The sequence below is a fragment of the Cinclus cinclus genome, chromosome Z, assembly GCF_963662255.1.
Source record: "Cinclus cinclus chromosome Z, bCinCin1.1, whole genome shotgun sequence".
Taxonomy (NCBI): Eukaryota; Metazoa; Chordata; class Aves; order Passeriformes; family Cinclidae; genus Cinclus; species Cinclus cinclus.
This window is the reverse complement of record NC_085084.1, coordinates 67,882,850-68,027,028: the sequence shown is the minus strand read 5'-3', so window position 1 is coordinate 68,027,028 and position 144,179 is coordinate 67,882,850. Positions and strand designations below refer to the sequence as shown.

Genomic DNA, 144,179 nt, shown 5'->3' with positions numbered 1-144,179 from the left:
TTCTGATGAAAGACTTCTACAGCTATTGGGCCAGACAAGGTTTCCCAACATCTGATCTGCAAGGAAGGAAGCAGGGGAGTGTTGAATAATTCTGGGTGAAAAGGACCACACAGGAGTTTAGATGTTGCTATTTTTCACCTTTCTCCAGCACACAGGGCTGGTTGTCTGTTTATAAGTACTGTCTTTATTAAGTAAAGGACAGTCCTGGAAATAAGCTGTGCATTACATCTCCTGATGCTCTCTCTATGAGAGGGAGAAGAGATGCTTGAGCTCGAGTAGGGGTTGACCCCATCCTTTGCTCCCATCCCTTTTTACCTTTCCTGTGCACATTTCCACTTCCCCAGCCCCATTGTCTCAATACAAAACTACCAAAGAAATTGCTGTGAAATTACCTAAGCCTTGGGTTTATTAGCAGGTCTGCTAGTTTGTAGATATGGACCACGTTCCTGATCTAGGGTAGGAGGTAGCTCAGGTAGCTAGGTAGCTCATTTCTCAGGGTGTGAGCTGGCAGTGCTGTGTCTAATGTGGACAGGAACACAGCTGTGCAGGGTAAATACCTTATGTGCCATGGCTTGTTTTGTGGTGACTTTGGTTTCTTTTGTTGCCACGTCCTCAGGTAAATTCTTGGATGCATTGTCTCCAACTCATGGCTACTCTGCTCCCATGATTGAGGTTTAATTTTGTAAGGATTGATATTTTTCTTTAATGATAGGGCTAACTAGAGTTTCTCTCTAGAGCCACATGTTCTGCAAGGTATCTCTGTTTACTCCAGTTTTTCTGGCCAAATCTGAGTTTCACTGCCTTAAGAGAAATTTTTACTCTGTCAGTGTTTGTTTATTTTTGATGTTTCTACGCTGACATTTTTAAGTTACTCCATATGCTGCACTCTCGCAGTCTTTTTTCCTGAATTACAGTCAACCTAATTTTAAAAGCTGATATAAGATCCCTTGTTCTTCAAGCTCATAAAATGATTCCATTTGCTTCCATTTACAGATGTGTATCTATGCATTATTTATCTAAATGGCATTAATTTATGTAAGTAAAAAGGAGAGGCTTTCTGACACATCCAAGAATGTTAATAGTTTCACTTAAGGAAGATATCCAGCAGACAGAGGAGTAAAAACACATGCAGCAAATGGAGCATAATGGGGATGTGCTAAAAGAGCTGTGCCCTGAGAAGGCTCTAGAGATATCTGCTATTGCCCTGGGGCTATTTAGCAAGCTCTTGTGTCTGAGAGAAGAAGGTGGGGAGGGAAGGAGGGACACTCTTCAGGTGTCTGGCTGAACCTGGCAAGTTTCGTGTAATACACGATAAAGGACAGTCAGAGTATGTTTTAAAGTTTATTAGTGACTCCATTTAGGAAAGTTGCCTTAGTACCAAAATAGCAGCCTTGCCCCGTCCACTGCTGAGTGCTGAGTGCTGGTGGGGAGAGGTAGTGTGCAGGTGGGGTGGTCTCTGAGGGTCTTGGTGCATGTGCAGTCATGCATGCTCTTTTGTTAATGACGCATCTCCTCAAAACGGGAAAAAGCTGCCTCTGTTCAAGCATGAAGAGTTGTGCTGCCACAGGTTTGGTCCAGAAATTGTCCTCAGAAGCCTCGTGTTTTTTTCCCAAAGCACTTGGGTCAGTGGTGATTGCATATCTGGGCAGAGCAGGGCAGTGATTCAGGCTGCAGCAGTGCATGAGAACAGGTTTCCTGTCAGCAGCCCCAGCACATCCATCAGCCCCTGGCGACAGGAACCAGTGACTGGGCCCTACTCCAAGTGATCCGGCTATTGTGAGGCCCCATCCGGGAGGGATGTGCCAAGTGGGCTCTGGGATCTGCCCTGCATGGCAAGGGGCAGGTGCTGAGCCTGCCCATGGCCTGGGTTTATGACCCAGGACTGTGCGTGATGGAAAACCTTAACGAGGCTCGGGGCTTCTGCTCATGAAGGGAGAGGAAGAAAAGAAACCGAGGGGACTTGCTAAAGTGCCAGAATATAATTATTTAAAACATTTGGTAGTGCTGGAGCAGTCAGCCTGCCGCTGAGGAGGAGGAGATTTGCACTGCCCTCTCCCAGCACGGGCCTGGTAAGAGCCCTGAGAGACCGGGATGGGATGGGATGGGATGGGATGGGATGGGATGGGATGGGATGGGATGGGATGGGATGGGATGCGAAGGGATGTGATGGGCTGCTGAGAGCAGTGGATCTGCAGCATGCTGAGCCCGCTGGTGCTGCCCCACTGCCCCAACACCACGGTGCTCCTTCGGTGGTCCCAGCATGTGTCTGCTCAGCTGCATCCCAGACATAATGAGTGCCCCAGGCACTCACAGCCCTACGGGAGATTCTCTGAGGAGCTTTATTCGGGACTGTGGTGCCCAGAACCTGCTCCATGGCACTGCACTCGGTAACAGGCTGTGCCAGCAGCAGCAGAGCACCACCTGAGAGCTGCTGGAGCTATGTGGCTCCTGCGGAGCTCTCCTCTCACTGAAACCTGTTGCTGGCCCTTGACCCAGCTCAGTGCCCAGGCTGGCTGTGTGACTCAGGAGTCATCACAAAAGGATAGCCAGGGCGACGCCTAGTACACCAGGGCAAAATACGCTTCCATTTCCAGATGAGCCTGGGGTCAGATTACTCATTGGAAAGTAATACTGCAACTCCCTGTTGAGTCACTAGCGCTCAGCCTCCTTTGCTGCTCCAGGAATTTCCTAGCTATTTTGTAGGGAGTGGGAGGAGTATTTTGGCTCAGCTAGTTATTTCGTTCAGATGGAATCTACCGGGCAGTCAGAAAGGCACTGGATTACTCTGTCATGAATAGCACAAATTACTGGAAAAGACATACAAGATTGGTTTTGCAGAGAGTTTTAACATTACTGTGATTATCAGTAGTGAGAACAAAGCAGAGATGCCCCAGCTGCACTGCAGCCACATTGTGCAGGGCTGGCAGGGCCCCTGTGCACCTCTCAGAGGCGCTGTGCTGCTGCTGTCCAGTGCCAAACCTGGCTGGACAGACCTAGGCTACTTCAACGGTAGATCGTGGTTAGGCACAACTCCTGCTCCTGGGATCCAGACTCTGCTGGCCCCTACCATGGATGGAGAACTGTTTCCTTCCAGGAACCGAGCTGCCTCTGGTGTTTTGAGTGTACACTGCAGTTTCCAGTCCTGCTCTGGCAGCAGGTGAGCAGCCTGTAAAAGACAAACTGCTGCCTCCTCTTCTGCACACACTTCGTCCTGCACTTGTGGAACTCAACTGCACTAATGCTCATCAGCTGTGCACACAGGGGAGCAGGACACACAAAAGTGCTACGCCTCTCTAGAAAGGTCAAGAGCCTTATGTGAAACAGTGGTCAGTGAACTACAGTGCAGTAAACCAACATTTTAGAAAAAGAGTCTTTGCATCTAACACCAAGCATTAACTCATGCATGACATGCCTGGGATGGCTCTTCTGTGGCAGTAATTTCTGGTGACATATAATGGAACGCCCCCTTCCCCACCCCACTGCCCCCTCAGCTTTACAGGGATCTGAGTCTGTCTACTCAAAGGAGGACTTTGGCCAGGAAGGGGGAAGAAGTCCTTTTTCAGCTGCCCACGTTAAAACCTTTTGTGAAGGTGACCAGCATTTGAAGACCCAACTCTGCTTCTTCAGTATTGTGATGTTCTTTTTTAGTACTGAGATATAAATCTGTGAGGACCCTCAACCCATGAGAAACAAAAGAACTTAACCCAGGTGAGACTGAGAGCAGTGCCAAGACACAGCCAGATCAGTGATGCCTTTCATGGAAATGACACTGTGTGGGTAGAGAGCACAGTTTCTGTTTCCACGAGCAGTTACAAAAATGTGACTAAAGACCATTCACCTGCTGCTGAACGTGGCCACAAGTGTAATGAGGTAGCCTTGAGGACTAGTAATCCTTGTAATGAGGATCCAGGACTAGTCATGCCTCTGTTCCTTGCATGCGAGGCTGACTCTTTTTCTGTGGTTACTACTTGGTCAGCCTTACAAAACACCAACTCCAGCACACAAGGTAAGTATGGAATTTTGTTTTCTTTCTGCATATTATGTACTACAGAAATGCAACATTCAGGCTCAGTCGGATAACAAAGAGGAAGACATTCAAAACTCACCATAAAAATAAATCATAGAAAGCAGATTTTATATGACAATACACATGCAACTTGCAAAAGAATAAAGACAGTGAACAGGTATTAAAACACATTTCCATACAGAGACAGCTTATGCAGCAATTTACAAGTTTAACCTCTGGCCGGAGTATACAAGCCCTTTAAAGCTGGCATTCAAATTACCACTAGCTTAATCAGCCATACTAATTTAAGTACATAGCAAAATTTAACTTAATGTTTACATTCACTAGCCATCCAATCCAGCATCAAGGCACTTTCCTTGTTGGTACATCTTTTCTTGTGTCGCACACCTCCGCTCACCTAGATGCATATATTGGCACAGCAAACTGGGTGACCAGTAACTTCTTATCCCCAAATAAAAGCAATTGGTTACTAGACAATCCCTGGCTGTATCAAAGTGTCAGGCTATATGTGACACTGTAAACAAAACTGGTGTGTTAAAAAAACCACGGCAAGTTGACTGGATCCATTAAAAAATGTGCTTTGATGATGGAAAGTGATAGGTGTTATCAGTTTCACACTGCAGAGAATGCCCATCTGTCATGCCTGTGATCCCCAGAGAAGAACAGCTGACACTTTTAGTCTGAGCAGGAAGATGTGGAGCTTTCCAGCCATCAGTCAACAGTTGTGCCATAAGTGTTTTTAATCTATTGTTACAGAAGTGTGCTTCTGCAGAGTAGCAATGACATTATTGCATATATCCCCTTCAGGTTGTCTTTGCAAATAAATAGAAGTACTGGCTAAGGCTCTATTCTGGGAGGTACTTGCTGCCCACCCTCTCTCTTGCACTAGTTAAGAGGCAGAGAAGCAGACAATTGTTGAAATCTGGCCCTTAATTTTTATTTTTAGGTGTGTTTTATCCAATCTTGTGGCCTTAGAAATGCACCCATGTGCATTGAGTCAGCACTGCTTTTATTTTCAAGAATGGCTCAGATTGCACAAGTCCTACAAAGGAAACAATAGTGAAAGCAAATATACATGATTTTTTAGCTTTTTCTGTTTGTTTTACTGATGCTTTCACTTTAAAGGAAATGGAAATTCATGAGTCCAGTACAAGATACTTAATTTCAACCTCCTCCAGACTTTTGCATTTGTACCTCCACTTTACTGCAGTTTTTCTGGATCAAAAGCAAAGCTGAAGACTCGGGTTGGCTGCAATTATATAGACTTCTCCTGTATAATATTACAAGTGACTCCTGGAATTTAAAAAGGCTGTATGTATCCATCCTTGCAGACAGACAAAAGGTTTTGGGGATTAATGAACTCTTACAGTCCATCATCAAGAGAAGTTTTTAAAACAGTTAAAGGAATGCATTCAAAGAACAGCTAATCTCAACTACAACCACTGTCTAATGGGGAAAATAAACTAGTGTATTTAGCCCCATTTAAAGCACATAAATTGCAATTTAAAAAAAAATATAAAATGTGCATGTCTGGGTGTGAGGCAGACTATTAACAATCTGTCAGTCTTTGGAGTTTCAGATCCCACTGACAAGTCAACTCCACAGCAGCATACACTGATGAGGATCTTGGGTATCCGAGACATGGCTCTAATTACAGAATTAATTAATTTAAATCAGCATGGTGATCCCCACATACTGGGAATACTGATGAATGTTTTAACCACCTGACAAAGCTCATGATTTACAAAGCTGAAGCTCCAACCGAGGTGACTGGGCTTCTCCAGAGCCCAAGAATGGGACTCAGCCCTAGCATGCACAGTTCCTCATCCTCCCACGGCCAAGTTTTTTTTCCAGTTTTTCCTAGGGTTCTGTACCAGACAAGCAAACACTTGTCTTAAACTCTCCAGAACAAAACTTAAAAATACTTTTCCTCTACAATACTACTGCAAAGGTAATGTATTTTCTTCTCTTGTAAACAAAGGAGCATTAACCAGCCTGCATTTAAGAGGTTTTTCAAATACATTTCCACTAGCGTCCCTTCCCCACCACCAAATTAACAGTCCTTACAACTATTCTTCCACCTGTACCAGGCGGAAAATTCCAGACTGGAAAAAATACAGTCCAGGAAATCAAGATGGGACACGAAAGTGTCTATACTGAAATGTGATTTTAATAATGCCTTTATTTTGTTATATGCACCAACAGCCACTGGTGAAGGGGAGGGGTATGGAGGAGAGAGAAAACTTTTCCTTTAATTACTATGTTAGGGCCAAGCTCAGAAAATTTCAGTGGATTGCTATAATTACACTGCAGATACTCTTAAAAACCTGTATGCAACTGTTTGATACAATTAGATTTTTACAGTCCAAAGTACAAAATCTTGTTAAACCCTGAACACTGTAAGATATATTTGGCACATAAGTTTATGAACTAGCTGTAAACCTGTTATTTGTATGTATTGTGGCTTCTACAAGCTGCTCACCCACCAGGAGCTCCTGCTTAGTCTTTAGTATTTTAGCCCTAGATAAATGCACTGTCTTGAAAGAGAGCATGTCACTGCCAGCCAGCCAGAACTTTGTCTAGGACCCACTCAGTTCCTTGAGTTTAACACTACTGGCCCATAAACAACAATGAAAGATGCCAGAAATGACAGGCCAGAACTCTTGTTAGCACAGACCTCAAAAACCAGAATCTCTTGCTACTGTTTAACATGAGTTAAGTCTTAAATGGTACATGATTAACAGCTTTTCCTAACAGAAGAACATGCTTTTCCTTTACAGAAAGGCAAGTAGCAACTTAAGAAATACCTGACACCCTCCCTCAAATAGCATATGCCACCAAAAATTAGTATTAAAAAATCACAAAAACATAATTTAAAAAAATCATCAACATAGTTTTGAAAATATGCAGGCCTTTGGAGCACTGTTTAGACTACTGTCCTTGACTTTATGATGCTTGTATCCCCAATCATCTGTTCTGTTCATGCTGGACATTAAGTTCTGCACCTTTAAGACAGGTTCTGAGAGTGAAGGGGGACAAGAAGCTGCAGTTTGTTTGCAGAAACTGCGCTCGTTCCCCCGCAGTCTCTCTCCCTGTGCTGTCTGCAGCACGGACAGGGGGACAGAGCTCTCCTTGGCTTTTAGTCAGTTTTTAGCTAGCTGAGGCAGAGAAGTTCCTCAGACTGCGGCTTTTCTTTTTCTTGGAACTTCGGCCCTGCTTTGGACCAAAAACCCCAGAAAACACCAGGAGCTCACACCTGTGGCCCACCGGGGCCGGGATGTGGCATTTTCCAACACAGGAGGGACTGAGAGCTACCCCCCACAAGGACTTTCTGAACTTGCCATCTCTTCACAACAGTGAGAGGTTCCATTTTTAAATACAATTCTTTCTTTCATGTTTGTAAGTGCTTTGCTTGCTAAATGAACATTTTTTTCCACTTTTCTCCAAGCAAATATTTTCCTGAACCAACAGGGGGAGGGGCTGCTTGAATCTGCTTTCTAGAGACCTCTTCGGAAGCTTCCTCCCAAATTTGCCCTAAACCAAGAAAATGATGTAGCTAGGTTGTGGCCTCTGATATTTCACACATGAGAAGACAGATTACAAGTATGGGGCTGCTGGGCAGTTCTAATAAGCATTCACACTGCTCAACAGAGATTTTTCCCTTTTACTTGTGGTTTATTCACAGTAGTCACTGTGAAGTTCGCATAGAGAAGATAAACTCATCCCCCAGTAAAGTAACAGCTATTTTTTCCAAGAGGAATGTATTCTGAAAAATGAATGCTCCTTCAACCTCTGAAAAATTAAAGATGGTCTCTGCTGTCTCATGACAGCAGTTTTCATTATGCCTTTGCCCTCTGGGAGGGAATTTGAAGGTGCTGAGGTACAGTGGAGTGATAAGGAAAAGGACTTTTCTGAAGAAAGCTGTAATTACAGTAAGCTGCAACATAACATTTTAATTAATTAAAAAAAAAAATGTGCCTACATACAGAAAAACACTGTCAGAAGAAAGGAACTGTGGAGTACTGAAATGTTATTAAAGATTCTGCATTCTTTATCTGTTTTAAGTATTCCAAACTTCAAGATATAATCTTACAAATTTACTCTTGCACTTAATTTCTGCATAACAAAATCAAAAGACACATGTGGACATATACATGTATACCCATCCTTCCACACAAGCTGGCAGACAAGAGAAGATGAAATGATACTGACACAGGCCTTTCAAGGGCTTTTAGCAAGTGCTCTGCAGAACAGCAGTACCAGAGGTCACAGCACAAAAGGCTTCAGGTGGTCTTACATAGTTATTTTGCTGAAGGAGAAATAAAACACTTGTTTTAGTCTCACAAAACAGCATTTAGTGTTTTGAAATAGCTTTATTAGTGTCAGATTAAAAAGCTGACTAGCCTATATTAGATTTAAAATTAATTTAAAAAGTCTTTGTGTCATAAAATTTTTGGTTATTACTGGAGAAGGGGTTTACTGTCATGTAACTTAATTTTTGTTTAAACAGTGGTAGACAAAGTCTCCAAGAAATGTAGCTTCCTCAAAAAAATGTAAACTGTGTGAGCAGGGAAAAAGTGAGAGATTAAGAAAAAAGTAAGGAATTTTAACAACCACTTAAGTGTGTTTTGTGGCTCATGATTGATATGCACTACCAGCAAAGTTCAAATTCAGAGTACAGGTTTTGGTTTTAGTTCCAAGAGCATCAACAACTTCGATGTTTTGGCTGCTTTCAGTTTCAAGGATGTCCTGCAGTATTAGCAGAGGTTACAGCACACCAATAGCTGCAGTGTGTCAGGAGGAAGGTCATATTTCTTAGCTCCTGAGCACTCAGAAAAATGGTAAAAGCTTACAGCTTGTTACTTGTAATTGCTACTGTGCACAGCAAAGTGTACTAAACAAAGGCATATATGACCACAGAAGTTTAATATAATAAAAATTATATAGAAACAGTGAATGGGGTACAAAGCCTATAAATAACTGCTGATCTGTACTGTCATCTGATTTCCAAACTTTTGAATATGAGACTGAATTGCTGTGTATCCAGTTACAAGGCACAATTTTTAGGCCAAATTACTCTATAGTTCATGTGTACATATATCTAAATGTAGGTAAAGTATCAATTACTACAGTAGCATTCAGAGTCAAGCAATCTTGGTGTTTTCCTATTTGTACACCATAGGAAGTTTTTTTTATGGTTTTTAAACAGGGAGGAACATCATTTGCAGCTGGAAATTGAGGCACTGGGCCAAGTCAAAATTCTCTAAGTCAATTAAGTTATTGGAAAGTGTATCACACAAGTATTCTTCCATGTCAGAATACTGAGCCTCAGTCTTACTTTTGCACAAAGCTGCAATGTGCAACTAGCTGGCTTTTTAGGCTTGTATACTGCCAGGCATCAAAGTGTTTCTTCTGGGAGGTCTACTGGCTGATGTGAATATTTAAATCTTGACCTTTTCAGTGATGTGAAATTCTGTTATGAAGAGACACAAAACACCCAATGTAGCACAAAGGCTCATTCAGCTATCCAGATGTAAGGTTTTATGTAGTGCATAAAAGTAAATCTCCAGTAGGTCTGGACTGGAAATTTTCCACAAAAAGTCCTTATTGTATTTTGTCAAATTACTCTTCACTCAATTTCAGTTTTCAATCTTCAGTAAGATAAAAATACCTAGCTTACTTTATCAGAAACACAGGGGAAGATGTGAACAGGCACTAACGAAGGCCTAAACAGAGCCAGTCTTTTCTCTCACTGAGGCATATAGCCCCCTTGTCTCACAGTCTGTGGAAGGTAACTTTTTGGCATTTCATCAACTGACAGTGGGCTTTCTTCCACTGTCTCAGGTCTCACAGTTTGTCCTTCAGTACATGTCTGTAAAACATTTGATAGAGCAGCTTCCTGGGTATTTTTTTCCATCCCAAGGCCCAATGGCTGTGAACTCTGACCTGAGATCTGCAGTTGAACAAATCCAACAAGATCTCCCTCATTAGCATGAGTAATCTGCTTTGTTCTTTCAAAGCATGGCCTGTCTGTGTTGATTTCATCCTGACCACCATTTTGTCTGAAATACTGCTGCCTCTGTACTGGACTGTCAGCTCCTCCAGCATGATCCTCTGGTCTCTCTTCTGAATCTAGCAGCGGCTGAGTTGACTCAGACCTTGAAAAGACTTGTACAGGTGTCTGGTCTCTGTAGCCATTAAGCACTACAGTCGAATACTGTACAGTGCTTGAAGTGTTCTGTGTTGTTTCACCTTCATCGCTGTCAGAGACGCTTTGCCTAGGAGAAGACATGCACGAGGATCCTCCAATACCACTGCTGTGCCCTTCTGAAGTACTTTTTTCCTTTTTAAGCAAGTCAAAGGGTTTTAGATCTTGCTCTGAAAAAGACTTCTTGTCGTCAGCTTCTATTTCTACAACGCTTACATCTGTAAAGCTGCCTTCTGGGTACATCTGATCTTTGGAATTAAAGTTATGCTGAAAGAAAGAAATGCATGTTGCCTAAGAGGAAGGTTATGTTAAAAATCAAAAGCCTCAATAAATACATTAATGTTTATTTGTAATGCCTTTTAATTTCTTTATGTAAGTTCTCTTTACTAAGTCTGGCGGTATCTCCAAAGCATGCGTTACAAAAATGAAGGATACAGCTTTGTTTCCAATACAGAGTGTAAATTATGAGGCTATCCTAAAATCATAGTGGATGTGTGAGCAAGTCTTTGTTCTTATTTTAGTTTTTCTTAAGAGGGTTAACATAGAAGCATTTGCTGCGTAGCGCAGGAACATTCTGTACTGAGAACCACACATTACTTCAAATAATATACTCAACATCAGAATGCTTCTTCACAGAAATTAGCCACAATTTGTTGAACAGAATTTGCCTGGTCATTTGCCCCACATGTGGCACAGATTTTTCTGTCATCTTCTTATTCATGAGGAACTGTTTATAGCTTTCTCTCTCATTCATGACTCAACTGCGCAAATAAGTCACTTCAAGGTTTTAAGAATGGGAGTTGTGAATTGTTTCTTTAATGCTGATTTCCCATAAATGAGCAAAGAAATCAGTACTTGATCCTTCCAACTAGTAAACTGAATCTAACTCACAACTTTAGATCCCATGCTAGACTCTGAATCTGTGCTAAGAGCCATGTAAATCTAATGCTGAATCTACAGGCGCAATAAAGTCTTCTAACCATAATGTATCACAGTGTCAGTGAAACTCAATATTCAGGTTTTTCCTTGAATTTCAAGTATGCTAGAAGACTCCCACTGGTTAGTTTATCTGAAACCTTGCAGACTAGGAAGAGACAGGATGCAGGAAGGTATTACCTTAGCTGGAACTTGAGGAGACCACTGCGCAATGTTGCTCTTGGATGGATCAGGTACAATAGGCCAGATATGTTTTTTAATTCTGTAAAGGATTAAAAACAGAATGAAGTCATAAGATGCACTCCCCAAATTCCCTATTCATAGAAACTACAGCAGAATCCAGGATGTTACTCCCTTGGATAGAAATTCTGCATTCCAAATAAGAATGCTTTCTGGGTTACTTTTCATCTTTGTATGAGGCTGTACTACTTAGCAAAACACAGCACTACACTTAACTTCTCCACACATTAGATGCAACTATCAATGTAACACAAAAGAGCAAACTGTTACAGTGAGAGATTTTCAAATTTAGAGCACTCTAGAATGTACAGAGCTATTACTTAGGTAGTTTATGATGCATACCAGTATGAAAATACAATCCTGCTCCTTTTTAATATAACTATGAATACCAAAAGGTCAAAATATAAGCTAACTTCACAATTAAAAATAAAATATTTGTAAGGAAAACTTGCTTTTTAACACCCAAGAATGTCCTGTTACTTAAAATCAGAAGCTTCTGTTGACACATCACCCCCAACCAAACCAGCTTTGAAACGGATACACCTATCTTGCTCTTTATGAACAGGCTCCCACAAGAGATCCTCTGTAGGAGAACTATGAAGAACAATTCAAGATGGGCTTTCCAACTGATGTCCATAAAGAACTAATTCTAGGAGCAGCAGGGAAGTCAAAAGCAAAAGGGCATAAAATACTGTCTTTAATTAGAAAGAAAGTATAGTTGACAGGGACATTGGAGAGGTGCTATGCCTTGCCAGGGGAAACACTCCAGCAGTGACATCTTGGTTAAAGCCACAGACAAGAGTTTTGGGGTGGGGGAGCAGGAGGAGGCAGGTTGCTTCCCAGCACACAGGCAAAGAGCTACAGGAGATCATGATGTCTTGAGTTCTTTTTTTCTTCCATAAAGCTTAAATGTTTGTCAATGTTGTAATTAAATACCCCAATTACAATGAAGAGATTTCCTAGGGAAACTAGATTTCCTAGAAACTAGGGACCATAATTCCACTCACAGGATGACTAAGAAAGATAGCCTGACCAAAACCTAACAAAGCTAATCCTAACTATGTCCAGCAAGGAAAGCATTAATTTTCTTTCAGTTTTGGATCGCAGAACATTTAGTATGCCTGCAAATAACAGTAAGGAATTAGTGTGAGAAGAGGCCTTGCTTTCTCAAGGAAAACACAAGTTTTTAATACCAATCAATATATGCTATGTTCTGACTTTTTCAGCTCTAACTGAAGAATACTTAACTGGGTTGGTATAAATAACTGCTGTTTCTGTTATGCTCAGAAATATAAGAGGAAGAGGAATTAATTTATACTTACAGGTCACGTTTGTTGAAGCAAAACAGAACTCCAAGGAGCACAATCAACAGGAATGCTAGACACACAGGTACAACTATGGCTTCAATTTCTCCTTTTCCTGAAGGAGGTGAAAATAAGCAGTTAAAGCCCGCTTTGGCATTTAAGGAACTCAGTTCCTTAACAGCTGTACATATTTCCAGAAGGTTAGGAAGAACCTGAAATACCTCAATGCTCAGTCTCAAATCTTCACATTCAGAAGAACCTTTTCACGATATGAAAAGTGCCTCCTGGTGAAAACATGAAAAGCTCTGTCCTGACAATCTAGTGCCTTAAATCAACCCAATTCTGAGTTGATCTAGAAGTTGTAGTACTGGCAAAGCAAATAATTTTGTAGCTTGGTCAGGTATGACAGTAACATCTTTTGTCAATTCACCTGCTGCCCAGGTGTTTCAGTGCCCCAGTGCTGTCATAACACAGTCATGGTCAAGTAAGTAAAGTAAACAAACACTACTCATCCATCAGTTTATTCTGTACATGAAGCGCTCTGTCTGCAAACACAAAAGTTTGCATTATTGTTATGTACTCCTTCCAATGTTTTACACATTCTTAAGTAAACCTGGGAGAAGAGCAACACTATACAACAAAAAGCCTCCTCTAAATTTAAGTGTCTTCCACTATTAAATTCAGTTAGTAATGTTGCTGTTACCCCTACATTTAAGAAGCACTCAATCTGAACATACAATAAATTCAGCTCAAAATGAGACTCTGTAAAAAACTGTAGAAAACTTTCATAGTGATATGAAAGAACATGGAAGGGCCCCAAGAATGACATATGCTGACTGGTATCTACATCAGCAGATCAAGATACAAGCACACATCTCTACAGCTTCAGCACACCTTATCAAGATTAAAAGAAATACTCTGATTAGGGGTAGGTGCCACTGGACACCAAAAGAAGCAAGGGCACTTGGTAAATCCTAATGACTCATGAAATGTCAGGGTAAAACACAATAACCTGAAGTATACATAAAACACATCCGAAACATCATGCTTAATGACGTAAAAAGTGCAATTCATGAGGTTTGCAGAGGATATCTTGCTCTCTATATAATCAGAAAAATCCTGACTCAACTACCTCTTAGTGAAAATGCACTAGACAAGCCATCCAGGTATTAAGAACACTGCAAATTGACTGTAACTGAAATTTTAAAATAAAATCACCTTCCCCTTCTAAAACACCTTTCACAGAGCTCCACTGTAATGCTGCAACATCAACTCCTACCTCTACCCACTGTGCCACTCTGCCTTACCAAATTTTTGTGTAGTAAACGTGAAATCGGGACCGGTTCTGCTCCCATTATCTGTGGATGCCATCATCCGCACAGTATACAGTGTGTCACTGGTTAGAGAGGAAAGGGTGTACTCTGTTTTGGAAGGATCCACTGTCACAACTAAAGAGAATAAGAAATTTATACTAGTTTTCTACAAACTACAAACAAACTAGATCTCCACAAAAACAGCAACTTTAAGACATCAAAGCTTCAGACATGAAAGGTAGTTTAAGCAGAACACACAGCAGACAGAAAACACAACAGTCAAAGGCTACAAATTTGTACAAGTAATGCCAAGATTTATTCTTTCTGCATTTAATTTCCTCTAAGATTTTTTCCCCCAGTTTTTTTTCCCTAAACTAAACTACAGTAGAGTAGTACAATTGAGGCCTAAAGTCTGTCTAGTAAGCCAAATACAGAGCACTAACGAGGAACTGCTAGTACTGACTAGAAAAATAAGGTAAGGAATAGTATGCGCAAGTACCTGCCACTTCTAATTTAAGCAAATCTAAAAATTAAAGTTTTGATAGTGCCAGCTGCCTGTAGTATGCTTGTAGGTCATACACACTATTGAGAACTAAGATGCACTTCAAACAAGATTATCTACATCAGCATTGTATTGACCTACAACTCTAGGAGGATTAAAAGACTCCTCCCTGCTTCCTTTTCTTTTGGTTTTAATCATAGTTAAATGCAGTCAGCTCCTTTTGTATCTTGAATGGTCTGCTATCATCCTGATATACCACCATGCCATTCTGTATTTAGATAACAGTATGGGAGCACAATACTCACAAATCAGCTTTCAGAAACTAAACTCAGTACCCCACTATATAGAGACTAAATATTCTGAATTCTTTACTAGGGACCTTCTGTTCCGTACGGAGGGGTATTATGGCTCAGATACCAGCTTTACATTCTCAGAACAGACTATCAGGTATAACTGATTCTGCTGATTCTGAAAAAAACTGATTTTTTCAGGAACAAATATTATGAAAGAGACAGATGAAACGCTTCAATGCCACAAAACATTTCTGTTTTCTGGTACCTGTTTCATTTCCATCAATAGTTTTATAAAGGATGGTGTAATTCCGGATAAATCCATTTTGCTCCTCAACTGTGAGGTGGTTCCACGTCAAAACAGCTTCAGCTTTTCCTACTTTTTTTGTCTGAACAGTAGGTCCTTTTGAAGGACCTGCAGTGAAAGATGAAGATTAGTTTTGGATTAGCAATCTTGCATTCACAGAAGCAGCGTATTACAAACACTGAACTGTTACAGCATAAAAATTTCAATGGAATAGTTTGACTAACTCATCTGGAAAGTACTGTTTTCAAACAACATAGACACTACAGAGATGTTTTTAAAAAAGAAACTCAGAAACAGATATGAAAAGAAAAATCAGCACATTGCAGGAAATCTTCAAATGAACTTAAGTCTTGATTTCACACTTGAAATTTAAAATATATCAGCATATAAGTATCACCATTATAAATATAATATATATTACAACACTAAAATAACAAAATAACAAATTCATGTCTAATTATCTGATAAAGGTTTGGAAAAAAAACCAAAACAAAACAAACAGAAAAAAAAACCAGCCACAGCCAGCCATCCATCTAGTTCCCAAACACTGTAAAAAAGAAGAATGGATGATAACAGAAGGGAAAGATGAATGATGTCACCTGACCCTCAAGTACTAAGCAATTTTTCATTACACAGTCCACATTAAAGCAAAGGCTTCTTTATTTTTTGTCAAAAAGGGTCAGTGTACATGCTTCAAGGTGATGATTTTTATACTTACGATCTTGCTTAAGATAAGCCTTCACAGACTGTCCACTTCCTTGACCATCAGCATACAGAGGGTACACAGTTATCAAGTAACACTTGAAAGGCTTTATACCTAATAAAAGTAATTTAAAAGATGCTGTTTCACAGATGGTCAAATTGCTCACCATCCCTCTCATTTACTTCAGATACAGGCTTCCAAGTTTTTGCTGTTTAACTACATGCACTTGTACCTAATGCAGCTGAGTATTTTCTAGAGCTCATTGATACACTGCACCAAAACATTAACTAAAGGAACAACACTCCTGTGAAATATTAACTAAGGGAACAATATAATGGTACACATTCAAATGTAAAATTTAATAAGTAGACTTCAAAGAAGTCGGGGGGGGGGGGGGTTTGTCTAATTTATTTTAAATAGAAAGCCTTTATTTGTCTGTAGCATTAACTCCCCAAATTACCAATTTCAGATAATGATCATAATCTCAAAAGAACAATAAAGCTGATCAAGTTTTAATGTTTGAATTCAGTAATCAAAGAATCTGATTTTGAAAGAGCTCAGCCTTTTCAGTAATTTAATGGTTTCCAAGAATTAGAATACTAAAACCAAAATCAAGATAAACCCCTTTTTGTTACATTACAGAAATTTCAAAACAAGATCAGATACAGTTGTATAGTTGACAAAAATATACAAATACTTCCATACATTCACAATAAACTAATTGAAACTCTCAGCATTAAACCCATCTACAATAAAACTCTAACCACTACGAGGATGTTTCTCATCTTCAGAATATTAAGCAGGTTTAGAGTGTCCTACCAAGTATATGTAGATTTATAAGCTAAATACCTTTTAATTCGACACCTTGAACATCTCCTAGTGCAATCTGCCATTCTATGATGCAGTCTGAGCTGCTGGACACCAGACACCATTCAATCACATATTTAAGAACATAGCTGTTAGGAGCAGTCCACCCTACCCACAACTTGTCATGTTTAGGTAATGTTCTAAGATTCTTCACAGGAGCTGTATGAAAGAAAAGAGAAAAGTGATCAATACTGACAGTTTTTTCATGACAGAAGTGGTTCTAGCAAATGCTGATACTCTTGGGTAATGGTAGCAATTTGACAGAACCGAAGTAAACGTAAATGCCATTTTCTGTAATTTGGGAGGTTTACACATGGCTCTTTACATCAGAGCTCCAAAAGCAGTATCAGGCTATTTAAAAACTGGAAGTTAGACTCAACTTCTCTATTCTCATGGACACTATATTTCTTTCTTCATAAAAAAGGTTTCATTTCAAGAGAAATCAGACCTAGAATGGAAATTTACAAGTGTATCAGTTACACTCAAGTGTACTAAGTACTCATACTTTATGTACAGTGTGTACATATATATATATATATATATATATATATATATATATATATATATGTGAGTAGATAGTATATGCAATGTCCAGCCCAGAACTGGATATAAACACATCCTGTTCACCTGTTAGGTGAACAACTAGCTCATGAGTTAAGCACAACGAGTTACAGTGAATGGGGTGGTATCAGACCAGGGACCTGTCACTACTGGGACTCCATCCTTGGCCCTGTGCTCTTCAACAGCTTCATACACGACTTGGACTCAGGACTAGAAGGGACACTAAGCATGTTCCCAGGTGATACAAATCTGGGAGGAGCTGCTAACTCCCTCAGAGGGAGGGAGACCCTGCAGAAAGACCCCCACAGATTACAGAGAGATGGGCAATCATCAATTGTATGAAGTTCAATGAGAGCTGCTCCTGGGATGGGGCAGCCCTGGATGTACAGACAGACTGGGGAATGAGAGGCTGGAGAGCAGTGCCATGGAAAGGGCCCTGGGGTTCTGGTCCAGGGCAAGTTGAACATGAGCCAGCAGTGCCCTGGCAGCCAGGAGGGCCAAGCGTGTCCTGGGGCCATCAGGGACAGCATCACCAGCCAGGCAAGGGAGGGGATTGTCCTGCTGTGCTCTGCTCTGGGGCAGCCTCACCTCTAGTGCTGGGGGCAGTTCTGGGTGCTGCAATATAATGAAGGTATTAAACTATTAGAGAGCACACAAAGGAGGGTAAAAAAGATGGAGAAGGGCCTTGAGGGGAAGCCATAGGAGGAGCAGCTGAGGCCACTTGGTCTGTTCAGCCTGGGGGAGACTGAGGGGAGACCTCACTGCAGTTACAACTTCCTTATGAGGGGAAGAGAAGGGGCAGACACTGATCTCTGCTCTGAGTGACCAGTGACTGGATCCAAGGGAATGGCCTGGAGTTGTGTCAGGGGATATTTATCCTGGTTATGAGGAAAAGGTTCTTCCCCCAGAGGGTGTTTGGGCACTGAACAGGCTCCCCAGGGCAGTGATCACAGCATCAAGCCTGACAGAGCTCAAGAAGCTTTTGGACAATGCTGTTGGACACATGGTGTAAATCTTGGGGTGACCTGCGTAGGGCCAGGAGCTGGGCTTTGAGATACCTGTGTCCCTTGCAACTCAGCATAATCCATAATATGTATTATATGCTTACATACTATATATGATACCTTACTAAGTACTTCCTCCTAGTTGCAATACTATTTTGTTTGAATTATACCCTTAATTAATTAATCTAACAGTTTCAGTACGAGTCTGTCTCCCTTGATGCTCACCTGCATCTATCCATATACCTTTTTCTTTCTATCCTGTCAGTGTTTGGACTGTCTAAGAAAAGGATGGAAATAAGGATAAACCAGCCTGTCCTTAACAGTTGTGCATAATGAAAAGAACATAAGAAAAAACAATATAAGCAGTAAAGAAATAGTGGAAGCAGATGACAAAACAACCAGGTAAGATACTGAATGAGACTAGGACAAACAAAGAAAGGAGTGGGAGGGAGATCAGGAAATTAAAGGAGGATCAAAGGCAGAATAGTATATACATAAGTATATACCAACCTTTGTGTGTTTGTTTTTAATAAAGACACAAAAATACCTGCTATGCTAAAGAAAGAAACAACAAGGAATATAGTACACAGAAGCTGTAAAAATTAAAAATCAGCAGAACAACACATATAGCTTCAAATAACACCAAGTACACAAATGGCAGTATATACAGAAGGTATGAGACTGTAGATAATTCAGTAATATGTGCCCAAGTAAAAGGTATTATTTTATGACACTGAAGATTTTTTTATAAAAAGAGCCATGCAGATTTACTTGACATAGGCATTACTATGACACTCACCTTTTGAATTGGTTGCTGGGATAAGCAGAACTGATGGAGGAGAGGCCCCAGCACTGTTACGGGCAATCAGAGTCACTTCATAAGTCCCTTCGGGCAGCTGTAAGGTCTGATTGGTGCTGGTAACATTGTATTTCTTCACTGGATTGGAAAGAGATGATTTATCTCTGACAGTCACTTCATATTGCAAGATTACCCCATTGGCTTCAAATGGCTTCAGTGCCTGTCAGAAACACATCTTCGATTAAGCTGATACTCAACAAATGTAATGTAACCCTTATCGTCCTTATGGCACAATTAAAAAACATAAGAACAAGTCCCATAAATCAAATACCTGTACATTGAAAAAAAGCATAAATAAGCTGGGCACATTTCTATAAAGCAGTCACTTCCCAAGTCTATTTCTGGTTTAAATACTCTTTTCTTTGATAATATCTAGTGATTTAATAAAAGCTGCTCTGTAAAATTCTCTATCTCTTGATAAAGTCTCCATTATATGTGCCTTTACAAAAACACAACGGCATAAAAGCCATCTCACACCTTTCTTGTGTTAATATGACGAACATGACAGTTTATAGACCAAAGGAAAGCAGGGATTGGGGAATGATCCTTCTGGATCCCCAATTAGCTGGACTAATCATCCAGTTGGACACTGCAGCCTTACTGCACACAAATGCCCAGTGCTGTTTTTAAAAACCTTGGCCTCTGCAGTACCTCAAGAATTAATGGATTTTGCAGATGGGGTATCACTGTCAAGACAGTGCTGCCACGTTTCAGGTTACAGCAGAAGGCATGACATGAAGCTATGCTTTGCTCAAACAGCAGTTCCAAATTCCCAGAAGGACAACAAATGAAGAATCTGAAAGTATATTCTGTGTACTTCAGGTCACAGATGAGTGTCAGCTAAATTACAGCCTTTACATCTGTACATTTCATTTTTCATAACTAATTACTAAAATAAGAATACCAAAGTCACTCACTTATCAAAAAACTGTATACTATCCCAGCCATCTCTCAAGGCTGAGATTTTTTCCAGTTAAAAAATTAATGTTTTAAAAAGAATGCTCAATTTTTGCAATTCACTTTACCTTCCATATTAGATGCACAGTCCAGGAAGCTGGTGAGTGAGATTTATCAATGATCCTCCATATGGGTGGTCCTTTAGATGGTTCTGATGAAACAAACAGTGTTTGAGAGGAGAAGGATATTTGCTTAATCTGTTTGAATTAATCTTTTGATTATCATTATATGTTTACTTTCTTAAAAAAACCAAAACATAGTAAAAAGCATTTCCTTGTGCTGGTTTTACCCTGGAGGGAGGGCACACTAGGAAGGCTCTCTCCATGAGAACTTCCTCTGTGACTTGCTAGGACCGATTGGAGGTTGGTTTAGTTGCTGACAGCCTGAGAAACCAATTGGAAAAAATTATCTCCGTTAATCATATTTGAAGCAAGTGAACCCCAGGAAAGCTCTCTTGCATTGCCGACCTTTCAAAGGTAACACCGACCTGGCCCGGGCCCGCTTCCAATGCGGCCCAGGCGGGAGCAGCTCCAGAGGCTGCTGGGTCCCGTCTTTAACCAGGGGTCCCGGTGGCCAAGGGGAGCAGAGCCCATTGCTGGGATCCTCGCCCTTTTCCCGGTGTGTCCGTGGCTCGGGGGGCCCTGCCCTGCCCCGGCTCGGAGCAGCCCTGGGGTGGCCGAGCCCGCCCGGCCGCCCTCACGGGCTGGGGGGAGGCAGCCGGGCCCGGTTCGGGAGAGCCCCCAGGGCTTTGTGTGCTGGGCAGGGCAGAGGGAGAACCCCCGGGCTGCGGCTGGAGCTGGGGGCGGGCAGCGCCGGGGGAAAGCCATGGACACACGGCCTTGGCACCCATTTCTCCTCTGGATGCGCTTTGCAGTTTTCGTCCTGCCCCTCCAGCGTAATCTAAATAGCCTGAAATCCTGACAAAGCTCCAGCATAACCTAACCCAACTCCTGCAACTTCTGTGTAAAGTTTTAATTTTTTTCCCCCCAATGCTCAAATAAAACTTACAAACTTTTATCTTTCCTTGGGTAAAAGGGAGAAGAACAGAAAAAATACACTAAAGTCAATAAAGTAAAAGCTAAGTTTCTAAATGGAAAGAGAATGAAAAGACACCATAAAGGTTAGCTGAAATATCTTTTTTTAAGTTATAGGAGTGAATTGTACTTCATGAAAAATTCCTTTACACAATAAAAAAAACCAAAAACATGAGGAGTGGAGCAAAGGGTAAAGGGTTTGAAGAATCCTTTACCCCGAGGAAAAGAGGGAGATCACTGTTCCAAGAAATGAAGTAGGAACAAAAAAAAGTGAGCTGAAAAGAACTTTTGCCTTTGAGTAGCTCATCTTTAAAAGTAATACCCCAGAACTTTAACATGGCCCGCAACTCAGTTCTGAAAAAACTATAAAGTGGAAGAAAATTCATAACAACAAATCCCGAGCACATATTAATCATAAATAAGTGAAATCAAGAGAACTGATAATTTCCTCATGGTAAAAAATTCTTATAGCTGAACAAGAAAAAAAGCCTCTCACAGAAGTGAACTAAAAAAAATTATTTAAGTAAAAAACTGACTGAAGCGTCCCTGTATGTTATGCTGTAACAAAAGGAGGAAAAAAAAACTAGTTTAAAAATCTGTTCTGAATTTATTATTATTCTTCTTTGTGTTGTTAATAAAAAGGGAATAAAGAAAAACTTTAAGTTTTAAGCCTACTTTACTTTTACTCCTAATTCTATTTCACAACAAAAAATAAATATATTACAGTTAGCAAACAAACTATTACAGCCCTGCACACCTGCACCCTGCAAACCTTGCTACTGTCTGCATCCAGTGTTGTTCCTACCCCTCAAAATCAAGTTACCTGAAAAAAGGAAAAGTGCACAAGAGTTAACAAGGAGACAAATTTCTCCTGGCAGTAAGACACCTTGATTTTAAAAGGGTAACAGAACTGCAGTACTTTTGTACACTACAATACATTTTGGCACCTGTACTATGAAAAAGTGGCATTTCCACAACAAATTCCATTTCAAGGTAACTATGACAATATTTCAAAGTAAAGTGAACCAACTAATACAACACTGCACAAAACAAGAAAAAGTGGCCAATTTTTTGTGAGGTCTTAGTCCCAAGAGAAAATTAATCTCAAAATGAATTATATCTTTAATCTTGTAAGACTTTCTTCTCAGAGTTCTTTCACAGTATTCAGTGTATTATGAGGTTTTGGCTTTTAACCACAAACACCCCTCAGTACCAAGTATACAGACAGCGTGCATCTCATCTTTTATGCTTTACATTGTGAGAGAAGAATTATGAACTGAGGCAAAGGGAGCTCTTACTTGAGTACCCAAACTGGATTCAAATGAAAAATGGAGCAACTATACATCTTGTGTAATAGAGCATATAAATCTAACATGATTGATGTTCACTTGCTACATCTTGTAACATCTTTACTCTGAGTCTCAAGTAAGACACAGGTACTTAATCAGTATTAGTACTATTTTTGCAAAATGAGTCACCACAGCAGAACAGCAATGCAACCTAAATAGGCAGGCAGTCCTGAAATCACCGTTGCACAGCCCGAGATAGAAAACAAAGAAAATTAAGTCATACTATGATTTGGAGTTGAAAGCAGAGACAAGAATATTGACAAATTTTACAGTATCTCCCCCAGATTTGCGACAGAACTGAAGCAACGCCATCATGGATACAAATTCCACTTGTTTTAAACAACTACAGTAATCCCTCTTATTTCTTGTCTAAGATGACAAATGAACTCAATCCAGATAAAACAGGAAGAACTTCCGACCTGTTTTAATAATGAAACTTGTATTGGCTTAACTTGATGTGCACTGAAACGCTGCAGTGAACAGACTGTTCAGAAAAGACACGCCTTAGAAGATACTATGGAACACACAGTTATTACAGAAACAAGATCATAAAGGTGCAAGCAGGAAAAGCTAAAGCACATTTACAAACCAGAAAAATACCAATCAGCTTGACACTGAAGCTAAATAGCTATCACAAAGTATTTCTAGCAACTGGATTTAATAGATTCCCTGCTGAGTATTAAGTACGTAACACTGGCTCCCAATGAGGTAGCATCAGTATACACCAGTATAAGCCAGAAACAAAGCCAACCTTGCAGGCTATCGAAGTAGAAAAGAAATAAAAATGAATACTTTGTTAAAATTTACAAGTAAACAAGAATGTCTTATTTAGATGCTTTAGTGCACAAGAGGCTACACTTGCCATATGCATATTATTTTATATCACTGCTTTATTAAGTTTGTGAAGAAGCCTATGCATCCTGTATGACTAAAATCTTGCTTCCTAACTGTTGATGATTGTTCACCTATGACTTTTACTAGCCTCCTAAACATCAAATTTAAAAACTTTATAAACTTCATTAACTAAGGCCATAGGTCTACTAAGAAAACCTCTTCTAGGCTAGATAACTCCTGTTACAGAGAATAATCTTCAGAATAAAAAACTAAGCATAGAGCTTAGATTTCTTCCAGAAGACTTTGAGAATACAGTTTTCCGTGAAGAAGGCTCTTCTTCCCTGCCACTGTTCTAGCTGTTCAGGGAGCACCTCGACACGAGCTTAATGGGAAGCTGTTCTCATGCTCCTTGGAATGCACAGGTCAAGTCAGCCAGTGCTGAAAGTAACTCAGGAGACCTTTCTGCTTACACAAGCAAGCAGCTCAAGCAAGGATACATCATTTCAGCTAGCCTTTGCCAAACTACTGAGCACTCACACACTTCAGCAGTCAGTGACCTACTTTTATACATTACTTACTATCTTCAGTGGTAATCCCAGTCTTTTCTTCACTCCAGTCACTCCAGTAGCCCACTCCATCTTCCTTCATGCAACGAATGGAAAAGACATACTCCGTATAAGGTCTGAGACCTTGAACACTGAATGAAGTTCTTGGGGAAGCTGTATCTTCAGAAGGAACCTGCAAGTGTGATGAAGACTTTAAACACTGATCAAAATACTGCAGAGCTGAGTACTACTGTGCTACTTCAGCTATCATCCAAGAAGGCTCCATACCACTCACACACCTTTAAAACAAACAAGCTTTTCTTCCCTCTCATTTCCAAAAATGTCAATTCTCAAACATTGTTTGGTAAAGGTTCAGTCAGATTTGTGTGTCTTTATCAGGTGTAAGAACATACATACACTAGAAGAGTCAGGCAGCTATCTCAGGAAAATTTTTATTTTTTTTTCAGATTACCTTACATCTCTCTCCTTCCTTCACACAAATCTGCTGCTTACTAATCTGTAGTACCCTGCACCTCACAATTCAAAGCTTTGCTAGGTTACCTGCTTGATTATTGATTCCAAAAGTATTGGTTACTCTAAGTTAAAAGTGCAGGATCATTGCTTCTACTGATCCAGAACAGTGCTTCTTGAGTGAATAGTTTTAGAGTATATGTAGTTTTGCTTATGGATTATTTTCACAAGCTCTTTCATGTATCTTAGGTGAGCAACCAAATGCCAGAAAAGTATTCTCAGTAGGTATGTAGGGAAGCAGGGTGGAATAGATAATGGACACAAGTACACATATTGACTCTTCACGTTATTCCACTTGCAACTAAAGGCTTTTTACAGTGAGGACCCCTGCAAGAAATGACAGCAGATAAAACACAAATGCAGGACAGTTAAGAGGTTAATCCTGAGGGCAAAGAATTATCAAAACAGCCCAATTTGACCACAGCTGAGCAAGTTCAGCTGATTTAAAATCTACTATTTAATTTGTTCTGTGTGTATGTTACAAGCAATAAATAAAACAATAAAAGTTAGAAGAACTTGTCCTCTTGTCCTATCAGGACAACACCCACAGATCCTGGAGTTGCAGACTACATTGTACAGGACAATGCTTTTTAAAATACGAATACAGGTGAGCTTAATAGCTTCTGCATCTAAAGCCACATTAGTCACAAGGATGTGTGTTAGGCTACCTGCTCCAAACAGAGTATTTTGGTAAAACCAGAAACAATCTTCCTTCCAATAACTCACAGAATTCAGAGTACATCTGGGCCTCTGCAGGAATACTACTGCTCTGAGAGAAGACTTAATTCAAGGAAAACCCAAGTAGCTATTAAAAACACGTCCACAGGTTGATGTAAAGAAAAGCATCCCACAGTTCCTGATGACAGGAACACATCATAGTACAGGTTCGGTTTACTCCTTACACTTTTTCTGTTCTTAACTGCCTCACACTTGAGGCATGTACACAAAGCAGCCAGATTGTACAGAATTACACAACCATCTAGGTTGGAAGAGACCAGACACCTAGCACTGCTAAATCCACTCCTGAACCATGTCCCTGAGTACCAACATCTAGACCTTTTCTAAACAGTTCCAGGGATGGTAACTCTACAGCTTCCCTGGGCTAATCCTTGACAATTCTTTCCAGAAGAAATTTTTCCTCATAATCCAATGTAAACTGTCCCTGGCACAGCTTGAGGCCATTTCCTCTTGTCCTAACTTGGGATGAGGACTTGTTAGTTGGGAGAGCAGACTGACACTACATCCTCCTTTCAGGTAACTGCAAAGTGTTAATGTCATCTCTGAGCCTTCTTTCCTCCAGGCTGGATAACCCCAGCTTCCTCAGCTGTTCCTCGTTAACACTTGTGCTCCAGACCCTTCCCCACGCCCTTCTCTGGACATGCTTTGCTCAGCACCTCGGTGCCTTATCATGGAGCAAGGGGCCCAAAACCAGGATTCAAGGTGTGGCTTCACCAGTGACAACACAGGTAGACAATCACTGGTCCTGCTGGACACACTATTGCTGATCCAGGTCAGGATGCCATTGGCCTTCTTGGCCACCCAGACACACCCTGGCTTCATGTTAAGACACTGCCACCAGCACTGCCAGGTTCTTCACCACTGGGCAGCTTTCCAGCCACTCCATCCCAGCCTGTGGCCCTGCCTGGACCTACCATAGCCCCACTGCAGTTGGAATAAGTTCTAAAATGCATCCCAGCATGATACAGTATTTAACCAAGCTTTGAATTACATTTAGATCACTCATTCTGCATATACATGGGAAGATGAAAATTCATTCGTTTTCTATACATTGCATGTGCAGAATAAAATTTAAAATAAACATACTGCACTGTGACAGGGAGGACTGCAGAAAAGTCCACAAAGATATGAGAAGATCACTTTACTCAGACTGCCAAAAAATACCTAGATCACAGCCTCCATGAACAAGCTAGATAAACTTCCTTGGGTGGCCATGTAAGACACAATGAAATGAAAGTGAATGCTGGGAAGTGCAACAGATGGAACTCCAGTTTGACAGATGGCTGGATTACAGCAGAATCATGGCCAGGAACATTAGTGGTATTACCTCCAACCAGTTTGTGTCACCAACAATCCTGTAGCGAATATTGAATTTCAGTGTCATCACAGCATCTGAAATCCAATTCTCCCAGGAAAGCTTCAGAACAGTAGGCAGTACTCCTGAGCTGACTGATACATTCTGTGGAGACAGTGGTTTAACTAGAAGAGAAGAAGTGAAGTTAAATCCACAGCTGTACTTAATCATGCCTGGCACACTGTTAAAGTCTTTCAGGACCTGAAATGGGTGCTACTTTACACTCTTAAATCAGACTACTAAACAAATATCTTGCTATCTGAATTGTGATGAGATCTCTCACCATCCCTACCTTTGCCCAGCACAGTTCAAGCTCTACTCAACAACACTTATGCAGTGATAATTTCTACAGTGAAGAAACATTAATATACTAGTTCAGCAATATGCTGCAGCAGCAGCAGTAATTTTCTATTAAAGGTTTAAGAGGCATATAGTTACCAATATCAATAGGATCAACAACAAGAGGATCAGATTCAGCCTTCCCAAGTGCATTTGTTGCTTCTACCCAGATCTCAGTGTTAACAAAGAACTGAATATCAGTAATGGTGCAAGAATTGTTTACATCCTTTGGTACACAGTCAGGAAAAATCTCTTCTGGCCTAAATAAAAGAGAAAGAAAAAGTAAGATACAAAGCAGTGTTTGGTTTTCTTTTGAGAATATTTTAAAGTAGATCAGAGTAAGCAATCAATTTATCTTGTAAGTTTCACCTCTGCCTTAACTTTGTAAGCAGAGGGAAGAAAAAGTGAGAATGGCTTGTTCAGCCACAAATGCCTGATTGCATTACAACTGAAACCAAACAAAATCTCTTCCAGTCACATATCTTCAAAAGTACAATCTAGAGCACCAGAATTAAATTTGTATGAAAACCTGACTTGGCTTAAAAAAAGAAAAGAACAAGAACTGATACTATTAATCAAAAGCAATATGGTCAGTAACTGTAACACATTAGGAAATGTAGTCAGTGCTACCTACATACCTGTCAAGAGTACAGTGTTAGAAGTGCAATACGTAACTTCTGTTCACCATTTTCTGCTACACTAACACTAGACAGTTCTAGAGGCATCAGAAAATTGGCAAAGCATTATCTGTGCATACTTTCTACTCAACTGTTACCAAAACACTTCATCAGAATGAGGTAGCTGGAAAGCTATAGGCAATCATTCCTGTTTCCAGAGCAATGCAACAATCCTGTTCATTCCATTTTAAACTATGAGAGACTATCTAAAGAGTTTTAGAAAGCAACTTAATTTGCTTTCACAGGAGAAATACTTTGCTGAAGTTTTAATGCTTGGATTAACTCAGAATAGTGTTTGTTCACAGTTCCTATGAAGTGCAAATAGACAATACCTTTACAAAATTCAGTCATTTTATTTTAGTCTCTCTGCTTAGAATCATAGAATGGTTTGGATTGAAACAGACCTTTAAAAGTCATGTAAGTCTGATCTTCCTGCAATTGTATCTTCTACTTGTTTAGAATGGGATAGAACTGTCAACCCAGCAAAGTGTAGAAGTTTGGGTACAGTCCCCTATTATTAGATGTACTGTACTCAAGCCACACCAATAATGTATTTGAAGAACAGAAAATTGAGATAACCATTACTCCAAAAGTTCAGCAACAAAACTTCAAGTCTGACTTAGAATTACTTGAATTACCTTTTAAACTCTCCCCTACCCCCTCATACTAGACAGACAGAAATACTTCAGAAAACTGGACTTACATTAAGAACTCTTCCAAATAATCAGAAATTACAAGTACTGTTAGGTTAGCATAAAAATATTCTTCAGAATTACTTAGATATTCTATAGAGCACTACTTACCAGCTGTATCTCAACCTGAACTGAGTATCCAGGAATGTGTGCCTTCCAGGGTTCCAGGTACAAGTCATAACATATGTGAATCTTGACACCTGATGCACAATGCAACTTAAGTTCTTGGGCTTCTCTGGGGCCACTGTACAGAGAGAGTTACCAATAATTAATCTATACACACATTTCAGTCGAGCAAGGATCTTTTTAAGTGTCCCACTAGAGCGATTTCTGCAAAAATCAGAAGTATTTAATAAGTTTTTTTCTAAAGGATGTAGCAAAAAGTGCTGGATATCATCCTGCAATCAAAGTCAAGAAGCTTACATAGCTGCTTTGACAAACAAGAGGCTGTATTAAGGATTAAGCACCTGCTAGTAAGTAACAACAAAAACTTCTCATTCTGAAGCAGAAAATCCTGCATTAACCACCTCTCATCAAAATATATTATAATTCACACAGAAGAAAAATACATTAATAATCAGTACTGAATTGGCATGTGGTAACTTTGCCAGTAACCTGAGCTCTAAAGGGCAATTTGATACCCGCTGAGGTATGGAAGAAGCTTGAGCTGCAAACCCACGCAAGAGAGCTAAAGGATCTTCATCACTGTAGTGTGTAAGGAACTTCTTCAGAACGCAGCAAAACTATTTTCTTTCTCTTTTAAACTCAAATTACAACATACAAAGTCTGTTTCTATCTCCTATGTTATCACTATTTACAACAGTATAATGTACTTCGAGAATCTTACTTGTTTTCCAGCAGAGTGCTAGTTTCAATAGAGCATTATGAAGCCTATTGCTTTCTTCCTGAATAATTCTATTCTTCTCAAACCTGTTATTAGTCTCATTATTTAGTTTAACTGACAGTGTCAAAATACAGTAGCTTTAAATAAAAGTGCATCTCAAGACTTGCAACATGAATTACAAGCGCAGAATGTCATCTATACTGTCATTATGTTTATAGTATTAGAAAAATTAACCTGTCCTTACCTGACCATATCTTTTACCTTCTTAAAATATTTTTTATTATCTCTTTTCTGGTACAATATCTACGCCTCAGAAATTGAGATGGAAAACATTACTTTCCTGTGATAGCATTTTATAACTCATGCTAGAAGCACAGCACTTTTAATTGTCAACTCAAGCTGGCCTTTTACATGCAGACCACTGAGCAGCTGCAGTACCTTTTGCCATCACTAGGAGACAACATAATTCATCAGCCATATCATGTGATATTTTAGGACACTACAACACTTGTACTACTAACAGGACACCAAGTAATTAAGAAGTAGCATATTATGTTATTCACATGATTTTCTCAAGACAGTCTTGTCTAAAAGCACTTGGTCTGAGCCATGCAAGTGCTCTCATTCTAGAATAAATGAAGTTTATAAGTACTTAAAACTATTTTCTTAGGTATGGAGGTAAAGTAAGGCAAATAATATGTTCCATCCTTAAGGCAATTCAGGTTAGCTTTAGCAACAGACTGACTAAATACTTCTCAGTCCATTAATGAAGAAAACATTATTTTCAAAATCTTAGTATGAATTCAGGACACATCACCTAGAAGTATTTCCCCCAACTCCGATACAGAATCAGTAAGTAAGGAAAAGTTAATTTCCTACTTTCTATTTCAGTTAAATACCCATCTTCATTCTGTAATTCAAATCTGCCGCTTTTTGTTGTTCCATGTGTTTCCCTATATCAACACTGAAATACTCTATAGAGTATTTTCTACTTTTTAGAAAACTTTATTCAGTGCATTTTGAGCAGCTGTGCTGGTATGCAATTTGACAATATTTTTACTCAATTATCCAGGAACTGAGGCAATAAAAATAAGTGGCTTAAGGTGTACACACTTTATTTTTTGCGTTTTCCCATTTCTCAGAAACAATTTTCTTAAGATCAGAATAAAATGTTAAAAACTGTACTCACAGCCCACTGAAACTGTAATTCCATAAATGTTCTGTTCAATCTGTCCATCTGCTAAAATGTTGCATGTCAGAGGAGTAGCCAGTGAAGAAGTGTCATTGAATGTGACACTGGAAACTGTTCTGTTTATTTCACGATACTGTTCTTTAGGTACCACTCTATTTTTGATCTTCCAGATAATCTGACTGGCATAGATATTGCCAAAGTCAAGACAACTCTCATTCAGGATGCATAAGGCTGTGAAATTGGAACCAAGGGCCAGTACAGGTGACTCTGGAATGATGTGACCACATGACTGCACAAGTCCGCCTGAAGCTAAAAAGAAAAATTTTACATTTATTTTTTTTTTTAAAAACTGCACAACATTCCCTAATCAATATTGCTGATACATCACTAGTGCAATGTCAAAAACACTATATGCATCTAAGAAGCAAGTTAAATAGTTACTTGACAATTATAAAACTGAAATGCATTAGTAGACCACATGAAGACTTAAGGGCAAAAAGCAGCATAGTGCTCATTAGGCTTTGGAAAAACATTTTACCAAGCTAGGAAAGCTCTATGCATAAACAGAGGCACTTAGAGGAAAACCAAGGGCTGCATGTTCATATCTTTTGAAGGAGGAAGCTATTGTACTTGAGGTTACTCTTTTGATAAAGTATTTTCTGTTAATTAAGTTACCATAGGAAAATCATGCTAAGCATGCACCTCTGTGGTTGTGAACTAGTCGGAAGACTAGGTATGTCTGTCTTTACACACCTTGCTTTCTGCCCCCATCCAACAAGTAGCTAAACAAAAAGCAAGCAGGTGCTTCAAACATCTGATGTAACTAATTCTATATCCTCTTGGTATTTGAGACACAAAACTCTTACCATCAGGAGAACAAATATTCAACAGCAGACAGAAGCCACAGGCCACCCAGTTCCACCTAGAAAACATGCTGCACAGAATTTCTGTAACAAGGAAAGATATTTTTAAGTTTTAACTATTATTCTTCACTTTAGATCAATGTTAAAATCAGATTTGTATTTGCTCTAAGATAATTTCTCACATATACACACTTATTTTTCTGGAAGCATTTTTATCTTCTCTTTAGAATGGGCATATTGTTTCCATTTTTCTTGCGGCTAAAACAAAATCAAATGTTTACGTAAAAATACTGAGGCTGTTTAAAACTACTTTAATCACAAGTTTATGAAATGTGTCAGCTTTAGGTTTTCACACTGTATATGAAAACAAACTTTTCACTGGTAACTCTGTAGGAGGTTCAGTTAGAATACAGGGTGTAATACTTTAGTTCAGGTTTTAAAATATAAACCTATGAATTTGATTATGTTTATCATATGTACCTAACTTTCAAGGGCACTGATACAAAAGCTTCACACAAGGTTAAGAACAGCTCACCACAAAACTATGTGTCTCATTTACAAGAGTGACTTAAAATACATTCATGAATTACAAAGCAGAATGCTTGCATGATAAGAACTGTTGTCTACTATAGAAAAAGCACTAATTAATTCTTCAGATTTTACCAAGGGAGTTTGCAATTCCGCAAAAGTACATTTTATAACACAGTATTTATTTCTGTATTGCAACAGAGCCCACTCATTCTCAAATCCTGACATTTCTAAAAAAAGACTTAAGGAGAAACTGAAGAATTCACACAGTAGCTTCCATCCCCACTGCTGTGAAGCCATTAAGTCTATTCTGGTTTTCTCAACTTAGAGTTTTAAAGCAGTCATAAACTACAAAAAGCAAGTGACCATTCTCTACTAAGCATATGAGCTCTATTATTTTTAGCTACATTTACTTACCTTTACAAGAACAGGTAGATTGGCTTAGTGAAATAAGGCATTTACTTCACAAGCTGCTTTCTAGAAGCAGACTTCATACTATTCTTACACCTAGAAACTAAACATAGCCTCTTTAGGTTTACTAAGATCTGAGATGAGATAGTTTACAGTTTCTGAAGTTTGTTTTCCACTAACCTGACACAACTTCCTTGGAAACTAGTATTCTGAACTTTACCCCATAAAAGGAAACTCACTAAAAATTTTAAGGGGATTCCACAATACTCTCTTGACAGGAAAATTAATAAGATACACTTACTATTATCAGAAGAAACTGTAATTTAAGACAGTAAACACACTTTTGCTTTTATTGCATTTACTTTATAGTAGTGACAGAAGGACACAAGGCATTTCACATATAAGTAAAACTAGGCAGACGTTTAAAGCATGGATCACTACCAAGCCAGAACCTCATTCCTCACACATCAATACAACTAAGCCGTTTTTGCTTTACAAATCAAGATAAGCAATGTAATGTAAAGAAAATCTCTATTCAAAGGAACAACTAAATGAAAGCAGATATCAAACATTTATAGCAGTTTCATCAACCTAGAGGTCTTTAGTTAGAACTAAAATAAAGGCCATCAGAATTACCCAGCACTATCTTTATTTGCTTTTATGCTTGCAAGTTCATTACTCAAAGCTCACCAAAAATTCCTATATAGAAATGTTATAGTAGAAACATTGTGATTTAAATACTTGACAAATGTTATATTAACAAGTATCTGTCACTGGAAGTTTGTTGGTCTGTTTGTGACAAAAAAACCAAGTTGTCATCAGACTGTAGCTACATGGCATTGAGAACCAAAAAGCTATTAATTTTTTCTATGTCCTACTGAAATACTCTCACTGAGTTGGATAGAAGAACCACTTTATACTGCTTTAAGTGCAATGTGTATTTGGATATTTATTACAAGGGTACAGTACAATAACCACATAAATTGATTCTTGCTTATTTTGGAAGTTTCCAATATCCAAAAAATAAGGTTTCTAAACCACACATGAATTTTGGCATTTAAAAAAATCCCAACTAGTGTAAAAAATTTTAATAAATTTTTACATTCAATGCAACCAAATTCTAAAGAGCATTCTCTTTTAGTTTAAATCACTAAAAATAAAACCAACACAGTGGTTTACTTTTAGTACTAGTTTACTGCTTTAATGACTTATGTTAACACTAACTAGAATATTGCTTGTTAATCAAAGCCTATTGAGCTCTACTATGGACAGACCTTAAGATCTGTTATTTCAAGCAAGATTAATTTAAATTATTTAATCAGAACAATCTGAGTTGCAAAAGATCTGAAATTCATCAGAAGTCATCAGAAGCCTGAGGGCAACAAGCTAGGTGGAAAGAAGCAGGGGCTCTTATTCACTGCTAATTGCCAAAAGCTGCAAAAGAACAGCAGAAGCACCTTTCATACCGAAGGAGCAATAATGAAACAGATGTAAAAAGGGAAGTTCTTACAATGTTGTTTAATTTCTCTCACATTTGCTATCATGATTCATGCCCACCTTAGAATAACTGCAGGTCACCTAAGCTATTACATCATTACAAAGTTACTTGTTTTCTTTAGGGTCATTATTTATTAAAGTCAAACAATATTTCCACAGAACTATTCACTGATTCCCACACCAGCAGTTATTAAGTATGGCTCAGGTTATTAAAATCATATTGCAAAGCAACTAAAAGAATAAATAAAAAGCAATAACCAACTTAATAAGTAAACAATAATATATAATTATCACACATTTTGTCCTAAACGATGATTTTTCACTGGAAATTAAAGTTAAATTCCTATCTATTCATATAAATGCCATTTCTATATTCAACTGCCTTCCAGACTTCAGAAACAACATCTCAGTTGTCACAAGCCAATTCATTCACGCATAAGAGACTGAAGTTCAAATCCCTACTACCCTGCAGTTTGGAATGTTCAGCATTTGTTTTGAGGGAACAAATAAACCCTCCACAAATCATACCACTCGAACCCACTGCAGTCAGCTCCTCAAAGGCAAGAAAATAGAGCTTCATGCGCCATCACCTGCAAAAGAGTTAAATGGAAAGCCCACCCACCTACAGTATGGGAACCAAGCAGCTAAAACTATAGTGTCAAAGGCATGTCACAATTCAGCATATACCTGCTTTAGGCTGTTCTGATGTATTTTACTTACCCCCACCCCCTGATGATCAATGCAGTTTGAAGAAGACTGAAGCTACACACCTCCAAACCCACAAAGGGCTATTACAATCCCTTCTAATGTGTGCTATTTTTAAAAACATTAGTGTCTCCGGCTTTTACAAGACTGATTCTTAATTGAAATGTATTTCCAGGGGAAAGATCCAGAGTTACACTAGACACTTCCATCCATCTTCCCTACATAGAAGCCATAAAAGAAAATGAAAAAACAAAATAAGTGGTGGGACTTAAAACTAACAAAACGAGGACCCACACTTCATATCAGAATGGGCAAGATACTCCTACTCAAATCAGAGTCTTCTTATCCAGAGTGTGTAAAAACACTCAGGTAAAAACAGTGTAGGAACCCAGCATGTAAGTTAACCAGACCTTAAAAGATAGTGCCATCATTCAACAGTAATGCTAAACACTAACTGTTCACCATTAACAATTTTAAGTCAGACTAAGATGTTAATCTAAACAACAGAAAACTCAATCATTTATTTCAGTCACTATGCACAACTCAACCCAAGTTTTATATTTTACTGACTGGTACAGTGTATATTTATCTAAGGTGAAAGCTGAACCTGTTGCTGAATGAACACTGAAACAGCTAGTCAGTTCAGATGCTTTTTATTAAAAACAAACAAAATCAAAGAGCCACTATACTATGCAGTTGTTGTGGATCACTAAGTGAAGAGGCAAGGGGGACAGCGAAAGTAACTGACTTTAGACATTTGCCAGCTTATTCTCATGGTTTAGCAGCAAAAGATCAAAATCCATCAAAATACTACTGAGTAAAAACAACACGGTAAATTTAGAATGCTGCTGGTGACAGTCCTTAACTGACAGAAAATAAATTACCTCGAAGAGGAAAAAATCTGTTAAAATGCTCCGATTACTTCTGTAAAGACAGACTTAATAAAACTCATATGCTATGAGATCACTCCATTTAATGTCCAAATCAAATGGGACTTGTATTATTCTTCACATCCTGCAGCCATTTTGAAAGGAAAGCACTAAGCCTTTATGCCTGATCCGTAAATTGATGCTTCATGCAGCGTCTTTGAAAAGCTAATAACAGCCATAAAATCAAACTTTATATGCACAAAGTAGCAACAGCATTGAGTTTTAAGATCAATCTGTGACTAACAGTCTGCGAACTAGTATCAGGCTTTCATGCCTTAACTTACTCTGAGCAAGAGAGAAATCTTAAAAATTAATCTTATTTCATAAATCATGAGATTTACCCCAAAACGAACATAGTGATATGTCATTTTATAATGGGTTATCTCTCCATTTCAGAGAAGTGGCAACTCCTGTCCAAGTGACCTACAAATCTTGTACAAAACGCCAGTTTAAGAAACAATAGCTAAAATAACAGGTACTTGCCCGCAAAGCCAGCTTGGAAGTCAGGAAACATAGATAACACCACAAGCACCACAGGAAGATGATCAGTCTCTATTAAGGCTCATCATCACATCAATCACAAGAGAACAAAGGTAGTGGGAATCTGGATTTCCAGAAATGCCTCCAAAAAAAAAAAAAAAATGAAGACCTATGTTTACAGCCTCAAGAGATAATCTGCCACTAGGAATCCACACAGCTCAGGGAGATGGAACCAGGGATGCTACACAAAGCAGCTGCTGCTTGATGTTTTATAACAAGCCAGACTGTACTTAAAGCCATCTAAAAGCTGCAACTATCCTCAAGGAATTTTGATTACCCAAACACTAACTGCTTTCTAATTAAGTATATTTCATCTGCAAGCTTCCTTCCTTCCTCCAAGCTTACTTCCTTCTTGGAAATATTTATGAGGCTCAAAAAACTCCAGACACCTCTAAGAGAAGCACTTGAAAATATTATGTAACATTATATGAACAGCAGATTCTGAAATACTTTTTCATATTTAAAATGTCTACATACAAATGTCATCTCTACCCCTTTCACTATCTAAGCAAGTAATTTATCTATATTACTTATTCCTCTGTCTCTAGGAGGAATTTTATCCCTGGAGTTTTAGTAGAGTCCTCGGGATAAAAAATAGGAAAAAAAAAAGACCAAAAAAGGTATACAGTTTAAAATTACTGAAATACCTAATTAGAGGCAGCAAATATTTGCTTGCAAAATTGAGGTTTTTCTGGTACCTTCTTAAAACTGTAAATCAATTCCTCTGAAATACTTCAATTTTCTCACAGCTAGCAAGTAGTTTTAGTCCAAAAATCAAGTTAATTTACACAAAGTAATGTTTTAGCACTCTTTGTGCTTCAAACCTTCCAGACTGATCACAAGCAGTGCTGCTTCTCCAATCTAAAGATAGTCCTTGCCAATATAAGAATAATTGATGAAAAAAACGGCCAAAAAGTTTATTTAATTTCACATAATTGTGCTAGTGCTAATCCTCCAGACAAGCAGCAGGAGAACAGTGTCTCACCTTGGTGTACTCACTTATAGATGTACATCTATCTTTCTCCTCAACCAAAAATGTTCATCTATTGACTTTACTTGAAGCACCACATTTCCAGACATATAAAGAATATCCAAATAATTACTTTGAATGCTCAACTTCTAGGAAGTAGTCTCAAAATTTAATCATCCACACTTACATTCTTACTGTGCTATACTAACATGTAGATAAAAAAAAAATCTGTTCAGAAGTTACATGCTTTGAACAGTATATTTTACATAATTATGACTCTGAAAGTAACAGCATATAGGAAGCATAATTTTTTTTTAATATAAAATAGGATGAAATAAAAAAAGCTCTTAACTCCCAATAGCAGACAATTTATTCATGTTGTGGAGTCCCTTTCCTCCTCCACCCCTCTGCAATCAGACCACTAGCGACAGGACGATAATCCCCACATAGTTCTACTACCTGGTAGTAGAAGTGCAACTACGTGTAGAAGTATGCCTTCACAATGCCCCGGTGGTAACAAACAGCCACCAGCTGGCAAACCCCTAGTCAGCCTAAAACAAGCATGAAAACTGAGACTGGGAATTATTCCCCTCAATTCTGCCAACACACTTGGCAGACTGTTTTCCTTTGTGCCTCAGTTTCATCATCTGAGAGATGAAAATAATGATGCCTATTTTTTTTTTTTTAGGGAAACCATCAGAACCCCATTTACAGGGATGACCGGAGCTCAGGATCACAGGGAAAGCAACCAGACGGCCACTGTACCCGCTCCTCCCTAATTCCTCAGGGAATCAATCCCCTCCACTACTTGGACCAGCAATAAGACGAAGCGTGCATATCTTTCAGGGCAGCAGTTCTCTACCATTTACAAGGCAACAACAGCAGACCACTTGCGGTGACGGTAACAAAACGCAAACCCCTTCATCAAGGAAACGCCTGTCGGTGGCACAGCCACGCTTAGCCGACAGTCGAACAAGCCGAAAAGACGCGAGTCCCGCAAGGGTCGCGAAACCTCTGCCAACTCAGACGGCCGGCACTAGCCACCACCACTAACCACTCCGGGGAAGCGCGCAGATAACCTTCAGCCTGACCCTCCGCGCCACGCCGGGGCCGGGCTGCGGATGGGGCACGGCCGAGAGGCCCTACCAGGGGCTCGGCACCCCAGGCCCCACAGCGAGCGGCCCCGGGCGAGGCCATGTTGCGCTCTGAGCGGCACCGCCGGGCAGCTCCGCCGGCGCCGGGAGGCTGGACGAGACGAGACACCGCGGCGGGGCACGGCTGGCCATCGGCCCGGGAACAGAGTGGCGCAAGGCTGCCGTCCGCCCCGGCCCGCCCTCCGGCCAGCCCCGAACGAACGCCCCGGTGCCTCCGCTCGCGGCGCACGGCCCGGAGGGAAAGGACAACCCAGCGCGGCCGCCACCGGCGGCGGACACGCGTCAGGGAGAGACAAACGGTAGGGAGGGGAAAAGAAGCCCCGCGCAAGGCCACACACCCCGACCCTTACCCGGCACCGCCGCCTGCGCTCCGCGGCCGCTGCCCCTAAATAGCGGCACAGTCGCCTCGCGCCATCGCGCCGCCGCCCCGCACGCGCGGCCCCGCGCCCGGTCACGCTCCCGCCCCGCCCCAGCTCCGGCGCGCCCTTCCCTCCTCCTCCACCCACGCCGCCATTGGCCCGTGGGCCCCGTGACGTACCGCAAGGGGGCGTGCCCCCGGGAAGGGGCGGGGCTTCCCGTAACGCGGTGGCCCGTGCCAGGATCCCTGGGGCGCGGGGGCCGCGCGCGGGGGGCGGGAGCGCGGCGGGGCCCCTGAGGGAGGCGGTGCCCCTCCCCCGCCGCGCTCCCGCCCGTCCGGCGGCCGTGCCCGACGACCCCCGCCGCGTTCTCCCATCAAGGTGTGTTCTAGCTCTGGGCGGCAGCCGCGGGACGCTCGGCTGAGAACAGCGGGACCCTGCCCGGCCTCTGGAAGCTTCTCCTGGCCCTTGCCCGGCCGGGCCTGCGCGAGCGGCGCGCGGGGGGGGGGGGGGGGGGGGGAACTTGTTGTCCTGAGCAGGCCTGAGGAGCCAGGGGCCTTCCCGGCGTTTCGCAAGACTCCTTTGGGAGCACAGGCGGCTGGAGGAGGCTCTTGTCAACAGCTGTGGTGTGAGCAAAGAGCTGCGATCCAGAGCAGTCTCGATGTTTCAGTCCCTGAAAATCGGTCAGAATTCCAGTCCCTGCAAAAGGTGGGAGGCTAGGTTGCTAAGGAATGGTCCTTAATATAGATCATTAATATGATCATGACCCAGCTTATCCATGGACATTTTTTCATTCAGTAACTCTGAAAAATTACTTTTGTAAATCAGACAGAATCATATGCTCTAAGATGCTTTCTTAATTTCAGATTAATTTTTTTTCCAATTCATGAATAAGAAAGAGCACATTTAAGTGCCATGCCTCAAACTTGGTGCTGAGAGTGTCAAAGGATGCTGTTGCTAGTGAGGAAAGTACCAGCCATCACTGATGGATACCAGAGCTTCTCCCTGCCACAGGCTTTAGGGTTTTGCCCCTTAAGTTCTTAAGTTATGTTTAGGCTCAAGTAGGATATGAGGTCTAGTACACTTCTAGTAACATCTTTAAATGAGTGGGCAGATTGGCTAGGTAAAAAAGACATCTACTTGGTTCAGGCACTGGCATGAGCTGCTAATAAGATTTGGAATTTTGTAAAAAGACAGAGGAACATAGTCTGTTTCTCACAGATTTAGTACCAGTCTCTGATTATGCTTGGTGTACTGTCTCAGATGGCTTAATATCCAACAAAAATGTTGCTAATTCTGAAAAGATTGGGTTTTTTTCTATGCAACAGAGTAAAGCTGGATGGACACTTTAAAATGGTCATTTAGTTGCTCTGCTTTCCTAACAACAAAATTGTCTGTACTTCCATAATTTCTGACAGGTATTTATCTAGGGTGCAGATTAAGTTTATTACTTCACGACCCTGCTTGCAGCTGTTGCTGTCTAGTAACCTTAGATACTGTAGATACTGCTGTTTTCTCGCACTGGTGGTCTCTACACTCAGTAGACTCAGTCCTTTCCTCATACATCTTGTATTTTCTCATACAGGACTTTTGTGTTCATTCCCTTAAGATACCAGGACAAATGATACCTGGGGAATAAGTTTTGCAGTTTTTTTCAGTATGATAAAAGCATTACAGTTGGTCACTTACACTTTCTCACCAGATAATGGTTAGTATGTATGTTCAGATTGATTCTGGGTTACAGATTGAGACTGTGCAAATACAGTTTGATTGTATAATTGGTAGATTTCAGTGCGTATGGATATGCCTGCTTCAGCATCCTCAAAAAATCAGCATTTGGTAACAAAACTTCAAGTGGAACCAGGCTGTAACCAGAAGGACCAAAAAAAAATCCAATGTTTTTTCTCTTGTTTTAGCATGTCTTCTGTCTCTTGCAAGATCACTTGAGTTTCTGCTGCTAAACAGGCATTCCAGAAGTAGGCACTCCACTTTCCTCCCTCCCCCAGCTGACAGAAAGCCTCTTATGACATTTTTATTCTGAAACCCTATAGCCTGAAGCGATTCCTGGTATATTGCCAGAACTTGTAGAGCAACCTCCCACCTCCATTCAAAACCAGTCCTGTGACACGCTTCACTTATATATGACTTGCATTGTAACTCTTCAAATAAGCAAGACATTGTGTATTTCACAGACTGTTTATGGATGCAGTGTAAAACTGTGTACACATATATGAAGTTGTGCAGAAAAACAAAATAATTTGTTTGCAACTGTACTTAAATTTTCAGTATTGGTGCAAAATGCCATTTATTCACTAATAATTTAGTTGCCAAAAATCGGATTGTTCTTAGACACCAGCCATTTTCTGGTGCAAGCAGGTAAAAAGTTAATAGCCTTACAACTGCCACTGGATAGAATCAGGACATTTAGGATCCCTGGTAAAGGAAGAAAATTAAGCTGTTCAGGCATGTTGTGAAGTGCCTTTTCTGTACATGGATGATTTCCTGGAAGGGCTCTTTAGTTTGATTTATGACCTCTTCCCTACTGAGGCATGTTACATGGCTTTATACTGTACTTTATATGCAGTATAGTACTGGTATATAGGAAATATAAACACCAGCTATTTAAACTTTCAAATCTGAGAGAAATTAAAAATTCTGACCACATTTTAAAAATGTTCCTGCCAGCTAGCATTTTAATCTGCACATTGAATAAAGCATTATATGAAATGTTTATTTTATATATTTAATTAGATGTTTGGTCATAGATTCCCTAAATATATGAGGCAAGAATAAAAGAAAGCTACTTGTCAGGAATTGGAAGGTCTTTGATATCAATTACCCTCTCCTTATTCACACTGCAATTTATATTCCAATATAGTGCTCACATCAGAGCTATATAGGATATTTCCAAGTTCCTGTGATAACAGTTAAGATATCAGTCAGTGAAGCATGCCTTCACATCCTCTGCTTTCTCAGTCCCAGAAAGAAGGAGATAGCATGGAAGTGTAGAGATGGGCACTGAAACTTGAAAAACATGTAGCTGTTGGCAAAGGTTGACAGCTGTTGCCCTGTGGGAGCTGAGATTTTTTTGGAGAAGCTGTTAGAGATTGCTGAGAAATAAACTTGTGCTACTCTATGAATATTTTCAGCGGTTTTGTAACAAGTTTTGAAAAGTGTGCAAAATCCACTGAATCCTACAATAGGTGAGCCACAGAGAGGAAAAAGTCATTCTGGAATGTATTATTGGTATAAGGACATGGAACATCCTCTAGATACATCAGGGGTGTGGAAAGATTCCTCACTGTGACTACACGTGGGGTTTTTTTTGGTAATGTATCACTCTCAGAACAGGGAGGTTGGGAAAGATTCTCATAGTAAGAAAGAAGCTGAACAACAACACCCTTTCATGGCAATGTTCTGACCCATGCCAAGATATTTTCTGTGAGATGGATGAATCACTGTATAGAAGTATTTGCCTGTGAGGTGAAATATTGGAGCCAAAGTGATGATGTTGTCTCAGCTTGTATCACTTCTCCTGAGCTTGAACTTAGGATCTCCAATGTCTGACATTCTTTAACATGAAGCAGAGTCACATTATTTTCCCCAGCTTTGGTCTGAATGGTCAGAACAGTAGCAGACTGTTGTGTTGAAGCCACAGTCTTGGAGGTCATAAAGTCACAGTGAAGCCCTCAGAAGAGGTAGGGAGGAGACAGCAGCAAGGAAAAAAATGGCTGATGTAACTGTTGGAAATGATGTAGTGACAACTGCAGGACTTCACAGCCTTTTAACTTACCAGACATGAGTAGCCCAGTGGCAGCAAAAAAATGGACTTAGTAATTGATTACTTCATCTTGAGGAAAATGGGAGCATGTTGCTTTTTATCAAGAGCAGGTAGGTGTTTGCAATTTGTGTGACAAATGAGTAAAGTTCACTGAGCCACAAGCAGCCATTATGGCAATCTTGTAGGTACAGCTGGATACTTGATGGCATCTCTCTACAGGGGAATGAATGATGCATATTGCAACAGGACAGACCTCATTCTTTGGCATTGCTGTACCCAGTGAAAGGGCGTAAAACCTGACACTCTGGACAAGACCTTGTAAAATTCAGCCAGAGTCTGTAGAGCTTCACCAGGACTTAAGAACTTCAGGAGAATCTTGTGATCCTTGGAAGAAGCTAGGAATGGGGATAGCTGACTCTTCCACATGTGATGTACTTGACAGGAAAGCTCTGGATTGCTGAAGAGGGTTTGACCTACTTCTTTCATTCTGATTCTCAAGATTAGGTTTGACCTACTTCTTTCATTCTGATTCTCAAGAATAGGAATGGTAACACCATGAAGCTGCATCAGTAGGGCATATAGAATAGAAAGATTGGTTATAGCCCACTTTAAATTGATGGCACATCTAATGGAGCAGTGTGGAACCTAGCAATCTGCTTGTTTTTTAATGGTGGAAATCACAGAGTTTATGACATTTAGCCTTTACTGGGAGCTTTGACTGATGGAACATGTTGCTAGGGTGTCCTTTTTATGAAAGGATAGTGAGTAGTAGGATAATCAGAAAAAAAGTGATCTGGTCTTCACTGGAGAAACAAGGCCAAAAGTGAGATCAGAGAAAGGAAAACAAATATGAAATTCTAGTTAAGATAAAAATACTGTAAAGGATTAAATTGATCAAATGTGGAAAATGGGTAAGTCAGAATGAGCAATACAGTTCACTGAGAAGCAATGCTCATTCAGAGCTAAGGTGAGGTGAAGGTGTTATGCTGCAGTCTCTTACACTACATGGAAGATCTGCCATGAACTTAGTACACTTTTGGCAGCTGCTAGACCTAAAATGCCTTTGGAATAATTCTGCACACACAGACCAGAATGTGGATGTGTCCGTAAGGCGGAACTCTTGGGCAGTGAATAAGAAGACCCAACTAAGAGTAAGAGAAGATGATTAAAAGGAAAATGGTGTCTCAGATTGACTGGAATTATGTTTCCTACTTGGCCACAAAGACTTTCATATAGCCAAACAAAAAATATCCCAGAAAATGTAATTCAGTACTTTTTTGCCAAAGTGATGAACTATTTGCACAAAATAATGTGTGAAGAGCAGCTGAGCTGGGCTTAATTATTTGGGCTCACAAAAGGCATGCTATCAATAAGAAAGGACATTCTGAAACCAAGGCTGTGATTCAGTTTGCCCTGTTAGGAGAAGCCAGTCCGTCTTATATTAATGTAACTGTAGATTCCTTTATGACGTCGACCTCTTGAAACACACATGGGTGGCACTTGTGTCCTTCCCAGTGAGCGAGTGAACAGTTCTAATCAGGCAAATTAGCACTAGCCATGGTTATCCAGGCCTTCCTTTGAGTTCTGGGCAGGCAGTATCAAGGTTCTAGTTGGTGAAAACCAGCACCATGGACGTGCCTTTTCAGGTTTTATGGTGACTGGCATACAAGGTGTCAAATCACAAATGGAGCTCATGTTCTTGGTCCTCAAATGCAGCGTGTAGCGGGGACTGCACGGAGATGCCTAAATCTGTACAACCCACTGTGGTTTCTCCATTTAGCCTTAGGCTCTCCAGACTAAGGCTAAAACTTGTCTGCGTGAGAGCTGGTCTTAGTGGAATGACTCTAAACACAAAGTATGTGTAAGAGTTAAACTGTGTTTGAAAATGGCTTTCTGATACTACAGCTTGTGACTTCTCAGAAAAGGATGATAGAAACATAATGAAGAAACAGTGTATATGTAGTTTACAGAGAGGAAATATGCTACAGGCAAACTGCTGACAAGTCATTTTATTTTTCCATGCTGTACCTAGTGTTCTGCACTGTACCACTGAAATCAATACAGTGAGATAGCACTTGATTTCCAGGAAGAGAGCTATCAGCAGTGATAGATAGGTACTTGTCTTGAAGTGACACATTTTAAAAGAGTCCTTGACACAGCATTGTGCTTCAAGCAAGTTTTCTTCTTGAACTGCTAGAAAAAAGGCTGGAGCCTGTTGCTACAATGGAATTCACAGGGAAATATATTCTCGTTGCTAACACTGAAGCTAAGTTAGTATTAGGTAACCTGTCACTGACTGCTGCCTTATAGTTAGATTGGATAATGCTATTGAGAGGAAAATTAAGGATATACATAGTGAAATATTTTCAGTCCTGAGTACTTTACTGATAATATCATAAATATGACTGCTTTTGTGAGAAAGAGTAACAACTTCATATGATGAAGGAATGAAGACCTCAGAATAAGAACAATTGAAAAAGCAGTGAAAAAAATCAATATGCCAGGTATATTTGTGCGTAAACATGCAACTAAGAGATGCAGAAAGGTATTGGGAATGGGTTTGGGAATCAAGAGACAACTCAGTATCAGTTAGCAACTTGTTCCGTTTATTAGCCAAAAACTGTACTCCTTTATAGTGTTAATTATTTGACATGCAACAATCACACGTAGCATCTTAAACTTATTATTGGACAAAGCTGTCTTAACACCCGACAACATGATATATTTCATTGGTAGATATAACTGCGTCAGGCTTCTGCTTGGTCTTTGCACTTTCCAACATCCTGTTAAGGCATTTTGTTTATCAGTCTCCAGTACATTGCTTCCTTCTTGTGCTACTATCAAGGTTAGTCACAGACTTATTCAAGCTCAATGTTAGGATTGTGCAAACCTGCAAGAGACCCATGGCCTCTTGCTTCTAACCAATCTCCCACAGAAAGGAATGTAGGATTTTTAACATGAAATTGTACAGAGCATAAAGTAAACAACAACAGAACAAAAGACAGCAAAGGAGAATATTGGCTTTTGGTCATAATTTCTAATTACTGAGACAATATGGTATATATATGTGTGTATATATATATATATATATATATATATATATAGTTAATTTGCATCAGCTGCAAGACTAAATAATTTATATCTGGAGTGAAGAAGTACCTAGGACACTTACGCATTCTTAAAAAAGTTCAAATAAACAGTAATACTTTGTATTAGGCAACTTCATATATGGTACAAAGATCCAGGAAAAGACCTTTGCCCCATATGTTTCACTGCCTTTGAGGACCTATTTGTATTGTACATTCCTGTCTCATTGATTTATCTTCTCTTCTTCTGCTACCCTACCATTTATTTACCATTCTTTACCATTTGTTAAAAGTTCTTCCTTTCTTTTATCTCCTTTTGCTCTTTTTGTCCTTTGCTATTGCCAAACTCACATTCATGTATTTTCCTGTTTTTTCTGCTCCCTTTAGCATTACCTGTTGTATTTACAAATTGTCCAGCATCAGTCTGTGAGAAGAATTCCTTTTAAGAGTTCTTTTAGGAGAAGGTTAATTGCCTAAAGATACTTTTGTTCTCAATTTATACTGTCACTCACCTATATAAGAAACAAAATTCTGCCAAAAATCCGCAGTGACAGAGTTCCTTTTCCTCTTGTCTCACCGACATGGCATAACAACTGCTTTGCAGTCAGATTTTAGGAAACAAAAATGATGGTGGTCATGCGTAATCAAGCCCAGTTTATCAGTATTGAAACTCCTCCATAGTGCCAATAGCACTGAAAGCTTGTGTTCAGAGATAAGCCAGAGACATGAATCCTAGAGTGAGAACATCTCATTCACTAATCTCCAAAGCAGTCTTCTTAGAGCTAAGGCACCAATGTAGAAATTGTCATTATTACTTGAAACTCTGTTAAGAGTATTTGTAATCAAAGTTTAACTTCCAAGAACAGAGCTTGGTATGTTTTGTGATTTCTTTTTTGATTTGTTCTCACATTTCCCAGACTGAATTAGGGGCACATTGTCTTGCTGGGGTATAAAAGTATGGAAAAATGTAGGTCTTCCCCAGAATCACAAATCCTAAAAGCTAAAAGAAGATGGCAGGAAAACATTAGTAGTAAGAGATATAAAATGCACTCTATAAACTACTTGCATAGACATAGACTAATGCTCCCTCATTCTTTACTTTATCATTGTCTACTAATTTATTTTTCACTTTCATGACTCTTTGCCTTTTTTTTCTGTAAGTCATTCATTCTGTAAGGGTTTACTTAAATGTATTTTGTTTATAGTTAATTAAGCAGTGGGAGAAACCTCTTGAAGAGTTCTATATGCTCAAGATAGGTGCAAGTCACATCATCATCAGTATATCCTGAGAGATACAAATTTTTCATATTTCAGTGCCTTTTCTGAATAGATCCTTTATGAAACTACTTGCTAGTATTTCCTCCAAAGTTATAGTTCATTATATATTGCTTGAATTTTATTGTATAACTGTGACAATCAATATCAACTAAAATAATAATTCATTCACCAATCAGAAGAGGCATTAAAATTTTTACTATCCTGATAATTTGTATGCAATCCTTAACCATGTGAATAGATGTATTTCAGAAATGCTTATAAATTCATATATCACTCATTATTGCCTGATAAGCTTGATTCAACAGGAGTAGTTAATAAATTACTTCTAATGCATTGGATATGACAAAAATTTCTCAGGTTATGTTGATATTCTCCCCCTAGCTTCTTATCAGCTTCATGCCGTAAATTGCATGCATATCAACATGTAACGTGTTGGTATAGACAATATATGTAGGTTCTTTCAAACTAAATTTCTGAAAAACAGTAGTGTGGAGTTGGATCATCTTTGGATGTGTTAGGTGCGTTGTTCCCCTGTAAGCTGATAAGTGAGTAATACAAGCTTTGAGAAAAGGGCAGAAGCACAGCACCTGCAGAGTTTGCTTTCCAAATTATTTACTAAATTATTTTACAATTCTATGGTAATCAATAACTTATCACTAAAGATTTGGCTATTAGCCCATATGCTGTCCAATGCATTTACTGCTTACAGAATTACTGGAATGTAGTCAACTTGTCTTAATTTTTTTTTAATGTTACATTTATGCATACCTTACTATAAGTTTGAATGTGCATTGCTGATAATATACTTACTTTATGCAAACTTAGATATACAGCAATACATTCACAATAACCAACCATATCCTTTGGAGTGATTGTATGTTTATTCTATTCCATATGTCATTTTGAAAAAAGCTGCCCTATAGTGCCCTTCATAGTTCTGGGAAAGCTTTTCAAATGTTGTCTAAGCTATGATGTAAAGTTGCTTTGCAAACTGTTGGCAGCTCAGGGTTTTGTAGAGCACTTGGTGCTCTCAGGAATGACCTGGTAGTTGCTGTCTCTCTGATCTGCAGTGTTTTAAGAGTCAAGCTGTCCTTTTCCTGCCTTGTCTCCTTTAAATCTTGTTCCACCACATTTCTTTTCCCTGGCGTTTGCATCTGAATTTATTTAGTGTTGTCCAGGGTATGTCTCACCATCCAGTGGCAAATTTAGTTGGTAGATTGGTATCACAGCCTATGACTTGGGGGAACCCTTGCTATTGACAGAAGTACTAGGAGCAGGTACAGACAGGGGAGAAAAGGAAGCTGTGAATAACAAGGTGCTATTCTCAGTGCATGAGTTAGGAATTTATGGTGGCTGTATTCAGCACTGCTGAGGCCACAGCTCGAGTGCTGTGTCCAGTTCTGGGCCCTCAGTGCAAGAAAGACACTGAGGGGCTGGAGTGAGTCCAGAGAAGGGCAATGGAGCTGGGGCAGGCTCTGGAGCACCAGTGCTGTGAGGAGCAGCTGAGGGAGCTGGGGGTGTTTGTCCTGGAGAAAAGGAGGATCAGGGGTGACCTTATCACTTGTCACAGCTGCCTGGAAGGAGGGTGTGCCGAGGTGAGGGACAACCTCTTCTCCCAAACAACCAGTGACAGGATGAGAAGACATGGCCTTAAGGTGTGCTGAGGTTGGTTCAGACTGGATATCAGGAGAAAGTTTTTCATTGAAAGGGTTATTAAATATTGGGATAACTGCCCAGGGAGATTCCACTGTTCCTGGAGGTGTTCAAGAAATAACTGGAAATGGGCACTTAGTGCTTGTGACACTTAGTGGTGATAGGTCAAATATTGGACTTGATCCTAGAAGTATTTTCCAACTGATTCTGTGATTCTAACTGATTCTGTGATTATGTGAAGCTAGTATCTCACATACAGATGAGCTATTGATGGTATGGTGGTGGGATCTTGTCCCCTGGGAAGCAGCAGTTCCTGGCTCCTGCTGAGTTCCTTCCAGCAAGTTCAACCGCTGAGTTAGAAAAGAAAAACACAATCTGACGTATAATCCTTGACAAATTGCTGACCCTTGTATCTGAGGGAAGAGAGGAAACTATTATCTGTGTTCACACAATTCTTTTCTCTGTAAGCAGCAATTCTTTGTCCTCAGCCTTAAGATAAAAAGTCTATGTTGATGACAGAAAGTTCAGTCTCATTTCTGTGTGTAAGAAGTCCCTTTTACAGGAGATTGAACTCAGCCATGTCTGGAGTGAATGTAACAGTTGTTTAAAAATGTGAGGTCTTAAATTATATACAGCTGATTCTGTAGAAGATGCAGGATTCTGTAGGATTTTGCGGGCAGGAGGAAGTTGATTCAAATCTGGATTCAGATCAGAATTAAGTTTATTGGCTCATACACTATAAACTTATTATATCTAATGTGGTAATTGACATACTTTTTTAAAAATCATATGTGAGGTGCTTTGATCATGTGCAATGCTGTAAGAAGGTATTTTCCAAGCCAGCTCAAGAAACAACTTTTTACCTGTTCATTACTCAATAACATTTTTTTTTTGAGAAAAGGAATGTAAGCTAACATAATATTCCAGTATTTTTGAGAAAAAAATCCAAGTAGAAGCTATTCATGTCATTGTTTAGAATTCCTTGTTTTTTCTTTTTTCCCCTCAAAAAGGTCAGGGTCATCATGACCAGTATGTTTTCATTGTTCTCATTTGTAGTAATGTGATGTTATCTTGGTGGTGTGAGTATCCTGAAGAATCATAGCTGGATTTTTGTCATATTAAGGGCTGGCAGATTTGGTGCCTGAACCATGAAGAGAATATCTAGACCAGCAAAGCTGATGAGTATTTTATTAGTGACCCCGTAGGGTAAGGATGTTCTCTGAGGAATTAAATCTTCAGCAATTATTAGAAAGTTAAACACAAGTATGATTTTATGTAATCCTAATTCTGATTTTTTAAAATAAATAGGTGTTTGCTGTTGAGTTCAATAATAGCTGGACTGGACTCCCTTGTTGAATTTGGCACAATTCATCTGGTCTCTGCTAATCCCTCTCATTTATATGGAAGCTAAGGCATCAGTACCAAGAATGAGCTAAGATTTTCAAGAAAATACTCAAGATAATGAATTTTCATAAGAATGATCTTATTTCATCTTTATCTTAAAATTTGACATAATACACAATTGAAAATATCTTAGAGGTTATAGCCCATACTTAGGGTGATGTTAGTATTGCCTTCTAAAATAACTTTTAGGGATGTTGAAATACACAAAAAAGAATGAAAATAAATCTGTCACTGTGCTTTTAAGACAAGTTGGTACTCAGAAATTAATAAGAAGAAAATACTGATTTTAGTTAAAACAGACAAGGCATTTTGAGTTACTTAAAGAAAAATAGGATCATTGTGAGAGTATCTTGAACTATTCTGAAACTTTATAAAATACTGGTACAAAGCAAAGTTATTTCAAGATACAATGATATTGGTTTCTCCTTTTCATATCTTGTTATGGTTAACTGAGGAGGAAAAGTTTTCTAGAATACATATAGCCTATATCAAGTAAAGTAGTCATTACTTCAGCAGGAGCCTTCTTAAGCTGTATAAACTTGATAATCTTAATGCAGTATATCTGTGTTGAATGAGTTTGATCTGTTTGTGCCTGTTTGCAGAACTATTTTTTTTCTTTTGGTAGATGAGTCCAAAATACAGATAAAAAAATGTAACCTCAGGCAGACAGAATTGATTTTCTGCAAGGGAATTTAATTTGTTTTGTGAACAAAAATGAAATACCCAAATAATGTTTTGTGATATTGTTTGTGTACAAATGGAGACTGAAAAAAATGTTTCCTTGGAAAAGTTTAATGTGTAAAAGAAGAAGTAGAGGGAAATTCTGTACTCAGTGAAGTTATATCTTTCTTCCATTGTCTTCTAGAAGGTCAGGTTTCATCTTCACTTTTCCAAAAATGGACTATCCAGGTGAGTAAATGCATTCTAGCCCAACTGTAAAGAAATGTCACAGTAATAGAGGTCCTCTGTATTTTCAGCCTTTAATGGTACATTTTCTACAATTTGTATATTTTCAATTACAGGTGATTTTTGAAACATGAATGACAATACTAGCATCAATTTCTTTATGAAATGAAGCTACAATGCGATGGTGAAAGACAGGATGCTAACTGCTTGACTGACTGGCACACAGCTTGAAAGGAAGGGAAGCACACTGAATCCACTTCCTATTTGAGTCAAACCCTAGTCCTAAAAAAAGAATCACTGGTAATAACAACAAAGCAAGTTATGTGAAAAGGGCCAAAAAACTGTCAAGGTAAAAGGCAGGAAAACACAAATAAGATTATTGAAGAGATAGAGAGGACATTATGCCACTGTCAATGATATTGAGGTATATATATGATAGATAGATAGATAGATAGATAGATAGATAGATAGATAGATAGATAGATAGATAATATATATAGAGAGATGCATATACATATATACATACATATATATATACACACATATATATATCGGGGCATATACTGTATAAATTTTAGATACTGCAAGAAAAAGGAAATTTGTCTTTTATTATTTACCTTACACAAATAATGCCTCAAATAAATTTCTTTAAAACCCCACCAAATTTCAGTCTTTAACCTTCTCTGCTTCTTACACCAGGAACTCTGGGATTGGTCTTGTTTTTTTTATTTTTTTTCTTGTAATAATGGTACAGTGGGCATATAACTCGATTCTTCTGTGAAACCAAACATATTTCTCTAATTATCCTGAATATGTTGTATTACCTAGATCACTTCTTTGTATTCTTACTGATGATAGTATTTGGTGACTTTCCAAAGGTATGATAGGTAACCATTTTAGATATAGTAAGATTTGTGTTGTCTAATGTAGGTATAGGAAATTCTTCTTAGCCCATCTCATAACACCAAGGAGGAGTTTGGATAATTTTATCATCTTAAATGTTGATTGTGGTGTACTAGTTTGAGTGAAACCCTGCACCATTCCCCTCAGGTACAAGTTTGTTAGTTTTTCCTAGCAGCTTGTATTTCTTAGACAACAGTCAACATCTAAGTAAGGCCTTGCATTTAAATAAAGGGTTTGAATTTGTGAGCCAGACTGTATAAATTTACTAACTCCAGGCTTTTCAGTATCTGTAAAATTTTCATTTTTTTCAGACATCTGTTATTTTGCTGAGGCTGATCATCAAGCAAAGCCCTTTGTGTTCTCCACTAACCATGATTAGCCATCTGGCAGCTGTATGTAGATTTAGTTTCTCAAACCATAATTTCTTTCCAGTGCTAAGCCTAGGCAGATGACCAGGGGCCTCCATTGGCGTCTGCCTTTCTGTTATTTTTAAAAATTACTTCCAGTATTTCTGCCCAGTACTTAGCACCCTTGTTTACTTTAGCGTATTTCCAGCAGATGGAGAAGAATGTTCCATTTTCTTCACATTCAGGGCATTTCCCAAGAATGCCGAGGTTTGTTTTTTTTTGTTGTCGTTTGTTTTTTGTTTTGGGGTTTTTTTTTTGAGCTATAATGAAACAAGATACCACTGCAATAATATGTTTCCAAAGGGTTTCTTTCATGGCTGCACTCCTTGATGATCATAGAGATCTCTTAGATGCCACTGTTCATCTTGCTTTGTGTTGCTTTGACTATGGCATAAAAATAGAATTACAGTCTGTAGAATGAATCTGCTCTAAAGAAGATATCCAGGTCTTCTCCCCTGCTTTGTGCAGCTCTGTATTCATGCTAACCATGGCGGACAGTTGCAACTGAGAAAACAAACAACTACTTCAGATTACAGGAAGAGCAAAATAGTGCTCAATTCCAAGATAAGAATTGTTAAAGAAGTGGAAAACCCCACTGCAATATTATCTGTAGTTTTTCTCCTGGTTTGGAAGAGTGCCATATTTGCATGCTATGGAGGCTTGTAGAAGCTTTGAGTTATAAAGACAAACACAACAGTTTTGGTAATTTTTAATTATAAAACAACGGTTTTAGAATCCAGTGACATGGCTTCTCTGGCCTCTGTTCAACATGTAGGGTTTATATTCTAAACATATTGATCAATACCAGTACAAGACTGGAAGGCGCATACTCTTCATGCACTTAGCAGTGTTGGGAAACCATTGAAGCTAAGGTGAAGTTATGCTAATGTGGATTACTTTTAAGGGTAATGAGGATGGTGCTTTGCTCCACCTATGTGATGTGTTGTCAGAAAGAAGAAAAGCTGGTGTTTTGCACTTGTATATTTTGTGACTGACTCTCAGGTTTTACCTAGATGGTATTTGCAGCAGACAGACATTTCCACTGAAACAATTCAATTCCAAGCTCAAGAAATGCAGGTAAGAAATTAAATGGAAACAGTAATCTAAACTTCATCGTTAAATAATTATTGGTAGCAAGAATTGATATTCCCAATTCCCATTTTATTCATCTGCTGATTCATCTAAATCAGGCCTTAAATCAGTTTTGAATTTACTGAAGTTAGTGTAGTTTAGAAAGCTGTCATAGGGGTTTCTGAAACTTTTCAATCTTACCTTAGGAAAGACTGTGGACAGTGTAGCTGTGTGACAGGAGTCTCTGTATGAATAAAGGAAAAAATTATTATGCAGGACACAGAACACACTCACAAATAACATTGGTGGGAAAAGTCCAGGGAGGGATCATGGGAGTAGGTTATGTTTTCTAATCTTTCCAGGCTGCAACACAGGCAGAAGCTGTGTCAGAGTGTATTCTGGAAGAGTTGGTGTAGAAAGTCGTGCAGTGGTCAAAGAGCTCATGATTTGGCAGGTGAATTTCCCATTCAAAACATGCTCATAGCCTCTAGCTCCTGGCATCTTGCCTACTTTTCTGGTTTGAAATGGAAGGAGTGAATTTCCATGTATAAAAGTACTTTTGTCTGCAATTCACCTCAAATAGTTGTTGAGCAGCTGCCACACTTTCTAGCTGGCCATAAGCCTCAAACCCTATGACAGGGAAACTTTTTTTTTTCCTAAAGCACTGGGGAATGTAAATATATAGTTTTTGTGATTAAAAAAAATAAACATTTGAACTACATTGGAAATACTGTTCAGACACAAAATAGACTTTCTTTTAAAGAAGCCAAGAAATATTTGGGGAGAAAGATATTTCTATTTCTATTTTCACTTTCTATATTAAATAATTCAAAGCTTGTGTGTGCTGATTACAGCATTTCCTCTTCTTGTAATGTTCTTCTCTAAGAGAAACACTCATATAAGCATTGCAGCAAATGTGTTTAGCATGTATTTAATTTTTCTCTTCACCTCAGGAGTGTAAATAAACCTTAAAAAAGATTGTAAAATTCTAAAAAATGTTTTAAATTACTAACAAAACATGAAAAAATCTATACACAATATATCTTGAGGCTCTCGTGATATGAGACATAAAGGGTTCTGAAAGTCCTGCTGCACTTGCCTACTGGTATATTTTGCAGTGCAATTGCATCCCAGAGCTCTATAAACATTGTTTTAGAATTGACTGGAACATAGGAAGCTAAGTCATTGCTGGATTTTGACTGGCCCCATGTTCCTCTATATCATTTTACTCTAGCATATGCAAGAATTCCGACAGCTGTACTTTTCAAATGGCCTTGCAATCTCCCATTTTATACAGTATGTTTACATCTCATCTGGATTCTAAAAATAGTAACAGGAATGAGGTGAAGAGTGAGAGATGCTTTGCAGGAAGACTAAAGAGCAGTCTTTAAAAGATTCTTTGAAAGAATGAAGCTAAAAGAGTGTGTATTTCTTAGTTTACACACATTGCTGACATATTTGAAGGAGCATGGGCTGTTACCATTAATTTAAAAATAGTTAATAGTTAATAAAGGAATCATGCATATGTGGTAATTATGCTATATCCACTGCTAAAATGCAGCCCCCTCCTAGGGTGAAACAGTCACTGTTCAAAAGGGTTTGTCACCACTACAAGAATTCTCTGTGTCAGATAACCAGAGTGACTGATTAATGGATGACTTGAGAATACCACAGTTTTCAGTAATTAACTGCAAATGGGAATCATGCATGGCTGAATCGAGAAACCAACTAGGATATCTTTGGTATCTAAGATACCACCTTGACCAAAATAGTTTCATTTTTCCCCTCTGTGTAGCCTGCTTATTTCAGTTATAAATTTGGGGATTACAGTGTCCATTTCTTGTAACATATTTGCAAAGTAAGAAGCGCAATGAAGTTAAATCTTCTCTGGAATGCCTAGGTGCTACCTTGATATGAGAGAATCAATTACAAACAGTTAAATAAGTAGTCACATCTTACATATTGAAGATGCACTTTAGTGCAATTGGAGTCTAATGGAACAAGAATGAATAGCAAAAGATTTGCCTGCAGCTTGGGAGAGGATGAATGCAGTCTGAGACAATGTTGGCTTCTGCTACAAGCTATATTTCCAGTTATGCTGACTGCAGGGTGAAAGAATATTTTGCATAATGGAATTCACTTTTTTTTCTGTATGAGCCAACCACATGAACCACACCCTAAATGGTTGCTCTTTTATAAGTCACACTACAGATTACTGTCATATCCCTTGCTGCTCTGTGACATTGAGCTCTTTCATAAACATATTTATTGCTTACTTTCCTAAACTCCTGCTAGACACTATTGAAAGTACTCACTGGTGGGACCTTAATTTAAACTGGGTAAGTATTCCCAGAAAGTCAAAACTGTTAGCACAGTCCTAGCACTTTATGGCATAGTTGTATGATGCTAAACAGCTTGGGTGTATATAGAAAACACTTCTGAGGTGGTGTGTGAGCCAGCTATGTTGGTGCTGGCCAGTATGAACAGGTGGTATGAAAACCAGTGCATGATCACAGGAGAAGGTGGCCAGGAATCCACCAGAAGAGAAACTCTTAGGATGACAGTGGGAAGGTGAACAATCTCTGGCTCTGCCTGGGAAGAAGGTTCCCATTTTTGAATACAGAAACAGAAACTTGATTCTAGTGCTTGTTTCTTTGTATGTAGGAAGCATAATTCTGCTGATATTGAAAAATAATCAGGCCAGGTCAGAGACGATGCTGCTTACCTCTCATCTATCTTATTCAGATTTGCTAGTCACATAGGATCCGAGCAATAGTTGTTCTCTTCTTCCTTCCTTCCTTCCTTCCTTCCTACAGAGATACATTTTGTGGCTCTGCTGCTCTGTTCTGTTGAGCTAGGCCCTACAGTTTCCTCTTTTGCAGAGGTTGGGGTGGAAAGTGTAAGCTTCAGGAAGCAAGTTCTGGTTTTAAATTAATGTAACATAATAATGTGATACACTGTTTTTATAAAGAAAGTGACTTTTTTTTCAGAGTACACAGCAGAAATTAACTGGTGATCTGAGACAGTCATTTGTTTTTTCCAAGAACTTAAAAATTCAGCTGACACTCCTTTACTATTAAAAACAAAATAAAACAAAACAAAACCACACCCAACTACCCCACTCCACCAGGTATTCATATTCAGTGTTTTCTTAGTCATTGTATAGACAAAACTACACACTCTGGGAGATCTGCCCAGGAAGATTGGGTAGTCAATTTAAAAATTACATACTGAAAATTTTAGTCCAAAAATATAATGCCTGAACAGATGCATGTCATTACACTGAGGTGGTACACCACGCTTCAACTAATTGCAGGTGCTTGATGTTGTGACATGGTTTTTTTACTGAGTTCACATTATAATTTCCGATAATATATCACTGTTACTCTGTGTTGTTGGCATTGATTCGCATACTCTTCATCCTACCATGCAGATAACAGCTGGAGGATCAGTGCTCCAGATTTCAGGAGTCACCCATAAACAGAAGAAAGGAATACTGCCCTGCAAAGTTCAGACTCTTGAAGAAATCCAAGTGGTTGTCTAATCAAAAATGTCATAGAATCACAGAATTGTTTAGGTTGGAAAATACCCTAAGATCATTGAGTCCAACCATTGACCCAGACCTACCAAGTCCACCACTAAACCATGTCATGAAGTACATCAGTGTTTCCTTTTAAACATCCTCAGGAATGGTGGCCTGCCACCTCCCTAGGCAGTATGCACCAATGCTTGACAGCTCTTTCTGTGAAGAAATTTTTCCTAGTATGCAATATAAACATCCTGTGATGCAACTTGAAGTTGTTTCCTCTTGTCCAATTGCTTGTAGCTTCAGAGAGGGGGCTAACCCCCACCCAGCCACAACTTCCTTCCAGGCAGCTGTAGAGAGTGATAAGGTCACCCTGATCCTCCTTTTCTCCAGGACAAACACCCCCAGCTCCCTCAGCTGCTCCTCACAGTTTTATGGCAGTAGGCATATTAAACTCTCTTTGAGCTTTGGCCCTTCTCTAGAATGTTTTTCTCTGTAAAAATTCTCTATTGAGCTGAAACATGATTTCTCTCATGAAAATGTAGTTTAAATAGCTTGAAAGACAATTTTTCAGACTCTCGGTTTGAAATTGTTGGTAGACATGCTTGAGGGGAGATGGTTCACACCTGTGGTGGCATTTCTTTGGCGGTCTCTTTATTTAGAGAACATTTTGACAGAAATCTCTGACATCTCTGAGGTGCAGTCAGCTGAGGGATTTATTTTTTTATTGAAAAATGTTTGGAATAAAAAAAAATATCAACTTGACTGCCAATGTAATGTTGCTACTTAGTTAAATAATACAACATGGTTATACAAACCAACCAACAGAAATCCCCCCCCCCAAAAAAAAAAAAAACAACTGTTGTTTTGAATGCAGACTTTATCATGCTCTTGCAGATTGCAATGTTGCAGAAATGCATATGAAAAGTTGAGAAGAAGGGCCAGGAGGTAACTAAAGCTTCTACTGGTGTAAGAGCATATTGAAAGAAAACCATAAACAAGTGATATCTAGTGCAGAGACAAAAGTTCATGTTTTAAATTAGGATAGTTAAAGTCATCACTTGAAGCAATTCATACTTGTTAGTTTGAACTGTCCCAGTTGTTGTGTTTAGCCCAAAAATTGCATTAATAAACTTGTATTATGAAGTTATAATATTAAACAAGGGAGTTAGCTAAAGTGGATTTTATTTTCATATAATTTGGTTGGCACAGTAACACAAGCAAATTTTGAGATCAGCCTGCTGCCTAAAGCAGAGTGTAAGAACTGAACTCATCCTATAGCTTTCCAGTGGCCTCTGTAGTTTGAATTGATGAATTAGGGTCAGCTCAGAGAAGTTAGTTGTAGGCACTGGCCTTTGTAATCTTAAAGATAATTTAAAGAACAAATAAACTTGTGATTTAGATTTTACTGTGAGAGTTTTTAATTTGGTACAAATGGAGAACATGACAACCTCATCATGCCCTTATTACTTTGCTGTAGTGAACCTGTAAATACAGATGTGCATTCTCGAGTGCTGTTCATCTTTTTTTGGGTGAAAATGATGTGCTGAAGCACTTACCAAAGGGTGCTGCCCAAGAGAGGTCGTGCTGACCACAAGTACCATGTCTGGTGTCTTTTCATGGGTGGTACTACAAGTCAGCAGGATTTGAATTTGGATCAGCTAGGGGATGTAAAACAAAATCATACTTTGTGATGATGAGTATTATGAGTTTAGTTACAGTTTGCAAAACCTGTCAGGAGAGCAGCTGGAACATATTCTTCATGGATTAGTTTGTTGAAACTTTTTTCTGTAGTTTGGAAGGGCAGAGTGGTACTGTGACTCCAAAACATCTGTCTATTCTTTTCTATCATCTAAAGAGATTATGGAGATGAGAGGACAAGGAGGAGACAAAAACCTAGTCTCAGCTGGCAGCTCTGTGCTTTTCCTTGCCCAGAGAGTAATCACACAAAGTAATTGCCAAGAGAAGGTTCTACTTAATTTTTCTGAAAATACAGGCTGTTTCAGGTCCTTTCCTACTGCTCTGAAGTTGTGGTTCCAGGCTAAGATTCCCCGTGTCCTAAGTGAACTGTCCATAGCCATGGTTAATGTTGCTTTCCAGTCTGCCAGTGACAGCTCTGTGACTACTATGTATTCCCCAGTGAAAGCCTTGCAGCTGAGCTGGCCAAAGCGCTTTTGGTCAAGAATAAGCATAGACCAGTAGCCAGGCTCTGCTGTCAGACTCTGACTATGTACTGTACTCCAAGAAAAATTATTTATTATATTTGTGTTTCAGCCCTTAAATTGCTTCCTGCATTCCTCCATCTGATTGTCATAAAATCAGAACACTCAAAGCAAATTCCTGTAAGGAGGGAATGCATAAGCCACATTTTGGAAGTTTAACACCTGACCACTGAAGTTAGGCCTCACTTGCCACAGTTCTAAGAAGCCACTATTGGAAATTTAGTGTCTGATCTTTCTGCCTTATTTTCTTCATATGTGACACTGGGCTAATACTGTTTGCTAACCTAGTGGGAAGTTTGCAGTGACGGAATGATTACTTTTTTGTTAAGTGCTAAATTTCATTAGAACATATATGCTCAGGTTGGCCATGACACCTCTGTGGATTTTAGTAACCTGTTGCTATCATCATATAAAAGCTGAGAGGAAAATAAAACCTCTGTGAAAGCAGACTATCTTCCTGTCTGCCACCTTACCAGAAAACAGCAGAAGCATGCAGAAACTGGTACTTGTCTTTTTTATTTGCATAAAGAACTTACCCTGATTCCTGCCAGTTTTACAGCATTCTTTTTACCTTTATCTGACATGTGCTGATCTTACATTTACAAAAATAATACTGCAAACCAGTGTTGATAGATCTGACAAATAAAATGACACTGTATTTGTGAAAAATAATTTGGAAAAATATTTCTTTCTGTTGTGTGTAACAATTGCTTCAGTTAAGAAGGTAGTGTCTGAATTAAGAACTACTCCAGTAAAGGAGTAATATTGCTAAAAGTCCTGACACATTGATTTTTGCATTTCTGAAACTAAGTAGTATGAGGTCTGTGTCAAGAACAGTATAGGAGAGGTTTTAGTTATGCTTCTGAAGTGCCTTTAGATGCAGCATTTGATTAACTGTACATTAAGTATGTATGCAGTAGCGAAAACAATAAAATCCTGATGTAAATTTATCTGGCATAAAAACTCCCAACAGAAGAGAAGGCAATGGAAACACAGTAAGGGCATAAATTCCTCTTCTTGGCCTATGCTCTTGTTACATGGAAATTGTAACATAGAAAACTTGTAACATGGAAATTAACATGTGTATGAATTTTAATGAACCCTCTTATTGCATGTGCTTTTTTGTTTCATGAAGAAAACTAAGCAGTGACAAATCAGAGGCAGTTTTCCCAAGACATACCTTGAAATCTACCAAAAAATACAGGGTGACAAATTTATTTACAGGAAAATCAATCTTTTCAAAATATTTAGCTGAGAGAGAAAAACTAGAGAGGCAATAAGAACTTTATGTGGTTTCTGTCTGTAGTTTCTAGGACATTATGGAAAAATGGCTCAAATCAACAATGGGAGGAAAATCCTTTTAAGATCACAACATAGTGAACTGTGGAAAAAACACCAGATGCTGCAACAGGAGAGGTCATAGCACAAAAAATATTTTTAGAGCTTCAAATATTAGAATTTTCAAAAACATCCAACTCCTTTCTGATAAACCCCCAACACAGGATGTCTCTTTGGATCAGTGACTGAAGAGTGAATGAATCTTTAAGAAGCTCCAGATGTCTAGATCTGAAAAATTTACATCTCTTGGGTGCTAGGATTGGACAGAAGAGGTGGCAGAGCTTCTCTCTTCATCTCAGAATTATTTAGCAAATTGGTTTATCTAATATTATTTGGTTCTTGCTAATAAATCTCTGCTTACTTCTAAGAGTGTACCGCAGCAATCAACTAAAAAATACTACATGATCGGTGAATTTTAGAAACCAAAAATACAGTCTTTGCAACTGTGTTGTATAACCAGCATTTCTGGTCAGACTTTATATCTTTTCCTTCCTCAGATTATATTTACCCTCAACTTCTACTGTGAAAGATGCAATTAAGTACAGCCAACTATTCTTGCACTGTAGAAAGGTCACCCTTCACAGCCTTCAGTGTGTATAAAAGCTATTTTCAGCTTGGTTGGCAAGCTGAAAGTATAGCTGAAGTTTGTGGCACTGAGAAGGGCATCTGCTTCTCCTGACCCTTCTCTTCACTTCTACTCTTACCAACTAATCTTTCTGATGTAATCTCAGTAGGAAAGGCTGTGGGGTCTTTTGTATAGGTGCGATCGCTACTGAGACACAGTTGGACCAAGCCTTTTCTTAGTGCATTAGTGTGTTCAGGCAGTTTCAGTCTGCTCCTGTGTGATACAAGGAACTCTGCCACATGCTTCTTCCAGAGGATGGAATTCCACATACTGAGCATAGAAACCTGTGCAAAGGTGCAGGAAGGCGCATGTGTGTAGAGTCAAATAATACTCTTATGTATTATTTATTTGTATTATAATTAATAATAATTATTTATTATTACTCTTAGGTACTGTTACCTGACTCTGCAGGTTCTTCTAGTGTTTGTAGAGACACAGAAAGTCATGCCATGATGCTAAGTACCCCAAAGCATCACAAGGAGTGAGATGGGAATGGAAACTTAACTACAGAAGGCTGTACAAAGTAAATGAGCAGAGATGCTGGACCAGATGACCCACGGTGGTCCTTTCCAACCTGACAATTCAGTGATTCTGTGACTGTGTGACCTTAATAAACTCATTAGCAGCTGCATCAGGCAGGCCCTTGTCAGTGTTGGCTGTCTGTGAGGAAAGGTTGGGCTTTAGGATCCTGACATGCATGGGGTTAATTTTTTCTCTCCATGTCAACTGCTTTATATCAGGTACTCCTCTGTGTCCTTGGTCTGAGGTGGCTCTGAGGCTAGACACTGGTCTAAACTGCACAGAAAAATCTCAGAATATAAGGAATTTCCTATGATTCTTTGAATCCTCAGAAACCCCTATGAAAATAATGAAAAAAGAATTCCACCTTTAAAGTACAAAGGTAAATAATGTATACTTGCAACATTTCCCCTAAATCATTATGAAGATATCGTTGTAGAGGAAGAGGTGTGATGAGCCATGATGACAGGATGATCACATGAGCTCTTAAAGCCCTCTTATAATTGTTTGAAAAGTTGATGTGCTTTATGTCCCAGAGTGGTAGCTATGATGCTTCTGGTGTTTTGCAGTGAAAAAAAATATCTGGATTTTGCAGACAGTCCTTTGGTGATGGTAGCAGAATGCAGTCTATTAAGTGGTGAGGGCACAGAGACCTCCACCTTTGGCAGAGCTATTTAAAATGCTTTATTAGGACTGAATTTTAGAGGATATAGCTTCCTCTGTAGGTATTTTTACGAGAAAATTAGCCTCGTCATTAGATATTCTGCTCAGCAATAGAACAGCCCTTGGAAGATCATCATGGTGGTCAGTGATCCCTTGTTTTACATGTGAATGTTTTTCCCTGTTTTAAATAATGGGCTAAGGCTAATCATCTGCACAGTTTACTGGAAGAATGGACCTGTCCATTCAATATCAATGTATAAGCAAATGGTGCACTGGAATAAAGACTGCTTTAAAAGCATTTTGAAATTATATTAGTAAGAGTGTTATAAGGAATGTAGAGCCTATGCCAATGAGGAGATACATTTTATTTTGTTCAGAAAATATATCCTTTGTGTGTATATATTTTCTTAGCTCCCTGTGCCAAGACGAACTCCCCAGACACCTGAATACTTCACACTCTATAAATAAACACTCAACTAGTGTCAGAGAAAAATGTGTCAGGATTATTTAATCACTAGACAGAGGGGAAAAAAAAACCCTCTGTCATGACCTACCGACCAGACATTTCTTGGCAATTGCTAATCAACAATGTTAGCCTTTTATTGTCTCTTCTGTCAGTATCTTCCAGGAAAGGTCTGAGCAAGAGGTCAGAGTAGCTTAAATAGGTATTGGTTCATTTGTTATCTTTCACACAGTATGCTGCAGTCAACAGTCTGCTCTCCACTGAAGGTGAAATACTTCACCTTAATTTGTTCCTTTACTGTAGAATTTGGCAACCAAATTCAAAAGATAAGAATACTTTCTGGTGGGGACATTTCTGAGAATAATTTTTAATGCTTTCTACGTGCATTAATTTTTGAAAGATCTATATTTGGTAAATCACAAACGATTTCCTAATTGGCAATCTACAGAAGAAACACATTAGAAATGTGACCTGGGTCTTAACTCAGATTACCAGCCCTATGACTGTCTCTGTTCAGGTAAGAACTATATTCTGTGCTTACCTTTGAACAGGCAATTGGATTTGCATTCCTTTCCTGAAAAAGCCTTTCTTGGGTTGCAGACCCCCAGAAAAAACATTAATTCCTAGACAATGAGGAAAAAAGAGATAAATCATAAGAAAAATACACGTAGCACCTGTCTGCTGTCACACAAATACATTACACACAGACAGTGGTAACGTGTGTGGTAACAAGTGACTGTACCTGAAATTCTACTTTTTTTAAAGGAATTTAATTTGAGAGACAGTGTTATCTTCAATCAGAAATTGTTCATTATTCAGCTTTCTTCATGCTGCCTTAATAAAGCGGTGCTGAACAGGAAAACCAGAAATCTGATTGCTTCCTTTCTGGGAATGGAAGTGTCTAGCCTAAGGCGTGGGGTAATTTCTCTCCCTTTCTGTCTTGCTGTAATACTGGAAACATTTGAAATTTGTTCAAACCTCTATGGGAAGCCAACACAGACTGCTCTATCTTTCTCTCCCACACAGAACAGCAGCTGGCAAACAAATAAGTGCCGCTACAGCTTTCATGGTTGCCATTAGGCAGCCCAGGACTTCTGGACCCTGGACATCCAGGATAATGCAGGAAATGAGAGAGATTCACTTCCTCTCTCAAATTCAGCAGTGGCAATGAGGATCTCCTTCTATTCAGAAAAAGTGAGTTTGTTTCACATAACCAGCCTCTTTTGAGACATCCCAGCTAAAGGCATGGTTTCCATACCCATTGAAAAGGGCTAATGTGGCAAAGGAGTTACAAATGTTTGACCTTACTAGGATTTCCTTGTTGTGCCATTTGGTCTTCCCTCTCTTCCACATATTGTACCCATTCCCAAGCAGTTTGTTGAACTAAAGATAATTAATCTCTGCCAGAATAGTTACTTTGGGCTTTCATTTTGTGAAGACAAACCTCATTCTTGTGATGGCCAGAGCTGTAGGAATTAGATTTCCCTTCTCTTCTGTGCAGTCTGTGCCAAAACCATTTTCTTTGTACCAAGTAGTCGTGGCAAAAAGGCTGCACTGAAGCTTTAATGTTTCTAGGAAATAACTTATGAACCATTTGTCTATTGTATGAGACCACATCGACAGGTACAAAGTGGCATAAGTCAGGACTTGCATAGGTGGAGTTTCAAGCAGAGAAGCTCAGGGGCTCTGTAGAGTAGGGAGAGCAGCTCAGCCAGTGACCTCGTAGAGCAAATACCAGTCTGCTATACTGCAGGAGAGATTCTGGACTTTTCCATGAGGCTGGCCTGAACAGGATGGTCAGGTGCAAAGACAGAGCATGCCAGAACTGATTTTTCCTTTAAAAGTGCATGCATCTGTCATGCAGTGTTTTTTCCATCTAGTCTCAGGGAGTAGGTTGTCTGTGATGTCCAAGCACATGAGCTTTTTAGTATTAGGTTTTTCATCAAGAAGCTAGGTGTTTATATCACTTGTTGAATTTGAGCTTTATGCTCTGGCATTTGGGTGAGATGTTTAAAAAAAGCAACATTCTTTTATTTGCGTGCAAAAGTTCCCTCTTCCCTGTGTTGCATCAGAGCAGCTGTTGTTGTGCTCTGCTTTTTTCTTTCTGGGGCCATCTGTGACAGCCACCGGCCATCCTATTTACAGTCGTTAGCACTAGGAAATTGGAAACTGCAGCTACTGGAATATTATTATCTTCTTCTTCATGTCAAGTTTGTCTTTTACTGTAACACAGCAAAAAAAAAATGTTTGTACAGCTAATAAGACATTTATCTAGAGGTAAACAGAAGTGCTGTGTCCTTGTTGAATAAGCTGCTGATGTAGAGCTAATTTTGGACTGGCTTACTAGAAGTGGTGATACAGAAGGGTGACAAAAGGGGACAACCTCCCCCAACCCATAGCCCTTTCATAATCAGAAGAGAAGAAACTTCTAAAGCAATTGCAGCAAGATGTAGAAAAGAACCCTGAAGCAAACAGAGGCTGGCGTCTTTGTTAGCCTATAGGAAAGGACAGTCTTGTGCAATGTTTAGTCAAAGGCTTATGCCACTCATGAAAGCTGTTGACTGAACAGCAGTCTAGTTAAATTTCCTCCAGTTCAGTGATCAAAGTGAAACAATGCCTAAAAACTCTGGACTGTGTAATCCTTGTTTTATGAAGATAACAGTACACAATTGCATTTTTGTCACTGAGGAGTATGAAGAATTAAATAAGACATAAATCTTATCAGTGAAATTAACAGTTTTGAACAGTGCATGCTAAAGGTCTGTCTGTTCCACAGGAATTAGTGTTTCATTGTACATTTTACCTTGTTGAATTCACAAAACCCACAAGTGTATAGTTTAGAAAATGTGTGAAAAACAAAGAGACAAAAGACCTCAATTGCTAAAGCAGCCTTTGATTTTATTTTATTAATCTTAAAAATATGTTTTTTAATGGCACACAGCATCAGAATCAGCACCTTTACATTTACAAACTCCAGGGAAGCCCTGTCAATTTGTTTCCCTAGTTCCAACTTCCAAATCATGCAGAAAACCGTACTCTATATTCCTTTTTTCTATGAAAATCTTCACAGCACATTGATGCAACAAAATCATGTTATGAGGGTTCCATTCACAAAATAAATTTACTGCACATTAAATGTTGATTTAGTAATTTCATCTTAAATTAAAACTATAATGCAAATGCATATATATATATACACAGAGTGTAGCTTTTGTGATGTGCTATCTTATCTTGGTTTCTGTTATGCTCCCGTTCACAAGAGTATCATTAGTGCAAATTAATGAGATTTAACTGTACAGTTATCTTTTAATAACCACTTTGACATATTTCAACTAATTTGGGCCAGTGTACTGAGTTAATTTTCAGCATCTGATTCGGTGAGTGATTTCTCAAGCTCCTCTACAGGATTAGATTTCTTCTGGTTTGGGATAGCAGGCAGGACACAGCTTGGTTTTAGATTTTCTCCTGATAGACCAGGCAAGAGAGAATAGAGGATATGACTCTGATAATGTCCTGTTTTCAGAGATCTTGAGATTGGAGCTGGTGGGAGAATAACTGCACCAGTTCGTAGGGATTTAAACTTAGCATCCTGAGATGGTAGCTGAACTAGAGGAAATAGAAAAAAGAGAAAGTGCACAGAAAGTGAAAAGCATGGCCTTTTTACAAATGATTTTGTAACTTTCTTTGAGCTGTTGTCTCTTACTGTGTGTACTCAAGCCTGTACTTGAAAAATATGATCAAAATATTAATTAAAAATTGTATAACCCTCGCAAGGCTTATCTTTCTGGAGAAAACAACTCCAGTGTTAAGTGATTTACTCTACTTACTACAGTAAGTCTTGAAAAGTTCAGAGATTTACTTTTGATAAGCAGAGAATCTATAGTTTGCCTGGTGGAGACTTTGTCTCTTTGGAGAAATTTTCACAATACATTTTTTCATCAGGAACCACAGGCTGACTGTAACAGAAGTTTTCCAAAAATGCTGTATTGCTGAAGATAAATGCTGATCAAAATCTAAGGAAGATGAAATGGAAGAATGTGTCTGGATTTCTCTAGGCACAGTCAATCATAAAGATAGATCCATACATGCTCTGCTATTCACAGGCCACAGAAGTAGCCCATTACCCTGTGGCACACCAAGACACACACCAAAACACCTGAGGGACACACCCATTATGTATCTCTATTGTTGTTTTGAAAGAAACGGTGAATTTAGATCATCCTTAATTTCCACCTCATCAGTGTAATATTGTTTGTGCTTTAAAGTTAATATTTTTCTGTATTTTCTCTGAATTGAAATCCTCAGGCTCCCTTATTCAGACAACTTCCTAATTTCTGATTTTTTAAAAGGAGAATTCAAAACCTTAATTGTAGACCTACTTTGCTGTGCTGTCAATTTATTATGAATTGCATTAGCTTCTTTTCATTTTATCTCCATTTTATTCACAAGCTCTTTGTATACAAACAATTTTGTTTTTCTACATTTTAAGCATATGAAGAGTTCTTTCTGGAGTTACACTATCTCTGTTCTGGCTGCAGAATCTTACTGCAATTTTTTACATTCATTTTTTCTTGGTTGTGTTCTCATTGCATTTGTGACTTCCTTCCATCTGCATATTTGTGATCAGTTATTTGAGAGGCTATCAACACCTTCCTCTGAAGTGTTCTAGATGGAAATTTTGTGTTTTATATAATTTGCCCCATTGAAAACAAATGTTGCCTCTCTTACGTCTGCAGTGGGCACTCAGTGCATATATTTGTCCATTTGTATCTGTATCTGTCTATTTTAACTATACACATAGTGCAAAAGAGGATAAAGTTCTTGTCATAATCCACTGTACCATACACCTTAGACTAATTTAATTACTGATTATTTGTTTTTCAGGACCAGTACTTTTCTAAAGCTTACCAGGTAAGCTTACCTTACTATTTAGGGCAAAGCGGGATCTTTTTAGAGAGGATTTAGAAACTAGGTAGATTCTTTTTAAGCTAATTTCAATTACTATTGAAGTTATGATTACCTGACGAGACAGTGTTTACCATAACGGTGTGGCCTCTAGCAGTGTATTGTAATTTGTGGATCATATTTAAGATTCATTTCATGTTCAGAAATTCAGGAAATCACTTCTCCTTTTCATGGAAAAACCCCAAACCATTAATAATTTGCTCTAGTTTGTGTTGAATTTGTGTGAATCTTAAGAGGGCTGTATACTATAAATGGGCCCATTTGTTTTCTGGCACATGCTTTGAGTTCACTGAAATTTAGGTGTGCAAACCAAATATTGAGAGGCTCACTTGTGTCCCTCTTTGGAACATAGTCATATGTTAATATATTCAAAGTTCATATCTGTATGAAAACTATCCATAAAGATTTATGCACTTTATGTACATCATTAAAAGCCTTAAATGATGGATTTAAGTAGGGCAAAAGTGCTGTAGCTTAACTTCACCCCCACAACAGAGCAGCCATCACGAACCCATGCTTATTCAAAGAATCTAAACATCAGTGCTTTCCACATTGTCCCACATACTCTGCTCAGTTTAGGATATTCAATTCAGGATTTCAGGACTGGTACATGGATGGCTCTGAAACAATGCATAAAATGACTAGTATTAGTACATGTATTGAAACACATGAGCCTGGACCCAGAGCTGGGATTTGTGGGAGGCAGACCCCATAAGGCCCCAGGAGATACCTACAGCAAATGCACCATTAATAATTCACATGCAGAGGGCAGAGTTGGCCACCGAAGACCTAGTGGTACAGTAGGAGCTACTGGGAGCCTTTTCAGGAAGCCTTTTCCACTCAGCAGACTCTGGCTGCTGTTACAAACTGCAGAGGCAAAAATAAGGCTGTCAGAAAGGCATTGCCCAAGGAGTATGGATTCCAGCAGAAGAATGGGTCTTAAATTCCCCTCCTTTGCAAGCAGTGGACCACAGAGGCCTTGTGCAGAGATGTGACTTTGTGGAATGCTTTGCTGTTAACTTGGGAAAGAAGAAACTTCAAGTCATGATGAATAATGGCAAAAACGGCCACAGTTCTCCAGAAAATATTGTTAAATGTCCTGTAGAAATAGATTCTAAATTTGTTTTTTGAATTTGTTGTTGTTGTGGTGGTGGGTTTTTTTCCCACCAAGTAATCATGTAATTTTTTTGTGCATCAGACACATGTTGTCTCCTCTGATGTCTCCAGAAACATCAGACCTTCTTAACTACATGAAGAAGTGAGAGCAGAAAACAGTTATCTAGAAGTCCCATATTTGTTTGGAAAATTACTCTGGCATTTTGTGAGGCATGTGTGACAGTCTGTTTTTCAGGGGTTGTTGGAAGCGTTGCATGATGAGATAGAAAGAGTTTCTGGGGGATGAAGCAGCAGCATGCGGAATAGGAGATGCAGTCTGTGCTGAGGCTACTCAGGAAGCCATGTGAAGGATCTCTGGCCCTGGGTATATATGAAGGGTGAGAATTTAAGGTTTAAAGTCACTCAAGTACTCTTCCCAGGCTACTGTTTTATTCCTATTTTCCTCTTTCTAATGTGTATTTTAAAATGTTTTTACTGAGATAATTTCTTCCTTCATTTTTTTATTGCCCTTCCTTTTTTGAGGGGAGATACTTCTTCTTTCTGTTAGTCTCTGAGTAGTTTCAGTTCTCATTCTAGTTTTTGCTTATTCTACTGTTCCAGCTTCTTGGTATATATTTTTTTTATTTCCTCAGCATATTTTAAATACATATCTTGTGTATTAAAATAGTACATTTTTGTATTTGTACTTAGTCTTCATTGCTGGAGCACTTTCCCTGAATAAAGGCTATGTCCAAAAGGGTAATACTTTTAGGGCTGGATGGAGGATGAGTGAAATCCCATACTGAGATGAGACTCTGAAACAGTTATTTAGAAAGCTTCAGGACCAAATATGTCATTTGTGTTAACAAGAAATACAGTCTATTTTGCAAATAATTTTGCTTTTCTGTTACTGGCTTGAACTAATGTTCAAGCAGTAATGGGCACCTGGATAAATGTACTGTGTTAGTTAATGAAACCATGATTGTTTACTGTGACAGTTGTGTTTTATTTGTAAGATAGTTTTTGGCATGAGGCTAGAACTAAATTCTTGACTATTTGTGTTAATTAATGCAAGAACAAAAATTATTATGGAAGAATTTTTAAAGAATTTTGCTTACAGCTTTGATTTAACTAGAAGACACAGAGAACGTGAGTAGAAGGCTTAAAAAAACAGAACTCTTGGACCTGGGGTTTTAAAAACAATTAAAAACAATTAAAATATTTTCTTCCTTCTGAGCAGAGAATATCACCTCAGTAATTCAAACACCTTTTCTTCTTCCTGTCTGAGGAAGCAAGCAGTGCAGGATTCTGTCTATATCCCCACCTAATTTGATGGTCCCTGTAAGGCTGCCTCTGCCTCATTTCTAGTAATATTGTCATCACCGCAGAGTTGCTTCTGACCTTCAGACTATAAGCAGCAGGAAACCTTAAATTTAGGTCTGAATGTTTTAGGACCTGGCTGATCCACAGAATGACAATTAGTAAACTATAAATCCTCATATACAATGGAGATTTGTGTGTTGTGGAACACAAGAATGTGGGGCTAGGACACTGCTGGGAGTAGGGCTGGTGTCTGGTATGAAAAGCACCCCAGTTGCTGGCTGGATCCAGCCTGGAACAACCGGTCTTGACACTTTGCTGGGACTCTGGGAGTGGGATGAAGCTGTCCTGCCTTTTGGGACCACTGCTTCCCCAGCTGAATGTGACCATGTGCCCTTGCAGAAATACAGCCAACAGTGTCCAGGGCTGCATCAGGCAGAGCACTGCCAGCAGATTGCGATAGGTGATTCTTCCCCTCTACTCAGCTTGGGTGAAACACATCTGGAGTTCTGAGTCCAGTTCTGAGGTCATACTGAAGCAAGTCCAATGGAGGACAATGGAAATGATTAAGGGATTGGAGTGTCAGCCTTAAAGGAGAGACTGAAAGAGTTGGGACTGTTCAGCCTTTAGAAGAGAAGGAAGCTCAAAGGATCTTGTCAATATGTCTAAATGTTTGATTGTGGAGAGTAATGGAGAAGGAGACAGACTCTTCTCAGTGGAGTCCTGTGGAGGGAAAAGAATCAATGGCCACAAATAAGTAATAAGAAACTTTTTCCTCTCAGTGTAGTCAAACACTGGAAGAGGAGGCCTAGATAAACTGTGTAATCTCAATGTCCATTATTATTTAATAGATATTTAAATATTTTTAGATATTTAAAACAAAACTGGGTGTGATTTCAGGCAATATGCTGTAGGCAACTTCTCTGTGGACAAGGGCGGTGGACAGACAGTCTCCAGAGGTGCCTTCCTACATTTGCCATTCTGTGATGCTGTGAAAAAGCAAACGTGAAACCCCTCTCAAGCCCTTAGACACCAGAGATGGGGGCACGCAATGTGATACTGTAACTGACACTTGTCTGTACTTACTTTTGTGGACACTGTGGTTGGGTATTGGAGCTAGGCTGTTCTGTACAGGAATAACATTTTTCATTTTGTGTTGGCCTATGGACACCTGCTGAAAACTTCTACCTGTGAAAGAAGAAGAAAATTATTATGGGAATAATTAAAACAGTGTGGTGCACTGTGCATTTCTGGCTTCCAGAAAAGAAAAGAACACTTACTTAGGATTTCTCAGAAATATGTACTAACAAGAAACCACTGGCTGAAAAAAAAGAAGAAGCTGTTGCTTAGTTCGCTTTACACTCATATTAAAAAGGACTGATTGATTTAGTATAGCCTTCACATATACCCTTATCACTTCATCTTATATAATATAGCAATAGATCTTTAAATGGGCACAGTTTATTAGGTCTCTGTAAGAATATTTAGACTCTAAATATGTAAAATTATTCAAATAGATGATTTGATTTCAGAATCAAAGCTTTAGTTTGCAAAATGCCCTGGTAAGGTCTCAGCCTTTGTTAATACTAAAACACAAACAGAATTCAACCGCTGGTTGGAAAAGAACATTGAAGGCTATTATCAATAAAGATGAGCTTTGAGAGGGTTTTTTTTCCAGATGAAAGTATGTCACAACCAATAGAAGGTGATACTGATCCTTATTAAACTATGTTTATAGCAGTATGATTTTCACCAAGAAGAATATATGCTGGAAAAGGAAGGGCTAATTGGTTAATTCTGGTATGTTACTGGTTAAGATTAAAGTTAACTTAGGTTTAATACTATTAAAAAAGACAGTATGTTAGATGATGCATTTCATCACATAAATGTCTAATACTGAAAAAAGTAGAAACTCAAGCACCAAGTCAATGTTTTCAACAGATCTTTTTCCTGAGCTGATCCTACTCCGTCATACTTGAGTCCCTCAAATTATTTTTCTTGTTATCACCAAATCTGTGATGACTGTGTAATGAGTTGTCTTGGCAAGCAGCTGCTCATCCAGCATGGCTTTGCAATATAGCTCATTGAAGCGTAGTCATATGCTCTGTTATCACACAGAGACAAGGAGAGGCATGGGGTGGATGTAGCAGGACATCCTAAGCAGGAGGAAGAGATGGAATGATATTAATTGCCTTTGTGGCTTTACAGCTGGTACTTGAAAATACCTATGCGTTGTTTGGCTTTGCAAGATGAAGCTGTAGAAAAATAGTTGTAGAGCAGTTTTCTAAAGGGGCACTGAAGTAGCTGTCATAACTGCTGTAAATATGTTGCTGACTAAACAGATTATGTGTGGAATTTGTCAGGCAAACCACCATGTCAGTGCAGCCTTCAGCTCAGCATGGAGCAGGTTCTGGTCCAAAAGCCACAACAGTTGATAGACATTGGGCCAGTCTGCTGGATTCTGTGATTAAGCTGACGTGTTTGAGCTACAGCATGAAGAATCTTGTGTGGGTATGAATCTTGTATGAGCTCTGCCTAATAGAAACAGTCTTCAGTTTGCTTTTTCCTGTGTTTTACTCTTTATCATCTCTAGTGTCTAGTTGGTAATTTTCTTCTATAGACCTTGCATCCACTTTGCACAAAGAACTAAATATATAAATTCCAGTATAGCAGAGAATCATTTGTTGTTCTCATTAGAACAATTCAAGTTGTATTTGTTTCGGTGATGCTTATGCTGAGAACTAATGGCTTATTGTGTATATACCATTATGGCTTTGATGATGGGAGGTTGTTGTTGTTATTAAGAGATATGTTCATTTCATAAATAGGGATATCTGGCAGCAAAACAACACTACAAAACATAATCATGTTTGCAAGGATGATATGACTGCTTGGAAAAGAATCCTTGTTAAAAGTTTTGGTGGAAGTATTCTTCTACTTTTCCTTTCTATCTGTTATAGAATCTGGAAAAATAATTTTTCTCTCTTTGAGAAATCATCTTTGCTATCCCTGAGAGCGCATTTATGATTGCAGGTATTTTGGAATAAGTGAAAGGAAGAAATTACATTCTTACAAAATGCAGGACTGCATTTGGGTTTTTTTACAGGTTGTTTTTCAAAATTTTTCTTTGTGTTTAGGAAGGTGAATCATATAGTGGTGCATTTTGTGTAAAAGTTGTTAATGTTTCAGAGTAAATTGGTTCTTAAATTTGAGAAAGTGACAGACACACTGATGAGCTTTGCTCTGCTTTCCTAGCCAAAAAAATTCTTCCTGTTGAACTATACCATACTGTTTATACCATCATAAACTTAATAATAACCTATTTTCCACATTACCTATTCAAGCAAATAGAAGGTACTGGAGTTCTGCAATAAAACCTGTAATAAAGTGTCAACTCACATCTGGAAATTTAGTAACCCAAAAGAGGAGTGGGTGATAGGCATCTCAGAGCGTTCTTATTGTTGAGACAGGCTTCTTGTTACCCATATCACTTGGAACTTCTACTGTTTTTCCCTGTAGAATGTGGATGGCAGTATATTTTACAAAAACGGGTGATTGCAAAGCTTGTAAATACAAAATGTTTCAGATTTTTGATGGCAGCTCAGTACTGTGGCTGGCAAACACTCTTGAAATTTTGGAAGTTTTTAGTACAGACTGTCTTTTCTCAGTGGAGGGCAGTAATTCTGAGAGAAACCAATGATGCCGTTGGCAGTAGTAAGGTAATTAACTCAATGCTACACACAGCAACTTCTCCCCTTTGTGAAAGTGTTAATGCTCAGCTGGTAAATTGACTTATCTTTCAATCCTGGGAGCACAGAAAATAGAACAAAAAACCTCCAAAGGCTTTGGCACATATATGTGCCAGCTGCCTTTGTACCAGGTGAGCACAAAAATTAGCTTTGACTTTGACAATAGACATGGTCATGCAAGACAATCTACAGTGTCAACAGAGAAAATAATTTTCAAATTGAGTTTCCTTTGATTATTGATACCCAGAATCTTGGCCTAGGTATTCAGTGATTAGGAAATTACATGTAGTTCCCTCCCCCTGCCCCCAGTCATGAATTGAGAAATGAAGTAATCAACACTTCAGTGTCTTCAAAAATCAGATGCTTTTTCCCCCTTCAGCTAAGTCTCCTGCAGAAAGAAAGAAAAATCAATTTGAATAAAAAGCCCCAAAACAAACCAAAAACCCCAACATAAACTGACAAGAGATATTTTTCCTTAGAGATAGTGCTGCCTGCACAGCGTTGCTGGCTGTAATTCTGGGCTGGAACCAGACTTTGCTTCTGATCCCTGTAAGTCCTGCAGGTGCAGCACACTGGAGACCTGGAAGCCTTGGAGCTCATATAGTAAATGCAGTTCTAATTCACAGAAAGTCAGATGGCTTTAATTACAAGGGTCAACAGATATAAACTACACACATAGGCATGAGGAGGGATAAGTAGATCTTTTTATCACGAAGAAATGTGAGACAGTATCTGTGTTGTGCAGTGCATTCCTGTCAGAATGCACTTCTCTTCCTCCTTAGAGGATTTTAATTCACATGTTTCAGAGGAAGCAGGAATATATGCCAGCTACAGGAATAATTTCATTGTTGGAAAGTGTTGCTAAAGGGAGTTAGTACAAAAATTTGGCTTAAAGAAGACTCAGGCTTTTTATTTTCTGAGAGAGATAATAAACTGTCAGAAATAAGACTTATTTTCCCTTTGGGCATGCAATGACTGCTCCTATTATAACAACTAGATTTTTATCATAGGATGTTCACAGAAATATTTTTGCTAGGAAAACCACCTATCCTTCTGTCAAGAGCAGATGAGGATTTAACCATTTTCTTAGGACTGTAGTTAGGACTGTACTACAATATTAAGAAAAATCTATAATCACATTTTAAATAACATGGTAGTTACTGCAACATCAAATGTATTAATAGTCTATCAAATTCCAACAGGAACTTTTTCCCAAAAATAGTTGTCCTCTAGTTTGGTTTATCCAGTTTGAGCTCATTCCTGATACTGCTGTCAAGTTCAGTGATCTCAAATATCTTGTCCTCACTGTACCATATTATAGTGAGGTTGTAAAGTAGCACTGCAGGTATTCTTGTGTTCCACATATGAGCTGAACCTTGCAGAATTTAGTGTAGAAGGAGTTGTGCACAAGGAATCATTGCTGCGATGTGGAGTCCGGGGCTCCTATGATGGAGTGAGTAGCTGAAGAGTGCATGGTAAAAAAGTAGTGACACCTATGGAGCAGTTCTGTTAAGCTTTCAGGAGTGTGGCCTAATGTTCAGGAAGTAGCACTTTATAAACAGTTCCTTTTTACACCAAAATCTATTTCCAGCCTTTATTTGAGCAATATATGTATAATGGCCTCTCATTCTGAAATTGCTGTCTCTGCTCTAGTTGTCAGACATGTGTGCAAAGATTTCCTTTTTTATAGTTCACTTCACTTATATTTCAGTACAGTTTGCACTATCATGCAACTAACTGAGGGCTCTTCTTAGGGTTTCTCACTCCTCTTTCCACTGTTGAGTAATGGCTCATGTCTCTTGGGGTAAGTGTAGATTTAATTTATTGTAAAATTTTTACTCCTTTTAATGGTATACTGGAATGTTTGGGGTTTGCTTTTGCTTGCTTCATTTTCAGTTAGGTATTGCAGTGGTTGGAAGGCATGCTAGATGTGTTTAATTTTGGCATGGGACTAACCCCAAAGGAGATGAATTTGGAGACACTGATATGTTAAAGTAAACTCCAGAATGCAGGCCAGCCAGGCGGATTCATTTAAACATGGACGTGAGTCAAACAAAATACTAGATCCCAAATCCAGCCAAACTCTGTCCACCTTAGAATTCTAATGCTCTGCTCCATTACTGTTGCATTACAATTTCCAGACACAGCATAAAGCATTTATCTCATCTCTGTAAATATAGCAACCTGTATTCAGCTTTGGAGAAACCATAAAAACAGCACATCAAACCAAAGAGCTGGTACTCAGGGTGGCATTCAGGGTGGGAAGGGATGCTGCAGCAGCCTGGAGTCAGAATATACCTCTAAGGGTAAAGTGGCAAGGGATAAAGCTGTTCAGTGTGTGGCACTGGACCTGCCTGGATCCAGAAGCAGCTCTCAGCACAGTTACAGATTCGAGGGCAAGTCTGGTCCCGTGTACATCTACATCCAGGACTAGATGTGAACACAAGGCAGGAGGTGTGGTAGTGGGTGTTAATGTGCAATTCACAAAGCACGTATATGACCTGGAGGCAATAATTGCTCAGGTGCCTTATTTGCTTCCTAGATACCTTCGTTTTTGCTTGCTCATCAGATCTGCTTAAATCTCCTATTTCCCACTTCTGTACACCTTGCTTCAGCTTTTAGCTGATGTCTCACCCATGTTATCTGGGATGGCCACGTAAAAAAATGAAAAAAAAAAAAATTACTGGTCCTTACTTTTTTTCTGACTCAGCTTGCCACATCAGTAGATATTATAGGATTTAGGATATAGAGAAGGAAAAGATTACCTGATGGAGAACTGGGAAGTGAGGGAAGGTAGGGAGGGCACCAAAGCACACGGTGAGCTCTATCAGAGTTTAAGCCATTCATCAGTTTGTCTGAAGAAGTCCTAGTACAGACTTTGTAAGAGAGTCTTTGGTTAGAGTCTGTGTTCTGGGGATCATCCAGCAAAGCCTGGCAGCTGCCTTTGTTGTCCAGCAAGTTGTGCTCACTCCTGCTCGTTTGAGATTTGTGTGGATAGGTACTGGAGCTGGAGGAGTAGCTTGACATTTTGCTCTGGGAAGCAGTTAGGAAAGAATTGCAGGCAGTGATTGAGGGGAAACTCTGGGTGTTGATGGGTGGTAATCCCTGACATGCTGATTGCTTCCTTTCTGCTATGAGGTACTTAGTGTCTGTGCTCTTTCTTTTAAAGTCAGGGCTGGTCTTACACTCTTCTGAAATGTCTTTGCAATTTTTATTCATAATGCAATCAAAACGGGTGATGATGGTGTCTACTTCTGAGGTCTCTTCTCCAGGATATTGATCCCTGCTTCTCTCCTGACTGGTTTTGGGATCATCTTTCTTCTTTTTGCAAGAGAAGATCTGGTTCAGCATACTAAATCGTCCTTCCTTCTTTATAAGTCTGCTTTTCTGGGAGGGAAAGTGATGAACTGACTCAGATCTACTGGAAATACAAAACAAAATGTGATGTCAATATTACCAAACAATGACAAAATACCAACTGTGTTACTCAATAAAAGAAGCAATATTCTGTTCAGATACATTTGTATAGGTGGTTCAAGAAAAATAGGATCCCAAATTTGTAATTAACAAAGACTGAAAATCCTACTGTGCTACTTCACTCTTTCTTATTGGTGAATTGCCTTACAATCATCTTAATGTAACTTAGCACAGCTATCTGGGAAAAAAACAAACAAATTTTTTTGGCTTCAGCATCTACCAGATGTGAAGATCTAATGCTAATGATAAGAGAATGCTGTGATCATTAAGTCAGGTAGTCCTTGTATTATGTCAGATTTGGAAAAAGGCATTTCCAGTCATTTCAAACACTGTAAAAAAGGCACTAGTTCACCATTCCTATAATTTCTTTCCCCTTCTCACTTTCCTCTTTCCCATTTGCCCTTTCCCTTCTAGCTTTTTCCCTTGCCTTCCTTGTGCTAAAGAGGTCTGGCATAGGTTCAGATTGGTCAAGATAATTACCTGCACTGGTATTGTTGCCTTTTCCAATTTTAGTATGGGAGATAATATAAAAGCGGATCTTTGTTTAGACCTTCAGGAGAAGTTATGAAAAGATGTCCACAAAAGTCCACCCCCCATAAGGGTGAGTGCATGTTTAGAGGTTTTAGGAAATTAGCATAATTGATAAAAGAGCACTAATTAGGAGGACAAATAGTGATGGAATTCTCCCCCAGGTCAGGGCCCTTCTCTGTAGTCCCTCCCTTGGTACCAGCTGTACTTTGTCCATGAGAATATATATCTGGAAGAGTTCTTCTCAACCTTGTTTCCCAGGAAGAAACAAGATAGGATAGGAGCCTTATACCCCCTGGGGCTTGGAGCTCTGGAATTTGTTTTGTCTTTCTGCCTTGTGAGGGGGCCATGGAAAATTACTGGAAAAACTAGTACAATAGGCTACAGAGATACAAATGTATGTGCGAAGAATACAGAGAACATATAAAAGAGAAAAAGGCAAAACCAACAATGGTATCAGTACTGCTGTTGTGGTTTTGAGATAAAATTTTGGCTCTGACCTTCTCTAATAGTCTCTACAGTGCAGGAGAAAGGGGAGAGATAATATTACCTGTGTCTCACATTTGGAACATAGGACATAATACTAACTTCTGATTGGAAAGGAGGGGAAAGCACAAAGAAAGTGGGATATAAATGTAAGTGCATCCTTGAAGTAGAACAGAAACTAATTACATAACAGCTGACGAAAAGGAAGAATACAAAGAAAGGAAGATTGCCACCAGTAAGTCTTTTGTTACACTTTTAAAAAGAACTCAGAGTAAAAACAAACACACCAAGGTAGAGAACTAAAGAAGACCAGGACAATACTACCAAATCCTTACTCTGAGGATGAAAACTTGAGATTTATTTTATTATCTGTCAAAGCTGCTTTTGTGTCCAGTCTGTCTGTCTGATTATATGAGCACACAGTGCACAAAGATTTCAAAGAAGTGGAAGTTACATATATCTGAGGGATGAAGTTATTCTGTTATATGAGTTTTCTACATGGAGTTGTCTGAGTAAGATCTATATGTACATCTTCTTCAGAACCCTCTGCTGCTTGGTAGAGTAGTACTGCAACCTCAGTGAAGAGTCTTCAGTAGAGAACTGATTGTAATGTTGCAGCGTTGGTGGAAAATGAAATGAGTATTGCTTATGAATCAAGGAAACACCACCAAGGGCTCAAACACTTCAGTAGCATTCAAAAAGCAATAATTTTGTTTTCTAGTCAGTGGCAACATGTGAGCAAGATGTGAACTTTACTTTTACCTGCTCTCCTGAGACAGCAGCTTGATGCATGCTGTGTGCCCACAGTATATTGCATACGTCAGAGGAGTGTTTTCGTTGATGTCTCGGGGGCTGCTGTCAATCCCCAGTTCTAGTAGTGTCTGCACACAGTCAGCTTTCCCTGCTGCTGCAGCCCAGTGCAAAGGAGTCCTACAGGAAAGGGGGAGTATCATTAAAATGGATGAACAGATTTACATTTGAAATCATTTATGACATAGTGAGGTGTGTACAGGATATGCTACTTGCCCAGTTTCATAACATACATTTTAAGAAATTCTCCAGCCAACTTATTCCACACCATTGTAGCTCCATTTATCTAGCTACAGATACAGTAGACATGGAGCTGCAGAATTATATAACTATATAATAGCATCTCTTCCACAGGTGGAATTGTGATGAGTAGGATGAGTGCCTGAAGTTTTCAGAGTAGAATTTGACAAAAACCTTCATAGTGTCCACTGCACAGGGACAAACTCTTCTCATCTTTACACCAACCACAATTAGCAATGGTTGGCAAAATGGCTCTCCATGAAGCCTCTCCCTGATGAATGACAAGGACTGAGCACATCTACCAGACAGAAACTTTTCCAGTTTCTGAGTTCTGTGATAGGCCCAGACCAGAGCACAACATTTTTCTTTCTATTTGTTTTTCATTTGCAGTGATTTCAGTTTGGGTACACTCACAACACAACAGAAACACAATAGAATGAAAATCTTATATATGTGTTTGTAATGAAAAGCTTATCTTTTCCCTCTCCAAGTATAATATATTCTGTGGAAATATCTAGGCATGGGGAATAGGTGGGCCTGTCTTAATGAACTTTGAAGCATAGGCAATCTCTTCCCTTTGCTCGTCTTTCCATAGAAACACAGCTTTCTTAACTACGTTTTAATGATGTTTTAGAAACTGCTCCAGAATCCTGTTCATTTTATTTCTGTTCCATTTTATTGCACTTTTCCATGAAGAATGATATTATTTTAAGCACCTGAAGGCCTAAGCCAAGAAAACCTTGGCTTTTGCTTCACTGAGCAGTATAATTGATGTGAACAGCCAGCTGGTTCTCCTTGCATTAAATAAATTTATGAGCAAAGTTCCATGAAAGGTAGGTGTGGGGAGAAAAAGAAGAAAGATGACTCTTCTGTACTTATGAAATAGAGGTTTAATCATGAAGAAATCACAGGTCTTTTTAGAATGGAGGGTGAGGGTCCTCTGGTCCTATAGGAGTATGATATTTTCATCTTAAATACAGCTAGAGAACACTGCCATTTCTTCAATACAAATAGCAGCAGGATCCTGGCTTCAATTGCAGGATCTTGTTCTATTGTTTTGAAAATGCTCACTTTTGATTTAAAGAAACTTAGGTGAGTGGTGTCAAAGTCCTTACACAAATCTCCTCGTTTTCTAACGCAAACAGAAAGCTAAGTATCATTCCTTCTAGTCGGTTATCATACTAAGTATGATACATGTGAGCTGGACTGGTTTGCAGTGTTCATGAGCAAGCAGAGTTCTCTGTGGAGTGCAGGGCATTACTAGGCCATGGCCTGTGAAACAGGAATCATGATTATATAGTAATCAGAGATGGTGTCAGGTTATTAGAAAGGAAGCAGCAATTTCAGAGTTTCCATGGTTACCTGTCATCCACATCAAGGGCCTGCAGGTTGCACTTTGGGACTTTAGCCAGCTCACTGATGATATCACTGTAGCCTGCAGCAGCAGCAATGTGCATGCATGTTTTGCCATTCTCATCATCATAATTTATTATTGATGGTCCCTGCCAGTGGTCCAGAATGATGGAACACAGAATCCTGTTGCCACTCTGGAAGGAAGTTCAGAGAAGGAAAGTGTTTTACAATAGAGCTCACACCAGGCTGCTAGCTTCTCTGCTAGAGAATGCTAAATACAATAATGGTATTCTTCTGTGTGTATGCCAGAATCTCCAGATATGCAAACGAAAATCTTCCAGTCTCCAGATGGGAATTGTACTTACTTTGTGAATTTTCTAAAACCCTCTAAACAGTGGAAAAATAATAAATAATGAACCACTGCAAATATCTCCAGAAGTTATAGAGTGTAAATTACTTAAAAGAAATTACTTATGTTTTTTGCTGTTTTGCTATGCCAGAATCCAGAAACACAAGCTTATATTTTTCAATAGGAATTTAGGGCTGAAAAGAACCTTAGAAAACCAACTCATATCTATAAGTCTGTCTCAATACATCTAGAAAAGCCATGTCAAATATTTGTTCAAGTGCTTCTTGAAAACTTTCTCAGCTAGTTTGCACCAGTGTCTGGAGTCTTACAGAAAGTCAACATTCTTCTATAACCTGCAAATTAAATTGAACATTTCAAATCCTACCTTAGTGGAAATAGAGCAAAAAGAACTAATTACTTTTTTATAACAACAGAAACACAAGGTTGAAAAGGTCTTTTTGTATCATCAAATTCAATCCCTCCAATCACTTGAAGCTATGATACATCAACTCTCTCATAAACTTACTTTGTCCATTAAGCAATTAAGGGGTTTTTGCCCCCATTACTCTCAAAGGAACACAGTTCAAGAACTTCTTTGCTTTAATGATTTCTATCTCTAATTACTATTCTACTCAGGGCTGATTATATCCTTTTGTTTCTGTTCCAGCATTATTTTTTAGATTAAATACTTCTTTCCTCTTACTGATACTTGTTCTTCAGATGTATTTGTAGACAATCATCACAACTCTTTTGAATTGTTCTCTTGCTGTTCTAACCAGTCATGGTCTTTTCAGGATTTTTTTTAGACATGCTTTCTGTTTCTCTCATTAACCTAGTAACCCTTTTCCTTTTGTGTTTGAGTTCTGTTTCCTTGAAGAGGGACGATTAAAATTGTACTGGTCATACAAAGATGTTTTTGCCATATCTTACACAGTGACACTGCTCTTCCTTATTTGTGTTACAAATACCTCTTCTGGTATGTCATAGAACAGCGTTTGCCTCATTCACAGCTGTGTCCCATTAGAAGCTCCTAGTCATTTTGGAAAGACCCTTTACACCTCAGTACTTCTCTTCCTTAGCTGTTTCCAAGCATAGGGTTTCTAGTTTTGGGGAGGACCTTCTGTTACTAGCACCTAAGTGCATGACTTACACATTTTTTTCCTATTCAATTTTGTCCCATTTTTATTATTCAAGATTTAAAGGTGATCCATATCCCTGTATGATATCCCCATTGTTGTAATGCACATTTATGGTTTTGTGTTACACTGAGGATGGTTTGTTCTGTTTCCCCCTCGGTTTGTATTGTGGTTGTCCCCTTCCCTTAACCCTTCCCTTTCCCCTGGCCAGCCCTGAGTGGCTGTGACCCAGGGTTCCTCCGCCCCTGAGTTGGGGTTGAAAATACCCCGTGTTTCCCATGCTCTCGCTCTTCTCCCTGGAACTCTTCAGGACAATAAACTTGGATCATCCTGGGAAGGAGAGCCTCCTCTAATCTTCTACCTTTGTCCATGTTGGATAAAAAATCCCCCATCTCTCTGACCGTGAGCTAGCCGAGGCAGGTCAGAGACACCAGGGGTAAGATCCAACACCCCATTCCTTCCTGTTATTGTCTTTCAGTTTTTTATTATTAGTAGATTTTATCAGAAATCTCCTGTATTATGTGCCAAGTTATTATGAAAATATTAAACAAGAGTAATACCAAGTCTTATCCCTGAAAGTAATTTCCTTCCAGCCTCTATTCAACATTTGATCATACTCCTGTCTTCTGGATTTTAAGACACATTTTCTTTTGCTTGTCTGTGCTTTTGCATATTATTTTGTAAGATAGCTATTTATTCTAAATTTATCTTTTAAAGATGGATAGATGTCCATTATCTTAAGCCTCTTCTAAACACTTTTCTTCTCTGCTCTTGGGATTCAGCTTCCAGCCATATTTTGCACCACTGAGAGGATATATTCCAGGTCCCTGGAACATTCTGATCTCTCAACTACTCAGTCTAGCTGAGAATTTCTTTAATTTATCAAAACATGTGCCCCTGAAATCAGGGATTTTGTTTTACTTGTACTTTATTTGCTCAGATGTTATTAATTTAGAGTCTAATCTTCATCATGTAATCCAATCTTATTTTCTGTGGTCAGCATTTTGTAACTTCCTAATTAACCATTTGTAAATTGTTATTAAGTTATAGTTGTCTGAATATCTAATGAAGAGTGTTTATCCTCATGTTCAGGAATACCAAGGTCCTATGAATAATTGTTTTTCTTGTCCAGTCCCTATGCCAGATACCAATATCCTCCATACTAGTGTAATTCCCAGTTAGGTATTTTCATCATTAGCATCAGGGAAATCTCTAGTCACATTCAGGGCGAACTAAATTTGGAAGTCTATTACATACTTCTAGTACTACCACCATCCTTCTCTAAGTCAGTTTTGACAGAAAAAATAATTAACATTAGCACCTTACTAGTTCTGTATTCATGTACTAGTGACTCTACTATTCCTTCACTTTTACACTGACTTGCTAAGTCCAAATTTCATACCCTGCAGCTTCAGTTTCAATCCCTTAATGTGCTTGCACAGCTCTTAGTATTCACATAAGAAATTTCCCACTGTTCTTACTGGCATTTTATACTTTTACAGTATGTTTGGTCTCCCACCAATCTTCTGTTTTCTAGACTAAACAAACCATTTCAACCTCGCTGAGCAGGTCAAGTTTTCCAACCCACTTATCTTACTTGGTGCTTCCTTGTGGCCTTTTTCAGTTTGTCTACAGTTTTTTTTTAAACCATGGCACTGCAAACAACAATAATAATTATCCAGCAGAGGCTTCTCTCCTGACATTGAAAATTACTTCCTGTAGCCCACATGTACTATACTTCTGTTAATATGGTTAATCCCAGAATGATGTCTGTTTGGTTTATATCAGCACCATAACTTGAACTCCTATTCACTTTTGTAATCTGCTGGTCTATCACTCTTAATTTTGCACAAAAACCTTTTATTTTTCACAATTCTGTATTCAGTGTTTTTTATTAATTTCAGTTAAATAAAAACATTCTTATGGTACCTCCCTGTTTGGACTGTATATGAGATATTCACCTCCAAAGATTATTTGAACTGTGTCGAATGTGACTGATGGAGAATATATGATGTGTGATAGAAGTCCCTGGTGGATTTTGATGGCATCACTCCTTATTCTTCCCCTGTGGGATATCTTGGGCTGAATTCTGGGTCTATTATAGCAGGTTGTGCTTATAAAAATTGTGCTACTGATGTCATTTAATGTGATTAATCTTGCATGTACTGCTCAAATCAGAAAGAAAAAATAATTAGACTTTCAATGATCACTGTATTTGCCACATTTTTAGCAAGGCTTCTGTCCCATGTGATGAACTTTATCTTGTTGACACTTTTCCAGAATTTTTGTGTTTTATTACGTAGGATTGAACTGATCATTTTACATTCAAACATATTATACCTAATAGCTTATCTGAGGAAGCAATAATTGCTTTGAAGATGGCTACAAAAATTCTGCCTCGTTTTTGCAATTCAATTAAATTTTTACTTCAATTTTCGAAGTAATCAAAGAATATTTGCTAATATTTGAGCCTTCTGCTGTATGAGATTTCTGGACAACTGCTCAGAGGCTTTCCAGTTCTCTCTTCTTAGGAATGCTTTCTTATCTTTAAATTCATCTTGGCTCTTTTAAATTGCACTCAAAATTCTCCAAAAATGCTTACAGTGCCCTTATTCTTAGATTGATAGTTTTGACCTGTGGTCACCAAAAATGTAGTGTTCCTGTGGTAAATTTACCACAGTACTATTGTTAGACCAGGATGTTCTCTGGTAAATTTACCATAGGAAAATTACGTGTTTTTGTAACCTCATTGTATGCATCACTAAATTTCATCTTCCCTTTTTGTATTCAAATTCTTTTCAACAGAGATTCAAACATTCTCAGAGCTTATCAGTCATTTTTGCTATGGGTTTCTAAATAGTTTTGCAGGCCTTCTCCCCTCACCCACCTCCTGGCCCAGGTTTTGTTGCACTTTTGTCTCCACTCACACTTTCATCTGCTTCCACCCATTATTGATTCTCCTCAGTGAAATTTTCTTCCTTAGATTGCTCATCTCAGTGAAACATACTTTGTTGTCCTAGGATGCCTTTACTTGTCCCAAACCAGGACATTTATGAAGAAATGTCCTAACGCCTGGATCCATGAGCCCCTGTAAGAAAATCTCTCTTTGTGCTTTATGCAAATTTTTGTTTGAGATTTGTGTCATCTCCAGACAGTGGCAAGCAGCCAATTCAGTAACAGGCTATTTAGCTCTGACACTTGATTACAGCTCCGGTTTCTGTAAGTTAATGAAAGCCAGACTTCTGAGAGCTGCATCTCTCAGTGCTTTCCAAATAAGAAAAAAACTATTCAGAAAGTGTCGATTGAATCAAGTACCATGAGGAGAATCCTGAACCTCTGGGACACTTCTCTAGTTTTGGCACTTCTTTCAGCTATGTCTGCTCAATTTATCCTCATTGTTGCTACAGCCATAGCTCTTATACTTCAGCCCTTTCTATGTCCAACTGATAAGCAGAACAATAATTTTACTTAGAAAGTTTCTTGTCACTTACTTAATAGTCTACCATAACACTGCATTTTATTCTGCCAGATCTTCAGTCATAAACGCTGAGATGTTTTATTTTGTTGACTGCACTATATAGAGGGTTATTTCTTTCCCCTCTTCAGAACTAGATAATGGGATGACAAAGAGGTGTCATATGAAAGGAGTCTACTAAGCCTGCTACCAGTAATGGAGAGGTGGGAGGGGTAGAGGAACAAGCTATGGATCTCTTAGCTGTTCTCACAAAACCTGGATAAAATATTTTTCTTCCAAGTAAATGCCTCTGGAGATTATATGGTTGTGTTGTGTTAGTTCTCCTATATTTCCTGTCTGCATGAGCATGCAGTTTAAAGCCTTCCTATATTTATCTAGCCATCTTTGCCAGGTGGAAATTCCCCACCAGAAGCTCTTGATGTTTCTTCTTATCATTAGCACTGCACTTTAGATCTGCCTGTGTTCTCCTCCTCTTTTACATTCTCTCTTCTTTTGATTCTACAACTTTGAACCCAAGCTTTGACCTTTTCTTTGATGTCTTTTGCTCCATCCCTGAGTGGTTTGAGATTTTAAGCATTATTTCATTCCTTTCTGCAGTAACAAACAAATACTATCACCATTGCAGTACTGTGGGAGGTAACTCACTCTTATAAAAAAGCAAAAGTAATTACATTTACATAAGTACTTCCAGCTTCCTCCTGGAAACCATCTATGTGCATCATTGGGTGCTGTATGAGTTTTATGTTAGAGAATCCAAGACTTTTTTTCTTCCCTCTTAGTCTTCACAAACAGACACACATAGAATACTTTAATCTGAAATCAACTGTAATACCAGCAGGACCACTGGAAAATAAACTGGCCAAATGAAACAAAAATGTTTTTCTCCTTTGCTGAAATAAAGAAATATGAGCCATTTGAAGATTTTTTTTAGCAACCCATAGCAAAATTCAAACAAATAACTTTTCTGTGGACTCTTTCCTTTATAACTCCAGTTGAAACTATAATGTTGATAAATACACCTTTCCATTCAAAGTAATTTTTTAACCATTTTCCTTTATTCTGAAATTCAGTATTTACCAAAAGCAGAAGCCATTCCAAATTATTTTACACATGGAGATCTTGAGTGGATCTTGAAAAGCCTTGATTTTTAACTCAAGCCTATTCTGGCAGAAACTGTATGTTTAGTTAGAGTTATTCTGGCAAAAAACTATTCTTCTAATATATTTTTTCTCTTATGTGATTAATTTCACTGAAGTGCCATTTTCCTCATATATACATGTAGAGCACTGTAGCAGTGTATTGCAACATTACTTTTACTGTAATTTGGAATTCCATCCTAGAATCAGAGCAAAACAAATGTTGCATCAGCTGTGAGGATAAGTCAGGTTGGAATCAGATATTAAGGCAGTATCAGAAAAACATATGCATATCTTGTTGTAGGTGCTGTGACTGCTGTTTTAGGGGTGGAGAATGCCAGACTCAGAAGTATAATGTTGCTTCTAGTCTGCAGCAAACAGTGCAGTAAGAAATGTCCTTATTTTGGCAGTCTAGCTTGCTGAAGAGTTTTGCACACATCAGTGCTTTCTCCTGTGTATCAAGGACTTCCAGCACCTCCCCCTCTGCACCCAAGATTAGAGAAAGCTAAGGAACGGAAACACACTCACTCTACCTCGGGTGCTGTCATTTCCTGGCTGCTAGATGGCTGAAATTGGCAGTGGAGAAGTGAGCAAAAATTCAGAGCACCCTGTCGTTTCTCTACCCTGAGAGGACATGGAAAGCTGGTCTCTGTGATGAGGAAAGAAACAAGTTGTAATACCATCTTCATCTTTCCTCCTGCCAGGGAAACTGTCAGAGATTCCCTGAATGCAGCAACAGTGTGTGTTTCTGATGGCAAACCAATACAAATTAACAACTCCACTGTCACCACTGTAGTTACACTGGTGAGACTCATTCAGCCCAGAGAGAAGCTAATTTGTCTTCCTCTAACCCTAGTGCTGAACCTTTACACACCCACTGAGACAGGATCTCTGCAGAGTCACAGCAACCCAGCTTGGTTTGACTTTGTGGTACTCTTGGAAAGAGAATGTGTTGTTGTACAGTAAGGCTTGTCCTATGGTCCTCAGAGCATTGCTGCCTCCAGTACAGCTAGGGGACATAATATTTTAAAAATACTTATCCTTTTAGCAGCCTTAATGTGTGTTGGAAAAAGGTACCCCATGACAAAGACAGTCATGGAGGCATGATTCTGGCCATCATATGTCCCTGCCTCTCTTACCATCTCTTTATTCAAAAAAACACTTCATGAAACACTGGCCAGTTCTCTCTGAGAATTTATTTTCACTTGGAGTCCAAGTGCATATGATTTACTGTGTAAATGATTATGACTAAAATCACTTGGCAACTTTCCCCTGCTATTGCATTGTTATAAAGACTGATTTCTCTGAATGGGCTGTTTACATGCTTTGGAAAAGAGGTGATTTTAAAAATCTGCAGAAGAATATGGATTTATTCTATCAGAGAAATGGAAGCATTTGTCTTAAAGTGCCTTTTGTCAGGCATAGGAGATCAGGACATGTATAGATATGCAAGGAGTGTGTTGCATATACATTAGTCATAGTCTGGCTTCTGCTGTGGAGTTACACATAGACTGTGTGCTGGGAAGGGGTCTGGAAATTATCCCCTACTTACCTACAGGCTTTGCCCAAGACAAATTCCTGCTAAGCTCAATAGGACTTCTGCAGTTGATTACCTCAGACATTTGATTGGCACGACCAATTACATTGTTATGGCATGTTCATACTTGAAGGGCTGCTTTCTAACAGTCTGTTATTTCAGTAGTTTTTTCTGATGATCCTGGCTGTACTGGTGAGTTTTTATATCAATACTGCAAGTTTGCAGGTGACACAAATCTGGGAGGAGCTGTTGACACCCTCCAGGGCAGGGAGGCCCTGCAGAAAAGTCCTGGACAGATTAGAGAGATGGGCAACCATCAACTGTATGAAGTTCAACAAGGGCTGGTGCCAGATTCTGCTCCTGAGATGGGGCAGCCCTGGATGTACAGACAGACTGGGGAATGAGAGGCTGGAGAGCAGTGCCATGGAAAGGGCCCTGGGGTTCTGGTCCAGGACAAGTTGAACATGAGCCAGCAGTGCCCTGGCAGCCAGGAGGGCCAAGCGTGTCCTGGGGCCATCAGGGACAGCATCACCAGCCAGGCAAGGGAGGGGATTGTCCTGCTGTGCTCTGCTCTGGGGCAGCCTCACCTCTAGTGCTAGGGGTAGTTCTGGGTGCTGCACTGTAATGAAGGTATTAAACTATTAGAGAGCACACAAAGGAGGGTAAAAAAGATGGAGAAGGGCCTTGAGGGGAAGCCATAGGAGGAGCAGCTGAGGCCACTTGGTCTGTTCAGCCTGGGGGAGACTGAGGGGAGACCTCACTGCAGTTACAACTTCCTTATGAGGGGAAGAGAAGGGGCAGACACTGATCTCTGCTCTAGTGACCAGTGACTGGATCCAAGGGAATGGCCTGGAGTTGTGTTGGAAGGTTTAGGTTGGATACACCCAGAGGGTATTTGGGCACTGGATCAGGCTCCCCAGGGCAGTGGTCACAGCATCAAGCCTGATAAGAGTTCAAGAATTGTTTGGACAATGGCCTCAGGCACAGGGTGTGACCTGAGCAGGGCCAGGAGTTGGACTCAATAATCCTTGTAAGTATCTTCCAACTCAGCACATCCTGTGATTCTGTGATAACTTAAAGTGTAGAAATATGTTGCAGCTACATAAAAAATGAAGTAGCACTCAGGGACATCCTTCAGCACTGGAATTTTGTTGTCTATACCAAATAATTCTTAAAATCCTCCCTGTCATGATTTAGGTCAGGGTCAGCTAATACTTTCCCTCCCAGTTCCTGGAGCTGATATGGGTGCCAGATCATTCCTAGTAAGTGGTTTGTGTATGATCATCCTGTTTGGGAGAATAAGGGATTATAGCAGCAGGGACACAGATTGTCCCATGATAGTTTGCCACAGTGCCAGACCCAGGCTCAAGCACATTTAATTCACTGTTGCACAGTGGATTGACAGTATCACAAATATCTAGGGCACTTTATGGAAAAAGCTTCTGTTGGTATTAAACTAAGTTTATTTCTTACTCAAAACTATTTGCAAACTGTATTCCATCTTGTTTTGCAACTTGACAGCTCACTCTGTAGATCCCTGCTGCCTTGCGATGTTCTAGGCTCCACAAGCAAGAGTTGTACCATTGCTGGTATAACACAAGAAAGTGGTTTTTAAAGTGTATACTTAAAAAATGAAACTGAATATCTTTTTGACTAGTTTGTTAACAGTCAAAATTGTTTTTAAAGCTTTGTGATGTAAAAAAAGAAATCACTACTCTTCCTTTCAAGCCATCTTTAGAAAACTGCATGAAACGAGGAACATTGAAGGACAATTTTGCAGGGAAAGAAATCTGCCTGAAACCAGCTAGACAGTGAACCATGCTCAGCAAATGCATCTTTTCTGGCCAGTCCAACAACAGACATATCTGAAGTAGAGAAACACTGGGTTTTAAGATGTTTTTGGAAGTCCCTCTGAATTCTTCTGCTGTATGTAGCCCACATGAGAAAATGGGGTTCTGGGCAGAGAGAAGGAGAGAAGTTATCCCTCAGGAGAAATTTTGAGCCACCACTGACTTCCCTGGCCGCTTCCACTGCTCTGGCTGCATAGGCAGCTGTGTCCTCAAGATGTCTTGTAGCAGCAGAGACATTCTTTCCTAGATATCCTGACATTTATGTGTGCTTTCACCTTCCAGATAATTACAGAGAAACTGCAATGCTTGGATAGCCAAAGATAAATTAATACTTACTTATGCATTTCTTGTACAGTGTGTTTTATAAATGCAGGTATTTCAGTCTCTTCTCTGGAAACAGAAGAATGAAATAACTATATTGTTGCTATGGAACAGATATGCTGGCTTCTAATGTTTTAAAACTTTGCACACCAAAGCAACCTACTAAAAAATCAAAAGCACATCTTCCCATGGCAGAATATTATTTTTAATACCTTCTTCCTAGTTGCTTTCTTTTCATTCCTTCAGATTTTTATTTCTTCACTTAAAAAAATCTAGATTTTTGTTTTTCCTTTAGTGGAAACCTGATATTTTCACATAATCATGTGACTTTGGGAGCCAGAGACTTTGAGAATGAGACAAAGAGAATTCTGGTTAAAAAAAAAAAAGACAACTGGCAAGGCAATGTGGCAAGATTCCAAATATTCCCAGGCTGTTTCCAAGGCACTATTAATACTGTTATAGTATAGTACTATGTAGTGTGATAGTGCATGCTGTATGCTATATATTATATTTTACTAACATTTCAATAATACCATTATCTAGAATGGTTAGAATGGTTTTACCATTTTCCCAGTATCAGTTTACAGTTTTGTGTTTCAAAGGTGTGTTTCCTTTTCAATACAGTAATTAATGCTGTCTGAAGTAAAATGAGAGAAATACCTCCTGAGACACTTCTAGTAGGCCTGTCTGCACCAGCCCATAGAAATATTGCCTGTGTAAAAACTGTGGCATGAGATAGTCTCATACCAAACAGTACTGATCAGTCTTTTCGACACTGATACATTTGCACTTAAGATGTGAACCTGAATGGCAGGAGGTTTGAGCTTTTCAAAAGAGCAGACCTTGGTGTTGGCAAGTTACATGGATGTTACATGGATATCTAGTTACATGGATGGGACTGATCATCCCATGGTGCCTGATGGAAGACAAAGCCACAAACATGCAGTCTTTGAAAGAGTAAGCACAGAACAATGATTTCATATGAAATATGCTCCATGCACAAGAATTTGGGTTTGAATGATGGGCAGTGGTTTTCACATGGTCCCACTGTGTGTTTTAGCCCAGTGTGCACAAACTGCCTCTTTTCCTGCAACTTTTGAAATAAGTTTCTGTGCAGTGTCTGGTCTTCCCCTTACTACATTAAGAAAAAGAAAAAGAAAAAGAGAAAAAAAATTAAACACAGGGCCTTATTCAGCCAAAAATAACCCCTGCAGCTGTACTGCGAGATCTCTGAGTCTCTTGTTCTCTGAAGATATTTATACAATTCTTAAAGTAAAATATCCCTTTTCCAGCAGTCACAGAGGAGGCTATTAGACATAATGATGATACCATCCAGCAGAACTGTTGTTCTGTTCTCTGTCACAGCAGATAAAATTGCCCCTGTCCACAGTATCCAAATCTCCTGGGCCTAAAAAGGCAGCAGAGAGCACTGGCTGAAAGTGTATTTTTTTTCTAGCAATAGTTTTCTTTCTTGAGTTAGAGAAATACAAACAGATCTATTTCATGCTCTGGTATTTCAGCTGCCAATTCTGGACCTAGAATGTGGAGAAGCATGTGGGTGGAAGAAGCATTTTATAAGGTTTCATGGCAGAAATCTCACAATAAGGAAAGGGGGGCTGTGTGTGTCATTCTGCACTCTTCCTCTTGATTTCCAAGAGCAACTTAAAGGAAGAGAAAAGAAGGTATTTGTGACTTCCTTTGACCTGAAGCCAAGCGGGTTTTGTGCAGTTTCCATTTCCCCATTCTCAAGAGTTATTCTGCACATTTGTGAGAGAAGGATGGAGGTGAGAGTTAGCAGTGGAATTAAATAATGAAACATACAAAATACAGATTCAGGGGAAACCCTGAAGGTTATAAAGTGGATTCACTTTTGTCTTTCTGTTTGTTGGACAGTATGTCCCCAGAGCTCTGATACAGACCACTGGCTATCATGGAGGGGTTTCTATGAGATCCAGAGGTTTCCCTCTGGTAGCAGCCAGAACTGGAATAAGCCTGGTAAAAATGCACAACAGATAGCAGAGCAGATACATTTAATCTCCTAAGGCAAATAACAAGTCCAATTTAAGATTGATTAGGATTAAAGAAAAACAAAACTTTTTAAATAACACCAGTTGCAGAAATCAAAATATACCTCTACTTCAAAAATAAAAATAGGTTAGGCCTGTTATATGTTAATCTTTGTGAGGCCGTGGTTGAAGGAAACAGATTATTTGTCCAGATGTCCTCACCCCATAACAAATATAGTATATGTCAGTTCAGAACTTCTGTGTTGACACTTCTTTTAAGAAGAGCAAACTTAGACCAAAAGATGAAGATGCAAATATTTGCTAGTTGTATGAAAATGTTGCTGGGTTTTTTAGTGAGTTCTATTTTGGCTTAGCTGTTGTGTGTTTTGAACACTGATACTGGAACTTGCTATGGCAAGAGAGCAAGTAAAAACATACAATTTCATCTGGGAAGTCTTCTGCAGTAGATTAGGAAAACCAGTAAATTATGCTGTATTTTATATCACTTACTAACCATTACATAATACAGTTTTTAATGCCATATTAAATCTGTGTGATTTGTTTCTCTAATGATCGCCTGAGTATTTGACAATGTTCTTTTGTATATGAGATAGGAACATAGAGCTCAACAGGAAATGTGTTTAGCTCCATGTGTTCTCCAGTCTCCAGAGAAGTAGGGTCTCAACCCTTTAGCTAATTATTTCATAGCTGTAGCTCTTTAGATGTGTTTTAACTTATTTTTACATTTTTTATTCCCAAAGGCCTTTGGCAGGTAAACTGCTGGTTTCTGAGACCCTGATTAAGTGAAAAAAAAAATTGGTCATGAAGCATACATGTAGTCTCACTGAGATAAATGAAAACTTTAGGGCAACAGAACTAAGCCTCTATTAGGTATGCCTTGGTCTCCTAAGAAGATGCTAGATCCTTTATCCAGAGGTTTATACTGAGGCATATTGGGCATTCTTAGCATTCAATTTCCTTGTTCCACAGCCCAAACTATTTCCCTAGGAGTATTTAGGACACCACAATAGCCAAGGCAGTTCAGTAAACATCCCACTGGGACCGTGCCATGACTCACCTGTACTGCCCAATGGAGAGCTGTTTTGAAGTCCTTGTCCACCAGAGTTGGATCTGCTCCCTTGTGCAGCAGAGTCTGGGTGTGCTGAGGTCTGTTGTGGAATGCAGCCCAGTGGAGTGAAGTCATTCCCTGTAAGCCCAAACCCAGGGGGCAAATTATTGTCACTCACAGGAGCACCCTTCAAGGCTCTGTAGATAAGCTAGGCAGCCCTGAAGCTATCCAGGGTGGACAAATTCTTCCCTCTTCACCTTGATTTGAAGTAGTTAGTAGCAGCTTCTGAATTAGTGGAGTCACAAGGGGGAACTAAGCAATTAGCTTTCTGGAATTATTACAGAAAATGGATACAAATACAAATACCTCCTCCGTATGTGCATAAAGCCTATTATAAATATCATGTGGGCAGGGCCATGATGGCTGGGGAGACAGGTCCTCACTGCACAGCTTGGATCCTGCAAGAAAAGCCTGGTTTAGACTGATGCTTTAGCATTACATAGCGTGATGTTTGTGTTTGGTCTTTGATAAAAATTTAAAAAAAATTAAGCTACTACTGCAGCTGGTGCTAGTCAGCAAGCTAAAGGAGTAACAGAGTGATGTCCACAAAAAAATCACAATATAAACATTTCATATTTACTCTTCAGGGAGAAAACAAAGCAAATGGTCAGGTATTCAGCTGCATTTTCATTCCATCTTAGCTGCATTCAGTCAGTCTTAATGGATCAGAGAATTCATGGCCTATATTTGTACCTTCAGCATTGTTACACTCACCTGTATTTTACTCTATATCTATAATAATTAAGATTTTCTGTATAAATTGACAAATTGTATTTCTAACAAATTGCTAGTGTTTTTTTGCTAGCTGTGATAACATTTTCCTTTGGACAGATGTTTTCTCTCTTACCAGAAAAAGAAATGCATTTCAAGGGTCTTGCCTGATTTCCAAAAGGATAAAAAGCATTAAAAAAAAAATGTTGAGTGAAAAAGCACTTATAACTTGAAATAGAACCCAAATAGAGCCAGTTGGTAATAACCTAGGTAAAGTATGAGCTATATGGATGCAGAGAGCTTATCAGTGCATTAAAGTGGAAGGTGTTTGCAGTGATTTTCTGACTAAAAGCCTGAATACCTTAGCAATCATTTCTCTCACTCATCACGCGTCTTATTAAGACTTTTAAGTTCCCATGTGGCTTCAGTATGGGTGATAACAAAACAGAGCAGTTGAATGAGAGCAGTTTTGGTTTTACTTAGGGTTTGCAAAGCTTAATCATGGGGGTTTCAGTTTTGTAAAACCAAAATTGAGGGTAAACTCCTGCACCAACTGAAATTAACAGGAGCTCTGCCATTGATGTGGGTGGACACAAGGGACTTAGTACTGTTGATGGACACACATTGTCTGTGAGGTTACACTGAAGTGATTTCCAGCTGGGAAATGCGTACTCATCACTAGTCCTGGAGAGCATGAAAATCACTGAAGAAGGAGAAACCACAGTGTACCAGGCTGTCTTTCTGTCATCCTGTCTCAGTGTGTTGATGTGGCCAAAAAAAGAAAATCCTTGAAAAATCAGCTTACTCTCTGTTTCTGTTGGTGGTAGCTGGCAGAATCAGCTGTAACATAAGAGGGTAAAAATGTGGACAGTTTTCAAAAATCTATATAGTGCAGCTACAAAACTCAGAGAGGTCAGTAACAGATGCTTAGTGCAAAAATATAAGAAACAAGGCTTGGCAATATAATGCCACCAAATATTTAGTAATCAGACTAAAGACTTCATATGACATCCAGCCCCCTAAAGGGTGATGGAAAAAGTTTTCTGAAAAAGTATTTATTTTAATTTTCTTTGGAACTACCGACTGATAATTTTTGTAGAAGTCCCCATATTTTTATATGCAAACCCCCCAGATCAATTAATAATAATTCTCTTTTTATTTCTATGCCATTTATGATACCATGGGTTTATATCATCCCGCTGATGTAGTTGCCAATCTGAAAGTCCTGTCATAGTTACTTTGCTTTAGTTAGCCTGCCCATGTAAGGAAGCTGCTCTATAACTACTATCATCATCTTTGTAGTCCTTTTTCTGTTCCTTGCCTTGTGTATCTTTTTTCAGTTTACTCTTGCAGCCATGTGGCTGTACAAAGGATTCAAACATAGCTTCCTTTTTTCTTCTCCATTTCCTTTCTAATACTTTGTACATTCCACATGTCCTTTCGGAGCGCCCAACTGAGCAAAGAGCTGTTTGTGGCAGCAGCTCACTCACGTGAGCTTTCTGCAGTGGGCAATGGCTGCCTAGCACACACCATCAGTGCTTTGTGCTGCCACCCTTGAGTGGCATCTGTAGGCAGACAGACTGCTCTTTGTGAGTGGAAGCATGAGAGTTCTATCAGAACTGCCAAAGCTGAAGGTCCAACAGAATACAATCTTACAGGTGAGACAGCCAAACAATTGCACATTCATAAAAAATAAGGAGCAGTAGGGGACATAAAAAGACAAACACCAAAAAATGGCTTTGAGAAATACAGTGTGGCACTTGTTTTGCTCAGATTCAAGGCTTTTACAGAGACTGTTTCTTCACATTGTCGTCTCACAGGCTTCACTAATAAACCCACAGAAAGGCAGAGTTGTGGAAGCTATGAAACTTCCAGATGTACTTCTTACTGTTTACGTGTTGATGCATTCATCAGGGTGTTTTTCTCAAGTGTCAAATGGGAAAACTAAAGTGTTTTACTTATGCCAAGAGAACAGCTCCGTTAGTTGTAATCATTTGTGAGGATCCATATTTTTCAGAAAACATGAGTATTAGGGCTTAGTACTGACACTTGAACAAATATATTTTCAGTGCCAAATGACAATGAGATGGACTAAAAAGTCTAAATTGCATGTAGCAGTGCATTACAGAAAAATATATGGCTTTTAATGGTGGTCCACTGTTCCATGCAATTCATTAGCAACACAGTTCTACATCAAGACAATGCATATGTCTGGTTTAGGGTGCTGTGAGCAAGGTCTGCAAACCTGTCAGTGGGCAAGAAAGAGGAAAAATTAACAGCCCTCTGGCCATTCTGGCACTGTGGAAAAGAGACACATCCTTGAGCAACTGTTAGAATGAAGAGAAACATATGAAAAGGCACTCAGAATCTTTCTAGTGTCTTGGCTTCTCTACTTGGAGAAGGACATGGGAAGTCTCTCAATGTGGGAAGTTAACTCTTTCCTCTGTACAGTATATATACATGCAGGTTACAATTCCACATGGAAGACAACAGCATACATTTTTGTGCTTCCATGACTGTTCTCTGTAATGCCAGTTCTCTGATACTTTTCCTGAGAACAGTAGTTGAATGGTGGAATCAAGGAATCATTGAATCATAGAATGGCTTGGATTGGAAGAGATCTTAGAGATTACCTGGTTCCAACCTGTCTGCCATGGGCAGAGACAACTTCCACTAGACCAGATTGCTCAGAGTTCCATCCAGCCTAGCCTTGAACACCTATGATTGGTAAAAGTGAAGATTTGGTCCAGTGTCTAACTTCAGAAGAATTGAGGGCAATTATTGTGTTGACAGATTGTCCTGGTTTACAATACAACATACATATTCTATTACCATTTGAGAAGGGTGATCATCCTTATCTCTGTGGGAAATGTCTTCTGTTGATGGGCCATAACTGATAAGGGTGATCATTCTTATCTCTGTGGGAAGTATCTTCTGTTAATGGGCCATTGAGTCCTACTGTATAACTGATAAGATTACATCATCCCACTGGGAGATGCTCCAGCCAGGAGGATGAGCCAAGCCTTTCCTACCTAGATAAAAACTGAGGTTTAGAACACCAAAGGCAGCCTTTTTCCACTGGATTCCAGAGGAAGAACCAGGTTTTTATCCACATCATCACTGGACCCTTTGGAGGAAAACTGCACCAGCACCCTGACTGACAGGGTATCAGGTTGTATTCTGACTCTGTCAGTGGTTTTATTTTATTATTGCATGTATTTTGTTTTTTCTCTTTTTTTTCCTCTTCCCTATTAAAAATTGTATTACTGACTTGAAGTCCCACTGGTTTTACTGTTCAAACCAGTACTTTTATTGGCGCCCAATGTGGGGCAAGAAGGTACTGAGAAAAAAGTCAGCATTACAATTTTGAATTTTGCCAGCCACCTATTCACCATGATTCTCAACATGCTTACGTGGGTTTTATATCTTACTCTCTATATTTTTCTGCACATGGGGAACTATCTGCCAGTTGTAATGCTCCTGTGTAGACCAGGGTATGGTATAAAAATTGCTTTATTGGTCTATTATGTATATTGCATGATAACCTCTGAGGCACTGAACATCATTCAGAATATATACTCAACTTTGTTTGTTTGTCCTAGTCTAGGCTGCTACATCTGAGGTCTCAACAATCGCACCCAGCCCCTGGGGGGAGGGGAAAAGGATGATTTTTTCCAATCTTTCAGGCATGGCACATCAATTTTTGGAAATGCTGAGTTCTCTCTGGATGCCAAGGACAGCATAATATTGTTGTTAGTTCTGCTTTGTCTTCTCTGCATAGCCTTCACAGCCTGCAACATGCTTAGAAACAAAACACTACATGGTATAGTGCAGCGTATTCTTGAGGAAGAGGAAAAAAGAAACAAATCTACTGCGTCCATGTCTGCACAGACTGTCACAAAGGAGAAAAGAGCCAAAAGAAAAGCAACAGCATCCGTCTCTACACAGACTTTTATCCAGGAAGAAGGAACCAAAAGTGCCATCAGCATCTCCACACAAACTGTCACCGAACCAGAACAGCCCAGACCAGTAGCAGTTGCCCCTGTTCAGAAGAAGAAATCAAAGAGCAAATCAGTTCGCATAGTTACTTATGAGGACGTGGCAGGACCTTCGCACCCAGCAGAAGAGACAGAGCCAGAAATCATCACTCGCTCTCTATCCCTGGGTGAGCTGCGTGACCTGCGGAGGGAATTCACCCACCAGGCAAACGAGTCCATCCTGACCTGGCTGCTCTGCATCTGGGACACTGCAGCCAATGACACAGTTCTGGATGGAAGTGAGGCCAGGCAACTGGGATCTCTGTCCCGGGATGTGGTCATTGACCAGGGGATTGGGAAAACCCAAGAAACCCTCAGCCTCTGGCGCTGACTGCTGACAAGTGTGAAGGACAGATACCTTTGTAAAGAAGATCTCCAGGTGCACCAAGGAAAATGGAGCACAATGGAACAAGGTATCCGATGCCTGAGGGAATTGGCTGTGCTGGAGATCATTTTCTCAGAAGATGAGAGATTTCCTAAGAGCCCAGACTGTGTCCGGTGCACATCACAGATGTGGTTGAGATTCGCACGGCTTGGACCAGAGATATACTCCCGTTACCTCGCAACGCTGCAATGGAGGGAAGGTGAGGACATGGTAGGCGTCTTGGCCAATAAACTAAGAATTTATGAGGACACTGTCACTGCCCCATTTCGTACCCATGTCTCAACCGTGGAAACAAGGCTGGTTGAGCAAGTCCGGAGCTTGATTGAAGAGGGCCATCAGAAGCTTAAAAAAGAACTTAAGGCAGAAAACTACCAGATCTCACCAGAACCAACAAGAGTCTCTGCCATTAGGAGCCGGCGTTTTCCAGCCAGGGAGAAAGGACACACTCCACGAGGTAACCTCTGGTTTTTCTTTCAGGAGCATGGAGAAGATATGAGGAAGTGGGATAGAAAACCCCCCTCCTCCTTAGCAGCCCGGGTACGTGAACTGAAAAGAGGGACACCGAACACAAGAAGCTCATGTAGAGTCAACGCTGCTCCAGTCTCTTGTGCACAGAACTCCAAACAGTATCAGAACGATGATATGACTGATCCTCTTGAAGGGACCTCAAGAACCTATCTACAGGAAGAGAGCAACGTGTACCAAGACCAGGAATAGAGGAGCCCTGCCTCTAGCCAGGTAGAGGAGAGGGACAATTGGATCTACTGGACTGTGTGGATCCTATGGCCTGGCACATCCGACCCACAAAAACATAAGGCTTTGGTTGACACCGGCGCCCAATGTACCCTGATGCCATCAAGGTATGTAGGAGAAGAGTCAATCTCTATTTCTGGGGTAACAGGAGGATGCCAGCAGCTGACTGTAGTAGAGGCCGAAGTGAGTTTAACTGGGAAAGGGTGGCAGAAACACCCCATTGTGACTGGCCCAGAGGCCCCATGCATCCTCGGCATAGACTATCTTCGAAATGGGTATTTCAAAGACCCAAAGGGATATCGCTGGGCTTTTGGGATAGCTTCTGTAGAGACAGAAGACATCAGAAAACTGAATACCTTACCTAGTCTCTCAGATGACCCCTCTGCTGTGGGACTACTGAGAGTTGAAGAGCAACAGGTACCAGTCGCCACAACAACAGTACACCGTCGGCAATACCGTACCGACAGAGACTCTGTGACTCCATCCATGAGATGATTCGTAAACTGGAAAGCCAAGGGGTGGTCAGCAAAACCCACTCACCCTTCAACAGCCCCATCTGGCCTGTGTGCAAGTCTGATGGAGATTGGAGATTGACTGTGGACTATCGTGCATTGAATGAAGTGACTCCACCGCTGAGCGCTGCCGTGCCGGACATGCTGGAACTCCAGTACGAGCTGGAGTCCAAGGCAGCAAAGTGGTACGCCACCATTGACATTGCCAATGCATTTTTCTCCATTCCTCTGGCAGCAGAGTGCAGGCCTCAGTTTGCTTTCACCTGGAGGGGCGTGCAGTACACCTGGAACCGACTGCCCCAGGGGTGGAAGCACAGTCCCACCATCTGCCATGGACTGATCCAGGCTGCACTGGAAAAGGGTGAGGCTCCCGAACATCTACAGTATATCGATGACATCATTGTATGGGGGAGCACAGCAGGGGAAATCTTCGAGAAAGGAGAGAAGATTATTCAGATTCTGCTGAAGGCTCGTTTTGCCATTAAGCGAAGTAAGGTCAAGGGACCAGCTCAGGAAATTCAGTTTCTAGGAGTCAAATGGCAAGATGGACGTCGTCAGATCCCAACAGAGGTAATTAACAAGATCACCGCTATGTCTCCACCAACCAACAAGAAGGAAACACAAGCTTTCCTAGGTGCCATAGGCTTTTGGAGAATGCACATCCCTGAGTACAGCCAGATTGTGAGCCCTCTCTACCTGGTTACCCGCAAGAAGAATGATTTCCACTGGGGCCCTGAACAACAGCAAGCCTTCATCCAGATCAAGCAAGAGATCGCCCATGGGGTAGCCCTTGGTCTAGTCAGGACAGGACCAGAGGTAAAGAACGTGCTCTACTCTGCAGCTGGAAATCATGGTCTATCCTGGAGCCTTTGGCAGAAGGTACCTGGTGAGACTCGGGGTCGACCACTGGGATTCTGGAGCAGAAGCTACAAAGGGTCTGAAAACAACTACACTCCCACAGAGAAGGAAATTTTGGCTGCCTATGAAGGAGTTCAAGCAGCCTCTGAAATAATTGGCACTGAAACACAGCTGCTTCTGGCACCTCGACTACTGGTACTGGGCTGGATGTTCAAGGGAAAGGTTCCTTCCACACATCATGCCACTGACACTACATGGAGCAAATGGATTGCCCTCCTCACTCAGCGCGCCCGTATTGGAAATCCGAATCGCCCTGGGATTCTATAAATAATTACAAACTGGCCTGAAGGTGAGACTTTTGGGTTATCTTCTGAAGAGGAGGAGCAAGTGGCACGTGCCGAGGAAGCCCCACCATACAATGAGCTACCGGAGACTGAAAGATGATATGCCCTCTTCACTGATGGTTCCTGCCGAGTTGTAGGCACTAACCGAAAATGGAAAGCTGCAGTATGGAGCCCCACACGACAAGTTGCGCAAGCTACCGAGAGACAAGGTGGATCGAGTCAGGTTGCAGAATTAAAAGCCGTCCAGCTGGCTTTAGATATTGCCGAACGGGAGAAGTGGTCAAAGCTCTATCTCTACACTGACTCACGGATGGTAGCTAATTCTCTGTGGGGATGGTTGGATCGCTGGAAAAAGGCCAACTGGCAGCGCAGAGGGAAACCCATCTGGGCGGCTGAGATTTGGCAGGACATTGCCACCCGAGTAAAGAAGCTAACCGTGAAGGTTCGACACGTGGATGCGCACGTACCTAAGAGTCGAGCTAATGAAGAGCATCACAACAACGAGCAGGTGGACCGAGCCGCCAAGGTAAAAATATCACAGGTGGATCTAGACTGGCAGCACAAGGGAGAATTATTCCTAGCTCGTTGGGCCCATGATGCCTCTGGTCATCAGGGGAGAGATGCAACATACCGATGGGCCCGTGACCGAGGGGTGGACCTCACTATGGACAGCATCTCACAGGTCATCCAGAACTGTGAGACCTGTGCCACAATCGAACAGGCCAAGCGGGTGAAGCCTCTGTGGTACGGTGGACGATGGTCAAAGCACAGGTATGGGGAAGCCTGGCAAATTGACTACATCACCCTTCCCCAAACCCGCCAAGGCAAGCGCTACGTACTGACCATGGTGGAAGCAACCACAGGATGGTTGGAAACCTACCCTGTTCCTCATGCTACTGCCCGGAACACCATCTTGGGCCTAGAAAAACAAGTCCTTTGGAGGCATGGTACCCCTGAAAGAATTGAGTCAGACAACGGAACCCATTTCAAGAACAGCCTTATCAACACCTGGGCCAGAGAACATGGTATTGAATGGATATATCATATCCCTTACCACGCACCAGCTGCCGGGAAAGTTAAACGGTGCAATGGACTCCTTAAAACTACCCTGAAGGCACTCGGTGGGGGAACCTTCAGAAATTGGGAAATGAACTTGGCAAAAGCCACCTGGATGGTCAACACCCGAGGGTCCATCAATCGAACCGATCCTGCCCAATCTGAACCCCTGCACACAGTGGATGGAGACAAAATCCCTGTGGTACACATGGAAGGTATTTTAGGAAAGACCATTTGGATCAATCCCACCACAGGCAAAGGCAAACCAATCAGTGGAATTATTTTTGCTCAAGGACCTGGTTACACTTGGTGGGTAATGCAGAAAGATGGAGAAACCCGCTGTGTACCGCAAGGAGACCTTATTTTAAGAGAGAACTGTGTGTAGGGTTTCATTCTGTATTATATGTAAATATATATATATAGGGTATTGGTTTGGGTATAATGTAGATGGTAATAGAATAAGGTGTAGATTATGTCCTGGTTTACAATACAACATACATATTCTATTACCACCTGAGAAGGGTGATCATCCTTATCTCTGTGGGAAATGTCTTCTGTTGATGGGCCATAACTGATAAGGGTGATCATCCTTATCTCTGTGGGAAGTATCTTCTGTTAATGGGCCATTGAGTCCTACTGTATAACTGATAAGATTACATCATCCCACTGGGAGATGCTCCAGCCAGGAGGATGAGCCAAGCCTTTCCTACCTAGATAAAAACTGAAGTTTAGAACACCAAAGGCAGTGTGGTGCCTTTTTCCACTGGATTCCAGAGGAAGAACCAGGTTTTTATCCACATCATCACTGGACCCTTTGGAGGAAAACTGCACCAGCACCCTGACTGACAGGGTATCAGGTTGTATTCTGACTCTGTCAGTGGTTTTATTTTATTATTGCATGTATTTTGTTTTTTCTCTTTTTTTTCCTCTTCCCTATTAAAAATTGTATTACTGACTTGAAGTCTCCTGGTTTTACTGTTCAAACCAGTACACAGATGATTTAAGAGACAGATTCAAGGTATGTCATAGCTGGCTGAATAGACAGTAGCTTTATTTGCCTACAGGTGCATAGTGTATAGAAGGAAGAATGGATAATACTTTGCAGAGTTTGTCAAAAGCATTATAGAAATTTTTTACTAATGCATAGCCTTATGTGAAATTGAATGGCTTCTATGCCCCCAGTGCCAGGGACTGTGACTTGTAGCACAAGCTCACTCACCTCATTGTCCTGGTGATTAATTTCACTAAGATTTGACTGCTGCAGAAGCAAGCTCAGAAGCCTGTGGAAGCAATGATATAATCAGTGTGCTGTACTCCTGACTAAACTTGAAAAACTGACAGTTGTTTAAAAAACAAAATGTGCAATTTCATGAAAAATCAGTATTAGTGATGGGCACAGGTCAGAATCTTAGGTCTTAGCTTTGTCATATGAGCAAAACAAATAGGACCTTATGGCTTATGGTAACAACAGAAGTTTAGAGCTTGGAATTAAAAGAAGATCCACTCAGAATAACTCTTGTGCTGACTGCCAGGCTAGAATCAGAACATATAATACTGTACATGTGTGCAGTTTTTTGGTAGATTAGCAATTTGCTGCAACATATTTTATAATGTCCTAAAGTAACAAGAGATGCCAGCTTCTGTAAGAATTTTTGACTCTATTTACTTCCGGAGCAATGTGATGTAATGTACACATTTGTGTGCACATGTGTGTATATGGATGCTTCCTGTGTGTTTACATGCACAGACTCCAATATTTTACAAGGCCTTACAGAATGTCTGCTGGAGTAGGGCCATTATTATGGCATAAAACACAGTAATGCATAGGTTCACATTTTGTAGAATATTGGACTACAAACACTCCCCTCTGGTGGAAGGAACAATAAAGTAGTTACATGAATTATTCAAGTACAATAGTATTTTTAACACTTCTTTTCCTTTTGCTATCTTGTGAAGATGTTCTGAAATCACTATAGGTTTGGCAAAGATGCTTGTGTTTTATAGCAGGATACTAAGTGTTTGGATCATGTACTTGGCTGGGCCATGGAAATGAAAAACACCATCCAGTCACATGCTGTAACAAAGCTAATCCTCATATGAATGTACAGGATGTTCTTAGGATTCTAGCAAAAGGAAGGATGTATCCTCAGTGGATCATTGTGCAAACCTGTGGCTCATCTGAAGGTGTGAATTTGCTAGAAAACTTCAGAATATGGATATGAAGAAGACATGTGGTTTGCAAGGAAAGTAAAAGATAATGAAGTATAAAGGAAGGAAATCTGATACATGTAAAGGTAACACAGAAACAAATGTACAAAAATCTGCATTTATTCCCATGCAGAGGAGACTGAATGAAAATATTTTGCTGCTGATTACCTTCAACCACTTCTACTGTATTTTCTGGGTTGAATTGTGCCCAGGTGTGTCCAATAGATTAAGCTGAGAATATTTCATACCAAATTTGTTCTTCCCTACTGATAATAAAGAACTAGCTATCTAAAATATTCAAAAGACAAATTCTTGTAGAAAAGAGGCATCACACCTTTTCTAAATGGAGTCATATTATTGGAACTCTGAAAACTATGACACTAGGATTGTTGTGATTGGTTTGGTAGAAGTTTGTAAAATTGAAGAAAGGTTCTGTTGTCATTTAGCAAAATGACTCAGAATCTCAGAAATTCAGTGTCTGAAAAAAAGGTCTTGGTAAATACCAACTAATGAGGAAAAAGAAAGTGAGATAACTATAGTATGATTGCAAAACCCATTCATCACTTAGCTTTATAATCTGATAGTGGCATCTGTGGTTCAACTCCAGATACGACCAATGACACCACTGTATGTGAAAGAAATCTAATTATTTTACTAGAATCTTTATCATCAACAAACTTTGACTCAGTTACATCATTGGACCATTATGACAAAATAAGGGCTACCATTTAAATATGTAGATACCCAGCTGCTTTTCCCCAAGCAGCTGAGGTTTCTCTGCTATCTACTCTTAAAGGCATAGATCAGGAATGGATTCCCTTCCACCTTGCCTGTTAGGCTCGCTGGAATGAACTGGAAGTACATAAATCAATTATCAAATCAATACATGAACTGTCTCTGTCTTTCCATGCTGCATCCAGCACATGAGTTTGTAGCAGTGGACTGCCAGCTTTCAAATTTAGCTGCAAGAGCATTTCACAACTGGCCAATGCATATTCTTTTCTGACAATGACATAGGATTCAAGGGACTGACAATGACCATGATGGAAAAACCTCCCTGTCAGTGCTCCAGGCCTGTTTCTCTCCAGGCATGGGGCAAACCCAGTGGGAAGACAGAGGAAAAGAAAAACTGCAAAACAAAGAAAGGTTTGTCTGTATCCTTGGAGAACATGAAAAGTATTCAGGGGACCCAGCGTGCTCCTGCTAGAGGAGATTAGGGTTCCCTTTCAAGTAGCAACATGTGTGGTGTTGTACAAACATTTCTTGTGTTGGCTTTGTTTAATGATAGTGACCTTTATTTTCAGGAATCTCAAATTATTCTCTCCAAGTGATGCATGAAGAGCAAAGATAATATGGAAAATGAATAAAGCTGTTAAAAAGGCTGGAGATCAAGATCAGCAGAAATGGCCAGATGTGTGAGCTGGTCTAATACGGTTACAGGAACAAAACTGTAGGCTCAGTGATTAAGTCACATGAACATATTGCATGTACTGAATGTTTTACTTTTTTCCAATGTCTTCCTATACCTTCAGGCATGATTTACTTAGGGGAGTTTTGGAGTGAATTTATTCAGATGTACAAATCAAAAAAAAAAATTTTTAACCTTCCTATTGTCACAGGCTGGAATCAGAAAAAGACAATCTTTCTTAAGAGTTCTTGTGAAGACACTCTGTAGCTGTTACTCTACCTTCAGTAAAAGTAGTTAAAAATGAGGCAGACCACCAACTCTTAACTTCCCCTTTATGGATGGGGATTTTCAGAGAGGCTGTCTTGTGGAAAACTTTTCTCACATTTGCCATGCTTCTCAGAGGAGAAGTCCAGAGAAGTCTTGTAATATTTTATGTGGATAGGACAGCAAGGTAGTTGGGCAGGAGAAACACAGGGTTTCAGTATCTTTTATAATTATTTTCACTCCTCCATCTATTGCAATATTAAAACAGGCTCCTCACTTTACCCAGCCATCGATCTCTGGTACAAAAGTATTGCATGATGTTTATCCTCCTCTCTACCCCCTTCATGGTAACCACTAAACAAAGACACAGGTCACAAGTGTAGCTGTCACAACTATTATTCCTGCTGTGGGCTCTCCTTGGGTTGCTGGCTATCTGAGTAATTCACCAGCAAAAGCTGTGGGAGCCGGGCACATACCTCACATCAGGCTCTGCTGTGGCAGCATGCAGTGGCAACCTCCCATTTTTGTCAGGTATGTTCTGCTTAGCACCATTCCTGAGCAGGCTGACACAGCCTTCCAGCCAGCCCTAAAAGAAAAGTGGAGCATATCAAAGAGGAAAGTGAAAAGTATAAGGCCAGATATTTTCTTGTTTGTGCTGGCATTCACTTGTGACCATAGCCATTTTTGTCAGCAGAGGAACTGGACTTTTTTTCCTCAGTAGAGGTTTCTCAGCACTGAGAGTAGTTCCCCGTTGGAGTCTGGGTCTCAACCTACCTCAGTTGTTAGTTTCTCTGATGAGGTGTTTCATTTACACTGCATTTTTGTTTGGTTTTGTTTTGTTTGTTTTCCCTGCAGCTGTGGTAAACAGTAACAGTGATTAAAAACCTGCTAATTCCTTTATCACTAGCAAATGCTACACATATCCTTGCATGTGAATTCAATCATGCTAGATTAAACCAAGAACATGAGCACTCAATATGATTTGGTTTGGGAGATTTTAGCAAAGATGGCAAATCAATGGTAAAAAGCCTTAGAGTGTGGTCTTATAAATGTTGTTGCAGAAGTTTGTATTAGTGGCAGTGTTAGACTGAAAATAGCAAAAAAAACCAAAAACCTTGTACTGATCACCTTAATATAAAAGGAAGTAAACAGCCTGGTTGTGACTGCATAAATCTTTTAGCATATACCTAAGTCTGAAGAAAATCAAGCATTAGTTTAAGTGTTTTGGTAAAACCTCAGCAGGCAATTGATAAAGACCATTCCCTCAAATACGAGCTATTTTGGATTGGCATTATGAGCATTTCTGGGGAAAATGTGTGGAATGGTGGAATCAGAACACTCCTGTTGGAGCTCTGGGTGGAAGTACAAGACCACCAAATGCCACACACAGTCTTGTATGTGCAACTCTTCTGAATTAGTTTGTTTGGACAGACATCACAGCTGAATTCTCTCTGGACCTCTGGTTATATCCCTCACAGAAACAGAAATGGAAACTTAGAAGCCTGGGTGGTTTAAATCTTTTCCAGTAATTTCTTTTTTTTTTCCAAATAATACTTTTTCCCCTCAGGGAAAAGAGGAAGGGAAAAAGAAGCATGACACTTATTATGAGATTTTTTTAAAAATATCTTGCAGAGGAAATGTTTGTTCTCAAGTGGGGCATGCTCTTTGCACTAGATGAGACTGCCTGTTTTGTTATTTTCTACACTTATTTCCTGGCTGAATATTGCATAGCTAAGCAGGAATATTGTTTTTCTCCTGAATTTTCAGGAATAAACTAGGTGCAAGGAATGTCATTTAATTAGGCTGCCACAGTGTCTGTTTAAATAAGCTGGCAGTCATCCATCTTAACTCATACTGTGCAGTCATGGCTGCACAGTCCTTCCTGTCTGTCCAATTGACAGTGGAAGCCCAGTCTGCTCAGCTAACTTGGTCCCCACTTTCTCTCTGAAACCTGAATTACCTCCTGCAAGGAGTAGAAGACTAAAGAGAAGAAGACTATCCTTGTTGCTTCAGGCAGATTCTGAAGTACAATTCCTTTCCCAAATGTCTCAGTGATTTCTGCCCCTTCCGTCACTTGCATGTAGATTGATAAGGGGACTGGATTGTTCATGATCTGAGCAAGTGCACAAGTACCTGCAGCACCTTGAACTTCAGTTCTCAACCTGGCCATCCTAAGTTCAGCACCACACTGAAAAGAGGCAATGCCCTGGTTCATGCAGTGTGCAGGAGCACATGCCTGCTGATCACCAGAATTTGAGATAGGAAAGCCCTCACTTGAGCATAAATATCTAATGCTGGCTATGCAAGGGGAAGAAGTCAATCTGCACATTAAGAACAAGAGGGGACTTTCAGTATACAAGAAAAAAAGTTATTGTGAGATCCTCATATAATGCACTGATTTTATGAGAGAAAAAGGGTATTCTGACAGTAGTCTCTGACCGGAATCCTGAACCTCTTATAATAATCATTGTTCCAGCTTCACATCATAGTAAAGTTTCAAAACTAATTCCACTGTTGTCTAGAACCAAATATTTTGTACTTGTTTTTCCTCTTGTGGTATAAGCAGAAATGTTACTTGGTCTGCACATTTCCTCCCTTCACTCTATCCTTGTCCCCCAAGTCTTGTTACCAGATAAGTTGCGAGAGATAAACAGGTACGTCCACAGGCATCTTGAGTATTAATATTGGCTCCCATCTTCAACAGAAGCTTCACTGTGTCAACCTGGCGTCCTGACACAGCATGCATCAAGGGTGTGCAACCTTGGGAAGAAAGACAAATTTATTTTACAATTTCATTGTGTCATGTCTATAAGACATATTTTCTTATTTTCTAATGTTAACACTGGCAAGTTAACAAATCATTTCTCTGATAACTGTCCAGTAGCTGTTCTCAGCTTTTTTAAGTCAGGAGACAACTTCTATGACAGTCACTGACCACGATTTTAAAAAGAGCATGACTATATTAGCAAAAGCTTTGCCTCATTAACTCTGCTTCTGGAGGGAAAAGTGCTTTTCTGTTGATAAGTTCCCAAAATGAACTTTTGGCTTTGTACAGTAGCATTTTGGAGGCTGATATTCTTCAGAATGACTAGTAGCCAGATAGTGCTTGTCTACTTTTCTCAAACCCCAGCTTCATTTTGTCTGTGTATTCAAAAGACTTACGAAATCAAGCTGTGTCCCTTGCAAAGGTATAAAAGTGTGGGTTGGCCCTTTATGCAGAGAACAATTTAATTTGAAATCTGGATTTGCTCTAGGATGTTTTATTTCCTGTTTTTATAAAAACTTTTTAAATATTATGCAAAATTTATTTGTTTTGTAGAAATGCTGAACATTTAAACCTAATACTCAAATTTCTTTGTGCAATATTGTATCATTTAATTGCTTCCTCTTCCTGCCATTCTGTTAACTGTTGAAAAAGAGCAAGAGATTTTTCTTCAGACTCTGACAAAGCTATTTAAAATTACTAGGCTGGGAATAAACATGAGTATTAGGAACTATAAGACTATTAGAAACTTTACATATAGTTGAAAAATAATTATTCTTACTAGACTCAATGAGATTACTGAGGAAATGTGTTACTCAACCAGAGGTCATGCAGAGCCTGACAAATGTGCAGGCTGTGAGCTGTATGTTTTGTGATGGAAAACTGGTCTTTAGTTACATTTGCATGGACAACCTAGGAGACAAGTTAGTTCCAGAGCTGAAGTGCTCTTGGCCAGTCCATCTCCACCTACCCCACCCACCACTCATACCTACTCTTTCTCCCATTAATGAGCAGACAGAGACCATTTCATCTTGAGTAAATTTTCCCTACTAACCAGTAGATGTTTTAAAGGTATCTTTAAATAGGTATAAAATAAAAGGTTAGAATGCCTGGTTTAAAGTATAAGAAAAATCGGTAGCTTGGTAAAAGCTGTTAAAGATTAGAAAAGGCAGTGTTCATATGGTTCATAAGGAGCTGCAATCAAAAAAATACTTCTGACAAAAAAAACCAACTTGTCCTTGAGAGCAGCTTCCAGAGGTCTGTGGTTCTTACTTAGGAAATAGATGCTTATAAAAGCCAGCCAATGTACAGTAATTTGTAATAACATTAAATAGTAACTTGAACACAAAATGAGCACAGCCTTACAGATAAAACAGATCATTTAGATAATCGCACATTGTATAACCAATCCTTCAGCAAAAAATTATGTGACAAAACCATTCAAACTGTGACTGTACACATACTATAACCTCTGCTTTAGAGATGTGCAGAATGTATGTCATTTGGCATTGGTATAAATATTCTTTTTCCTCCCCTGAAATGTCAACAGTTTCTCAGTCATCTCCCTAAATAAGATAAACTAAATAAATGGTAAACTACTGTCTAATTGTAGCAAAACAGCTTATTTGTAATAATACAAAAATATCTTACAATTACAAGGGGAAGGAATTTCCATACTGTGCATTTCCAGTGGATGTTCCAAAGAATAACTCAGATTTCCCATATTCTCCTACTAAATATAATTTGCTGAACACAGAAATTAGAATAAAAAATGGAAAGTTTAATTTGCAAGCTGAAGCAACAGATCTCCTGAGAACAAGCTAGGCCCTCATTTACCCTCTCTGTCACAAGATTCCAGGATGGAAGGATCCTCTCGGATCACTGCAGTCAGGGTGTTCACATCTCCATTAGCTGCTGCTTGGTAAACCACAGCTAAGTCGATCTCTTCTGTTGCATCAGCTGCAGAGAAGGAACACATCCATGAGTAAACAGAGCAAGTACAAATGATAAACAGCAAAAATAATGACGCTTGTCTCACTGTCATTTAAAGACTGTTAACTTGGGGTGGAACAAAGTGTATCTAAAGAGCACTGTGGTTTTTGTTAGTCATCTGAAACTTGCTTTCATCATAACTTCTTCCAAAAACTTTCAAACACAGACACTGAAAGGGCTTTAGAAAAATTCTGGAAAGTTTCTGTAAGAAACTTTCTATAAGAAATCATACTAACATAACATGACTTGAGAAAAAATGTAATAACTGAACTAGCTCATAATATTTCTGGCTGCACTTCTATGAGGTAGGATGGAATCAGGACTCAGGTGTTTTCAATTTCAGTGTTATCCTTGCACCAGTCAGAAGACTGAGGCTTTTCACTTTTCCTGCAATGTCCAAAGGAGTTATCTTCTCGGGAGAGTAAACTTCTGGCAGCAATGTTTTGTCTTGATAAATTCCTGTGAAACGGAAAAGTGGGCTATTTCTTGGAACCATGGAGAAGTTTATTTGTTTTGGCAGCTACAGTGTGAGTTTTTATTTAAAGCAGATGCTTTGCAGGACCTGTTCTGGAACATTCCTCAGACATTTCCTTCTAAAGAAATAATAGCGATGATTCTCTTTTGCTTCTTTGCTTTTCACTTCCTTTCAGACTGGTCATCCCATGCCCCACATGCAAACACCTCCATTGGCTTCAAGTGGACTGTTAACCTCATTAAGTCCAGTAGTCAAAAGAGTAGATTTTTTGGTGAAGAGTCAAATCTGATGCAATGGTAAAATGCTCTAGATACATATTGTTGGTCAGAAACAGTCTCATGTTTCTGATCCCTGTTAACTCAAAAAGAAGTACAGATGCAGTGAGCTGTATTTTTCACAATGGCTGAGGGCCTGTTGGGGTTTAACCCCAGATGCCCCCAATGTTCAGTTACTGCCCTGACCCCTGTGGGGTGAGAAGGAGAATCACGAAATAGTAAAACTGGTGGGTTAAGACAGAAACAGCTTAATAATTGAAATAACATGTCATGAGCATCATCATTACCATCACCACCACCAGAACAACAAGAACATAATTAATAATTGTAATAAAAGGAGAGAAAGAGATGAATAAAACCCAAGAAAAGCAAGTGATGCACAATGCAGTTGCTTGCCAACTGCTGACTGATGCCCAGCCTGTCATGCTGCAGCTCCCCCCAGTTCATCCCCTGGCCGTGTCGGGCTGTGTACAGAATATCCCTTTGATCCCCTTATGGCCAGGTTGGATCAGCTCTCCTGGCCATGCTCCCCCAGCTTCTTGGGCACCTGATTGCTGCAGAGCACGGGACACTGAAATGTCCTGGATTTAGGGTGAGCACTAACTAGGAACAACTAAAACTGTGTTTTCAACATTAGCCTCATACTAAATGCAAAATACAGCACTGTATTGACTGCTAAGAGGAAAATTAACTCTATTCCAGGCTAAGCCAGGACAGGATCAGAGCTATAGAATATATCACATTTTCAGCTACTGCACTACGGTTTTAGCTGGATAAAATGCCTAAATCACACTAGAGAGTTGATCAAAGGAAAGACAGATTAAGTGACTGGTGACTTATCTGTCTTCTCAAACTTCTGGAGATGGCATGACTATGTAAGCTGTGCAGATAAAAAGGGAGATACTTAAAAGAGCATTAAAAAGTTATTATAAAGCTGTTATCATAATAAAATATTACATTATTTGTAACACATCAGTAGAAATGATCTTTTAAACATTGTCATTATATTTTTTGAGTGACAAAAGATCTTTAAATATTATTGTAAATTATTAGTCAGATATTGTCTGTGTATTAATCAGATATTGTCTCAGGTGAACCTGCATGTGTTCTATGCTGGCCTTCACAGCCTAGCCTAATTCTCTATGTGACCTTCTCTCACTGGGTGCAATCAGCAGTCTGGACTTCAAAATTTGGCTGCCATGGAAACACAATCTGCTCTTACCCTGGAATAGTTTAGTCTGTCAAAGCTGGAACTCTGAAGGTTTGGGAAAATTTAAAAGCTGATATTAATCTGTCTTTGCCACAGAATTCCTCTCCATTTCTCCTCAACTAAAGAGAATCTAATTCTTTCTTCTAACTGGTATTATAAATTACACACTTCATAAAATTTGTGAATAAAAATGTTAATTTGATTTTTATTCTGCTGAGGGGGTCTGTTGCTGAGGCAACTGTTCATTTGGCTCAGAAAGTTTGTCGTGTGGGCCTGGGAGATCCAGAGAGATGAGGAGTCACTGCTGCCAGGGAGTCATCATCAGTGACTAGTACATGAAGAAAAAGAAGTGACTTGACTATTGGTCCAGTTAGTAGTATTTCCTTATTATATCAGACCCGGAGATGCCTCTCACAATTGGTACACTGGGCCAAAACATGTTAATGACAAGCTCAGGTCTGATTGGCTGATAGCTTGTGTTGCTCCTCTTGTCCAGTCTCCAGAGGTACACAGAGGGTACCAGCCCTGAGCACTGACATGGCTCCTCTCATGGCTGCTGTTGTGTACAGCTCTGCAGATACTCTGTGGGTCTGGTACAGAGAAGATGCTGCTGGCACTGGGAAAGTAACTCCTAGATGTACTGAGGCAGACAGTGAATCAAAGGGGTCCTCACCTCCTTTGATACTTTTTACATGTAAATTTTGTACTTTTTTTTTTTTTTTTTTTTTTTTTTTTTTTTTTTTTTTTTTGCCATGTGGGTACTGTTAAGTATTCTTGTTGTGAGTTGGGAGCAGAGAAATCTAGCCACAAAAGGGCAATCTCCATCTCCTGGGCAGAGCAGTTGCTTACCTGGAGAGCACTATGGAAGGAAGATGAGGACAAGGGTGCACTCCTTCATGTTGTCTCTGAATATCTATGCCCTTTTTCTTCTAGGTAAAACCAAGACACTTCCCCTTTGATTCTGCTGGGCTCAGTCTGCTTTCCCCAGAGAAATTATCCTTTTGCATGAGGAAGGAAAGTAAAACAATGGATGGATGGATGGATGGATGGATGGATGGATGGATGGATGGATGGATGGATGGATGGATGGATGAAGTTTTGCTCCTGTCTCTTCTTGCAGATCACAGGCTCCATTCCTTTTAAAGGATGGTGGCATGAAAATATGAAGATTCACACTTCCCCACCCATAAGTCCTAGCTGTCAGAGCAAGGAGAGGCAGGTGGAGCAGGCTCTCTGGGAGCCTGGGCCAGGACGAATGGATGAGTGCTCATGCTGGGATCTGAATAAAGATGACTGACATGAATTCCATTTCTGTAGGGTGACACAACTTCAAGTGGGGTATCTTGACCTGTGTGATTGTAGATGGGGAGTGAGAAGGAAGACAGATAAATGATCTTTTGATGCTTTACATGACAGCATAAAATGCTGGGAGAGCTTGGATGTCATTTGTGCTGGATGCACTTGGCTCCAGGTGAACATGACCACTTCATCTTCTTCGAGATTACCCTGTTAAGGAATGGAGAAGTATGGGCACAAAGCTAGTAAGACATTTATTTTTGAAGACACCTTCCTGGGCAGAAGAGGAATGGTTCAGAGAGTGGGTATTTTGCAGAAGGCAACAGTGAAGTACTGAGTGCTTGTGTCCTCTGCTCTGAGAGCTTACCCTGCTGGGGGCTTGGCTGTGGCTGGGGCACAAGCACCGTGTGGCAGAAAGGGATTGTGAACAATCAAATGCCTGACTCTTAGTCTTCTAATGTGTTAGAGTTACTCTGTTATTATCTTGCAGTTCTATAAATGCCAGTAAGTACTGGTCCCATTTCAAATACATTCTACATTTTAGAGAATTGCTGTAATACTGGTCAAAGGAAGCTGTCAGTCAGATTCAGAAAGGCAGAAGTTCTACTTAAGTGCTTGGGTACAGAGACACGCAGGGAAGAAACTGCAGGCTGATAGCTGTGATGTAGAAAGGTCTGGAAGAAAAGACGAAATGACATACAGGGTAGTGCTAAAATCCTCAGAAACACAGTTAAACACCAGCTTATCTGAAATAAGCTGCAGTGTTTTAAGAATGCATAATTTCTTCAAGGCAAAGTAGTTTTCAAATTAGTTTTGGTCAGAAAAGAGGGTATATAAAAAGAGATACAGCTTGGTCACAGGATTCAGAGCAGTGAAATTGTGCTTCTTATTACATTAATTCTCCTCTGACTGTACTATGACAAATGCATGTTTTACATTATTTGGGATGTTGGCTGATGTGTTGTTTTACAAAGTGCACATTAGGTGTACATAAGTTCATTCTTTCTAGCCCATTGGATTTTTAAGTTCTAAATAAATTTGCTGAAGCTTGGTGTACAATCTCTTGACAATGATTGATTTTGGACTTGCTAAACCACAAAATATTAAAAACTAAAGACAAAATAATGGGATGATTCAGGTTCATTGTGAAGAAAAAAATATTTATGTGTATAATTTACTACCCTCTCTCTCTCTCGTAATCCCTCTTGTCTCCACCACTAGCCAAAGGCCATATGTGATTTCATACACCTTGTTGTCAGGACACAATACTGGGCAGTTTATTTGTTTTCAGCAGATCAGTGTCAAGAGTCGGTGGGAGGTGGATGAGTGCAGTTTTTGAAAACTGTAATTTACTCTCTACTACTACATTTTTATAGAACACTTGACAAAGTAATAATCCCTGTGTGTGCCTGGCAGTGCATGCACCAGTACAGGCCTTTGTCTGGCTTCTCTATATAGTAAAAATCTGAAATTAGGAACAACAGCACACATTTGTTTAAATGGCACTGAGCAATGTTAGGAGGGAAGGGGTTTCTGGTGCTTTCTGTAAGTCCCACATTCCTGTTACAATTGTAAGTATTATATTATTGAACAGTACCATCAAATGTGTTGCAAAGAGAGTATGATTTTCAAGCTTGGAATGCTGGGGATTTATTTTTATTTATAGTTGGGTGTGTCTTCTGATGTGTGGGATGGAGAAAAAAGGGTTTGTGGGGAGAGCTGAATTAATTTTTTGGAACAACAGAGAAATTTTGTGTGTTTGAAAGATAGTTTGTATTCTTCCATTGTTATAAATTGCTGCAATGAAAGACCTTCCCCTTCTCCTTGCTAAAAAAATATGCCTCAGATCAATAATGTGCCAACACTTTAAGAAGGTATTTAGACAAAATCCACTATACACTGTAAGTTTTGAATAGAGTGTTCTTTACATGGTAACCAGTGAGCTCAGTATCCCATTACTATGTGCTTTGTGCTCCTGCTCCCCACCCACCTCCCACACAGCTAGGAGGGAAGGCACGCAGTAAATCACAAATCACCTAAGGAGCATTCCTGCAGCGCTGGTGAAGCAGAGATGATGAGTGTACAGTGAAGGGACCTTCTGGCAGGGGAGTTGATGCATGTGGAGGCTGACATAGGCTGCAGGTGATGCACAGAAATTAGGATGGGTCAGTGTGGAGAGTGGCCTGGCAGCAGGAGGGGGATGCAGATTAGGAGCAAGGGGACATATAGGCAGATGCTGCCTCCCAGCTTTATCCCTTCTGTCTGGATAAACTGTTCTGGGTCTGTGGTCTCCTGCATTACTTTCTGCCGCCCAAACCATATGGAGACCTGGCTTTGCCTTTTCCAGCCCTGGTAATATTCCAGCCTCAGTCCTGGCACCATTTCCATTGGCTCCCTGGCAGCCATCCCCATGTCACTAAGCATGCAGGGTTTTACCTCTGCCTCCCCTCTCCAAGCCTTTCTGGGTCAGTATGTGGCACAGGGGATGCTCATAGTGCTGCAGAAGCAGAGGTTGGAATGGCTGTTTGGAGCTGCAGAAGCTCAGACAGCCCCACACCTCTGTCTCGTTGGGAAAAATGCTCCTTCATTCACACATGATTTAGGAATACCTGTCTCTTTTCCTCCAGTAGAGATCCCCCTTCTACCACTGCACTTCCCTTTTTTCCATTATGCTTGTTGGTAGTAGTTTTTTTCCTCCTGTCATTCAGTTTTACTTCCCACTTGTCCCTCACTACAGGGGTGTCCCAGCTGGCTTGATGTAGACCAGTACTCCCAAGACTTGCTCAGGCTTTGAGTGCTACTGTGGTTGAAAGGCAGCCACAAACCCACCACTTTATATGGGCTGTACTCACTTTGGGATCATCAAAGAAGTGTAGGCAAGTATAAAAGCACAGCCTGTAGCACTCAGCTGCCTGAAGGGCAGTACCTTGTCTTCCTCCTGCTTTCCTTTTTGTTCCACAGTCAGTCCCTTTGTTGTGGGGCCTGCATGGCCATGTCAGCTCAGATATTTTGCAGGTATGCACTGGAAACTGTGGCCACTGCACACATATTGTTTGGTAAGCCAAAAGAGAAATTCTTTGCAACAGGCATAATCAAGCAATGACAGCGTCCTGCTTTGGGAACATAAAAGGAATGCCACTACACTTGCAGTGGATTAAGCCGTAAGCCATAAAAGCTTGTATTGGCAAATAAAAACATGAAATTTAACATTTATCTTCAAAATAGACAAAAAAGATACATTTGTATTTCCATAGCAACCTTACAATGTAGAAAATCTTCATGTTGGGGATTTTAGTGATATCTTAAATTTGCAGTTATGGCAATACTCACCTATACAGATAAATGTCCTAAAGCAAAGTATTTCACTTGTCAGCTTCTAGCCCTTTTAGTGAAGACTTACAAAAACCATCTGTTCTTAAATTTTTTACTCCATTTTAAGCTGCTCTGTTTGCTAGTACTGCCATGGGTTTTAATATCTATGACGACAAGAAGACCAATAAACAATAAATAAATAAATAAATACACATCTTTCGGTGCTAACCACAAGAGTAGGCAGACTCTGTTGCTATTCTGCTGAAAAATCAATTTTAAGGAATTACTGTAGCAATAGACTGAAATAACCATCCAGTCTAAAACTGATGGAAGAAATTCCTTTACATGAAACCAAAATAAACCTTATACTTCCCAAAAATTAATGTTATCGATTCTGTCAAGTAATCTCAGTACATTTGCATGGGACACACTGGAGGATTTTGAAATTTAGTAGCACGTGACTTACCTTTGTGCTGGTCAAACACGGATGAGGAACTGAAATCCATTGTGATCTATCTCATTATTTATAACCAGACCAGACAAATGCCACCTCCAGGGTTTTCAGGGGAGAATCTCATATATTACAATACACAGTGAAACGATAGCTGTCACCAGGCTTCCTCTCAGAGAATTAAACTCGCTTTACGGCTGCAGGTTGTTGCCAAGGCAAGACCCTGATGGAAACATGTTCTGTTACGGACTCTCTTAAAAGGATGCCCCTGGAAGCTTATCTGAGATCCCGAAAAATGGCACGTCTTCAGCGAGTGGAAGAGGCTGCGAGCATCTCGGAAATGCCGCAGCTGTCGCGGCCCGGGCTGGCACACGGAGCATGTGCGGAGCCCGACGGTCCAGCCACCGCCCGCGCCCCGCCGCTGGCCACAGCCCTGGAGACGGCGTCTGCAGGCACCACCTGAGAGAGCACCCGCGCAGAGAGCACAGCCCGCAGGGCCTTCCTCCATCAGTTTGGTGCTACCCAGTTACAGGTAGTTAAGGGACAAGGAAGGGACAACAGCTGACAGCAAACTACCCCGGCTGAAGCAGTGTTAGCTACAGCAGATACACGGCGCACAGGTGCGCTGGTTTCGGCTGGGTTTTAAGTTTCTGTTTTCTTCAAAGCAGTGGTGTGGAGCTGTGATTTGGATTTATGCTGGGAACAGTGTTGGTAAGACTGGGATGTTTTAGTTAGTGCTGAGCAGTGCTCACACGGTGTCAAGGCCCTTTCCTCTCCTCACCCCACCAGCGAGGAGGCTGGGAGGGGTCACAGGGAGCTGGGAGGGGACACAGCCAGGGCAGCTGCCCGCAAATGACTGCAGGGGTATCCCATCCCATCCCATCCCATCCCATCCCATCCCATCCCATCCCATCCCATCCCATCCCATCCCATCCCATCCCATCCCATCCCATCCCATCCCATCCCATTCCATATGGTGGCACGCTCAGCATGGAAGGAGGAGGAAGCAGGGAATGTTCAGAGTGATGGCGTTTGTCCTCCCCGGTCACAGCTCTGTGTGTTGGAGCCCTGCTGTCCTGGGCATGGCCTGCCCTTGGGAAGGGGTGAATAAATCCCTTGTTTTGCTTCACTTGTGCATGTGGCTTTTGCTTTCCCTATTAAACTGTCTCTAACTCAACCCATGAGTTAATTCACTTTTACTCCTCCAATTCTCTCCCCCATCCCACTGTGGGCTGCATGGGGCTGAGCTGCTAAACCACTGACCATTAGACTAAACCATTGCAACAGGGAATGTCAGACCCAGGGTCCGTAACTTTAAACCCAGTATCTGCCAAACTGTCTTCACACTTTGTTTTTGATCAGGCGTCTGCCTTCCTAAGTTGAGAAGTCAAACCTTTTAATTTAAGGGGAGGGGACCCTGGAAAGCTTTGCTTTTTGCTACATTTTCTTTTCTGTGAAAGAAATAATGATAAAATGTGCTGACTCGGAATTTACCTTGGACACTAGATTACCAGCGCTGATTTGTGAAAGGGAAGGATATAATAAGCTTACTCAGCGCTGGTGCAATGAAAGAGACACATTGTTACTGCTAAGTAAGACAAAGTAATATATGAAATGCAAGATACTTTGGGTCCAAAAACGCAGGCAGGACCTATACTAAAGCTATGCCTATGTTTGTTCAGTCTAAGAAGCCCCTAGACTTATTTTCTATATTTATTCTGCTCTGGTGTTTTGGCCAATTCCTACAGCTATAGTACATCCTAGAGACATATCCTACATGTGGATACAACATGAGTTGTATCTGGAGCTCATTCACTTCCTCCAAACACCTGCTTCTGAACATAAATTCAAACTATGTGTTTGGGAAAAGGGTCACATGGTCTAGGAGGCATTGTAGACTCAGCAGCTTGAAATGAAACACCAGAGCTGAAACTCTCCAGAATGTGGCAGTGTGATCTGCTGATCTCAATAACTGTGAAGAGGCATGTGGTAGGACAGAGGATCAAGAGACAGGCTGTTTCTCTTTTCTCTGCTGCTAATTGTTTTGTGGTTTCCTTGCCTTGTCTCAGGCCAACTTTGTTGTACTGAGGAGGGAACCACTGTGTGGCAAGTGCTGCCTATGCAATCTGGGAGCAGAGAATAAACTCATGCAGCTGGTCAACTTCTAACTGGCATCTCCTTGGTGGGAGGCTGGCTCCAGGGGTGGCACCAGCAGGTGAAGTCCAGTCTAGTCAAGCCTAATACACTGATTCTGAACAGCTGCCACGGCTGCTGACTTCATGGAGGAGGCACTGGAGACATGTCTCTGATTAGGAATTTTGACTTGCAAATTGTCTCCCCTAGTGACCTTTGAAAGACCACAAAAGTGACCTTTGTCTCCTGCATGTGACAAGAGGCCCTTTGTCCTCTGCGTACACAGGGTTTCTGACCCTAGGCAGTGTTGCTGGATCTCCTACACTCCTCTACCCAATTCAGCTAAATACTCATGATTTTACCTGCCCATTTGCTGTTATGGGTCCCTGTCTTTTCATTCTATTCCTGAGATGAAGGCAGTGAGCTTTGGGGATTACTGGTTTCAGTCTCACTCTTGCAGTACATTAGCCTGGGAATGAGGCACACCACAAGTATGCAGCCAGGGAATCTGGGGGAGAAACACAAGGCAGCTGATTCCTTCTGTGTCCAGTGTGTGGCACAATATTCCCTATAGCAATGTGCACATTTGCCTGGGGCCCATCTTGCCTTCAGCTACATGAAAGCCATGTCCTCTGAGCCTGGTGTCCACAACTGCCATGGTGTCATGCACTGTAAACCATGGTGTCTTGTGTGTTTAAGAGCTGGCATCTTCTCCCCTCTACATCCATCAGAAAGGAAGTAAGGCCAATGCTTTAGCAAAACACCTTTCCCCATGAGCACCAGGTGAACACAGTTCTGTGCCTCAACTATGGTAGATATGTCACAGCTCAGATGCTGCCAAAAAGATTGTGAGATTTAGGAGGTGGGCTTGAGTCACTGACTTTCTGTATTGCTTCTTTAGAAGAAATAAATGGCTCAAAATTCCTCATGACCTCTGTGTGCAGTGCCTGTGAAAGTAGCTCTGGTTAATGACAGCAAAGCAACAAAAGCATTAGAGGCTAGTATAAGCAGCAGATAAAGATTGTAGCTTTGATAGTGTTAATTTTTATACTGTTCTTTAATTTAAGCAAAGTATTCCTGATTTTTTATTCTGCCAGAAGTAGTTTTGGTTTTTTTTGAAAGTTTTCTGGTGGTCCAGAAAAATGATGAAGAGTCAGAAACACAGGCATTTTTTTGTATGTTTGTTTCCCCACATTTGCACCAGCATTTTGCTGTATGTAGGGTAGTTAAATCTCCTCCTTCTAATTGTTGTTCGTTAGGTGAATACAAAAGCTGTAGTGAAACCACAGAGAGTGGGTGAAATATATTTGAGTGCTATGCAAATGTAATTTACTGGGGTTCAAAGCAAAGCTGAAAACTGGCAGTGCAGAGGCTGAGAGCTCTTGGGTGCTTACAGCTGACAGCTCCTGCTCTGTGCCACATTGCCCTCATGAGCAGAGACTCAGCTTGCAGAGGAGGACGCTGGCAAGTTAGCAAGAGTTTTGCATCCATTTGTTATAATGACACAGCCAATCCTTTGGAGGAAGAATGAACCTCCCCCCTTGGAAAGTGCCTGGACCAGCAGTGCCCCCTTCTGTAAGGAGCTCTGCCAGCAGCCAGCACTCCAAAGGCAGCAGTTCCAGCTGTAAATTGTGCTTCCTTTCTTTCTTCGCGGGTGTGTCGCAAGCCTGAATGGTCACACCTCAGTATTGCTTGGTAAGCATGCAATCCAGAGAATGGAAGCCAAAATTAATATCAACCTTCATTTCCAGTTTCTATTTGAAACCCACTAGTAATAATTTGGTTGTTAAGCTTTTAAAACACAATACTATGTACTCTTTGAAGTACGATACTAACTCTTTATATGATTTTGAGCTCCATCTGCTTCTGTCTGGAAGGCTAGCACCAAGCTTAGATGTGTGAAGAAGTCAGACCACTAACCAGCAGAAGGAGTCAGCTGTGCTCGCTGATGGGAACTGATCTAGGATGCTCCTAGTGAGCAAAATCTCCTTTGAAACATCAGCAGAGAAGCAGTGACTAGGGTAAGGGGAATAAAGTCACAGCTATATTTTAGAGGTACCCACATGGAATGTAAGACAGAGTGAGCACCTGCTCTACTTTGATCCCTGATTTTTAAGGCTGAATACATCCTCTGCTCAGTCAATATGACCTTTTGACCTTGACTTGGATGGCATCGGGGCGTATCTTATGGTGCGACTTATTGGGGTAGCAGTAGCACCCTGTGAAACAAATTTACTAACCAGCCAATATGCTTGAAAATCCTCTCTATGGACTGTTAAACAGTTACTGGGTTTATGAGTATTGTTGCTCCAAAGGATTATCTGATTACAATTAACTAAGCAAAATCAAATCTTTTTTTCTAAGACTGAATGTTGTGCCCACTGCAGAAGGAGTGAGGAGTCTCTCACTGAGCTTATCACCCTAGCCATGCTTTAGCTTTCTCTTGTTACCCACCAAAAACTTCCTCATGATATTCCAGGTGTAAAGCTGCATTCAGTGCCTCTGGCATGGTGTAAAGCTGGTTTGATGAACCTGTCAAAGTGCTTGAACCAGACATGCCTGTGGAGGACCAGATGGGGTGGGTAGGTGGGGAGACCTTCTGAGTCAGGAGAGTCATGATGCTGGTGTGTCCGTCCCAGGTACACACCCTGTCTGTGACACCAGGGAGCTGGAGATGGGGTGTGACACTTTAGTGGCGTTACACTGGTAAAGAGAAAATTGTGTGCAAATCCTCGCTTTTATATTTATTGTTAAGAAATTATATTATCGTTTTTTCTACAAAATAATGTAAGGACTAAAAATGTGTCTGATCCAGGTTAGATCAAAGGTTCTCCTAGCCAGGCAACTAGTGTTTGAATGGCACTCACCAGCAGTTGTCTGGCAACCTGCAGGACAAGTGTTTAGCGAATGACATTTCCTCTGACCACTCCCTGGGTCTCTAGTCCTTTTCAGACTCCTGCAGAGCAGTCTCCAAAGTGGTGCTGTGATTCTGCAGAGTTCCAGAAGGTGGTGGTCTGGGATAAGCACTTAGCTCCAGGAACCAGCAGGAGCAGCTCTTAGGTAGAAACATTTATATTACTTTCCATTAAATCTTTTTAAATGGAGGAAGAAAAGTTCATTTGTTGGAAGCTAGTAATCTCTGACCTTATGCAGTGCATTAAGAATACCTGCAAATTAATGAAGTCCCATTCCAGTATCAGATGACAGTATAGAGCATGACTAATCATCCATGAATGGTAAGCTTTGAGAGCCTTGATTAAAACCTTTGTGATAGTAGATTCACACTGGTAAAATACAGGAAAAGTTTAACGTGTTTTTACTTCCTTGTGTTTGGGATAATTAAAGGTACACATCCATTAAAGTCTTTGATTTACAATATTTTACATTTCATTGCCAAAGTATGCCAGATATGAGAAACAAACAGAAAAAAGATGTCTGTAACATGCAAACTGTAAATTATGACACAAAGTATTTAGTCCTGCATTCCCTGCATACCTGGGACTCCTATTGGTATCTTACCCAAGATTATGAGCTTTACTTCAGGTTTGCAAGGTGACAAGTGCATTAGCAGTAATGGAGCATGCAAGTCTGTGGTCTGGCATTGTAATACTTACACAGAAGTAGCAATTTAAACATGCTGATGAAACTCAAACAAAAAATGCAAACATTTAACTGGTATCTTGCTATATGTAGTGCACTCACTGTCACAAGTTGAATTTAAGCAGCTCAATAGGCAAAGGCAGATTCAGGAGGAAGCCAAACAAACTGGGCTAAACAACCTGATCCTTTAGAAGACTCACACTATTACCACAACCCAAGGGACAAAGTTTGTAAATGCAGCAGCATTTATTATTGCTTTGATGTAGCCATGATAATTCTCAGACTTGCAAACCTCTTTATGGAAACCCCCTTCACCTGCACAATTACTTCTGTAGTTACAGTGAAATTATGGTGGTACTGGGACGGCCAAGCAGGTGTTGTGCTCCCATGGTGTCATGCAGGACTGAAACCCAGGACTGAAACCCTTGAGGTCCCAAGATTTTCCAATCTACCTGGAGAAGAACATACAAATGTTAGGAAAAGTGCCCAAGGTCAGGCACAATATAAAGGTCACTTGAAAGGCCATTTCAGGGTCACACACCTGGCTAGCAGTTCTGGGACTAGCCAAGGGCTTCCATATGGCCCTGATGGGTGAGTGAGCTGTCACTTGATATCCTGGCTGTAGGAGCAAGCTGGCCTTACTAGTTAAATACCAAACTTGGAGACTGCTGCTTTGCTGCACTCTGCTTGCACAGGCTCTGCTGTTCCAGTATACTGGAAATAATAATACTGTAATAGTATTTGTTGGTTATTCATACAAAAAGGCTGGTATACAGAACTGATGTAGTTTTAAATACTTGAGTGGATGTTTGATGGAGGGTTGTTGTAAAGTTTGCTCATTTCTCACTGTGGTAACTAGAATGAGTGTGCAACAGAAATTTAGAAAACATATTTTGGTGCTGACAAGTGGCTTTTATATGAAATAATTTTTGAACTATATGGGACCTTTCCAGAGGTTACACAACTATCTAAGGGGGTCAAAGCATGGCCTTAAAATATTTGCATACTTTAACTGGAAAAAGAAATGGAAAGCTCTTTGGGACCACTTGAATACTTTGCATGTGTTTATTCTGCGTATGATGGGCAGGCATGGACTCCCTTGATTTGTGCTCTGATACAAAGATAAGCCTGATTTTTTAGCTCAAGCCTAGCATCATACTCATGCAATCTCACATTTCTCAGCTTGGTGTGTCTGTCCTCTATATACAACATATATGTATGGGAAAAAAAAATTAGAAAGAGGAAGTTTTCCACTACAAATGTAACAAAAACCTTCATATACATTGGTCAGAAGTAATTAATGGATTACATGTATAGATGTGATGCAGCATGAGAGTGGACAAGAGGAGGTGCTGCAGCTGACAGGGATGCAGCACCCACGCAGGATGCTGCGCCACATGGTCTGGGGTGCAGCACAGTGCTGTGAAGCATGCCAGGTTTTCTGTGGCAAAGTAGGTTAGAAAAGCACATGCCTTCCTGGCAAAATTTCTCCACTTCAAATATTTTTCAGAAAGAGGGAAATGTTTTTTAGTCTACTTAGGCAGGCTAAGGAAACATGCACAGCTTCTTTGGAGACTTAGCTTGTGGGAAAATTATGTTGCTTTGTCTCAGCTGGTTGAAAAGATAACTCTCATGGCAGAAGCTGTCAGCAGTGGCAAGGACATTGCATGTCCAGCCTGGCTGGGGCACATCTGTGGCCACAGGCAGACCAGCATCTGTCTGTTGTCAGGGAGGGTCTGTGCCTGCAGCAGCTGCATTTCTGTACAGCACCCTGAGGCCAGCATAGCTCCTCAGCTGGCCAGGGCTCCCAGCAAGCTTCCCACCAGCTCCCAGCAAATTTCCATGCCTCTGAACCTACCCTCATCATGAGTGTCAGCCTGGGGATCAGGACAGCAAGAGAGAATATACAGGGAAGAAGTATTGCCCTGCAATTGGTCCATCCAAATACTAGCTCTTTTTTTTCCTGTCAGACTGTATGCTTTTTGATGTGGGGTCTTGCTCAGTCCTCTGACTGCTGTCTGTGCTTGCTGCTGGCTGGGGGTGGGACACAGGGATGAGAAGATGTCCCCGTCCTGTCCAGGGTCTCTGCACCGTGCTGTGCCCTCAGTGCTGGGGGCAGCTGCCAGGTGCAGCCAGGTCTCACCCAGCCAACCTCCCAGCAGCAGGAAGGCAAGTGTAGTGGGAAGTGCTCAAGAGAGGTGATGACTGACTAACCTCAGCCCTTGAAATTAACAGCCTGCAGACCCATTCCTTCACCCCTCCCTGGAACTTTGTGAAACAACTTGGACAACCTTGAAAAAAAAGCCAAATTCTAAAAATGATTTTGTGATTCACTGTGTGACAGATTGAAGACAGAAGCATTTTGAAGTTCCTTGAGCATGTTTCTGTTCTTGAATTATCCTAAGTTACAGAACTTTCATCTGTTGTATAGCTTCTTTCTTTAACAAAGGAACTGGAGTCACTTCAGCAGTCTCAAAGTCCTAAGCTAGTCATTGTAACTTTACCAGGGCTGGATAGGACTGCATAGAAGTAAGTATAACAAGCACTTTCATTTTTAGAAAAAGCGAGTATTATGGAATAGGCCAAGATATTTTTAAGTATGTGAAAAAGCATGCTTGATTTGTTTGTGCTAACAATCAAGTTGGCTTAATAGTAAAGAAATTCTTTGCAAATAATATTTTCTGTTTCACAGCTGGTTTACTGTGAGTTGGGGGTGGGTTATAATCCACAACTGTCTTGGCAGCTGCATGATTATGAAATTGTGTCTCAAAACCATGAAAATGTCACAGGTCTTTATGGATGAGTGACAAATTTTAGGTGGTCTTTATTATTCTCTTGTTATAAAATGATATCCATTATTATCTCCTTTTTGAAGATTTTTTTCTGCTTTCTTTTCCACCCAGAAAAGGTAAGTATGCATAGATCTTTTCAGACATTTCTGACTGTGTCAGGATTTCAATTTATTCAAGCAAAGCTGGAGCTAGCTTTACAATCTCCAGAAAGCATTTTAGTATGTAAATTTTATTATATATAATGCCTGTAGATGATCATTCAAACAAGATGAACAATAAATAATTTACAGTCACTTGCCTACTGAGATTTGCAAACCCACACATATGCAGACACAGACACACACAAACACATTGTAATTTCACACAAACACACTGTAGAACCTCTACCAGTCTTTAACAGGAATTTAAGACAGATTATAAAAGTTGACCAAACAGACACTGCAGAGTGCTCAGATGCAGAAAAAGAAAGGAAATATGCATGAAGTAAAGCCAGATAACAGACAACCTTTTATTGAACTTGCTTAATCCAGGAGAGGATTTGCTGGTGGATGGTGGGGAGGGGGGTAGGAGACTGCTCCTGCTTCTCCTAAGTGTCACATGCTTCATGTCACATGCAAGGAGAGCAGCTGTGCAGCCTCCCCAATCCACTTCATGGCTGTACTGATCTCTGCATAATTCATGGCAAATTTATTGCTCAGATAGGGCAACACGAAATCACTTCATCAAAACTCTACAACAAGGTTATATGATGACAGAGGCACTGAGGACATTTATCTTCAGAGATACTACAGGATCCCCAATATTTGTGGGACAAATAGGAATCTGCCATAGCTTCTTCTCCAGCAGCTATGAGCACCAGGTGCTTTCAAATGTAGGAGCTCTATCAGTAGTGCTCAGGGACCTACATTTCTCTGAGGTTCTCTCTCTGGCTCCTTTTATATAGCTATTACTGAAAACAGTAGCTAGTACAGTTTGAGTTTGATGGAGATCTGCCACAGTGAAGAAAGAAAAGCGGTGATTTCTTCCAATAGAAACAAATGCATTTTCTCTGTCAGATCTTTGCAACTGAGCACTGTGAAATGAAATAAACTGATTGAAATAATGAAAAACTTTCCTGCAATAAATATCTATGTAGCAGAATGAGTAGGATGGAGATACTTCTATGAGCATTTTCTAAGGATCTCATTGTCAATGTAGAGCTGAGATAGAATATGTACTAGCAGCTACTAAGCAGCTACTTAAAACTGGGGGAGAGGTTGCTATGGGGTCTTCTGCTGAATCAATGGATTTTTGGCGGTGATGAATTTAGACTTATAATTACTAAAACAAATTAAATATAGCAGGCAGTGGTTATAGTACAAAATACCTGCCAGTAGTATTTTTCATGATGCCAGAAAGGCTATGAAGTATCTTAGGTTTGCTTTTCTTCTGGTAGAAGGGTGCTCAAGAGTGGAGAGACAATGTTCTTAGTCTGTAAAGAGGCTAGAAAGATTAACATACTTAAAATTGCTTAGCAAACACTGGCAAACTCTAGCTTGGGGTAAGGCCATTTCTATTGAGTCTGCTGCAATATTTTACTTTGAGTAAGGAAGACAGTATTTCAGAGAGTTGTCATCAGAGCTGGAGCAAATACCACTCCAGAACTAGCTGGACCACACACTGTGTAATAGAAAGTGTACGTGCACAATGCCAAACCAAGTAAAGGCAGAGTGACAAGTAGAGTAATAGATATAGGTAGGAATAGGTATAGCTGTTGTTTCATGAGGCATAACAGTCCTCATGGGTTGGTTCTCTTCTTTGTACAAAAGATACAGCTAATTTGATGTTCCTGGCTGCCCTTCTCTCAACACAACAACCAGTCCCCACATCTGTATGTACGAATATCTGTAAACAGCAGCCCCATACACATTTACACACAGGTATATAGGGGCCATCCTAATATATCTGTACCATTGATGTCTGTTATTATACATATTGTGTTTATTTGAATAGGTACTGATTGTGCAGTTGACTGAAAACTATTGTGAAGTCTCCTGTTTTTTTTATAGTTAATGCTATTTGTAAACAGCCTCCAGAATTAGAAACCAGTATTTTATTGAGACCAATTAAAAACACATATTTTCTTTAGATCCACGTTTTTTGCTCATCCCATTAAATACTGGTCACCTGGACATTTTAATCAGGATTATGCTCTCTAAGGAGATTAGTTAGATAACACTTCTTGTTAATTACCCTAGATTTTTTTCTGAAGGGTGTATGGGTGCATGAAGCAGAATGTTTTGGAGGAAAAGTGACTGTGTGTGACCAATATCAGAAGTAGGATGTTGTGGAGTATATGACAGTGCAAACATGAGTGTTAGCTTTTTAAACATGCTTTTAAAACAGTCAATTAAAAAGACACTGTTAGGAAAACTCCACAATAGACACACTTTTGTAGAAGTAACTGTCTGTTCAACAGAAGTAACTGCTATTCAAGTGTACCTATTATATTTGAATGGAAGATGTGTGCAGACTGCAGTTTAAACCAAACCAAACCAGAGCGAACCAGAAAACTGCAATGAGAAAGCTAATTTTGTAAAAATTATTAGAAAAGAGCTAAGTTATTTCTTGTTCTGAATAGGTCTGAAGTGGAGATGTTTGTATTAATAGTGAGCGCCTTTATTGTTTGAGAGTTTCACTTGTACTCACTTGAGACTCACTTACATTTTCTGTCTACTTAAGTCCAGAATTCTTTGCACTTCCTAAGAAAACAGAATACAAAGAAATCCTGATTCCTTACTTAGAATGAAGGACAACAATTCAAAACTGTGGAATGAAACACAGCATAGTAAAATGTAGGCTGAACATCTGGATAGATGTCATGATAGTAAGATAAATTAGATGGCAAAAGAGTCTGATGAAAACCTGAGAGTCATTTAAACTAGAAAGAACAGATCTGCCTGACATATATTGTAGAGAGCAACCCTCTGCTCAGGGGGAGAAACAAGATGATATCATAAGTCTTTTCCATCACTTATTTTCTAATGCCTATAATCTGTGATAAAGCATAGTTTTCTGAAGAGACGCCAATAGTTTTAAGCCTAGCACTGACATTTGGATTTAGTTTAAAGAAGTATATGTCAAAAGCAACCTTTCCAAAACTCTAAGACGTAATGCAAAACGAGCTGAGATGTTACTGTGTTTAATTAACAGACTGCTTAAAAAAGCAGGGTCTGCCTAGGAGGGCACATCTGTATAGGAGATTGTCTTGCAGTGCTCCATCTGCAGTTGACTCCTACATATTACAACGAGAAAAATCATAATGAAAGAAAATATTAGAAATAATAGGATTCTGAAGTTGTGTTACCAATAACTTTGTCCAAAATCTCTCAACAAACCTACACATAGATTTTACAAAGTATGGTGTGGTTTTGGAATATATAAGGAAAAAAAAATATAGCACTTGGGTTTTATCCATTCTACTTTACAAGACCGCACATCCACTTTTTTCCTGGCATCATAAGAATCAACACCAAGAGCTTAAAGTGGAAGATATAGCCTCTGACTGCTGCCTGATGGTTGTGATCATCTGGTGATGACAGTACTGGTGATCTGCTGGCCTTGAGTATGCAACACACATGAAAATATGTAAGAGCCTTATAGTTTTTGTGCTCATAATATTACTGCAGTATTTTCCTCTCAGCACTCCAAACATGGCCATAACAAACACAAAAGGTGTATGTATGTATACATGTTGCATGTAACTGCATTGATTTCTTTACATGCTTTACATTGATTGCTTTTTAAAATAAAAATTGGCATGTATGAGGAGAATATAATTAAATAAAAGAATATTTGTCTTACCTAAAACTAATTGGCTCTGTAAAATTTATTTGAAAAATGACAAAGAATAAATTATGATTAAACATAACCTCAGCAGGTAAAAGAAATTAAAAATTCAAAGTATTTATTCCAAGTATTTATTCCAAGTAGAACAAGATGACACAGTGGTAAGGTGGAGTCTTGCAAAGCATTCAGCCCATGTTCAGCCAGTTGGGTAAGCCCAAAGTCCACCCACGTCCTTGCCAATGCCTCTTGTAAGCAGCAGGCTGCAAGGGAGGTGGGGAACTCACCAACCCTGGAAGTGTTCAAAAGGTGTATGGATGTGACACCTGGGGACATGGTGGTGCTAGATTAATGGTTGGACTTGGTAATCTTAGAGGACATCTCCAACTTAAATCATTCAGTGATTCTGTTTGTTGGCTTCAGCTCTTCAGAATCATCTATCTGATATGAAATCGAAATCTGAGAAACTTAAATGCAATTCTGGTCAATTGAATTTCAAGATCTCTCTTCTGCTACTGATACATTATAAGCTGTACATCTATTTAAAAGGCAGTTATAAAATATGCTTTTTAAAATCTCATTTATAGCCCTCTTGTTTTTTTCTGTTTGTTTATTTGTTTTGGGTTTGGTTTTGTTTGTTTGTCCATTTTTGTTTTTTTGCTTGTTTTTTACTCTGAAATATGAAATCTGGTCCTTTGAGGAGACAGTATGAATGACCAGCAGTGTTTCCAGGCATGGCATCCCCAGTGGGTGATGGCACACACCATCAGTTCTGGATAAATCCTCTGCTATATGATGGCATAAATCACAAGCTGCTTTCTGAATCAGGCTAGCCATTCTCATCTTCATCTGTGTAGTGCATTTGGAGTCATAACACTTATTTTTCAACTTGTGAGCTGCAAGTGCGAAGTAGCTGGCTAGCATTTCTCTTTCTCTAGAGCACATAATAAAATCTTACCTAATAAGAACTCTACAAATAAGTTACAAAAATACTTGAGCAGAAAAGACTGAGATTCATCACCTTCCAGTTATCTAAAGTCTGATTTTGTAGATCTTCAACATATTTTAGTTTGAATGTGTGAGATACCTTAAATGTTATAAATTATAATTCAAAAATTACATGCTGGTTTGTTGTTAATTTCCCAGTAAAAGAGTAGATCCATAGTCAAATGCATTATTATATTAAAGGGATTTACAGGTGTTTTCCTAGTTGATCTGTCACAGCATAGCCAGACACAAAATGTGTGCATTTCAGTTGATCATTACTGCAGAAACATTTAGCAGTGACCATGTTTAGAGTGGAAAATCCCTAAGTTGCACTAGGAGTTGCAGCTGATAGAGAACAGAGATAAGTAAATAATGCCAGACTTCAGGGACATTTGACAAACAATATAGCAAATGTGAAGCTTGGACTGAATTACATCAGTTCACCTTTCAAATGTTTGTGACCCCTGCTGAAGCTCATGTTTTGAAAGGTGCTTGAGTTTCAGTATGTTCTGGTCTTTTCAGATTTTTTTTCTGAGGAGGGTGACAAATATTTCAGCTTAATTTAATCTTGATAGGGAAGGTCTATACTTTTTCTGTATTTGCTAATGTGATTTGCACTACATTTCTGGAATCTGGCTCACACAGTCAGAGTCAAGGGCGATTTCAAGATGTCACGATACATCAGTGAAAGTAATTAGAGAAAGAATGTGAGCTGGCACTTGTATTGATACTGACTAGTAATTAATAGCATAGGTCAATCTTGCTGGCTCCTGCAAACATCTTCAGGCTTGAGCCAGAGTTTCTGCTTTCCTTTCTTTCTGCCTGCTTGACCTCAAGTAATTGTGGCATCCCACCCTTCTGAGCGGTTGTGGAGGAGAGACTATTTTAGCTGGTATTAGACAGCCCCAGATGGTACTCTAATGCTCAACACCTGCTATGATTCCTTCACTTCTTGTTATCTCTGCCACAGCTTTTATACATGCCTTTTTGCTGTTTCCTCAGTGGAACATGGAGAGGTAAGCAAAGGAATGAGGGAGGAAGAGAAGGGAGGAGGGAGGAAGACTGTCCAGTACAAGGTGATGCAAGGAGGTGGTATTTGCTTGGTGCCTCACTCACACACCAATTTCAGCCATGAGCAGTACTAACTCTGTCCCCTGAGTCATCTCTCTTGTGTGGTCATCTAGGAGAGTTGGAACACCGACATGTCAACGGAATACATTATCTGGCTACTGTGGCTTTTCAAACTGAAAGATTTTTCATGGAGGTTTTCCCTTCTCCCTCCATGACTGCAGATATTGAAGACATTGTGAGCCACCATTCCTTAAAGACTGACAAAACTGAATTCTGAAACAACCCCTTACTTACGTTAATAAAAAGACCTTATCTGTACAGCCTTCTCTTAAAACACATGAAACCTACTTGAAGGCTCTTCCTGCATGAATAAATATTTTCCAATAATTGCTGAGGACATGCCTCCGTGTCTCACAGAGGGAGACTGGAGTCATAGATCAGTTTCTTTTTGAGGCAGTCACAGAAGAGAAGATTGGCTTAGTATACTGGACTTGTAATTAAAATGTTCTATTGAATCATGCTTTCACAATACTAGCTCCCATAGGGCAAATATAGATCCATGTCTGGAACTAATAAATGGCAAAATATCAGTCTGGTCCTCCTGATCAAACAGTGGCAGCACAGCAGGGCAGATGCTCAGATGGTGAAAGCCAGTAGCATCACTGGCACCATTTTACCCAAAAAGAAAAGTTGGGCTAACCCTAGGCACCCTGTGTTTGGCATACAGAAGTTTGTGTGTGAAATATATCCTTGACCTCTGGACCTAAAACAGTCTGAAAAGGACCATGCTCTCTGCAGGCAGTTCTGATTGCTTCCTATGCCTACCAGCAAAAGAGGAGCAATCCTGGAAACAAATCCACATTACTAAATAGAATGAGAAAAAAAAAAATCAAACAAACAAAAACAGTCGGAAAGGGGTCAGGAGAGTGTGACACCTCATTGGAGGGCATCTGCTAAATTTTTAGTACATGTTGTCTGATTCCTTGCTAGCTGGTCCAGGTATGTTTGCTGGAGAGAGCTCAAACAAGTTTTAATCAATAAGTAAAGAAATGTGTTTAGAAGAAATTTGGCATGTAAACCTCAGTTTCATCAGAAAGCAGTCATTGTCTGGGTTCAAGATTCCCAGTATATGAGAGGGTGTGTGAAATGGTAGCATATCTCACATAGCCAGGGTAAAACTTCAGTATCAAGAAACATTAAAAAAACAAGTTTCAAGGTCTGCTCAGGGTAAGCCTCTTTAGCCTATGGACTTTGTTGTTTTTGATCATTTTTCAAATCCATTCCAGGAAAAATATTTTCACTCCATGCATTATAGCTCTAGATAAAATATTCTACACAGACCAGACTGTTAAACAATATCCAGTATATCCCTATATGGAACAGAATAGTCATGAAAAGATTGTCAGATTGCACTCTTTCAAATTTCTTATCATATTTACCTCAAAAATTACTGTAACATATGGTTTTAAGTCAGAGGGGTTGTATTTAATAAAGGTTACTTGTTGGTGAGTGCTGATGGTGCTTAACACTGTGCAGACAGACAAACATAGAGCCCAGCTAATTTACTGTGTCTCTGAAATTTTTTTTAGGGAAAATAACTGACTGTTATAATTTATTATGATGCAAGAAAGCATCCAGCTACTGCTGCAACAGAAAATGTTTACCTTCCCCTAAAAGATAGCTGGACAAGTTTGGTAGTTTTTGTTATCTTTGCTGACCAGAGTAAATTCCCAAAGCAGAGTTTCCCTCATGTAAACAGGCATGGGTTTTGGACTGAGATCCTAGAAGGAAGAGATTGCATTACATAGTTTGCAATCCTCTTTATTTCAGAATAAGTTTGTACTTGTAAATAAACCACATTGTACTTAGAATTCCATAGATGTCATCTGTCTGACTGAACTATGCTGTGGATATTTTTTGCACTGAAGACACCAAGTTCTGTGCTAGCCGCTCTGGTGTCCCTTAGAACTGAGGGAAAAACAGATGCTGCTAGCACACAACTAACCTCATCCTGAAGCAAATGTGAAAAGCATGTCGGATGAATGTAATTTTTAATTCGTAGGACACATGAAAAATACTTGAAATAGAATTACACTTGGAGAAACAGAAAGAGTTAATGTACTTCTTTTGCAGGATTTCAAAGTGAAATGAAATCAGGCCATTCTGAATTGTCAAGAGAACACTAAAAAAGTACTCATGGTCCTCCAGGGCCCCTGGGTCACAGAACTAGTGTCTTCACAAACTCTTGCACTATGACATGGTTCCTACCAATTTATGTGGAAATTCCCATTGTTAAGAACTGACATTGGTGTGACAGATCTTTTAATGATTTCAAAGCTGCTGTCAAATTACAGCAACATTTCCCAAAGCCACTGAAACAAGAAAATATGTTGCATTTATGCAGACTTTATCTTAGACTTTTCGATCTTGTGCTACATTCCAGTTTCTGTGACCAAAAAAAAAATCCATGATGGTGGAAATTATGGGTTTGCCTTTCAATCAGGTTGACTCAGTTGAGCAAGGTTAAGATTAATGGAGAGAGTAACACATTTAAAGGCAAGATGTCTGTAATCGCTGAAGTCACATGTGAAATGCAAGTAGTTCCTTGAAAGTCTTCATGAATTTCTGAAAAGCTTGATAAAATATGCCTTACATTTAGCTTTCAATCCAAGCCAACATAACCCTGTCTCTCTGGAGGTATTTATTTTCACACTGCTATATATGCTTCACCTTTTTTGCTTTGTCATGAATTCACTAAATTCAATTATCTCAGTATCTGATCATAATGTCCACTATGTTGCCACGCAAAAGCTAACCTTGGATCAGGCCAGTAGATATCTGGGAAATAATTTTATCACATTTTTTTGGCACATGTTTTAGCATTTATAACAAGTATTGTGTTTTTCATTACAGTATTTTTGCTTTTCACCCAACAATGACTTCAGATATCTCAATTTTCTTTTACTACACTTTTTTATTCAGCTGAGGGCATGCCTAAACCACATTGTTTACTTCTGCATTACTGAAAGGTTTGTTAGTAAGCTCATTGTGATATACTTTATCAACATGCAAAAAATATTTCTTAATTCTTCTGAGCATTATGCTAGCAGCCTATTTTATCGAAACTTTTATTGAGCTGGATTTTGCTAGATGTCACTGACAAGTTCAGTGTATCCATATGTTTGTATTGCTGTTTTCCCTCCAAGTTCTGTATGTCTTAATTTGTGCTTTCTGTCCTTCCCGGGTTTTAGGGGGAGGGGTGATGGAACACCTATAAGTTCACTCAACAAATAGATGAGTGCTCACTGGATTGATAAATTAACTGTCTTTCAGAGTGTTTGGAGCACTTACAAAACAAAGCATACCAGCTTGATCTAAAGCAATTTCACCTGTGGTTTGGCTTTTCAGAAAGTAAAGATGTAGAAACTTGCAAAAATGAATCTGCAGTCATCAGCTCTGAAAGGTCAATAAGGCTAAGGTGAAATGATGCCTTTGTTGTTGTTGTTGTTGTTTTGTTTGTTTGGTTGGCTCTTTTGTTTTTGCCAAGGCATTCCATAAATTGGAATGTCTCATGATTATGTCCCTCGAAATCTGCTTTTACTTGGTTTTAAAATGTCTACTGTGTCTTGTTGATGCAACTGAGATATGAAGCATGCTGCTTGCAGAATGTTGAAAAGCACACTGGTCTAAATGTTTCACCATTTCACTTAATTTCACCTTTGGCCTTGGTGACTGACATGCCAGTGGTGTGTACATGCCTTGGTACACAGCACTGAAACACCAAACATTTTAATTCTCCTTTGGTATGAGAAGACTTCTTGCTGGCTTGGTTTCTTAAAATTTCTTTATGAATGTTTCTATTGCAATGTTTTTTCATCTTATTGTAATGTTAGTAACAAAGCACTGGAATCACATATATGTAATTCCTCAACTTTTAAACAATATGTTTATTGTATTTTGCTGACATGTCTTTCTCTAATCCTCTTTTGATTATCATGAGCTGCTGCTCATTTACTGTCCTCAAAGAATTCCATGAATGTCATCATGAAAGAGAATATTTAGTTTATCTAATCATGGTTGGACAAATCCTGAAATGCCTCCCACATCTGTAAAACTATTTTTTAGTCTGCACCTCAAGATATTCTCCTCAACCCAGTAAGTTCTGAATTCACTGATTAAGGCATTACAGCTTTCACTTTTGCATTCATAAATACAGGCTGGTAGTATGTGTGCTCCAGTAAGAAACCTCTAGTAGTTTGCCCATTTGCTTTTAATTAATAGGCTGAAGTTCCTGGTAATATAATGAAATAACTGAGTAGATAAATAAATTTTTTAAAAACAACCTTATAAACAGAGAAAAAGTCAATCTTTCAAAAGGGAAGAACATACAGCAAATACACCAATTGATCACAAATAGCTGTCTCTCTCAGGCAATTCCAGAACAATTAATGCTTTCTTGTAGATCACAAAGTAACAATGTCACAATAAATTATGACATACTTTCTATTCACTTTTCATGGAACTTGGCTGGCACTCAGGTGCTTCATTCCATTTTAGGATCTATCATCTTCAGATTAAAGAGCTGTTATAACTCCCTGTTTGTTTAGAAACAAATTAATGATATCCTGCCTGTTTTTTTCAGACACAGACTTTATTCTGCCTAGTGAGATTTATTAAGAATGCTGGCCTTGATGTCTTAGCTGAAAGATCAAAAACTTTCAATCAGCCAACTTTGACGTAAAACAGAGGGCAGCTAAGGTTCCATTTGATACAGGTTCACTATCTTAATAGTTCTACTGATATAGACACAGCATGTCAGAGACAAGACAAACAAAATGGCTGTGACTTTTGCACTAACTGAACTATAATCTCTATTTGACATAGCTGGAAAGCAGCACAGTAAACAGACAATTAGACAAAAAAATCATAGTTCCCAATCAACCACTTGCCTAATTTTCAGTTTTTGCAAACAACAATAGATTAAATGTAAGCAAAATACTGGAGATACTGGTGTATAATTTCTTTTTCTGTCACTGTCACATTGCATCATCATTGTCATTGTGACCATCATTGTAACCCAGTTTGTGCCTTATATCCTTTATTATCCATGAATAATTTCCCCAACACTTGCCTGGAGTTGGTGTCAGTGACCTAGCATGTCTGCTTTGGTGTGGCCTCTTGTCAGTCTGTGTTTATGTTTGTGAATAAAGCAGAGCTTGGTAATGCTCTAAACCAGGTCCCCACCTAGCCATGTTTGTGCTACACCGCTTTTCTCCCCCGTGTCCTCTCTTCCCCATGCAAGTTCTTGTCCACAAGACTATTATTCTGTGCTTTTTATATTTTCATTTCTTGGCATCTGAAATAAAGTGACCACTGTTTTACCAAGTACCAGAAGCACCACTGGTATGAAACTGAGGTGTAGCTGTGAAGGTAAGCAGGACTGGGCAATGTAGGGTGGAGAAAGCCAGATTTATACAGTGCTGATCATGCTGCTTTTCATGCTATAGTATACAGTGCTGTGGATGTTGATGATTCTATTATCTTTTTTTTTTTCTAGAGGTTTTGTGAGTACAAGCATTGTGCTGGGCCTAAAGTAATAAAAATAATAATAATAATAGAAGTTTAGCTCTTCATTGCCTCATAAATATTAATTTAATTCAGAAAAAGAACCTCAGTATATTACTTTTCCTGCTGTCTTGGCAGGTGTAGCCCAGAACAGAGTTTTAAGGTGTAAGGAACATACTATTATTAGTTAGTTCTTTCTCACAGAATTACTGAATGCTGAGTTGGAAGGGACCTACAACAATCACTGAGTCCATCTACTGGCCCTGCACAGCACCAACTCCAAGCATCATGCCCTGTGCTTGAAAGCATTGTCTAAACACTTCTTGAACTCTGTCGGGCTTGGTACTGTTAGCAGTTCCCTGGGGACCCTGCTCCAGTGCCCAGCTAGAACCCTTTGGGTGGAGAAAATTTTCCTAATATCCAATCTAAACCTCCTCTGACAATCTGAGAGCATTCCCTCAGGTCCTGTTGCTGGTCACCACAGAGCAGAGATCAGTGTCTGCCCCTTCTCTTCCCCTCCCAAGGAAGGTGTAACTGCAGTGAGGTCTCCTCTCAGTCTCCTCAGGGCTAAACAATCAATATTTCTGGTCTGTGCAACCAGTACTGAAAGTTGCAAGTTCTGACTGCCAAGCTAGTTCCATTCTCTGCCTGAGTGCATCTCTGCTCCAGGACTACTGAACTTCAGTGAGATCTGTGACAGATCACCCCACGGCTGCCTCTCTGACCTAGTAGCACATGTCAACAAATAAATGTTTAAGAAAACTATGTGTAACACATTCCTCAATCTACAGTACAGCTAGCATCAGTGCCAGTAAATTATCTGCATGCAAAGTGAAGACAGTCAGACTTCAATGACCGCTTCTTCAAGATTCTTTCAACTGACCTCTAAATGAAAAGTGCTGAAGTGTTTAGTGCCTCTACGTGTGGCTTTCTCTTCTTACACGCTGAACTATTTGTGCTTACAAGACAGGATAACATTGCTATCATATGGCATCAAAAATATATGCACTTACAATAAGAAGAGAATATTTTTTCCTGTCTGAAACAAAAATAATAGAGCAAAATCTACAAATTTAGTTTTTAATTATTTTAAATTATTTTACTGTCAGTTCTAGGCTAAATTTATGTAGGTCAAAATGTATATCCCAATAGCACTTGTATGAACTTCGCATTCAAAATATTTCACTGTACTCAGGGTCCTGCACAGGTGTTTTGTTTGAATTGTTCATAGGGTAAAGTTATAAAAATAATCAAACTCTTTTTTGAGCCATCAAAAATATAAAGTATCTCTTAATTTCCCAAGCAAGAAGGAAATATACAAAAGCTTTATATATGAGGAATTTAAAAAAAACTTTCTGAAATAGATCATCATCCAAGCTGAAGTGGTGTCAGTGAAAGAGATTGGTAGATTATTAGAGATGACAGGTGAAGAGATACCAAGGGAAAAGAAATTGATTGGTTTTAAGTGAAATATAACTGACAAGTGTCCATGACCTCTCTGTTGAATACCCTTCAGCTGTGGTTTGTCTTGATTAAGGTACAAAGCCTCACACACACATCTGCTTATTCTGTATAAATAGGCCTGCCAGCAAGAAGTGCACAAGGAAGAAATGCATCTGTCTTGTTGTATACAACCAACATTTACATACATGTGCACACTCATATGTGGAATTAAATACCATTTTACACTGGAAATCCATGAATCACAAGAAACTCAGTGGCAATCCACTTGTTCTCTTACTGCAGTTTTCCCCATTTTTCTCACTTCCTACAAAGTTCTAAGATGGATGTCTAACTTCTCTAGGATTTGTGTGAATGTGAAAAATTATTAAGGATGTATGAAGGATGTATGTTGGCCTAAAGTGGTAAGAATTCCATTATAAACAAATATGCAAAATACAAACATTGAATTTTTTTAAAAAAATTAAGACACTAATGTTTTCTAAAATAAACTAAAGTTTACTTGTCATAGCAAAATTGGGATGAAATGCCCTTTTTCTCAGGGAAAGTGCACATATGTGCAGAAGAAAGCAAAGGGAAGAAAAGTCAGTCTCCATTAAGAGCTCCTCATAATTCTTTCATGGGTTCATGCTCATCTATGTTGTTTCCCCAGGTTCACTTATACTGTTTATAATAAAACATAGCTGCTAAAAAATGTGATGGAAGATAAAGAGTAATTTTAAAGCAGTTCTGCAAATGCCTGTTTATGTTTCCTGTCAGGCTATTTTTCAAGAGAAAACAAAACGAAACCCCAAAAACCCAACAAAACCCCCACCTTGAAATAAACTATAAAATTTGTCCTTCCACTGATATATGAACACTGTATGCTTTTTAACATCTTAATTCCTGAATTCGGATCTTTTCTGCTCATGATATCTAGGATGCCTGATATCCACTGAACTATGCTGTGCTGTGTCAGGAATTGCCAACCGGAGAGAAAAGAAGTTGAAAATCATTGTTATGTGAGTGCTTTCTGGATTTAAAATAATTCTGTCTTAGTTTGTCATGTGCAGTTAATAGAAAAGCAATATCAAAACCAGAATGAGCTTTATGCTTTCTCCTGAAAATCTACCATTTTAATTCAGTCTAAAGCAGCACCACCCAGAAAATGGCTGTAGATTCACCTCAGCCCTTAGGGATTGAACCCTCATCTTTTTCTCTTTCCCAGGGATTGCTTTAATGATTAGCAGGACAGTAATTGGGAAAAGATGAGCTTCCATCATTCCCACAGAGGTTACTGACCCTTGTGAATGTGATGGTCAGGCATCATTTTCACAGAAGACTCAGACTTTGATGATATAATGTTTGGCTCCTGTACTAGCCCTGCTTGGCACGGAGCATGCTCCTGGATCAGGGGTGTAGCCCCATCATCCGTCTGGGTGGCCCCACACTTGGCAGAATGTAGGGACAGGGGGCTAGGAGGGACTGGGAGAAGGCTTTGCCTGCAGCTGATACACTTTCTTCTCAGTCATGTTAAGCTCATAGTATTTTCCTCAGCAAAAACGTGTTTTCTATGGTTGAAGCACCATACAGTGACTCTGATATTTGGACTAATAGTTTACACTATCCACAGTGCTGTTAGGGTAGATTTGCATAAATAATATAATGGATTGTTTTGGAAATAATTTAAGTTCAGGTCGGAGATTTCTGTGGCTTTCCCAGAAATTTGATCTCAATTAATAGTCAAGAATGTTAGCAGACACTTAATGCTTTGAGACTAGGCCCTGGCCAGTCTTGCACCTGCACCTGCTTTTAATTCTCAAGTTTGATGCTGTGTTCTAAGAAAAAACTGGAACGTGTAATAAATAATGGGTAAAAATTAGCATCAGAAAAAAATAATGAGATGAAATCAGAACTGTATTTTAAATATAAGAAGCAAATGCAGAGTTTGCAATGAATAGTTTAACATGTCTAATTTCAATCTGGACTAAGCTCATGTATTAATGTTTGAGTTGATTGTGAACACAAAGATATATATATCTGTGTCTGTAAAGAGCTATGATGAATGAGGGTCAACTTACGCAGAAAGCTGCAGCTGGTAGTACAATAACATTTGTTGGATATTTGTCAGAAAAAGTCAAGTTGTTTTCTGACTTTGTTCTAGATTAGCCATGGATATGAGAAATGATCTGGTATGGTATAAATCCTCAGGAAAGATCTGTGGAATGCAGACATCCAGTTAATATAACATCCAGTTAATGCAATCAGTCATCAGGGGTTACTTTCGCTCTGTGCAAACAGGATAGAGAGAACATTTGTCTGGAAATTAATCCCACAGTTCACAGAGCCACTCTCAACTGCAGTTATCAGGTTCTCTTTTATCTCCACCCCCCCACTCAAGTGATCTTTCCATGAAAACCTCTCTGAACATATGCTGTTTGTTCATATTATTTGTCATTAATAATGCTCACAAAGGCTACCAAAGTTTCTCAGAAACAAGGGCTGTTTATCAAATCCAGCAACAGTCTGAACACATGCATAGTGTTTACTATGCAATTGTTCTGTAACAGAGAATTCCAACAATATCACGTGAGAAGGGAATCCTTAATTATTTCGGTGACTCATAATTAGTTTAATGATCTGAGCTTACTTGGTTGATTAGGCTGTGATAAATGGGTCTAACATGTTCTGGCTTCTTCATTGATTTTTAAAGCATTCTATGTAATGTTAACATTTGACAAGTGATTACTCAGAGCCTTCACAATGTGGCGAGAGATACTCACGTCTCTTGGCTACCCTCCTCTGTATGAATATTTTAGATAACACATCCCATAGCAGCATCACAGATTAAAAAGTTTCTGTTGCAAGTCTCCCATTTTTATTGTAAGCAAAACATTTAGTTGCACTGGGAAAAAGTCCTTCTTATTATGTCGTTCTTCTGTATATGATATATTTAAAGCTTTGGTACTGTTAGCTGTGTTACATTCTTAGTCATGCATTCAGTAGTGTGCTACAAACTAAGCTGGTGGACAATTTAATTTTCTTTTTCAACATCTGAACAAATGTTAGTTAAAGAATGTTCCTTTGACTCAACTGGAATTGATAAGCGTAGGCAAATGAGTACATCAGCATTATGCACAACTAGTTCTCCTAGTCATGAAACAGCAGTGGGGCAGGTCTGTGCCTTTGTCCCTGTGTCCACGAGTGCACAAACCAGCACAGAGATCCTGCTGGCTGAACTTGCCCTGGTCCTACCCCTTTGATTTCTTGTAACCTCTTGTGGGAAAGAGGAAGGGCACAAATCAGTCTGCTCTATACTCTAGATCCACTTTCATTTGATCAATCAACATAGCTGCCAAATGACTGAGATCTTCAGTCCTTCAGACCTACATCTTTTCCCGCTTGGTTGGTTGTGGAGCTCTGGATTTCTCCCAGCCTATGTGCAAAAGACTTTGCATTCATTCTTCTGTGTAGTGGTTTAAGTAATAATCTTTTAGACTGCAACACAGACCTAGTCCCAGATGCTTCTTGAAGTGGGGAAGGTTTCTGTTCAAAAGCAATCTTTCACATGCAATTTATGTGCAAGCATGCTTTATGTGGTATTTTTGTATTATACCTGAGTACTGCATGACAGCAGGTTCACTTCTAAGGACACAGGTCCTTCTCCAGTAAGCCACCCTTCATTGCCTTCTGCAGCCCCTGGTTTCAGGTCCTTCAGGACAGGCTTTAATGATACAAGAGATTCATTATTTTCTGATGCTAAATATACCAGTGAGAGCAAACTTCTTTATGTTGTAACACTTTCACTTCTTAGAAAGAAGAAACAAGAAGACGAGTGGATTTGCTTTGATTTCAAAACTTCTGCTTTCTCTTTTAACATACTTTCTCATGAAGATTTTTTCACCTCCTTTTCTATCCTGACTCTTTGCCAAATCCTACCATTTGAAAATTTGTGTTACAGACCTTATAAGCTGCAGGGGTTTGAGGCAAGCAGCTGGTAAGGCCATAGGCACAAAACTCTATATACCACTGGACATCATGCATCTGAGACTTGTTAGCTTCAGAAGCCTTGCTCTGTATCTGCATAAATTTATGGGGCCTTACATTCAAGATGAAAAATCATACTCCCAGGGATCCTCAAGTTCCCATTCTGCATCAGTGTCAAAATACTTCAGCCTTGGGAAATCTAAATAGCTTAATCCAAATATCCCACTAATATTGGGTCATACAAACATGAGTTCATCTGCTGTTACTGGAAAGAAGCATCAGAGAACACATGAAGCATGTCCAGAACATTAGGCTCTACATAAAACACAGTGGCAAAAAGTGCTTTTATTTAAAATAAAATCATGGGAGAAGCTACAGTATAGTCACTGACCTAGCAGTTACATTTTTGAAATGGAATCAGATGCACTAGAGACTGATTTGTGTCCTGTAAATGTTTAGTGTACAAAATTTAGATTTATATCCCTGTATAAATATTATAATTCAATGTTATTAATACTGGATGAGTCTAGAGAACTTCCTTGTGTAAGATAGCTAATTTCTTGCAAGTTTTTTCTTCTACTGCTAAGTAAGACCATTTACACTGGGACAGTTTTCAATTTATGTACTGTCTTCCAAAACATACACCCTCATTGGAGGGACAAGCAGTACACTTGCATGAAGCTGCATGGCTGGACCTGACAGTTTTCTCACTGACATCCAGAAGGTTTTGGGGCCAGAGGAGCTCTACATTAATTCTAAATGCCAGTAAGCCCTGTACTTGGTGGTTATGGTTACCTATCAAGGCAAAGGGATGGCTCTTTCTCTGAATGATGTGTTCAAATCAGTTTTACCCTGTGGAAAGTACACAACAAATGCTAAATGGAGTGGGTAGACCCCTTATGTTTTCTGTTTTGCAGATTCCCTCAGCTGCTGAAGTGATTTCAAAACATTTGTATGTTTTTTTTTCTTGTGCCATCCTCATCTATGACCCCTGTTAAACCTCCTGTAACAGGGTCAGCTTGCTAGGATGACTAGCTGCTTTAATTGGAGAAGACTGAATGAGTCAGAAACAAAATAGGGGATGATGGGGTGGAACACACCTCCCCAGGCCCAGTTTTGGTGGTTTTCTGGATGGCAGCAGCTCCCACCTGCTGAGGAGGTCCTTTCCTCCTGCTGAAATTTGACCACTGAAATTTGGCATTTTGCCTCTTGGCTGCAACCTGTGTCCTGCTGCCCATGCTGAGCTCCCCCCATCACATCCTATCTGCCAGGCTGCCTGCCCTGGCCTGGGAATGCTGGCTGGGAGCTGTCTCCCTGTCCCCCACCAAAACACAGATCCCTGACGCCGCAGGCAGGGCAGGCAACCCTCCACCTCCACTGCTGCTCTAGCAAAGGATCCTAACAAATGGAACCAGGAAGGAAAGGGCAGGGCACAAGGCAAGGCAACAGCAGTGTGGTCAGGAACCAGTGTTCAGGTCTTTGGCCAATAAAAACATTAATA

General features: G+C 39.7%; 2 protein-coding genes across 2 annotated transcripts; both read right to left on the bottom strand.

Annotated features, from left to right (window-relative positions):
- Positions 1-9,740: 9,740 nt before the first annotated feature.
- IL6ST (interleukin 6 cytokine family signal transducer) lies at positions 9,741-34,086 on the bottom strand. Its single transcript, XM_062513962.1, has 16 exons — positions 34,035-34,086; positions 31,074-31,154; positions 30,205-30,516; positions 28,283-28,415; positions 26,902-27,062; positions 26,437-26,588; positions 23,874-24,033; positions 20,147-20,229; positions 19,062-19,281; positions 16,680-16,856; positions 15,846-15,944; positions 15,089-15,235; positions 14,023-14,163; positions 12,734-12,830; positions 11,352-11,433; positions 9,741-10,502 (listed from the first exon to the last, which is right to left on the bottom strand). The coding sequence occupies exons 1-16, from the start codon at positions 34,084-34,086 to the stop codon at positions 9,777-9,779; spliced, it is 2,823 nt and encodes a 940-aa protein (XP_062369946.1). The 3' UTR covers positions 9,741-9,776.
- A 31,274-nt stretch (positions 34,087-65,360) lies between these two features.
- Positions 65,361-117,333, bottom strand: ANKRD55 (ankyrin repeat domain 55). The gene is made up of 11 exons (XM_062513627.1): positions 117,294-117,333; positions 110,104-110,226; positions 108,133-108,263; positions 105,980-106,089; positions 102,843-102,903; positions 92,917-93,045; positions 80,038-80,222; positions 78,388-78,555; positions 75,900-76,555; positions 70,472-70,573; positions 65,361-65,611 (listed from the first exon to the last, which is right to left on the bottom strand). Exons 1-11 carry the CDS (start codon positions 117,331-117,333, stop codon positions 65,361-65,363), a joined length of 1,956 nt encoding a protein of 651 aa, XP_062369611.1.
- Positions 117,334-144,179: the final 26,846 nt, after the last annotated feature.

Excerpts from the sequence above, each read along its gene's own strand:
- IL6ST (XM_062513962.1), bottom strand. The coding sequence starts at position 34,086 with ATGAAGCTCTATTTTCTTGCCTTTGAGGAGCTGACTGCAGTGGGTTCG. Across the intron at positions 15,945-16,679 it reads TCAAGGTGTCGAATTAAAAG|GTATAAAGCCTTTCAAGTGT; the intron begins GTATTTAGCTTA and ends TACTTTTATTAG. Across the intron at positions 12,831-14,022 it reads GTTTACTACACAAAAATTTG|GAAAAGGAGAAATTGAAGCC; the intron begins GTAAGGCAGAGT and ends CACCTCCTTCAG.
- ANKRD55 (XM_062513627.1), bottom strand. The coding sequence starts at position 117,333 with ATGGATTTCAGTTCCTCATCCGTGTTTGACCAGCACAAAG. Across the intron at positions 108,264-110,103 it reads GGAATCTTGTGACAGAGAGG|GTTGCACACCCTTGATGCAT; the intron begins GTAAATGAGGGC and ends TTTCTTCCCAAG. Across the intron at positions 106,090-108,132 it reads TATCTCTCGCAACTTATCTG|GGCTGGCTGGAAGGCTGTGT; the intron begins GTAACAAGACTT and ends CTTTTCTTTTAG.